Source organism: Aquarana catesbeiana, linkage group LG09 (genome assembly GCF_042186555.1).
Source record: "Aquarana catesbeiana isolate 2022-GZ linkage group LG09, ASM4218655v1, whole genome shotgun sequence".
Lineage (NCBI taxonomy): Eukaryota > Metazoa > Chordata > Amphibia > Anura > Ranidae > Aquarana > Aquarana catesbeiana.
In genome coordinates, this window is record NC_133332.1 from 121,104,386 (window position 1) to 121,241,010 (window position 136,625).

The window sequence follows — 136,625 nt, forward strand, 5'->3', positions numbered from 1 at the left end:
AGTATTCCTGCATGTAATCCATGATTTTTACCCTTTTCCTGTACAATTAGATAGATTGCTGTGTATTAGTCTAGGCCTACTTTACTATATACCAATACATTTTTGTTATTGTGTTAAAGCTTTCACTCATGGTCAAAGAACTCTCATTTAACCACTTCAGCCCCGGAAGGATTTACCCCCTTCCTGACCAGAGCACTTTTTACAATTCGGCACTGCGTCGCTTTAACTGCTAATTGCGCGGTCATGCAATGCTCTACCCAAACGAAATTTGCGTCCTTTTCTTCCCACAAATAGAGCTTTCTTTTGATGGTATTTGATCACCTCTGCCGTTTTTATTTTTTGCGCTATAAACGGAAAAAGACTGAAAATTTTGAAAAAAAATGATATTTTCTACTTTTTGTTATAAAAAAAATCCAATAAACTAAATTTTAGTCATACATTTAGGCCAAAATGTATTCGGCCACATGTCTTTGGTAAAAAAAATGTCAATAAGCGTATATTTATTGGTTTGCGCAAAAGTTATAGCGTCTACAAACTAGGGTACATTTTCTGGAATTTACACAGCTTTTAGTTTATGACTGCCTATGTCATTTCTTGAGGTGCTAAAATGGCAGGGCAGTACAAACCCCCCCCCAAATGACCCCATTTTGGAAAGTAGACACCCCAAGGAAATTGCTGAGAGGCATGTTGAACCCATTGAATATTTATTTTTTTTGTCCCAAGTGATTGAATAATGACAAAAAAAAAAAAAAAAATTTACAAAAAGTTGTCACTAAATGATATATTGCTCACATAGGCCATGGGCATATGTGGAATTGCACCCCAAAATACATTCAGCTGCTTCTCCTGAGTACGGGGATACCACATGTGTGGCACTTTTTGGGAGCCTAGCCGCGTACGGGGCCCCGAAAACCCAGCACCACCTTCAGGATTTCTAAGGGCATACATTTTTGATTTCACTCCTCACTACCTATCACAGTTTTGAAGGCCATAAAATGCCAAGATGGCACAACCCCCCCCCAAATGACCCCATTTTGGAAAGTAGACACCCCAAGCTATTTGCTGAGAGGCATGGTGAGTATTTTGCAGCTCTCATTTGTTTTTGAAAATGAAGAAAGACCAGAAAAAAAATTTTTTTTTTTTCTTTTTTCAATTTTCAAAACCTTGTGACAAAAAGTGAGGTCTGCAAAATACTCACTATACCTCTCAGCAAATAGCTTGGGGTGTCTACTTTCCAAAATGGGGTAATTTGGGGGGGTTTTGTGCCACCTGGGCTTTCCATGGCCTCCGAAACTGTGATAGGCAGTGAAGAGTGAAATCAAAAATTTACGGCCTTAGAAAGCCTGAAGGCGGTTCTTGGTTTTCGGGGTCCCGTACGCGGCTAGGCTCCCAAAAAGTCCCACACATGTGGTATCCCCATACTCAGGAGAAGCAACAGAATTTATTTTGGGGTGTAATTTCACAAATCCCCATGGCGTGTTTGAGCAATATAACATTTAGTGACAACTTTGTGCAAAAAAAAAAAAAAAAAATTTGTCTCTTTCCCGCAACTTGTGTCACAATATAAAATATTCCATGGACTCGACATGCCTCTCAGCAAATAGCTTGGGGTGTCTACTTTCCAAAATGGGGTCATTTGGGGGGGTTTGAACTGTCCTGGCATTTTATGCACAACATTTAGAAGCTTACGTCACACATCACCCACTCTTCTAACCACTTGAAGACAAAGCCCTTTCTGACACTTTTTGATTACATGAAAAAATTATTTTTTTTTGCAAGAAAATTACTTTGAACCCCCAAACATTATATATTATTTTAAAGCAAATGCCCTACAGATTAAAATGGTGGGTGTTTCATTTTTTTTTTTCACACAGTAATTGCGCAGCGATTTTTCAAACGCATTTTTTGTGGAAAAAACACACTTTTTTAAATTTTAATGCACTAAAACACACTATATTGCCCAAATGTTTGATGAAATAAAAAAGATGATCTTAGGCCGAGTACATGGATACCAAACATGACATGCTTTACAATTGCGCACAAACGTGCAGTGGCAACAAAATTAATACATTTTTAAAAGCCTTTAAAAGCCTTTACAGGTTACCACTTTAGATTTACAGAGGAGGTCTACTGCTAAAATTACTGCCCTCGATCTGACCTTCGCGGTGATACCTCACATGCATGGTGCAATTGCTGTTTACATTTGACGCCAGACCGACGCTTGCGTTCGCCTTAGCGCGAGAGCAGGGGGGACAGGGGTGCTTTTTTTTTTTTTTTTTTTTCTTTATTATTTTTTTGCTTTTTTATCTTATTTTTAAACTGTTCCTTTCATATTTTTTTTTAAATCATTTTTATTGTTATCTCAGGGAATGTAAATATCCCCTATGATAGCAATAGGTAGTGACAGGTACTCTTTTTTGAAAAAATTGGGGTCTATTAGACCCTAGATTTCTCCTCTGCCCTCAAAGCATCTGACCACACCAAGATCGGTGTGATAAAATGCTTTCCCAATTTCCCAATGGCGCTGTTTACATCCGGCGAAATCTAAGTCCTAAAATGCTCGTAGCTTCCGGTTTCTTAGGCCATAGAGATGTTTGGAGCCACTCTGGTCTCTGATCAGCTCTATGGTCAGCTGGCTGAATCACCGGCTGCATTCTCAGGTTCCCTGTTGAGACAGGAGAGCCAGAGAAAAACACGGAAGACGGTGGGGGGGGGGTGCATTCCCTCCCACTGCTTGTAAAAGCAGTCTAGAGGCTAATTAGCCACTAGGATTGCTTTTACATGAAAGCCGACCGCTGGCTGAAAAGAATGATACCAAGATGATACCTAAACCTGCAGGCATCATTCTGGTATAACCACTCAAAGTCGTGAATGGCGTACCTGAAGACAAAAAAATGGTTAACAATAAAGCACAGTAAACGGTAAAGTATAAAAAATTGCATACCTGAAAAGCAAACATGATAAAACATAATAACAATAAAACATTGCAGAATAGAATACAGTAAAAAAGAGCAGAACACCAGAGAGAGAATAGAGAGAGAGAGAACAATAAAACGACAACTATTTATTTTTTTTTATTTTTGTTTGTGTTTTTTTTTTTTTTTTTACACTTTTTTTTTGTAACTGTAACTTTTATAACTGTAACCGGTTCCAGGTTCGGGTCTCTCAAAATGCGATGGCATCTTGGGAGACCCTGTGAAAGTGTGTCCTAGTCTGTGCAATGCTGTACCCTACGCTAATACTCAACTAGTGAATGGTAGCGTTCAAAACATTCACCAATGCAAAGACCAGGATTATCAGGACAGGAGGGACAATAATAGCGGGTGTCACGTCTATATACGCGCTTGCTGCAGACACATCTTTTTTGGGGGGGTTCGTTGGGTAGGGGTACTCGGGAGGACATATAAATGCCTCTCATGCAGCCGACTGCATTTGGTTGGGGATGTGAATGGGGGAAATACGGGCGCTGCAGAAGTGGTGGGTTCCCAATTAGGATTGGCGAATGCAGCAGGAAGGGCATTATGGGCACGACGGGCCTGTGTTTGTCTTTTTGGTGGCAGCGGGACACTACTTGTGCTTGCCACCTCACCAGCTTGAACTGCACTTATGGGACTCGCCACGTCACCAAGTGTTACTGCAGTGCTGGTATGACTACGACTGGGGTGTACTAGGCCGCTGGCGCTTGCCAGTTCACCAAAACGCTACAAAAAAAAGTGACAGTGATCGATCGATACTGCACTTGGGTGGGCTGGGCTGGGCCGGGCGGAGGGGCAAAACGCAGGTGCTAGCAGGTATCTGGGCTGATCCCACTAACACTGCGTTTTTGGGAACCCTAAACTGCTGGGGACGCTAGTATAGATCTGATCGGATCAGATATTGATCCGATCAGATACTATACCACTAAGGGAGGTGTACGGTGCGTGCGTGGGTGTTAGTGGTACTGGCGCTAATCTGACGCTGCTTGGGGCTGGTGCTTGCCAGTTCACCAAAATGCTACCAAAAAAACTGTTAGCGATCGCAGGGATCAGGCCTGACTCTGCGAACGCTGCAGTTATGCGTTTAGTGTTTTGTAAGTGACAGTGATCGATCGATACTGCACTTGGGTGGGCTGGGCGGAGGGGCAAAACGCAGGTGCTAGCAGGTATCTGGGCTGATCCCGCTAACACTGCGTTTTTGGGAACCCTAAACTGCTGGGGACACTAGTATAGATCTGATCGGATCAGATATTGATGTGTTCAGATACTATACCACTAAGGGAGGTGTACGGTGCGTGTACGGTGCGTGCGTAGGTGTTCGCGGTACTGGCGCTAATCTGACGCTGCCTGGGGCGACGCATATCACCGCCGGGCGATCAGGGGGCTAAACCTTTATTCGGTAATAAACGGCGGGTGCCCTGACGCTAAAAAAAATAAACGAACTAACCAGCGTCACCCGTAACAGTTATACGGTGATCAGTGGTGAAAGGGTTAACTAGGGGGCAATCAAGGGGTTAAAACATTTATTAGGTAGTATATGGGGGTCCCTGTCGCTATAAAACGCTGACAGCGAACCTAAATATTTACGTTCCTAACTAGCGTCACCAGCGACACTAATACAGCGATCAGAAAAATGATCGCTTAGCGACACTGGTGACAGGGGGTGATCAAGGGGTTAAAACTTTATTAGGGGGGGTTAGGGGGGTACCCTAGACCTACAGGGGGCTAATACTCACTGTCCTACCACTGCTAACTGTCACAAACTGACACTATGCAGTAATCAGGAAAAAAACAAAACAAAAAAACCTGCTTGCTGTCAGTTTGTGACGGGGGGGGGGTGATTGGGGGGGGATCGGGGGGCGATCGGGGGTGTTTAGTGTGCCTGGCATGTTCTACTGTGTGTGTGTAGTGTTGGTGCACTTACATGTCTTCTCTCCTCGGTGCTGGAACGGAAACTGGCCAGCCGAGGAGAGATGACATCACATCCTCTGCCTCTGTGTACTATACAGAGGCAGGGGATGTTTCTCATTGGCTGGGAGCGATCGCGAGGGGGGGGCCACGATCGGATGGTCTCCCCCTCGTCTCTCAACTCTCCCAGCCAAACGCCGACCGCCGATGGCACCGGGGGGGGGTCCGATCGGACCCCCCGCCCGCGGGAAGGCAATCACGTACCAGGTACGTGATTTTGCCTGCCCGTGCCGCTCTGCTCACGTATATATGCGTGAGGCGGTCGGCAAGTGGTTAACCCAAATCATATCTGAGAGATATTAAATCTCAAATATAGTAAATGGGTAACACTGTGATGAATGTAACGTCATAGGCATGTCCATCTTTTTCTTTAGTTTCTAAAAGTGTGTCTCTATATTCATTCTTCCTACTAGTTCTTTTAACTCTAGCAACATGTCATGGGGTATCCTTTGTCCCTAAATCTTTGTACTAAGACATCAGTCTGTTCCACATAGTTTTTATACATTGTAAAGTTTCTTCTAATGCGCATAAACTGGCCCTTTGGATAGCCATCTTCCACTTTGGATGGTGACAGCTTCTGACTGGAATGTAACCATTCCTGTCTGTATTTTTGAAATAGATTTTTATACTAAGCATGTCACCATTTTCAAAGATGTGTAAATCCAAGAAGTCTGCATGTTGCCTATGGACCTTTACTGTAAATTTGATTCTTTAGATGTTATCATTGATATGGCCAATAAATTCATTCAGGATGGTCTCAGTCCCTTTCCATAACAGCAAAATATCATCTATATACCTGCGGTATACAGTGCCTTGCAAAAGTATTCACCCCCCTTGGCTTTTTACCTATTTTGTTACATTACAGCCTTTAGTTCAATGTTTTTTTTAATCTGAATTATATGTGATGGATCAGAACACAATAGTCTAGGTTGGTGAAGTAAAATTAGAAAAATATATATACATAAAACTATTTTTCAGAAATAAAAAACTGATAATTGGCATGTGCGTATGTATTCACCCCCTTTGTTATGAAGCTCATAAAAAGCTCTGGTGCAACCAATTACCTTCAGAAGTCACATGATTGGTGAAATAATGTCCACCTGTGTGCAATCCAAGTGTCACATGATCTATCATTACATATACACACCTTTTTGAAAGGCCCCAGAGGCTGCAACACCTAAGCAAGAGGCACCACTAACCAAACACTGCCATAAAGACCAAGGAACTCTCCAAACAAGTAAGGGACAATGTTGTTGAGAAGGACAAGTCAGGGTTAGGTTATAAAAAATATCCAAATCTTTGATGATCCCTAGGAGCACCATCAAATCTATCATAACCAAATGGAAAGAACATGGCACAATAGCAAACCTGTCAAGAGACGGCCGCACACCAAAACTCACGGACCGGGCAAGGAGGGCATTAATCAGACGGGCAGCTCTGAGACCTACGTTAACCCTGGAGGAGCTGCAGAGTTCCACAGCAGAGATTGGAGTATCTGTACATAGGACAAAAATAAGCCGTACGCTCCATAGATTTGGGCTTTATGGCAGAGTGGCCATACTTTAAGCAAAAAACAAAATGGCACATTTTGAGTTTGTGAAAAGGCATGTGGGAGACTCCCAAAATGTATGGCGGAAGATGCTCTGGTCTGATGAGACTACAACTGAACTTTTTGGCCATCAAAGAAATCGCTATGTCTGACGCAAACCCAACACATCACATAACCCAAAGAACACCATCCCCACAGTGAAACATGGTGGTGGCAGCATCATGCTGTGGGGATGTTTTTCAGCAGTCGGGACTGGGAAAGTGGTCAGGGTTGAGGGAAAGATGGATGGCGCTGAATACAGGGATATTCTTGAGCAAAACCTGTACCACTCTGTGTGTGATTTGAGGCTTAGACGGAGGTTCACCTTCCAGCAGGACAATGACCCCAAACACACTGCTAAAGCAACACTTGAGTGGTTTAAGGGGAAACATGTAAATGTGTTGGAATGGCCTAGTCAAAACCCAGACCTCAATCCAATAGAAAATCTGTGGTCAGACTTAAAGATTGCTGTTCGCAAGCGCAAGCCATCCAACTTGAAGGAGCTGGAGCAGTTTTGCGAGGAGGAATAGGCAAAAATCCCAGTGGTAAGATGTGGCAAGCTCATAGGGACTTATCCAAAGTGACTTGGAGCTGTGATAGCCGCAAAAGGTGGCTCTACAAAGTATTGACTTTAGGGGGGGTGAATAGTTATGCACATTAACTTTTTCTGTTATTTTGTCCTATTTGTTATTTGCTTCACAATAAAAAAAAAACATCTTCAAAGTTGTGGACATGTTCTGTAAATTAAGTGATGCAAATCCTCAAACAATCCATGTTAATTCCAGGTTGTGAGGCAACAAAACATGAAAAATGCAAAGGGGGGTGAATACTTTTGCAAAGCACTGTACCTGCAGGTCCTGCCAGGTATTACCATATATTAGTTCATCCTACCCTTTATTAAGGAAGTTGTTAGCAACACTGGGGCCATATTAAGCCCCCATTGAAACACCTTTTATTTGGTTGTAATATTGTCCCCCATACCAAAAGAAACTGTAAGTCATGGCAAGTTTTAGGCCCTGAAGAATGAATTGTTTTTGCTTATATTTTATATTGGTGTAGTTATTCAATGCCCATTTCACTGCATTGATGGCATCCTGCTGTTGAATATTGGACGTCTACTCGACATCTACTGTAACCAATATGCTATCGTCATTTATTCTTTAATTCTGTAGATGATTAATGACATCCTTACTATTTTTTAAATAAGATGGACTTTTTCCCGCTAGAGGCTGGAGAAAGACATCAACGTATTCTCCCAGCCTTGAAAACAGAGAATTTATACTCAGGATTTGCCTACCCGGTGGTTTCTCTGCATTCTTATGTATTTTTGACACGTGATAAAATACTGGCATAATGGGAGCATCTGGAACTAAATATCCCTTTTCTCTTTTATTAAGAATGTTATTATCCCCTGCTCTATTGACTAGATCCTCTAACTGTATTTTCAAATCTCTAGTGGGGTTATCTGTGATCTGTTTATAAGTACTCTCATCACTGAGGATACGTTCCATTTCTATATCATAGTCTACCTTATTTAGAATAACAATACCCCCTCCTTTATCCGCCGGGAGGATAACAATGTTTTTCCTTTGTTCAATAGCTCTAATTCATTCCCAAATTTGTTTATCTTTTAAATCTTTCTGCATTGGGATTTACCTAATGTCTGTTTCAACCATCTTTTTAAATACATCTATAAATTGGTGCACAGAAGTTTTTGGGTTAAAAGTTGATTTATTACAAAGTCCACTATGTGTGTATTTAGATGGTTGTGCTGCTGTGGCAGTAGCATTTTTGGCTGCAAAATGTTTTTTTATGCCTAATTTTCCCCCAAATTTCTGTAAGTCAATGAATGCTTCAAACCTATCTAGATTTTTTGTTGGTGCATATTTAAGTCCTTGTTCTAATACATATAACTCCTGGTCAGATAATATGATGTTGCTTAAGTTAAATACACCTTCTCCTAGTTTCCTCTTTTCTATTTTACGTGATTTTCCCCCTCTGCACCCCTGTTTGCGTTGTGTGGTGCGCCTCAATTTGTGTGTTCCCACTGGGGTGGTGGATTGGGGGTATTGGGATAAGGTTTGTATGGTTCTCTACATTCTCCCCATCCCCCCACTGTGGGTCCCTTGTGTAGGTATATTTGTGTTTTTTACCTTTGCCTCTTCCCCAACCTCTGCCTGTCCAAGGCCTTGAATAGGCGGGTGGGCCTCTGTAGGAGTCGGGTGATTGGTATTACGCATTCTGTAGAGTTTCATACCTGGTATGAGTAGGGACGGGATAGTGTGGTGAATTAACTCTTCCCATAATGGAAGGTTTTGGTTGCCGTTGGGGAGTGTATGTATTTGTTGTCTTGGATCTGGAGAAGCTATCTTGTATAACTTGAATATGTCTATTTTCTACTGGGTTGACCTCAGTGTTTACAGTGGTATTTTCTTACAATTTGTATAGTTTCTTATTGGCATAATCCTTTTTATCCCTAGAGTACGTTTTTATTTCTTAACTTTTGTGTCAATTTCTATTTTTTGTACTGCCTCTTGTAATTTTGATTGTCTCTCCTGATATTCTGCCAAATTCATAAAGGGAGACATAAACTCTTTTAATTCAGCAATTTTTTATTCTTTTTTTAATAATCAAAATTTTATTCATTTATATGATACAAAATACATACTTATTCATTTATACAGTATATCATACAATAACATTCGTTCAACTTACTATACCCCTAATTTCACCCAAGATCCAATAACAAAACACCAATTACCCCATGTATCCCATTTAACCAGGGTAGGACAACAAAAAAAGAGAAAAAAAAAAAAAAAAAAGGGATCCACAATCTTCCTCCTTATTAATATCTCCAGCCACCCCTATCCTTATATTGCTCCAACTCCCTTTCCCCAACCTGCAAACGTGAATGACAATATTATAAATTATAAGTGACTTCCCCAAACTATAACACAGAAAAAAAAACAAAAAAAACAAAACCCCCTTTCCCCTTCCCTCTCTCCCTCTTCCCCCTCTCTACCCCTCCCCCTCCTTTCCCTTCTGTGATTCTTCCCTCTCATCTTTAATACCACTTTACTCAACTCCTCCCCCATATCCAGACGTGCTTATTACTTTAAATCAGTGAGTTTCCCCTTCATTCAATACGTGTCTTAGATCACTATAGACCATAATCAGTAAGTTGTGCCTCTTTCCCTCCCCCCTTTCTTAATATTGGTAAGATACGAATGGCAGAATGGAAACATCACCAAATGAAGAGCTTTTTCAAGAAATCTAAACCATTAAGACCCATGAATTCACTCACAACATTTGAGAGGCAGTGTGTACAGACTTTAGAGTCTGGACATATGCTATCCCGAATGTATAGAATGATTTTAAAGGAACAAGAAAGGAAACCCCCATACTTTGTAAAAGAGTGGGAGAAGGAGCTAGGCCAAGTATGGACAGATAAACAAATTAATAGAATGATATCGTTAACATTCACAACATCTATAAGCTCAAAAGTGCAGGAGACGGCATATAAATTCCTGGCGAGATGGTATAGGACACCAGAAAAACTAGCACAAATCTTCTCAGTATCTAGCGATAGATGCTGGAGGGGGTGTGGACAGAGGGGAACATTTCTCCATATCTGGTGGACATGCCCAATAATTAAATCATTTTGGGAATCAGTGGCCCCATGGATTGAGAAACTAACAGCGGACCCCTTGGAATTCGGACCCATACAATATTTGTTCCATGGGAACCCTAGATCTGTCAAAAAGTATAGGGAAAGCATAACCCCACACTTATTAAACGCAGCAAAAAAACTGATCCCGAAGTACTGGAGGCAGGATCGGAGCCCGTCAGTTATGGAGTGGAGAAATGAGGTTAACATAATAAAGGAAGCTGAGAGGTGGGTTCATGTGGTTAAAAACCAAAAAAAGAAATTTGAAATTATATGGGCAAAATGGGAACAGTGCGACAGTGAGATAACCGAAGAGGGGAGCTAATAATGGATAATGGAAGTAGAAATGGTATAGTCATTAAGAAATAAGATAAACCCAGAAAGAAAGAATTAAACATTAACATGACTTCTCCAATGCCAATTAAGTAAAGGGGGGGGGGGTAAGATAATGTATGGATATATGGTATCATTTTTCCGAGGAAGGTTTTTTATTTTTTTATTTTTTTTTTTTTTGTCTTCCATTCACCCTGATTCCCTTAATTAACACTGAGTGGTGAGGGTAAGGTGGGGTAGGGGGTTTGTGTTTTTTTCTTTTTTTTTTTTTTTTTTCTCTTCTCCCCCTCTCTTCTCTTTTTTCTAAATAGGAACTATAAGGACCACAATGATTTATAACACGATTTAGAAAAAGGGGGATTTCACTGTATAATTCAGTTTATTAAGTCCACACATCAGGGGGAAGAGTAGAGTTAAACCAATAATAAGAAAGCAATTTTTTATTCAATATTTTTCAATTTACATTTTCTCCTATGCATAATGATCCCCAGCAGTTTTTGCTCACATTGGCTGAAAAACTCCAGCCACTCCTCTGTTAGATGTTGTTCAACCATCCCAGTATAGCCAGCTGTGTTGTGTTCCTCCATGTTGTCCCTAAGGGCAGAGGTCATATGTCCCATCTGTTGAATATTGTTCACCCTTGCAAATCATTCCGGCACAATAGGCGGGGATTGTTGTTTGCACATGCTGGGGATGCATGCCCTGGCTGCATTCAGAAAATGTTTCAGCAGGGATTTACGATATTTCTTACTGGACATTGGAGTCAAGTCAAGGAGCACTGTTTGAAATCAAGTTAAGAAGTAAGTTTGTATACAAAATGCAAGACCTGTTGCCAGAAAGGACGCAGCTTTAGAAAGTCTCAGAAGATGTGGATTAGCGTGCCAGCCGGAGTACCACATCGCTGGCATAACGGGTTGTGTCCGGGGAATATTGACTCTAGTACAGAAGGAGTCTGGTACCAGCGCAACAAGATTTTAAATGTGATCTCCTGGTATTTGCTAAAAAGGAAAGACTTGTGAGCAAAGAGAAGAGAATCCGGATCTTTGGTCCTCCATAGTGTTAAAATCTCTTTCCCATTTACTCAGATATGGAGGGTCATGCTGAGATATAACTGTCAGTAAAACACCATAAGAGTATGAGAGAGATTTCCATAAGGGCTCATCTCCCAGACAGAGATCTTCAAATGAAGTGGGTTGTCTGCGAAAACAGGCATGATCTGAGAGGGATCGAAGAAAATGGCAAAGGTTGCAAAATCTTCCACCTGCCTAAAATAGAGGAGTTGAGGGCCCAATATAAGACTGATGGATGGACCCACCCAGAGGGGCCAGGAAAGGTAGAAGCTCTAACCAGGTTCAGCTCTGGCTAAAGTTGAAAAGCTTTGTCAGAGGACTTTGTGCTGGGTGGCCAATAACAGGCGTCAGCATGAAGGGGAAGCTGGCCATCCTGGCCACCCTGTAGTACCTGTGAAGCTCCAGTAAAGTGGACTCGATCGAGGGGCAAGGAGAAGAGAATTGATTAGGAAAAACAGTTCCCAGTCAATGGAAGGCTGGCTAAAGAAAGCAGCACCGATTCCTGTTCCAGGGATACCCATAATTTATGAGAGGAATGTCTACACCAGTCGACCACTCTGTTCATGTGAACTGCCGTACACTATAAGGCCGGGTCGGGGAGACCAACCCCTCCTCTAAGCTTTTGTCATTGCAGAAGTGATCTTTTGAAACGAGAAGGCTTACCTTGCCAAATATACTTAATAAAAAATGACCAGAGCTTACGAAAGAATCCCTGATGTATCTTAACTGGAAATGACTGTAAATGATACAGGAGAGGTGGCATGATATTCATCTTTTAGACGTTGCATCTACCGGACCAGGAAACAGCCAGAGTTTTCCATTTGTCCAAGCCTGCCGAGAAATTGCTCAATAAATGTTGGAAGTTGTATTTGAAAATATGGTGAAGATTGGAAGTTGCTAATGAGGTGAGCAAGGGATGTTTGGATTTCTAACACTGTATGTGGTTTTTGTTTTGGTAAAGTCCATTCATTCCAAAATCTAATGTTAAAAGAAAAGAGAATCTTGAAGCATTGAACTACTTTCAAACAACATTTGGATGTTCTGAGAATTTTCATACACATTTTCCTAAGAATTTTTGTACAAACTAGAGAGTATTACCCAGCGAAAGGCAACAAATAGAAACTGGCATTCACAGAGCAAATTTTTTATACACCAACCCCTTACTGTTTAAACTGAGGTGTCATCTATTTTACCACATCAGCCAGTACACTTTCATCCCAGCATGTGACATTATTAAGTACTTCCCAACAAGCTTTATACTAGAAAACTTTGTCAGGGCCTAATTCTTTGTCAAGCCAATAGGATCACACATGTTGGACCTGAGGACATCAGATGCAAATGCCACTGTTAAGAGTTTTTATCTGTCTATCTTGTATCATACAGTACAGAAGTGAACGATATGCTAGTTCTTCAGTGGCTGAGCCTGTTACCCACAAATGAAGATATACTGAATGATATAATGATGTGGGCTACCATCTCTGACTATTTAGACCCTTATAGCTATATATTCTGTATATTATATTTTTAAATAACTGGAATAACACTGATGCTAGCTGCTCTCTGCAAAGTTTTTAAAGAGTCATACAGAAATATATATTAGGTAGCCAATGCCTAAGGAATACAAAATAGTTCAGAACATACACACTGCAATGCAACTAAACCCACCCTTCTGCTAGGTTTTGGAATGTAATGCAGAGGTCATGTAGTGCACACAGAGATTTTTAGTGCTTTACAAGAGTTAAAGGTTCAGTCCAAACAAAAGTGATATATATATATATATATTTTTTTTTTTTTTTTAAGGTGGTTGAATCAGCCTCTGGGTTTTTTTTTTTTTTTCTTGAATCTTCCAACAGTAACATATCCTCACCGTAATTCCTGATTCTGTTTCTGTCTACCCAGGAGTTTAGATGTAGCTGCTCCTGGTACGTTCTTTATAATATAACTAAAAGCTTCAACAGGGAGAGCGGAACCCTATCATTATGGCCTCAGTAGGCTTGCAGAGCCAGGGATTCAAGTGCAGGCAAGTGCAGAGAGCCTGAGACATACTGTATAAGAACCACTGAAGGGGAAAGGAAGGAGAGGCCCCTAGTGCCGCACATCCATGTAATCCTATAGTGGTGAGAGTGGCAACCTCAGCCTGGGCTCCTGCCAGGCCAAACCCCAACATGTTTTGCTCTGCCCCTGGAGCTTAGTCATGGGGTATTCCCATGACCTATTCCCCTTACCTAAGGGGAGCTCAGGCTGAGGTTGCCACTCTCACCGCAATAGGATTCTGTGGATGTGCGGCACTAGGGATCTCTCTTTCCTTTCCCTTCAGTGATCACAGGAGCTGGGATGAGCTCAATCCCATGCCAGCACTCCCGCAACTGATGCAGAGTTACTTGTACTATTCCCCATGTTGACCCAGCCTGAGCGGCACACCAATTTTTCGTGGTTCACATATAAGAACCAGTCAGGTAATGTAACTCTCCAGCATCTACCAAAAATGAAAACATCTGTTTTGAGTAGACTTATTCTTCAACATTTTATTTATAGAAAATCTTCTGGACAATCTCATACTATTGGAATCATTTGTGGTGTTTATTTTATGGGAAACACAATTTCCAGCTAATTGTATGGAATTAACATGTCATAAATAAGTCAATAGGCTTAAAGTTGTTCTATAGTCAAAATGTTTTTACCCTAATACATTCCCTGCATTAAGGTAAAACATACCCCATTAAATGTTATGCCCATCCACCCTCCCTAAACACTTACCTGACTCCCCTGACCACTCCAACGCTGTCCTGGCTAAAGCAGCAGCTTCCTGGTTCCAGGATATACTGAAAGCAGTGGGAGCCATAGGCTGCTGTCAGTCAAATACCTGTGAGGAGGGAGCAAAGGATGTGGCATTTCAGCACTGTGTGTCTATACATGCACACAGCCCAGCTTGGGAGCGTGCGCACAGGTGCCCCCATAGCACCACAGGGAGAAGTGGACAGCGCCAGCAGGAGACAGTTAGAAGAGAATGTAAGGGACCAATCCATGCAATATCATTACACAGAACAGGTAAGTATAACATCTTTTCTATTTTAAAGAAAAAATAAACTTTAGTATCATTTTAGTTTACAAATCTTTAACACAAGGTTAAGTATTTTTTGTTCTGTCCATTTAACTCTAATTTTAAAATCTTGTTAGACTCAAATAAAAATAACTGGCATTTTTTTTTAGAAAATAATTATCCTTATCCTGTTGTGGTAGTTTTTGATGTGAGCGTAATGTATTTTGATATACTCTAAAGCAGTGTTTCTCAACTCCAGTCCTCAAGGCGCCCCAACAGGTCTTTTCATTATTTTGCATAGTTGATTTGATCAGTTTTACTGCCTTAGTAATTACCACAGTTTCATCTGATGGAAATCCTGCAAACATGGCCTGTTAGAGCGCCTTGAAGACTGGAGTTGAGAAACACTGCTCTAGAGTGCATATTAGAAATTAAATATAATAAAAAAGGGGCAATTTGCAATCCCAAGAATCCATGCTGTTTTATGCAGCGTACACGCGGTTGGACTTTTCAACCGGACTGGTCCGACGGACCGAGTCCGGCGGACAATCCGATCGTGTGTGGGCTTTATCGGACCTTCAGCGGACTTTTCCAGTCGAAAATCTGACAGACTTTAGATTTGGAACATGCTTCAAATCTTTACGTCGTAACTCCGCCGGACCCAGAAATCTGCTCATCTGTACGCTAGTCCGATGGACAAAAAACAACGCTAGGGTAGATATTGGCTACTGGCTATCAACTTCCTTATTTTAGTCCGGTGTACGTCATCACGTACGAATCAGTCGGACTTTGGTGTGATTGTGTGTAGGCAAGTCCATTCGTTAAAAAGTCCATCGGAAGTCCGTCGGAAGTCCGTCAAAAGTCCGTTGTAAGTCCGTCGGGCCAGTCCGTCGGACCAGTCCGGTCGAAAAGTCCACCCGTGTGTACGCGGCTTTAGTGTCGGTTCACACTGGTGCAACTTGTCAGGCAACTTGGTTGCCTGACAAGTCACGCTTCATTTAGTGCAATGGAACCATTCTAATCTGAGCGACTCAAGTTGGTCCGACTTAGAAAAAGGTTCCTGCACTACTTGGGGACGACTTCAGAGCAGCTTGCATTGACTTCTATTAAAGAAGTCCTTTGCAAGCCGTGCTGAAGCCTCGCTGTGCGGGGTGGCTTCAGAGTCGGGGGACTTTGAAGCCGTCCCAGTGTGAACCAAGCCTTAGGCCACAACATATGTGGCCTTTTCATTAATCTTGACCTGAAGCATCCAGGCTGACCTTTGTTCTTACATCAGTTGGTAAAATTCTGTTCTGTACAGTAAGTCCATTTCACATCCTTTTATTCTGTTTCTCGGATTGTTGACCTACATCTTTTCCACACAGTATAACTAGTATGGTTAAATAAAGCACGAAACATATGAATAATTTAACAAAACCCTGCATATTAGCTTTTATGGCAAGTTATTTATATCTGTTTAAAAGACAGGAGGAAAAATTTACAAAATGATGTGATTCTGTATAAATATACTTAAAATTTATATAATCACTAATAGAAAAAAAAACGATTTAACTGTCAGTAATATGTGGAAGACTCATTTCCCAGGATTCCTATGTGGAAATTCAGTATTAATTTGCAGCACCTCCCACTCTTCTCAGTGCTGAATTGTAAGAAATGATCTAAGCACTCTGTAAGACTGATGGGTACTGAAAAGAGTTCTCCATTCAGGGGGAGCGCGTGAGGATTTGAATGCATCAAGTGAAACTGTGACTTTAGAACTATTTCCATTACTGACTGTAATGATGCATCTTATCAAATTCACATTACACGGGAGGCACTTTTAAGAGGAAAAAAGACTTACTCTCATGATGGAAAACAATATGCCTGCAAATTTTCCATCATTTAACCAGACACCATCATCTGTCACCAATGGCACTGTCTCTTTCCGATCCTGGAACGACAGTGCCCTTTTCTACCGAGAAGAGAATGTCGACTTGTCCCCTGGTTTGGAAGTCCTGGCAACTATTTCTGTCACATATGCTCTTATTATTTCAGTCGGTCTCCTAGGGAACACAATACTTATCAAAGTATTTTTCAAGATTAAGTCGATGCAAACCGTTCCGAATATTTTCATCACCAGCCTTGCTTTTGGAGATTTGCTTCTTCTGCTGACATGTGTTCCAGTGGACGCCTCTAGGTATATGGTGGACACGTGGCTTTTTGGAAGAGTTGGCTGCAAGGTGATCTCTTTCATACAACTCACATCTGTCGGTGTATCTGTATTTACACTGACTGTCCTTAGTGCTGACAGGTAGGTTATTTTTTTAATTCTCAATCTTACTGATGTCTATTTGGTTAAAGAATGTTGAGAGTGGTAATAATACAGATCTTATTGATTTTACTTTACTAAACTAGATTTATGATTTATTTTATTATTATATTTCCATTATTCATATACTGCTAAAATAAAGAATGTTTGACCCAACAAATATCATTGCCTAAAATATCCTTATCTTGTTCTTTTCTTCACTCCAAGGCTGTCCATAAAGTGGGCAGTGTAGTGATGCAGGCTTCTTCAGGCAAGAAATCCAACAGTCAATTGGCTATTACCCTGACAATCAGGAGTATGTTCTAATATAGAAATGTCCAAATTGATCATTTAATGTTCATGGGTACTGTGAAGTGAAAACGCAAAAGTATTTGCATATGCTGCAGTCCACTACTACATTGAATAACTTCAAAGTTTCAGAATTAATCTTATATAGCAAACATTTCACAGGGCACATCCATGGTAAATATTTATTTGCTGCATCTACGCACAGTGAAAAGACCTCTATTCAGCTTCTATTTAGCTTTCTGAAGATGTAAAAAAACTGCTTATTTTCCACTACTAAATACTCAGCAATAAAACAAGGATTTAGGAAGTATGATGCATTTTTGCTTTACAAAATCATAGTCTTGCACCACGTCATAGATTTGTATTCAATGGATAGTTATACACTTGGGTCATCTTTTTTATTATGCATCATTAAATTACATGCTAGCAGGCATATTATTGTTAAAAAACAAAGTGGCAAGAGACTCTAAATTCTACAAGAACAAGGAGAACAAACATATAAACAATATATATATATATATATATATATATATATATATATATATATATATATATATATATATATATATATATATATATATATATATATATATATATATACACACACACAATATACAAACCTTATACAGCAAGTGTGCCGTTTATAACAATACTTATTGCAAATGAAAATTATATTCAAGATATCATAGTTACAACTGTGCTAATGTATGTACCATTCTGTGAATTTAATATTTTACTACAATAAAACACAGCAGAGTGCATATAATATATAACCTAAAAAGTTGTAATTTGTATGGGAGCAAAAGAAATGTATATGTCTGACATGATAAGGAAGGTGTTAAATTCTTATGTTTGCATGAGCAGGCTTTTGATGAAAGCATGTATTCTCAAAAGGCAAAACCGCCAGGATGTTAAAATATTGATAATATCTACTAATTCCTGTTGGCACTTGGCTGTAAAATGTATTAACAAAAAAACAAAACAAAACAAAAGCTTTAATAACTAACGTGAAATTGAATGTGTCTGCATTTGCTTCTATTGTTTATATTAGATTAAATAGAATACATTTTCATTAAAATTGTAAAACAGTTAATTATGCATAAAAGCAAACCGATAAGACATTTGTGATGTATTTAATTATTAGGTGTCATTGGCTGGTAAGTTATTTCTTTATTTTTCCAATTAAATGCTGCGTTTTATAATTTTTATTTCTGTTTGTACTCTCCAAACATTAAATAATTTGAGCTAAATATTTAAAATTGCTTAATTACCATTGTATGATGAAATAGTAACTGTGCTATTTAACAAAATTGCACAACTGATGCAGTAAGCCATTTTCAGATCATTAATTACTGCATGTTAATATTTCACAGATACAGAGCTATAGTAAAGCCTTTGGAGCTGCAAACATCAGATGCGGTATTGAAGACATGTGGTAAAGCTGCTTGTGTCTGGATCATTTCTATGTTACTGGCGACTCCAGAAGCGGTATTCTCAGATCTATATGAATTCAGCAGCCCAGACAAAAACTCATCCTTTCAAGCCTGTGCTCCTTATCCCGTCTCTGAAAAAATACTACAAGAGGCTCATTCCCTGATGTGCTTCCTGGTGTTTTACATTGTACCACTATCAATCATTTCTGCCTACTATTTCCTTATCGCTAAAACACTGTACAAGAGCACATTCAACATGCCAGCTGAGGAGCACACTCATGCCCGCAAGCAGGTTTGTTACATTGATCCCAACAAAGTTTTTTCAAAAGTGTGGGAAATTTACAAAGTATTTCCTAAAGTGCATGAGGTGTTCAACTGGAGGAAGGCATTCTTACTTCAGGTAGTACCCAGTCCAGCTACAAGTGATACTTTAGTAATGAGTTGGTATTGGCAAGTTGACGCACATGCTGACTTCTAGTTCCCAAAAATTCTACCAGTGTAATCCAATCAAAATCCCAAGTTTTACACAGTTATTTCACCATTACAGTACTAATAGATAATGTTACCCTTGCATGCTGTATTATTTGTAATATAATGTATAATAAAAAGACATCAAAACAGCAAGCCAGAAAAAACAGCTAAACACAAAGTGCAAATACCTATACTGGATATGTACTGTTTTAGCTACCGAAGCATTTGTAATTCTGCATAGTCAATGACTGTTTTTGTCTTCAGAGTATATACACTTTAATGTCCCAAAGGCCCCTTTTAATTTTTTACCACCAAAGTTGCAACCTCTAAAGCCTCGTTCACTTGGACATACTACAGAGTACACCCATGTAGGGGCTGTGTTTTGCCCACAGGGGGGTACACAGGTGTTCTGCGCAACACTGTGCAGGCAGTCCTGTTTGTGTCAACTGGAACACAGCAGCTGCTGCTGCCACTTTGGCATCCTTGCGTGTGCGGGTACAGGTGCATGGTCCCAAATGCACCCTGTCTGTGTGCAGGGCCAAGCATTCTCACTCCTGCAGCTGTCAAATTGGGAGCAGCTGCTGTGTCCATGCAACTGATTGGCATGAATTGGACTGCCTGCATGAGGATACACATCCCTGTTCTGGCAAACATGTCCTTCATACAGGTGTACACTGTAGTATACCTGTGTGAACAAGACCTTATACTCACACATGATATATTACTGAGAAGGCAGTTGGAGTAAAAAATTTCCCTTTTTTCATTAGTAGGTGGAGCAAGACTCCAGAGTAGTATGTGGGAGATTCTGAAAAAATCTTATACTGCAGATAAACTCAACAAATATGAAAAGCAGGCAAGTGTTTCTAACCACCATAATCACCTATCGCTGAAATATTCATTTTTGGCAGGCTAGCCATTAAACTATGTTTTAGGCCTGTGGGACAATACAAAGGCTCTTGCTCTAAACTGCATATTAGATTTTGAGCAACAGCATAGCCCTTGGTTGAGAAAGATGCAGGTAGAATTATTCTTCAAGTCAGGCAAATAATAGAAATATCTTTAAAGATAAGTACCTGACAAATTCAGTGGAAGTACTTTTTTTTCCCATGGGCATGCAGTAAAACCCAAGATGCATATATGAGTAACATATGGATAGAGACTCAAAATGAATTTTGGGCAACACATGGCTTGCATCTGAAACAATAATGACATATGTTCTTACAGATTCAGAGTCCTTGTAAGATATGCGCTCATACATTTTATATTTTAATCTTTTTTATTAAGGCTTCAAGTAACAAACAGATTCCCTTATTAATGGAAAGATAACAAAATAACAGAGTAGGCACTTTGAATTTGAGTACAATAAAGACACATAGCATCAATATGAAAAAAATAAAAATAAAATAAATCATAAGTGTAATCCCTCTAGGGGTGCACACCCGATGATAGATAGGCAGTTAACGAGGAACTAACTGCAGTCTGCTCACATAATTTCTAACAAAAACATCTTTGCCATTCTGACGTTTCCTTCCAACCACTTTGCATATTATTTTATATATACTGTGCTTCTGTACTTGCCAAATATGCTGCAGAAATCTCTCTCCACTGAGTCTGGCTGCAGCCATTTCAACTGTGGGCAGCTGAAGCTGCTGCCTGTTCACTTCCTGGATCTACACAGAGGCACACCTCCAGCTCTGCAGCTCTTATTGGCCCTCTTATGACTTATCCCCCTCCCTTCCTGGCAAACTCTCACGAGAGTGAGAGAGAAAGAGCTGTGCATGATGTCATAAGCTTAGGCTTTTTTCCAGACAAGAAATAGGAAGTGGGCTGTATAAGGTATTTACTGGCAGAAAAAAAATGTTTTACTATCCAAAGTTAAAACAACAAGGGAAGAAGATTTAATAGATGGAAACATGAAAAAATGACTGAAGTTCCACTTTAAATGGTAAAATAGCATATAGGATCAAGTATTAGTGAATTAAAAGTACAAAAAAATTTACGCAACAGTGTATATGTATCAAGTGACCACAAGAAACGTACAGATAATAGGAGAAGAGATTGTCGCTGGAGAGAAAGAAAGGAAAGGTCATTGAGGGAATCTCCGGAGCATACTACACCCTATCTAGATAGCGAATCCATGGCTGCCACGTTTTATCACATTCCGATTGTGTATTGGTGAGAATAGACGATAATTTATCATTGATCATTATCCAGTTCAGTTTATGCTTGACATATTTAAAAGATATTAAAGGTTGATTCCAACATTTAGCTATGGCAATTCTGGCTAGCTATCAGTTTTTATTTATATTTAGATGTTTCTATGTCAAGTTTTTGGAACAGGGCTATTTCAGGGGTCCTGGAGACATTAACATCCGTTACAGTGTTTATTAAGGTGAAGGTTCGGATCCAAAACCTTGTAAGTTTGGGGCATTGCCACCATACATGGAACATAGTTCCTGATTGGCCACAACACCTACAACACAGAGAGGCCTGTGGACAGGGCCTGACTGGGAATAAAAGCCAGCCCTGGAAAAAATCCCAATGGCATAACATCATTATTTTCTTGTTCATGAAAGGGAAAACCATGCACATTTGAACAGTGTATTATATATAGAGAAGACAGATATGAAAGCACATAGGGCTTTATATATATATATATATATATATATATATATATATATATATATATATACATATATATATATATATATATATATATATATATATTTATATAAAAGGAAATTCCAGTTAAAAGTGGTCAATCATCAAGGGGGACCCCAGGAACTCTGGGAATGTGGGGGGGACAGGGGACTCTGGTGACCAGAGACCACCTTCCGCAGAAAGAATACACTTAGGCTGCTTTCACACTGAGGCACTTTACAGGCGCTATAGCGCTAAAAATAGCACCTGCATAGCACCTGTAAAGAGCCTCTCCTCTCACTCCAATGTGAAAGCCCGAGGGCTTTCACGCTGGAGCGGTGCGCTTGCAGGACGGTAAAAAAGTCCTCCAAGCCGCATCTTTGCTGCACTGTATACACCGCTCCTAAAGCGCCCCTGCCCATCAAAACCCTTTTTCAACCGCTAGCGGGGGTTAAAAGCACCCCGCTAGCAGCCGAAAAGCACCACAAAAAAGACGGTAAAGCGCCGCTAAAAATAGCGGCGCTTTCCCACCAACGCCCACAACGCCTTGTGTGAAAGCAGCCTAAGGTAACGGGGGTGGGTTACTGATATAAGGGGGAAACCTTTATATCAGTGCCCCTTTACATTATCGTATTCACTCCCCCCTTACATCCATGACCCCCCTCAGACTGGCCTGGTGGCACTGTCACTGACCTTCTCGCAGGTGCACCGTGCTGGGCTCAGTCAGACGTCTCCAGCTTGGTGGCTCTGGTTTTATCCCACAGTCTCCTTTCCAGAGTCCACACACATCTGACTTCTCCCATGACCCCCATCCCGGCGACACTCCCACTCTTGACTCCTCTCCAGACTCCCTCAGAGACTGCAGACATGATATAAGACAAGAGATGGTCAGAGGTTGCGGACATGATACAAGAGATGGTCAGAGACTGTGCAGACATGATACAACAGATTAATGCAGTCTCACCAGTGTCCATGAAATGCAGCCTCGCTGTGCCCATAATCGCAGCCTGACTCAGCCCATAATCGCAGCCTCACTGTGCCCATAATCGCAGCCTCACTGTGACCATAATCGCAGCCTCACTGTGACCATAATTGCAGCCTCACTGTGCCCATAATTGCAGCCTCACTGTGCCCCTAATCGCAGCTTCACTGTGCCCATAATCGCAGCCTGACTCAGCCCATAATCGCAGCCTCATTGTGCCCATAATCGCAGCCTCACTGTGCTCATGATCACAGCCTGACTCAGCCCATAATGGCAGCCTTACTGTGCCCATAATTGCAGCCTGACTCAGCCCATAATGGCAGCCTTACTGTGCCCATAATCGCAGCCTGACTGTGTCCATAATCGCAGCCTCACTGTGCCCATAATTGCAGCCTCACTGCATCCATAATCGCAGCCTCACTCAGCCTCACTGTGCCTATGAATGCAGACTCAGCATTGCCTGCCCTGGGCATCTCCTGCCCATAATCGAAGCATCACTGTGCCCACAATCGCAGCCTCACTGTGCCCATAATCGCAGCCTCACTGTGCCCATAATTGCAGCCTGACTCAGCCCATAATTGCAGCCTCACTGTGCCCGTAATTGCAGCCTCACTGTGCCCATAATCGCAGCGTGACTCAGCCCATAATCTCAGCCTCACTGTGACCATAATCACAGCCTGACTCAGCCCATAATGGCAGCCTTACTGTGCCCATAATCGCAGCCTGACTGTGTCCATAATCGCAGCCTCACTGTGCCCATAATTGCAGCCTCACTGCATCCATAATCACAGCCTCACTCAGCCTCACTGTGCCTATGAATGCAGACTCAGCATTGCCTGCCCTGGGCATCTCCTGGTTTGTGTCACGGTCGGAGCTGGATCTGTGTGTTGTCGGCGGCGCTGTTACAAGCCCCCCCAGATCGGCTCATGTGATAGGCGGAACACAGATGCAATCTACTATCACACGAGCTGGCCTAGGGGGGCGGGACCATAACAGCGCCGCCTACAACACACCGATCCAGCTCCAACAGTGACACACAGCGCTCGTTTTTCCAGCAACAAAAAAAAACGCTGAATGCTCCTAAACACTCCTAAATGCTCCTAACTGCTTCTAAATGCTACAAAAATGATACTAACAACTTTTTTGAGCTTTTATTTGTTTCTTCATGTACTTCAAAAATACTTATAAAATTCTACTGCTCATAAATGCTCCTAAAAGCTTATAATTGCTTCTAAAAGCTACTAAAATGCTACTAGAAGCTGACACAAAAATACTATTATCAGAATTGTTCATCCTGCGTTTTTTTCTAGCTTTTTCTGAGCTTATGAAAAATGCTAGTGTGCACAGAGCTTTTAGGAGCATTAGCATTTTATTAGCATTTTTTGCAGTACATAAGAAAAAAAAAGCTATAAAAAAGCTATTAGGAGCATTTAGAAGCAGTTAGAAGCATTTAGGAGCGTTAAGGAGCATTCAGTGTTTTTTTCTGCTGGAAAAGTGCTCCAAAAAACTCTGCTAATGCTAATAGCCTAAAGTAGTGTGCATGGACACATAGGATAACACTATTTAGCTTCTAGGAGCAGAAAAAAAAATGCTAATAGCTTCTAGGAGCTTCAAAAACGCTAGTGTGTATGGAGCCTAAAAAGCAGGACTATCTGGAAGAGAATGATAATCTTTTATCTGATAGAGAGCTAATGTATTTAAAAAGCAATTGGATAAATAAATTCAAGCAGGTATTAAGGCTGGGGTGATTGACAAAAAAGTGAAAGAATATTTGATACTGCTGGCACCTAGGATAACCATAGTGTATTATTACCTTATTTACCAAAAGCACATAGGAATCTTGAAAAAAACCCTGGAAGACCAATCGTGAGTGGCATTGATTCTGTCACATCACGTATTGGCAAATTTTTTCCAATTTCCAAAAACTTTTTCTTGCCACTAATAACTCCCACATTTTCTAAAAGATACCATGCAGATTATTAAAGAGTTATTCCAATTGCCGATCAAAGGGAACGTGCTGCTTCACTGCAGACGTCTCCTCACTTTATACCATCATCCCCCATCATAGGGGGTATGAGGCAGCGAGTTATTTCTTAAGTCTTAATATGCCTTTTATACAAAAAAAAAGTTTGTTCTTGAGTTATTGCAATTCGCTATGGAACATAATTACTTTTATTATGGAGGTAATTATTACTTACAGAGCATGGCTATGGGGGCTAAATTTTCTCCCTGTCTATTTATAGCGCTGTGGAAAAAGGAGGCCATTTATGCAAGAGATGATAGGAATTAGATATTTTGGCATTGATGACGCCTTTCCTATGGCGGGGGATGTGCATTCACTTCATGCTTTTATGACGCATCTAAATTCCAATACCTGGGGTATTATATTCTCATATGAATGGAGTGCTACATCAATCAATTTCCTGGATTTTTTTTTTTTTTTAGGGATCATAATAAACTTCTGACTAAAACACATTCCTTGAAACCACTAGATCGGAATGGTTTTATACCAATGGGGAGCTGTCATCACCCTACTTGGTTGAGAGCCATTCCTAAAAGACAATTTCAACGTACCAGAAAAAAATTGTTCAAGAAAGGAGGATTTTTTTATTCAAACAGGCGTTTTAAAGGAGAAATTTCTCCTGAAGGGTTGTCATCAGGATATCCTAGAGCAGTACTTGCAGGCTGTGTCAGCCTTGGAAGGTAATCTTCTCTTGACTCCTAAGGTTAGAATGGCTGGGGATTCTAACAAACATTAATTGGTGTTTCTAAAGACTTTTTCACACTCAACATCGGTGGGTGAATAAAATACTAAGAAAGCACTGGCAAATTCTGAATGCGGATAGGATTTTAGGCCCTACCCTTCCGGATAAGCTGAATGTTATTTTTAAAAAAGCACGTACCCTTAGGGACATGATTGCACCCAATCTGGCTGAAACACCGTCCAAGGTAAAAATGTTTGGTAATTTAGCTGGCTTTAAAGGTGTAATGTGTGTAAGAATTCTAATGCTGTCCGTACTGCATCATTCACCAACAGTGTTACATCTTGGGAATATCCCATACAGGACTTTATAACCTGTTGTACTACAGGGGTAGTTAACCTTCTTGGTGCCTGTGTGGCCTGCAATATGTGGGCAGAACCACATGGGCACTGAATGTGAGGATTAGTGAGCATCTCGCCAATATTAGAAAGGGCTTTAGGGGGCATAGCCTCTCTAAGCTTTTTTAGTAGGTTAAGGATTAATAAGGATTACTCCTGTTTTCAGTTTATCGAGCTAGAGTAGTACATTCCACATTGGCGATGTAGTAGTTTAAAGAGACAAATTTCTCGCCGGGAGACCCGTTGAATTTTTGACCCCAAAAACATTTAATCCATAGGATCTAAATGTTGAATGGGACATTAACAGTTGATTTATGGGTCATCCCCTAATTTTGGTCATTATTCAATCATTTATTTATTTTTTTAAATATTTTATATTGTTTTGTAATTAGAATTTTTAATTTTCTATGTTTGGTTTTTGTTAAGGAGGCTCAGTATGTAGTTTTTGACATTTGTTAACAATATGTATGTTGGTCAATGGTTGATCCGGAGTGCGTTGTAGTCCATATTTGTGACCAGAAGGGGGAGCTGTTCATATTTTCATGTATTTGTAGAAAATGATTATCATATGCCGTATCAGATAACATAATTAAAATATTGTCATTGTATACAGTATATCCTATATACTGTATGGTATTAGTCAGTTCAATTGAGCTTCTGAATTGTTGGGTGTAGTAGTACCCTGTGGTGGACTCCCTTTTACACGTATGGACAGTGCTGTGTTCTGGTGTCACTTCCGCTATGAATGCTATGGAGGTGGAGTCAGTAGCGGAATTACAGCTTGCAGGCAGCAAGGTACCATGGGATATGTAGTCCTCAGAAAATGAAAGTAAATAAAAGAGGAAAAGCTGCAAAGCATGCAGGCAATCCAAGAAGTTGTGGAAAGAGATGGTCAGTAGGCAGGCAGAACTTACAACATGAAAGGAGATTTTTTAAGTAAGCTTATATTTGATTGTCGATATTAACTATTGTTTGTATTGTTCTTACAATGCTGATGTTATAAAATGAAAATGTATGCTGTGACCATAGAACTTCTTAAGAATATTTTTATGATTTATTGTCCATAGTCAAGGCACAGGAACATTTTAAAGGGGTTGTATGCATTATGCATTAAGGTTAAAAACCTCCTGTGCTACAGCAGCCCCCCAAAGCCCTCCTTTTACTTACCTGAACCCGGTCTTTCCACGACTGGGATGAGTACACCAGCTCCAGCCGGTGTGTCGGGTCCTGATTTGATAGGTTGATAGCAGTGCAGCCATTGGCTCCCACTGCTGTCAATAAAATCCAATGAAACGGGATCTGGGGGGCAGGACCAAGTCCTGCTGTCTGTGTCAATAGAAGCAGCAGCATGCGCACGAGTGCCCAGAGGGAAAGCGGCTCTCTAACAGGGCACTTGAGAACAGGTGGAGCCAGGAGCGCCGCTTGGGGAATCCAGAGGAGGAGGATCGGGGCCCCCTGTGCAAAACCAACTCCTGCACAGAGGAGGTAAGTATGACATTTTTTTTTTAAATACAAACGTTTAGTTATCCTTTAAATACAGTTGAAAGCTGGTTGCCCTTTTACTGTTCTAAACCCTATTAAACGGGGCTATTACCTTCAGAATAAGGAATGAGGACATTGGGAATTAAGCAATTACAATCAACCAGTAGCCCAAACGTGTACCTATGGTACTATGTTTACTGGTATTTCTTCCTGAAACTGATTTTATTTAAAACAGAGGAATTTACAGCAGTGGTAAGTAACGTGGTAAATATAGTGGGCCTGAAGTGTTGCCCTCTAATCAGCGGTGATCTCAACATAAAGCCCACCAGGTCTGGAGTACAGGAAGCTGCATACTGAACTCTGGTGGGCTGTATAAAGCCACTGGGCCATGTTTTGGGCAGCAGCAACTTTACATATAAATAAAGAAGATCACAATGGGAATTCCAGGTTGAACGCCTGGGCCAATTAACCATAAAAGTTATTTAGGCTACTATTTAGGTAAACACTGTATTCAGGAGCATTTTTTGAGTGCAGTGGGCGTGCATGCAAGATCATGAGTTTGCCCTTTGCCCCTTACTGTGGCTAGGTTCATTTTAATCAATATTTAAACAGTATGAATATGTCAGCAATACAATACCTATAAAGATAATCTGCCCATAAAGGTAAAAAGCAGAAACAAGTTTTGTGTGCCTCATGTAGCACGCCATGACAAATGATGAGTAACAGTGGGAGTGGTTTAAAGGAGGATGAATAGATACAACCTAAGCCTGAGCCTTTTCCTTGTATACACTGTCATATATGCTGCAAACCTTACCACAAACTACTGCTAACAGTGTGGAAGAAATAAATGCCCCTGCATCAGTGGTGTCACAAAAAAGGAAAGAATGTCACAGTGTAGGTGGTGTCACTGAATAGAAAAAATGTCCCTGCATCGGTGGTGTCTCTGGAAAGAATAAATAACCTTGCATCTGTGGTTTCATCTGAAGGAAAAAATGCCCCTGTGTTGTTGGTGTCACCAGAAGGAGAAAATGTCCATGTGGGGTAATACAAAGTGGGTTAGTTGATGGTTTGGACAGGCAGTACAAAGGGGGGCAGTTGATAGTGGGGGCAAGCAGTACAGAAGGAAGCAGTTGATGGTGGGGACAATCAGTACAGAGGGAACAGGTAATAGTAGGGGACAGACAGTACATATTGTGGTTCAAGAGGAGGCGCACACACAGGCTCCATAATCCCCCACAAGTCTTATTTGCCCTTATCATCGCCCTCACACTGACAATGTCTTTACATTCAGGGTCCCACATTCAGCAGTTGGTGGCTGATCTGGAGTCCATTCCTCAGCTCTGGGGCTGCTCTATTTTTCCAGCCCTGGTTCATGTAAGTAGCTGGCTGCTGATACCCCCAAAAATATTGCAGCTTCCTGTCCCCTCATTCCCTCCTGTCCAATCAAGTGGTGGGGAGGAGAGGGATCCAGTGTGGCAGTCACTATGCCTGGAATGCGAGGGTCCAGGCCATATGTGGATCTCCTGTAGAGCTGCAGCTGCATGTGACAGGTATGGCTGCAGCTCATGAATCAGGATGTCATCTTGGCTGTGAACAATATGTGAGTCGCTGCACAGTGGGCCTCATCCCCTCGGGGGCCCATGTTCCCTGCATACATTGCACACATGGAGGATATGCCACTGACTGTATTATACACAGTATATAAATGTACCAATAAATGTCTTAAAGTATCAGTTCACCTGTTTTTAGGGTGGAACATGTAACATGTTCCTGCTCCTGTAGCTACTCCCCGATTCCACCCCCCCCCCCCGACAGGAGGCAGGGTTTTTGTTCCCCGTACCTGCTGTCACTACTTAAAATAGAGAACACAAAGTTCTGTGAATGAATGAATTACCAACAGCCTTTGGGGATGGCTTGTAGTTCTCAATAAACTACCAGGGCACTGTTGAGCTCTAGGTAGTTCATTGAGTCTTCCGTCATTGTGTAACTGCCTGTCCGTACAAGCAGACATTGCCTCCATGTGATCTGCTGATCGCGGGTGCAATGCTTTCCAGGCTCTGACAAAAAAAATTGTAAATGGACTTTTTTCACCTGCAACAAATATGTGTGTCTATTATTTTTTTTTTAAAGGTGGTCCTATCCTTTAATTCTATGAGGGGCACCACATGAGGCACCCACATTGTTACATTATGATTATAGAGAAAACAAGCCAGCTCAAAAGGACATGTATGTATACCGCCCTAAGACCTCATTCACACATCCTATAAGGTCATGATTCACGTAGCAAGAATCAGTGAATTCTTACAGCTGGAAATCACAGCTGCTGCAGGGAAGGCTGTACAAAGCAATAACAGGCTGACAGTTGCCACAGCTGTCCACGGATGTCCGTATATATCCGCATATTACCTGCAGTTAGGGACAGATGATCAGCTTTGGAGACAATGGGAGAGATTTACTAAAACTGGTGCACACAGAATCTGGTGCAGCTGTGCATAATAACCAACTTCAACTTCTAACTGAGATTCTTTGTGCACCAGTTTTAATAAATCCCCTCCAATCTGTCTGCATCTAGAGAGTCATCTGCTCCTAGCCGCAGGTAACCACTGGCTATGCAGATACATGCAGACAATGGCCAGTTTAGCCTGTCATTGCTTGTAATGGCTTCCCAACTGCAGCTCTCCACAACCACCTGTGATTCAAGCTGCAGGAATCCAGTGTCCGGACCTTGCAGGATGTGTGATTAACCACTTCCATAACGCACAAATTCCAGCACTCCTCTCCTACATGTAAAAATCATAAGTTTTTTTGCTAGAAATTTACTCAGAACCCCCAAACATTTTATATATATATATATATATATATATATATATATATATATATATATATATATATATATATATATATATATAAAAAGTCAGCCCAATTCTTCTGTATAATGTGACAAATGATGTTACACCGAGTAAGTAGATACCTCACATGTCACGCTTTAAAATTGCGCACACTCGTGGAATGGCGCCAAACTTCTGTACCATAGGCGATGCTTACATTTTCTTTACAGGGTACCTGTTTAGAGTTACAGAGGAGGTCTTGGGCTGGATTTATTGCTCTTGCTCTAACGTTTGCGGTAATACCTCACATGCGTGGTTTAACCGCTCGCGGACCAGCCACTGCAGTTTTACTGCGGCAGGTTGGCTCCGCTGCGCGAAATCACGTTATTGTACGTGACCTTGTGAGGCCTGGATAGCAGACTCGATGTCCATGGGGATACCCGCGATCATCTCACGGAGAGGAAGAACGGGGAAATGCTTGTTTAAATTAGCATTTCCCCGTTCTAATCTGCCTAGTGACAGGACACTGATCACAGCTCCCTGTAATCGGGAGCAGTGATCAGTGTCGTGTCACACATAGCAACTCCCCCCCACAATTAGAATCACTCCCTAGGACACACGTAACCCCTGCAGCGCCCCCTCCTGGTTAACCCCTTCACTGCCAGTCACATTTACACAGTAATCAGTGCATTTTTAATCGCACTGATCGCTATATAAATGTGAATGGTCCCAAAATAGCGCCAAAAGTGTCCGATGTGTCCGCCATAATGTCACAGTTACAATAAAAATCGCTGATCGCCGCCATTACTAGTAAAAAAAAAAATTATTAATAAAAATGCCATAAATCTATCTCCTATTTTGTAGAAGACTACACATCGGCCTAAACTGAGGAAAAAAAATGTTTTTTTATATATTTTTGGGGACATTTATTGTAGCAAAAAGTAAAAATAATGCGTTTTTTTCAAAATTGTCGCTCTTTTTTTGTTTATAGCGCAAAAAATAAAAACCGCAGAAGTGATCAAATACCATCAAAAGAAAGCTCTATTTGTGGGGAAAAAAGGATGTCAATTTTGTTTGGGAGCCATGTCGCACGACTGCGCAATTGTCAGTTAAAGCGATGCAGTGCCGAATCGCAAAAAGTGCTCTGGTCTTTGGCCAGCTAAATGCTCCGGGGCTGAAGTGGTTAAATGTCGTTTACATATGCAGACGCGACCTACATATGCATTCTCTTCTGTGTGTGCGCAAGCAGGTAGAAGCACTGGAGGGCGGCGGGAGAGGGGGACGTCCCTTCCCACCACCTGTAAGAACAATCAAACATCTGAACAGCCACTATAATTGTTCTTATGGTGAAGGAAATCACCGGCTGAAAAAAAAATGATATCTGAATGATGCCTGTAAATGCAGGCATCATTCAGATATCACCACTGAAAGACCAGGACATCATATGACGTTCTGCTGTATAGAAGTGGTTAAAACCATAAAGAGACACAAAACAAAATACTTATTTTCCAAAAATAATCCATACAAATCCAGTATTTAATGTCCCTAATCTATTTTTCAGGATTTTAGAGTTTGGTGTCACTAAACTAGGGGTACACAGGTGATTTTTGGCAGTCCAACCACATTACTAACATATTGAGGGATTGATCTCTTTGTTTGTATCACAATATATTTAATGTCAACTGCTCCACAAGAGATTTTTAGTAATATTATGGGGTGACATTATCCATTGCTACAATTTATTTGTTTAACAGACTCTAATAGCAACTAATCTCCCTTTTTCTCTAGAGTTGAATAAGAGTAGGGGATTAATCACTCAAAAAAATGCTTAGCTGAACTCCAGGCACATAGCTAAACACACAGATTAAATACACACAGTATATACACTATATTGTCAAAAGTATTGGGGACACTTGCCTTTACACGCACATGGACTTTAATGGCATCCCAGTCTTAGTCCGTAGGGTTCAATAATGAGTTGGCCCACACGTTGCAGCTATAACAGCTTCAATTCTTCTGGAAAGGCTGTCCGCAAGGTTTAGGCATGTGTCTATGGGAATGTTTGACCATTCTTCCAGAAGAGCATTTGTGAGGTCAGGCACTGATGTTGGATGAGACGGCCTGGCTCGCAGTCTCCTCTCTAATTCATCCCAAAGGTGTTCTATCGGGTTGGACTCAGGCAGGCCAGTCAAGTTCCTCCACTCCAAACTCACTCATCCATATCTTTTATGGACCTTGCTTTGTGCACTTGTCCAAATCATTTAGTGGAGGGGGGAGTGTGGGGTTGTTGGGGTTGTTGGGGTTGGGCTTGGTTCCTTAGTTCCAGTGAAGGTAACTCTTAAGGCATCAGCATACCAAGACATTTTGGACAATTTCATGCCCCCAACTTTGTGGGAACAGTTTGGTGATGGCCCCTTCCTGTTCTAACATGACTGCGCAACAGTGCACGAAGCAAGGTCCATAAAGATATGGATGAGAGAGTTTGGGGTGGAGGAACTTGACTGGCCTGCACAGAGTCCTGACCCCAACCCCATAGAACACTTTTGGGATGAACTAGAGCGGAGACTGTGAGCCAGGCCTTCTTGTCGAACATCAGTGCCTGACCTCAAAAATGCGCTTTTGGAAAAATGGTCAAACATTCCCATAGACACACTCCTGATCCTTGTGGACAGCCTTCTCAGAAGAGTTGAAGCTGTTATAGCTGCAAAGGGTGGGCCAACTCAAAATTGAACCCTACGGACTAAGAATGGGATGCCTTTAAAGTTCATGTGCGTGTAAAGGCAGGCGTCCCAATACTTTTGACAATATAGTGTACATAAACATCACTTCCAGTACCCTAGGATTGCTTTATCATTGAAATTAATGTATTATTTCCTTCTTCTTTTTAGATTGAATCCCGAAAAAGAGTTGCAAAAACAGTACTCGTGTTGGTTGCTCTGTTTGCTTTCTGCTGGCTGCCTAACCACATCCTTTACTTGTATCGGTCATTCACGTACGACACAGCAGTGAATTCCTCTGTGCTCCACCTCTCTGCCACCATTTTTGCCCGTATACTGGCATTTAGCAATTCCTGTGTGAACCCCTTTGCTCTGTACTGGCTTAGCAGAAGCTTTAGGCAGCACTTCAAAAAGCAGGTGTACTGCTGCAAGAGACATCCACCGCCGACCCAACCTAGCCCAACTCACAGCAGCACTACTGGAATTACAGCCATTAAAGGAAACATGCAGGTGTCTGAAATAAGCATTGGCTTATTGGGAGCCTATGACATGAAGCGAGAAAGTGACAGTGTTTAGTTATGTTAGAAGTTAAAGAACTGACAAAAAGACTATAAATATGTGTTCTGGTAATGTAGGAACTGGGGAGTCAGTGGTTGCAAACTGTGATATAAACTGAAGGTAATTGCAACTGCAATGTCATTCCTGTTCGTTGAAAGTAGTGTTTATCTTTTAGGGGGGTTTTTTGACACTCCTTGTCCATAAAAAATGACTCTAAAGAAACAGCCACAATGCTCCGAAACTGCGGCAAGTGCCAAAACATAGAAATGCCCAAAGCAGCATAACATTCTCATTTGCTCCAGAGCTTAGTTCCAAGCATTTTTGCTTGCACATGATTGGATGATGGAAGTCAGCAGAGCATCACCTCATTCACTAAGCTCTGTAGCAAATTCCCTTGCAAAGTGCAACTACCCTTGCAAAGTAGACAGCCTATTTACCTTTAGTAAATCAACTCCATAGCTGGAGATGGTCATAGGATGGAGGAGCTTTCTTTAGCCAGGGCATGGGAGTGAGAGAATATCTGGAAGGCGATAGCATGGTAGTTATGTCCAATGCTTATAGGGTTTTGGTATCACATCAGGGAATTCTGTCTGCACAGCTCCAATAATCTTGAAGACTTCACATAAGCAGCACTGGACAAGATGTTGACTGGAATCTGTAAACTTTGGACAGTCATGGAAGCTGAAACTTCAGAAATATTATTTCCACAAACATTGTGTACCATTTCAAGGGGTCTTTGTTTACCTACAGTACATGTAAACCGTGAAGTTCACGTTTACATGTATAGTCCGGTAATATTAATTTACTGTACCTTAGACACTCAAGGAAAATAGTGCAGTAAGCTTTGGAATATTTAACAGGATAATTAAATTTTAGAAAGTTAGTTTTAAAGTGGATGTAAACAAACTCTCATCCTTTCTAAACTATTGCCATAGTGGTTATCTATAAGGATATACATGCCTCCTGCATGTAACCTTACCTGTCAAATGTCTCCCCTCTGTCTGTTATGAGACCCAAAAACTTTAGATTCTGTGGGTGGGTCTGTTGTCCGGAACTCGTGGGTGGAGTCCTGATGTCAGTAGACTCCCCACCCACCTCTACACTCCCCTTGGCAACATGCATTTTCTCCTGTGTATTTCTTACACTGAACTTCTGCTATGATCACTAACATCCAGTCAAAACCAAAAAAAGTCACCACATGACTTCAGTATGCCCAATCATGCTGAGGTGTGGAGCAGCCAACCCTAGGAGAGCTGAAGAAGAAAGGAGGAAGGGATCTGAAGTACACAGAAAGTCTTTCTTAGGCTTGTGTATGAGATATGTAAATCACCTGTCACTCACAGCAAGGGGGAGAAACAGACTCCTATTTCTCTGTGTGTCAGTTTTTATCTCACTGAAAAAGATAAGAGGACTGCGCAGAGCTGGATTAACTCTACGTGGCAAGACTGGGCACAGATAACATGAAATCCTATACTGTACAATGTGCAAGCCTTAATTAAAAAATGTTTTTTTGGCTTTACATCCACTTTAATGTCCCTTTTATATTTATTTTAAGGAATAAATGCAGCTTAAAGTTAAAAAATAATATACCGCTACCTTGCACTCCCTATATATACTGGAGAGCCATTATACTCTTTGGGAACTATGGGCACATGTGTGGTAGTCAAAAGAATGCCAGATAGGCTGCTGGCAGTATAGAACTTCTGTCTGGATCTGAAGTTTGTTTCGCTTTTACAACATTTATGAGAGAGACCCGGGCTGATTTTTTACTTTAAACTGCATTTCCCCTCTATTGATTTAGCCCTGGTTCATACCTTTGCAATTTGTCATTACAAAATCGCATGAAAAGTTGCACCCCATTGCCACCAATGGAATTGTTCAAATTGTTGCAACTCAAGTCGTAGCGACTTTGAAAAAGATTCCTGCACTACATTTTTGCGATTTCATTACAACTTGCATTGACTTCTGTTAAATGAAGTAGCAAGCCACAATGAAATCAGAGGTCCGAATCGCACTGATCTGCAGCTTTGAAATTGTGCTCAATCAGCATGATTTCAAAGGCCACACTGTTGTGAACCAGGGCTAAGTTGTATCCTATTACATTTTTTATTCCACTTGTACGGAACGCCCCATACTCACATGCACACAAGCATATAAACTAGCGGAAAAATGTATGCTTTTGCAATACAGGATTTTTTTACAGTAGAGTAGAAACATAATAGACAGGCCCATTCTTAAATGATGAAAGGAGGGGGAGATCATAAAGTTTACATGCACACATACAGTACATAGAACACACTTGACTTGACAGGGAAGATAAGAATATAATTATGCAATGTTTGGAGCAGGGATAATTGCAATGGCAGTTCAATGTTGGCATCTTCAGCACCTGCACAGTCTAGTATTTTTTCATTCAGTGTTATTTTCCTTTCAATTGAGAAGAATAAAAAAAGCCTGCTACCCCCCACCCTTTTTTTTATTATAACCAAGAATGCATAGATTGCCCAAAATGCATGGAATAGTAGATGTGCATGCCAAGTATAAAGAGTATTGTTTAGGGATCTGGTCATTTAGATCACTTTGTACAGCTAGCTAAACTTATTATTCACACATGCCCCAAATGGAAGCAATTAGTGTGCATTCATGTTTTGCTCCATACAGCTTCAGATGCTCAGTGTAGATTGGTACAGAGCAGAGGTAGGCAACCTGGGGCGCTCCAGCTGTTGCAGAACTACAAGTCCCATCATGCCTCTGGGAGTAATTGTAACTGCCAGCCTTGCAATGCCTCATGGGAAATGTAGTTCCACAACAGTTGGAGGGCCCCATGTTGTCTACCCCTGGTATAGAGTTATGCTGACCATACATAGTTAGAAAATCATTAGAAAAAACATTCGATACTCTCAATTGTTCGACTTTCAAAACATTAGTGGGCTAAGTTGGATTAAGATTTATAGCAAAAAAAAAAATGAACCGTCATTTCAGGGTTTTTTTAGCCTAAATTATCTATTTTCTAAACATTAGTAGTGGAATAGATCGAAAACAGTTCAAAAAATCTACAGTGAATGTGTGTGCTAAAATGTAACCCTGATAGTGTAAGCGAGCATCAAAAAATTTACCGTTTATATTGTTATTGATCAATAATATGTAGATAATTAGGTGACATTTATGAATACAATGATGGCGTTATCGCGTGCATGTTCGACAGATCTTTAGAAATCCGATCGTGTAAGCGAGCATCAAAAAATTTACAGTTTATATTGTTATCGATCAATAATATGTAGATAATTAGGCGACATTTATGAATACAATGATGCCGTTATCACATGCATGTTCGACAGATCTTTAGAAATCCGATCGTTTATTTTCTAACGATTTTCTAACTATGTATGACCAGCATTAGATTGTTTAATGCAGACAAGTTGGCTTTCCTAATGTTGTAATAAGCAGCTTTAAAATGAACTTGTAGAGCAGTGTCTGTGGGAGCCATTACGCTGTGTCCAAACCCCCTCCACTGCATTCCCCATTGAGGTGAACATTGGAAGATCAGAAGCAGCAATACTAGTAATGGATGTGCATATTTTTCTGATACCTGAATGAACAATGCATTGTAGGTATTTATTTAAAGCTTTTTTTCTTCTTCCACTATACAAATTTCAGTAAAACCAACAAGATATCTTTTTCAAATTGTTTTACTGCAGCCCTTCACTGAGAGTCTTCATTGAAAGCACATATGAAAAAAAGTATAACTGGACACATAAGCATCTTCTTCCAGGTGGTGTCTTAATATCTATATAATAAATGAATGAAAACACAGGTTTTTAACAAAACACATACAGTAAAACCTTGGTTTGAGAGTAACTTGGTTTGAGAGCGTTTTGCAAGACAAGCAAAATTTTTAAATGCATTTTGACTTGATACAGAAGCGATGTCTTGATATACAAGTAGCGTCATGTCACAACTGAGTATAAGAGAGAAGAGAGGCACCTCTAAGTGTAGCTATACAGTTACATTTAATGAAGGTACAACATTTAGAAACTCACATGGTTCATGATTAAAACAGGCACATCTAAATATGCAGGCATCCGGGTGTCCACATATAGACTATCCTCCTCATCGCCATTGAGGCCGTCCCTTCCACGCTGCGCTCCACAAGCACTTCAAGCTTTGCTTTCAGATCGCTCTACTGCAGGGTAGTTTTCCTGGTCACGATTGCAGACCGTTTTACCCTGGATGCCTGCATACTTAGATGCGCCTTGTTTAATCATCAACCATGTGAGTTGCTAAATGTTGTACCTTCATTAAATGTAACCATATTGCAACACTTATAGGCGTCTCTCTTCACTTTTATATTCTGTAGCTCCTGCTGGATTTTGCTTCTTATCCCCTTGTAGAGGCTTCCATTTGTGGATGGACATTTTATGTTTACACAACCTGGTCACATTGCTATAATTTTTTTTATATGGACTATAAACTGAAGGACTTATGAATAAATGGTGGTGGAACAAATCATTTGAGTTTCCTTTATTTGTTATGGGGAAATTCGCTTTGATATACAAGTGCTTTGGATTACAAGCATGTTTCCGGAACTAATTATGCTCAAAATCCAAGGTTTTATTGTATTATAAAAGCAAAAACAGTGTCATGTAAATATGAAATGTAGTTGTTAGTGTTGCACTAAAATTACGATATTCTAATAAAGGACACAAATATTATCACCTTTGCTTTGACAGGATTATCAATATCACTATGTTCATGCGTGCAGATATTGCCCTTTTTTTTTCCAAACACAGAGTGTCTGGTTTATGACAATATAAGTAATAGCCTATGAGAATTTTTTTTTTGTGATTAATCATGATGAGTATTTTGGAATCATAAAAAAATAAAAGTTAATATGCATTAAATATTTAAGTCTCCCTTGCCGCTTTTTTTGTTTTGTTTTAATATGTTATAATATTTTAACAAAATAGAAATAAATACAAAAATATCAAACTAAAGCATTTTTGCTATTATTTTTTTTCACTGAGCAAAGAAAATGCTATTTTTCAGTAAAGCCTCCACAAACTACTTTGTTATCTAAGGTCCACAGATGCAATACCCATGTCAAGCTAAAATGTAGACAAACCATCTTGTGTATATGCTGAATCTGTTAACAGCAAAATAAAGCTTGTAAACATAAGTATGCATCTGTCTTGGGCACAGACCACATACTTTAACTACTATTTCAGGTAGAAGACACTCTCATTGGTTTAAATATGCTGTTGCTGCCAGGGGTCTATTGTTGCTGGAGGGGGGTATTTTTGCAGGTGGTCCATTGTTGCTGGGGGGGGGGGGGGGGGGTCTATTGGTGGCTGCAGGGGATCTTTTTTATACTGCTTTTCTTGTTATCATTACAAATTTCCTACAAATTACTTAGTACCGCAAATGTTACTTTGTTCTGTATTTTCTAAAAGGGGCAGTATTGGGAGGTGGATAGGGGATATAACCAAGTAACGGTGCTTGGAGGTGGGTAGGAGCAGAGACAATGGCTAACTCCGAAAGGCAGAGTTCCTACACCTATTCTCTGAAAAAAAAAAGCCCTGTTTACCCCAAAAGTTATACCTGGGAATAGACGTATACTGTATAAGCCCCAGCGTTCCATGCTTTATTTAGATGACTGTGAATTTCAGAAAGAGGCAGGCACAATAAATGTAAACATTTTATTTTATTGTGGCCCCTGTCAGTGTATTTTCTTCGGGGCTGTCAAAAAGTCAGATCACCACTTTTATGGAACCCCACATCAAAACTATAAAATAAAATGTTTCTAAAGCCAAAACTTTTTTCTTTCATTTTAATTTTGAATTGAGTAGGGAAGAAAGATTCATGTTATTTGCCCTAGTAACCTTTGTTACTGGGACTGAAAGAAATCTTTCCTATAGGGGCACTTGCATAGTTGCCAACATTTCAAAAAAAAATTGCAGGGATACTTTTTTTTTTTTTGCTGTGCATCTAGCATCTCATTGTAGTCAGAGAATTAGTGCCGGGGCATTCATTTAAAATGGGCGTGGTTCTACAAGAGGCATGGGATTAACCCAATCCCACACGTTTGTGAACCCTAAGTCAGATTTTTAAGCAGAATTCTGAGCTTTTACTAACTAATCTTAAAAATGCTCCTACCCTCCTCCTAACACTTATACTAAATACCCTGTGGAAGAAATATTTATATACTTACCTATTCTCAGGTCACTCTGGTCTGTTCATATTGTCCTTTGTGTTAGTGAGCAGTGGCTGCAGGGGAGAGGAAAGACTGTTCCAACAACAACTGGGGATGCCAGGGAGCGGTGACATCACCCATAGGCTCCCATGACCCATCTGTTGTCGGTGCTCCGTCCTCTCCCCTGGAGCATCTCTGGCTGACACAGGGAGCTGTATCACAGAACTGGACTGAAGTGGCCTTAAAATAGGTAAGTACATTGTTTTAAGATTAGTTAGGTATATTAAGATTAGTTAGGTATACACCAAAATTCTACTTGGTTTCTAACAGTTTATAGGCACCTGGTAACCACCCTGTTATTAATTAAAGCAAAAACACTCCTATGGCCACATCCGTGAACAATGAATATAAGGAAGAAAAACTGGCGCAAAGGCCCTAGGTCGGACTTTAAAGGCAACACTGGACGATAGTGCAATTAAAGGGTATATTTTATTTATACAAAATACAATGCAAAAGAAACATAACACAATGAGAATTAAAATAGTGCACAGTGAGTTAAATTTAGAAAATACATGGTGCAAGTTGGAGAAATGCACCATATAGCCGTAGTGAGCCCCTGTGTGTCAACGCATTTCACTGTTTGCTTCATCATGACACAATCAGGCGGTGTTTGAAAGAAACAGGTCTCACTATCTTGTCAGCATAAAGACATGCCTAGATGAAGACAGATAGACTTCCAAGTGGGCATCAGGTATCACAATATAGAATAGTGTGCTTTCCAGGTATTTGTAATCATGTGGTAAAGTGGTTTTTACGGTTGCTAAATATCCAAAATAGTGTGATAGCAGTCTCGGGATGCAGGGAGTAGAAGATTACATAGGGCTATATTAAACAGGGGTGCTCTAACGGTCCATTCTCTGACCACAGTCATGAGCCCATTTATTATAAGAGCTAGAGCAGCCTGCTCTGCAAGTAGCATATATAGCTATTGCCACGAATCATTCATTATTTGAATGGGGCCATCCATCAAGTCACAGTGCTCGGTGTGCCCAGGGGGGATGCCAATGCCAATTACCCAGCCTGATGTGTCTGTATCCACTGTTCAGCTCGAGCTGCACTTTGCCCGGTTTAAAGCCATGGACCTTCCTCAAGCCCAACCTGATGTGACTCTGCCTGCTGCTCGGCTTGACGCCAAGGACTTTCCCCTGCAACGGCTAGGTGGGGGAGTACTGTCAGGAAAGATTCCATCCGCTGGTAATATCTATCATTTGGCATGCAGTACTGAGGTCCACCAGCAGGTGTCTCCTGGCAGTTTGGAACTGTCAGGAGAGCTTTCCCCTGCTGGTGTTATGTCATCTTTGGGCCGCAGTACTGGCGTCCACCAGCGGATGGATCCTGGCAGTGTGGAGCAGATATTACCTTCTGCAGTCAGGCATCACCTTAGCTTGATAGCAGGTAATAGTATAAATATCTGGCATGTGCACATACACCTTGCCCTGGTATTGTCCTTGTGCCCTGACCTGCATCCTGTTTACCTGTTACCCTGATCCTGAACCTGAACCTTAACCTGATCCTGATCCCGGATTCCTGTATCCTGTACCTGTTTGTATCTGTTCCTGTATCCCTGGATCCTTGCCCTGCAGCCTGATCCCTTCCACCTTGTCCCTGTCTGTTACTCCTGCTCCCCCCCATTTGCTGATCTCCTGTTTATGACCCTGGCCTGACTTGACTAGGATTCTGGTATTCCCTTTTTGCTATATATGCTGGTTGGTTTGTTATCACTGTTTGGTTGTTTGGTTTTCTCAATCTGTTTTGTATTGGTGGTGTATTCACATTTATATGCATTTACCTTAATAAACTTATTTACATTTTTCACCTATTTATGTTTGGTTCACTCTGTCGCAGTCACACAGTTCTGGTAACATCTGATTTATGACAAGGTGGTTGCGAAAATGGTTGGGAGTGACCAGGGGGGCGTTATACCAGGCCGCTCAACCAGAATGAATGTCCGTAAACTATTTCACAACCTGGCCTACCCACATGACTGTTCACCTACCCGTGTAATTGTGTCACTAGACACTTGCAAAGCTTTCATCAGTGCAAAATGGCCCTATCTATTTTGCGTATTATAGCTATATGGGTTTGTCCCCCGACTTATAGCATGGATATGTCTCCTCTATCCTTTACCACTAGCCCGCATAAGGATTAATTCCCATGTCACTGAGACCTTCCCAATTAGCAGAGGTACCAGACAGGGATGCCCCCTATCACCCCTCCTATTTGCTTTGGCTATGGAGCCCCTTGCGGTTTGGATTCGTAGCTCTCCATTAATCAAAGGCCTTCCCATAAACAATATAGAGGAGCGAATCTCCCTATATGCAGATGATACCTTGGTCTACCTAGCAGATCCCCATAACTCCCTCACCAACCTCTTAGCTGAAATTAACACGTTTGGTGACTATTCTGGATTCCGAGAGAACTGGGATAAATCAATCCTGTTTCCTCTAGACCAAGCTGCTATACCGATAATCTAATCAGACTCTAGACTGCAAGTCACCACCTCCTTCAGATACTGTACTTAGGGGTCACAATTCAATTACCATTATCCCTATATGTAACCAATAATCTATGCCCCTTACTGCTCCAACTACAAACACAAACCAAACAGTGGAAAGATTTGCCCCTGGATCTAATGGGAAGAGCCAAGATTCTTAAGATGAATTACCTACCTAAACTACTATATGTCATGGCCAATTCCCCTTGCAAAATTTCCAAATCCATTTTTAAAAGTATCGACTCTATCTGCAATGCGTTCCTCTGTAACGTACAACCCCCTAGAGTTGCACTAGAAACACTACGCCTCCCATCACATCTGGCAGGACTGGCCTTCCCCAACTTCTACCTTTACTATCTGGCATCCCAGCTGGTTAATATTCATGACTGGCTTCATCCCGACTCTAATAATGCCTGTATCACTACTGAGGGAGCTATAGTCTCCTCATTTGAAACACTCCACAATATTGTTTATAGAGGATGCACACTAGGGATGAGCCGAACACCCCCCAGTTCGGTTCGCAGCAGAACTTGCGAACAGGCAAAAAATGTGTTTGAACACGCGAACACCGTTAAAGTCTATGAGACACGCACATGAATAATCAAAAGTGCTCATTTTAAAGGCTTATATGCAAGTTATTGTCATAAAAACTGTTTGGGGACCTGGGTCCTGCCCCAGGGGACATGTATCAATGCAAAAAGAATTTTTAAAAGTGGCCGTTTTTTCGGGAGCAGTGATTTTAATAATGCTTAAAGTGTAACAATAAAAGTGTAATATTCCTTTAAATTTCGTACCTGAGGGGTGTCTATAGTATGCCTGTAAAGGGCACATGTTTCTTGTGTTTACAACAGTCTGACAGCAAAATAAAATTTCGAAGGAAAAAAAGTCATTTAAAACTACTCGCGGCTATTAACACACCAAAATTTAAAAAAAAATGTGTGGGGGTCCCCCTAAAATCCATACCAGGCCCTTCAGGTCTGGTATGGATATTAAGGGGGACCCCGGACAAAATTTTTTAAAAAATGGCGTGGGGGTCCCCTCAATCCATACCAGAACCTTATCCGAGCACACAACCTGGCAGGCTGCAGGAAAAGAGGGGGGGACGAGAGAGCGCCTCCCCTCCTGAACCATACCAGGCCACATGCCCTCAACATTGGGAGGGTGCTTTGAGGTAGCCCCCCAAAGCACCTTGTCCCCATGTTGATGGGGAGAAGGGCCTCATCCCCACAACCCTTGGCCGGTGGTTTTGGGGGTCTGCGGGCGGGGGGGCTTATTGGAATTCTGGAAGCCCCCTTTAACAAGGGGACCCCCAGATCTCGGCCCCCTCTGACAACATGGGGAAAGCTACAGGGAACTCCCATGAATTCCCTGTGCGTCAGAGGAGGGCGGGGTCACCGAGTGGCCCTGCCCTCCGTTATATAAGAAATGTCAGAAGAAGCGAAGCGTCACACGGCTGAAGACTCCCACTGAGGCGGATCATGCGGACGGAGTGGAGAAGAAGCCTGGAGGAAGATGCGGGACCAGAAGAGCGGAGGAAGAAGATGGAGAAGAAGAAGATAAAGAAGAAGATGGAGGAAGAAGAAGAACACTGAAAGAACACCAGAAGAAAGAAGATGGAAGAAGAAGCTGAAAGAAGAAGAAATTAATAAAGGACTTGTCAAAAACTGTCTCTTGTGTTTTTTAACCTTTTTGACACTTTTATTTGTGAAATGGTAGGGGTACATTTGTACCCCATTACCAATTCACACGGGGGGGGCCAGGATCTGGGGGTCACCCTGTTAAAGGGGGCTTCCAGATTCCGATAATCCCCCCGCCCGCAGACTCCCACAACCACTGGCCAAGGGTTGTGGGGATGAGGCCCTTCTCCCCATCAACATGCTTTGGGGGGCTACCTCAAAGCACCCTCCCAATGTTGAGGGCATGTGGCCTGGTACGGTTCAGGAGGGGGGGTGCGCTCTCTCATCCCCCCTCTTTTCCTGCGGCCTGCCAGGTTGCGTGCTCGGATAAGAGTCTGGTATGGATTTTTGGGGGGACCCCACGCCATTTTTTAAAAAATTTTGGCACGGGGTTCCCCTTAAAATCCATACCAGACCTGAAGGCTCTGGTATGGATTTTGAGGGGGACCCCCACACCATTTTTTTAAAAAATTTTGGCACGGGGTTCTCCTTAATATCCATACCAGACCTGAAGGGCCTGGTATGGAATTTAGGGGGACCCCCATGACATTTTTTTTTTAAATTTTGGTTCGGGGTTCCCCTGTGTGGAAATCCCATGACGTTTTTATCAATTAACTTTTTTGTGTATTGTCAGACCGACAATTAATTATAACCGTGAGTAGTTTTAAATTACTTTTTTTCATTTGAAATGTAATTTTGCTGTCAGACTGTTCTAAACACGGGAAACATGCCCCCCTTTACAGGCATACTATAGACACGCCCCAGGTACAAAATTTAAAGGAATATTACACTTTTATTGTTTCACTTTAAGCATTATTAAAATCACTGCTCCCGAAAAAAACGTCCGTTTTTAAAACTTCTTTTTGCATTGATACATGTCCCCTGGGGCAGGACCCAGGTCCCCAAACACTTTTTATGACAATACCATAAATATAAGCCTTTAAAATTAGCACTTTTGATTTCTCCCATAGACTTTTAAAGGGTGTTCCACAGCTTTCGAATTTGCCGCGAACATCCCAAATTGTTCGCTGTTCAGTGAACTGGCGAACAGCCGATGTTCGAGTCGAACATGAGTTCGACTTGAACTTGAAGCTCATCCCTAATGCACACCACCTAGAGCAGGCATGTCAGTTATACGTACCTCTCTCTCCCTGTTCCAAACTGTGGTAGCAAAGCTTTCAACAGACTCCTGGCTGGCCTCTCCCAACAGTCTACTGTGGTTTGACCCCATTCTTAAGGTGTTATACTCCCTGCCTGACCCCATGAGATGTACATCCAAGGGAATTAAGCAACTATGCCACATATACACCCCTCAGGGATTCAAATCATTTTATCAAATGCGGATAGACTTTGACTTATAACCTAACTATTCGTTTTATTATTATCAGCTTAGACATGCTGTACGAGCACAGTTTGGCTCCCTTGATAGTCCTCTTAACACACCAGACCTAGAAAAACTCCTGAGCTTCCCGGACCAGAAAAAACTTATCTCCACTTACTACTCAGCCCTCACGACATGCACCAACCCTAGATTTCAGACAGACAAATGGGCCTCCCTAGATATGCCTATTACAGAAGAAGAATGGTTTGAATTCAGTGACACATTTAAAACCTCTGTTATCTCCTCCAGGGACAGGGTAATTCATCTTAAAATCTTTCATCATTCACACCTCACCCCTGCTAGAATGCACAAAATGGGCATATCCCCCTCTGCTGAATAGTTTAGGGGATGTGGCCAAACTGCTGATTTTATCCACTGCTTTTGGACCTGTCCCATAGTACAAGACTTTTGGGTGAATACAGGCTCCTTTATCTCTTCAGCACTGGGTTTCCTAAATATATTTAACCCCAAAAATTGTCTTCTGGGCATCTTTGGCGACCTTGCTGTTCCTTCTCAGGCCAAGAGACTGCTTCGTGTCCTCGATTTCTATGCGAGAAAGTCCCTTCTACTGAAATGGAAGGGATCAACGACCCCGAAGTTTGGTTAAAACTTGTCACTGATTCACTGCCTCTATATAAGCTTACTTTTGATATTTGAAAGAGGAATAAAACGTTCCACAAAACATGGGGGAGGTGGCTAGCTAGTCTGCTGACCCTCTCCCCTGTACTGCTATAAATGAAGATCACATTGTGAATTTTGTATTATACTACTACCCTGGACTTTACTATGTTTAAGATGTTTGGCACTGTAGTACCTTCCTTCCATGATTGCTACACATATCAGACGTATGTTGCACTGCCTAATATAACAGACATCTCAAGTCTCCTGCGACTTGCGGGATACTCCCACATTTGAAGGTGGGTTTGATGGACACCCGTGAGTGTGGCACGATCTCCCGGCTGAGCCTGCCCTGGAGTAATCAGAAACAGCGGATGTCTCCCGCTGTGTCATGCAGCTGCAGTCTTAACTGTTCAGCGGCCGTCCACTGTAACAAAGCCCCGCCTCCTCATCCATGATAGACAGAACACTGTTTCAATTTCCCAGCATTGTATCAGTGTTCAGTTGACCGTCTATTATGGATGAGGAGGCGGGGCTTTGTTACAGTGGATGGCCGCTGAACAGTTAAGACTGCAGCTGCATGACACAGAGGGAGACACCCGCTGTGTGTAATCAAGGTACTGGTGAGGCTGCAGATGGGCACTGATGAGGATACAGATGGGCACAGTGAGGCTGCAGATGGGCACAGTGAGGCTGCAGATGGCACAGTGAGGTTGCAGATGGGCACTGATGAGGATACAGATGGGCACAGTGAGTCTGCATTGTTGGCACAGTGAGGCTGCGGATGGGCACAGTGAGGCTGCAGATGGGCACTGATGAGGATACAGATGGGCACAGTGAGGCTGCGGATAGGCACAGTGAGGCTGCAGATGGGCACTGATGGGGATACAGATGGGCACAGTGAGGCTGCATAGTTGGCACAGTGAGGCTACATTGTTGACACTAATGAGGCTACAGATAAGAACAGTGAGGCTGCATTGATGGCTTAGTGAGGCTGCATTGATGGGCACTGACGAGGCTGCATTGTTGGCACAGTGAGGCTGCAGATGAGCACAGTGAGGCTGCAGTGTTGGCACTGATGAGGCTGCAAATGGGCACAGTGAGGAAGCATTGTTGGCACTAATGAGGCTGCAGATAGGCACAGTGAGGCTGCATTGATGGCTCAGTGAGGCTGCATTGATGGGCACTGGCGAGGCTGCATTGTTGGCACAGTGAGGCTGCAGATGAGTACAGTGAGGCTGCAGAGTTAGCACTGATGAGGCTGCAAATGGGCACAGTGAGCCAGCATTGTTGGCACTAATGAGGCTGCTGATGGGCACAGTGAGGCTACATTGATGGCTCAGTGAGGCTGCATTGATGGGCACAGTGAGTCTGCATTGATGGGCACTGACGAGGCTGCAGATGGGCACAGTGAGGCTGCAGATTGGCACAGTGAGGCTGCATTGTTGGCACTGATGAGACTGCATTGATGGCTCAGTGAGGCTGTATTGATGGGCATAGTGAGGCTGCACTGATGAGCACAGTGAGGCTGCATTGATGGGCACTTACGAGGCTGCAGATTGGCACAGTGAGGGTGCGGATTGGCACAGTGAGGCTGCATTGTTGGCACTGATGAGGCTGCAAATGGGCACAGTGAGGGTGCATTGTTGGTGAGTGTGACACAACATTGTCTTTTAAAGTATTATTTTATTATGGCATTATATTATTAATTATCTTTAAAATATTATTTTATTATAGTATTTTATTATGAATGGGGAGGGGGGTTGTTGGCACCGAGCGTTATCTCCCTGAAATTAGCTTTTCACCTCCCTGAAATTAGTTTTTGCAGGTTGGGATTATCTGGTATAATGTCTATATGATGCACAATCCCCTTTTCGTTATATGCTAGAATAGGAGCATCCTGTACTTTGTGTTGTTGTTCTGTTTGTGTGGGGGTTTTTTTCTGTATGTATGTTTGTAAAAAAATGCAATAAAAATATCTTTAAAAAAAAAAAGAACACACATACCTTCTTGTTACCACTCCAGTGTTACTAGCTTGGTTGTGACAGTCCCCTGAAGGGGAGCGGCTAAGCACTCAGCACAAGGCTAGCTTCCTACTGATGAGAACAGGCACCGGAGAAAGGTGGGCTGGGCGTGATCTCTGAGGCCAGCCACACCCCTCCCACCCACTCTAATTACAGGACAAACCAAGGAGGAGGTGGGCTCTGCCTCCAGGATATTCAAGCAGTTGGAGTCCTCAATGAGAGCATCTAAAGCTGCACAGGGAGGAGATTCATCCCCAATCTGTTCTCATCATTTGGGCAGCACCCTGCCCCACATCATCACTGTGTCAAACAAATCAATCCTCTCCCCAATGTGACAGTAATGTCATGTTGTGCAAGGCACCTGCGGCACAATGCCCTGAATGTGTGCAGAGTTCAGTTTTGCAGCCGTGGGAAATGACACAGAAACTGCCTGAGCTGGCTTTCCATGTCTGATTTCTAGAACATATCATAACAGCGTTTAAAAAACATGACTATCCCGGCAAATTTGTGACAGTTGGCAACTATGCACTTGTAGTGACAACTATCTAAAGCCACCCATAGATGGTTCGAATTGCGTCCAGTTTAACACGGACTGTGGAGGAATCAAGTGATTTTCTTTTTTTTACCCATGGTTGCAGGAAAGAAAATCACATCATCTATGGCCATCAAAAAATCACATCATATAAGAGAAGATTACTCTTGCTTCCTGTTTAGTGTGCAGGACAGAAAGTGAAGGGAAATCTCTCTAATAGGACACAAGAGAAAAAATATGATGAGGGTTTCAACTCTTTCCTACGCAACACAAATAAATAAAAAAAAAGTTTGACTTTACATACAATTTATCACAAATCTGACATTTTGTCAATATGCACACTTGGAACAGTTGTTGTGGAACAAGGCCCAAAACACCGGAGCTTATCATTTTTTTCTGTGGGAGGCCGATGCTTTTTCAAAACCCCATATGTTGAATTGCAGATGGTTACAAAAAAGTTGTATTTCAGTTAGAGGCAGGGCTCTTTTTTATTTTAGAAAAATGAATAGTCTATGAATCATCCCATTCCTTGTTTTTTTCTACTGCTATTAAAGGCTGTAAAATGATTATTAAAATTAGCTAGTACATACAGTCTGCCAGAGGACTGCAATTCCATTCCAGTAATGTGCAATGACTTCAGTCTGTAAAACAAATATATGCAGCACCCCTGCCCTAGGCTGGCCAAATTTAGCAATATATGTAGCACCCCCTGACCTCCAGGAGGCATGATGGTACTCCCAGAGGCAGAATAAGCTGACATTTCACCTCAAGGTGTAGATTACTCCTCATCTACGCAACAGTAGAATGTGAAATGATGGGTGCCAGTCACTAAAGGGAGAAAAAAAAAAGGGGGTTTATTTCTCACACACAGGGGGCTAGGGCATAGTGCACCCATGAAGTAGCAAACTAGCAGACTCCACAAAAAGGGTAAAAAGTACTCACAGTCTTTACATAAAGAAAACCTTGACGCTGATCTGGCATGCTGCGATGGTGGTTACTGACTGTAAAGCACTTGTTAGATCAGCTGCCAGCACTCTGGGTAGAAGACCTTACTCCAGTGAGTTCCAAACTCCACATCCAAGCTTCTCCTGGCCCCTCAAGGCATCCACTTCAGGCAGCAGGCCTAAGATGTTTTAGCAATAAGACACCTCCCTCTCCCAGACAGGAGGCCTAGGCGAGAAAAGACTGACTTCCCAAGGGCACTCCTTTAATATTTATATCCTTCCCCTGCATGTGCCAGTGACAAGGGAACGCCTACTGGTTGGCCAGGGTAGTGCCAGGGCAGTTCCACCCACTGGCAACAGAAGGACACATATAGTAACCAGGGCCCAGGAGAAATTTGAAGAAGCTGAACCATCAATTCAGCTAAGCTGACTGAAGCTTAGCACCACTAGATTTAAATAGACACTCCTGCTTAGGGCAGGGTGGCTACATATGACTTTACTGTAGCCCGCTGAGCTGCAATGTATTTTTTTAGGTCTGCTCAGGTTTTTCCCTAAACTTGGTGGTAGATTGCACCTGTCTGCTGCTGGAATAATATTCCATCAATAGTGTAGGAGGATCAATCAATGGGGTTATGAATGTTTATTGGACCCTAGACAATCCCTGGGAGGCTGACCCAGAAGGTGTCGCTGGGGAGAAGATAAATATTTAGCCTCTCCTCTGGGCCTCACCCCTGGGAGGGAAGCATGTGTGTTTCATAGAACATACTGTTACTAGGCCTCAGGGGTGCTATATAGGATGTTTGGGACTTGAAGAGACTTGCCTGTGGAAGCTTGGCTGGAGGGGTGGGATGCTTTCACCTGTACCTCCAGGTATGGAAATACTCATTGAGGATGAGACTGCTCTAATAGACTCACAGATTTGCCTGTCTGTCCCCTCTCCAACAGTATATTTTTGAGGCTGTTTCTAAAGGGCCTACTGCTAATACTGCTGGGATAAGATTTTTTAGGAAGCTGTCCTCCAAGAGTCATGTGCCTTGGTATACTGCACCCTTAACCCTCCACCCTAAATTTTTGGCTGAACCTGCAATAAATTGTAAAACGGCCTCTAGACTGGAGCCTAGGTTTGTCTGTGTACTTCTGGGACTGGAAACAGGGCATCCTCTGAACAGGTAAGGGGGACCTATTTCATATCCAGCAGCCCCTTTGGGAGTCATCGCTACATATCTAAATCCACACTTGACCTCAAGCAAGAGTCAGTACACGTTTGGTATTTTCTTCTCACAAAAATCCTTCATTAAGAGACTTTTCCTTATAATGAAGAGCTTGTTCACACATGCCACTGCATTACAGTACAGTAAGTCATTATACCTCTCTCTATGCAACACATTTGTGCTCATTCATATGTCAAGTTGTCAAGGAGTGTTAGAGCACTATATGAAAAACTTGGCTAGTCACACAACCACTTAGATAACGCCTTCAAAATAAAGTTGAGTTGAATCTTCCTCATGTTGTTCTACTTTCTGTGTTATCAAGCTCTATTAAATGAGATATCCCCGACATTTCCTCACTTCTGCACTAACTTTGATCCCAAGCCACTGGTGCTCACTCCAACCACCCACACTTTCAGGGTGGGTCACTGAATTAGACAGCATTTCCCATATGGAGCCCTGTCTAGCTCAGGGCAATGACAAGCAGTATTCATATACTCGGATCTGGGTTGCTTTGACTGCCCTCCAGAATTCACAAGAATTCTATGACTGATTATCATCCACCTAAATATATGCTTCTCAGGTCCAAGCATGGCAATGGCAGCAAAGAGGCCCCCTCCCTCACTACCCCTGTATCTTTTCTCTCATACGCCACATTACCCCTTCCCCCTAAAATTCTGTTCTCCCCTTTATTTTTTGCCTTTCCTTTACCATGTCCCTATCCTTGCTTGCATGTCCTACATACGATCTCTACCTGAACACGGACAAGAAAGCCCTTAAAAAAACTCTTTGCCTGTACCTGGTAGATGCCTTCCCGAAATCCAGTACACATACTCACCTGAGATTTGCACCCTGGGAGATAAAGTGATATAACAATTCCGATCCAGTGCTCTTACAACCAAGAACTCCATGCTTATGTTTACAAAGCAGAAATAAGTTCTATGTAAAGTACCTTATGTAACAACTACTCCTCTTTTCTACATTTGAAATCTCCTAAACTAACAATAAACTTGGATTGAACAAAAATAATTAAATAAAGACAAGCTGCACTGTTATTTTACCGAGGCTCATTTAAAGCAGTAACAAAGTCCACTTAGTGATTTTTACCTGCAGGTAAGCCTATAATTGGGGCCTGGTGATGATGTGATTGCTATGTTATACAGTGTCAACAAACCTGTTATGAATGAATTCATTCATAAAAGCTGTGTTTCCTAAGCTGTAATTGGCCCACAACTATAGTATGGTACCTGGGCCAATCACAGCACCCTGTACCATGTGATCAGCCGTAGCCAATCACAGATCATGAATGTAACCCATTCATGACAGTTAAAAACTTTGCTGCTACAATGAGCTTTATTGTAACAGCAACGTGTAAATAAAAATCCTTGATTACTCCCTCAGAGTAGTACAGCATTACTATGGTGACACTGAAATACTCTGATGAAAGCATGTAAAAAAAAAAGTTAAAAAAAAAAAATATTATGTTAAAAAAATGAATTTCACATACTGTCACCAGTCAGTGTCCCTGCTCACTACCACATTAGTCATATGACGCTATACTGCGCTGATGGCAGTATGTAAAAAAAAAATTGTGAACATTTCCAAATTTTTAATTTTCCAAAAAATTATGCCAAAAAATTACAACTTCAAAAAACCCGCCATGCCTCTTACTAAATACCTTGGACTGTTCCAAAACAGGGTAATTTAGGGGGTATTTCTACTGTCCTGGCATTTTAGGGCCTCAAGAAATTAGACATTAGGCCATCAGTACATCAGAATTAATCAATTTTCAGATATACCATTGTTGGTGGACTTTATAACTTTCACACAGACAAAATAATATACACTGATTTGGGTTATTTTCAGCACAGAAATGTAACAGAATACATTTTGGGCTAAATTTATGAAGAACAATTATTTATTTGCAAAATTGTATAACAAAAACTAAAAGAAAAGTTTTTTTTTAATGTTCAGTCCTTTTTTTGTTTAATTAGCAAAAAATAAAAAAACCCAATGGTGATTAAATACCACCAAAAGAAAGCTCTAGTTGTGTGAACAAAATGATAAAAATGTCATATGAGTACAGTGTTGCTGTCAGGCCACCTGAGGTCAGGTGACTGATGCACACCGTTGGGATCAGGAGTGCACCGCAAGGTAGTAGACCCTACGGCTGACTGCTGCGGATGAGAGTCAGGGTGGTAAAGGAAGGCAGGGCCGCTGGAACACCAACATGGTTAGAGCGTAAGATTCCCTAGGGCGCGGAGTCTAAGAGACAGCAGGTGTTCACCAGAGCCTCTAGTGGTGAGGATGGACTGGGCTGCAACTGGATCCAGGTCGTGGCCCCCAGGGTCCCCCAGCTCACACCCACAGTAGGCAACAGGAGGATAGGGATAGTAAGGGAATAAGCCAAAGTCGGGGCCACTAACAGACAAGGACAACAGAGTACACACCAAAGGTTCAGGGTCACAGGCAAACAGGGATAGTCGGGGACACGCCAGAAGGTCAGGGTCACGAGCAGACAGGAACACGCCAAGGTCAGTAACAGAGACAAACATAGAGCACATGGCAAGCAGGAAGCCAAACACATAATGGTTCATCATTAGGGCTGGCCTGCAGTGCACAGGTTAATATAGAGTTCTCTGATAGGAGTTGGGGTGGAGCCATGCTAGAGGAGAGATTATAAAAGCAGTCAGGTGAGAGTCGGCTGGTCTCTAGAGATGAACACATGGTGATAGGTAAGGTGACAGACAAACTCTATTGCATAACTATGACAGTTGCATGCCTGCGCAATTGTCATTCTAAGTGTGACAGCAATGAAAGCTAAAAACTGGCCTGGGCAGGAAGGGGTAAAAGTGTGGTATTGAGCTGGTTAACTATTGGTTGTGCAGCGGTACCCCCGTGAGGGCTGCTAATAGACTCTGTACCCCACTGATTACCTCGACTCTGCAAATCTTCCATTACCTCTGACACCCTGGGTTCAGTCATCTTACCAACTGTAGCATTAGAGACTCACACAGTATTAATGAGAACACAAAATAGGTATATATCAACTTTGTTAGTGAGCAAGAAAACACTCTTACACACAGTTATTTTATCTAATTAATCGAAAAGGCCATAAAATGGTGCAAAGTTGCTAATGAACACAAACATTAACCCAATCACAGAAACCTCTGTGAACAGGTTAACAGGAGGGTAGACAGCTGGCACTATGTTTTCTGTGTCAGGTTTCTCCCTTCTGCCTCCTCAACTCACAGGCCATAAAATCTTGCACAATATAAAAAACAATATACAAACTATTGTATTCAAATAGAGTGGCTCCCTCTAGATGGAGTCCAATTCAATTAAGGCAGAAGAGGGAAAAAGAGGATAATGAAAGGCTAAAGGGTGTTCCTTGAAATCCAGATATTTTCAGCTAGCCTCTTTGTGTTGTAACTAAAGTAATCCTTGATGACAGGGTGTAGCAAATTTGGCTGAACCTTGGTTTATCCTTGTTGTATGGTAACTTCCTTCTTTTATGATCCTAAATTATCCAATTAAGCTGCTGAAATAAAGTGTTCGGTATAACATAAAACCTAACTTCTGTGGGACTACAATTACCACCAGATGAACTGTTGTGAATGATGTCTGAAAGCAGTGTCTTTTACTATAACATGAAGTTGGCAACAATGCAGATGATGAGAAGACTTTAACAGAAACTCTCTCTCTGTATCCTGGCTCTGGGTAATGGCGCCCGCCACGCCACGCTGCAGCCCATTGGGATCTGAATTGCAGGCATCTCTGGATGGGCCGGAATACCCTCCGGTCCGCTGCAAGGAAAAAGCTGTGCTGTCCACAGAGATCCCTCTCTAGCTGTCCGGTTCCCCGCTGTGTAGGCTGCAAATCATCAGCAACTCTCCTGCTGGCATAGTCAAACGGCATCCTGAGAGGCTGATATAGCCCGCGCCAGCCTCTTTTATATGCTTTGCCAGCAATCCGTTCTGTCCACTCAGCATTCTGTTAATTGTAGTTCAGATCAGTCCTACTGGCATAGTCACTTCAGCCTTCTGAACTACACATCCCATGATGCTTTGCTCTAAACCCTATCACAAGGAAAGGGAAATTCACACATAGAGTCCAGCAAACACTAGAGGGAGTCAACCCCATATTAATAACACAGAAAATGTCTCTGGATTTTAGGCATAATAGCCAAGCCTGGCTACATTTGTCTTAGTTTTTAATAGGAGTGCTGTCATTTTTTAAGTTGTCAGTAAAAAAAGGTGCTTTGTCAGTAAATTTCCCATGTTTTGTCAGTAAAAAATGCTGCGGGAGGTTGGCAACACTGCGGTGACGTTACGGGCTGCTTCTCAAGTAAATATCTCCTAAATGGTGTGCGTTTAGGAGATATTTACTTATTACTATTTATAGAAGATCGGAAGCAGAAGTTCTCCTTCCCACTTCCGTCCCTCCCGAAGTCTTCTGGGACACATGACAGGTCCCAGAGGAATGCAGGACCAGTCAAAGAGTGCGGCACCGCTCGCGCATGCACAGTGGGCACCCGGCTGTGAAGCGGCAAGCTGTCACAGCTGGGTGCCTCTAGTAAAGATGCTGGGGAGAGAGGACGCAGGGAGAAATCAGCTGAGGTGAGCACAATGCTGGGTCCTGGGACAGGTGAGTGTCTGTTTATTAAAAGTCAGCAGCTACACTTTTTGTAGCTGCAGACTTTTTTATTTTCACTTAAGAGACTGGAGCTCCTCCTTAAACTCTTGCCGACCAGCCGCCGTCAATATAGTGTGGCAGGTCAGCACGTTCCCGCAAACCGTCATAGCTATAGGTCGGCCCTTTAGCAGGCGCACGCCCTCTGCACTGCGGGGATGCTGATGCACCAGCCACGTGCAATCGCGGGCACGAGAGCCAGAACAGGGTGTAAACACACAAATCTCTGTTCTGTGAGGAGAGGAGAGACAGATTGTGTGTTCCTACTAGCTAGGAACAAAGATCTGTAATCTCCTCTAGTCACTCCCATCCTCCTACAGTTAGAACAGACACAAGGGAACAGTTAACCCCTTGATCACCCCTAGTGTTAAGCCCTTCCCTGCCAGTGACATTTACACAGTAACCAGTGTATTTTTATAGCACTGATCGCTGTATAGTTGTCAATATCCCAAAAATGTGTCAAAAGTGTCCGATCTGTCCTCCATAATTTCGAAGTCACGATAAAAATCGCTGATCACCGCCATTACTAGTATAAAAAAAAAAAATAAATAAAAACGCCATAAATCTTTCCCTTATTTTGTAGACACTATAACTTTTGCACAAACCAATCAATATACGCTTATTGCGATTTTTATTACCAAAAATATGTAGAACAATACATATTGGCCTAAACTGAGGAAAAAATTAGCTTTTTTAAAAAAAAAATTGGGGATATTTATTATAGCAAAAAGTACAAAATATGTTTTTTTTTTCAAAATTGTCGCTCTATTTTTGTTTATAGCGCAAAAAATAAAAACCGCAGAGATGATCAAATAACACCAAAAGAAAGCTCTATTGGTGGGAAAAAAAGGATGTCAATTTTGTTTGGGTACAGCTTCACACGACCGCGCAATTGTCAGTTAAAGCAATGCAGTGCGGTTTTGCAAAAAATGGCCCGGTCATTGAGCAGCCAAATCTTCCAGGGTTGAAGCAGTTAAACAGGAAGTAAACCATGTTGGGTTTTACTTCCTCTTTTTTCCCCTGCAAAGTAAAAGCATAATGGGCTAGTATGCATTGTATACTAGCCCAATATGTTGCACTTACCTGCAAACAAAGCCCGATATGTCCCACAGGTCCCAGCAGGTGGACGCGTCCTTCTCCCCCCCCCTTCTTTCCGGGGGCCGTGGACGGAGTTGTGTGTCCTTTCCTCAGTGAGCATGAGCCGATGACATTGGGGCAAACGTGTATGGTAAATATCTCTTAAACTCTGCAGGTTTAGGAGATATTTCCAGTACCTACAGGTAGCCTTATTATAGGCACATCTGTAGGGAAAAGTTGTGTGTAAGGATTTTAATGGTAGATATCCCATACCTCCCAACATTTTGAGATTGGAACAAGGGACACCTGCTAGCAAACTGTAGGTAGGCATAGGACATGCCCCCTGCCACACCTCCTTAAAGGAGAATAACCCAAAAAAATAGGTTGATTAAATCCACAAGGGCTTTATTTAACCACTACTATTCCTTTATATTAGCTTTTCAAATTTACAAAAGCAGCAATTTAGAAATTGGATAAAAAGGTTTAGCACTGGGAAACACTTTTTAAAGATAAAAAATCACATTTTTTATACAACTATATAGATCAGACCAAAATGAGGGACAAATGAGGAGGGAAGAGGGACAGAGGGACATTGCTCCAAATCAGGGACAGTCCCTCGCAATCAGGGACAGTTGGGCATAGCTCCCAACTGTCCCTGATTTGGAGCAATGTCCCTCTGTCCCTCATTCCTCCTCATTCGTCCCTCAATTTGATCTGATCCATATAGATGTATATAAAATGCACTTTTTATCTTTCAAAACGTGTTTCCCAGTGCTAAACCTTTCATCTGATTTCTAAATTGCTGCATTTGTCAATTCCAAAAGCCAATATAAAGGAATAGTAATGGTACAAAAGCACTTGTGTGTTAAACCAATCTTGTTTTATTGTACAATTCTCCTTTAGAGGGGTTTTCAGGGGGTGTGTCCTACGCCTGCATACTTATGCTGATAGGTGTCCCTCATTCCTGTCTCAAAAAGTTGAGAGGTATGCAGTTGGGAGCTATGGGGATCCTACAAAATAGGCTTTATTCTTCACATAGCAAAAAATGATTTGCGGTGATGTCTTCTAATTAACTCTTTCCCAGACAGTTCTGTCTACTTGCACTTTTGTAATATTTCCAAACTTCGATTTCGCACTACAAGTCAGCAGTAAACTCATTTAGTCTACAACAAAATGGCCGCCCTGCTAAACTGTATTATATTTTTCAGACGCCTTTGTTGGTCACAAGGAGTGTTCAAGAACGTAGGAAAATACCGCACATGCGCACTACGGCCCAGTAGGTCCGCGCAGACCGATTACGTACGGGGGAATTTGCGTGCTGCGCACGCGCAGTCTCTATCCGTGCCCTGTGCGGGGAGAGGGGCAGTGTGAAGCTGGTCTTCTGTGACTTGGAGTGTTCCTTTAGGTGATAAGAAGAACATGGATAGCAATGAAGCCTTCTACGAGCAGCTGCGGCTTCAGGAGCTGTATGGGAACCGGGAGAGCGGGAACGATCCGTATACCTTTACGGACCCCAGTGATGGCACTGAGTATGAATGGGACCATGATAAGAAAGCCTGGTTCCCTAAGGTGAGAGCTTTATGTGTAATTGGAGGTCAGGGCACTCTATGTGGACACTCAGCACTCTTCATTAGTCCCTGTGAGGATCCTGCCAGGACAATAACACTGGGGTTCACCTGCTTCTGAACGTTTTGCCTTTGGTTATGCTTTAACCCCTTCTCACCCAGCCTCACTGTCCCCCTATCTGGGGAGAGAAGGTCAGCCCGATCACATGACTGCGGTGATTGGGGCCGAATTTTTCATTGTCCTGAAGTTTGGCTTTGAAGGAAAAGTGCGCTTTAAGTGCGTTTCTCCATTGTACCCCCTTGTCCTCACCTAAACGATCCCGCCTCCTCCTCTACAAACGTATACTTGCCTCGCTCTGACAAACAGCCTCCGGGGATTGTGTACATCCTGCCTGGACATCACAACCCCATAGACTAATGTGCTGCTTCCTTCCACTGTCTCTGGCCTCAGGACATGTCCTCATAGAAATCTATTGGGCTGTAATTAGGATTTCCACCTCATCCCTTTAAACCCGAACACATATTAATTACACAGGTTCTGTGACTGATTACGTTGGTAGTTAAACTCACTCGGTGCCTTATCTGCATTAAATTAGCCTCAGAACTTGTGTAATTAACGTGTTTGGGTTTAAAGGGATGAGGTGGCAACCCTAGCTGTAGATGTCATTGACTCAGGGAGACAAGTCCAGTAGACTTCTATAGGGCCCTGCTGTGCAGATAGGGCTAGAAGAGGCCCAGAGACTGTGCCTGTCAGACCTCATTTAGGCTGGGTTTACACCAGTTCGGTGCGAATTCCAGCTCCGTTCGAAGAGAAAAGGCAGCTGTTCAGCGCTTCCTCTCCGTTGTAGTTGCAGATCAGCTGAGCAGGGAGAGGGGGAGGTGTAGTGAGGAGGGGGAGAGAATTCAGTGTTCAGAGCGGAACGCATCTGCGAATCAGATGCGTTCCCATAGAAGATTATGTGGCTGAAATTCGCACTGCAATGCCTAGAAAATGCACACGTTTTTTGACCAATGTGGAGTGCGACTGCAACGCACATATGTGAATCAAGCAAATAACAGTATATAACTCGGCCTATAATACACCACTCAGCTCCACAGATTCCCTAACAACATTCATCTAGAACCTTCAGTAGACGAAATGACATTCATAAAATATCTACCAGACCCTTTGAAATAAAAATAAAAACCAAGGGTATGGAGAGTAAAAGCAGCTGTTTAAAAAAAACAATGTAAATGTAATAAATAATATATAAGACATATATATGGTATTAAAATTGTCATATACTAAAACAGCACTATGTTGAGCACATAAGACAAGAGTGTGGCCAACTACACACAAATATAGTCCATTAGAATAGTGCAATATCAGTAGTGGTTCGGAGGGTGTTCAAATAGATCATAAAGCATGTCACAGCGTGCACCTTCCACCGATCACTCCAACTCCACCATATGTGAACACACTCCCCTCAGGGGGTTAAACTCACCAGAGCTTAAAAGATAAAAGCCTCCAAAATAAGGATATTCTGGACCACCTTAATACAGCACTTCTCTAGGTCATAGGGAGATGAAGGGGCTCCACAGCATTTAAAAACGAGAAAAAAAGCGCAAATAGCGTAATTCTGTTTTATTAATACAAAGCACCCGTTACATTAAAACTCCCCCATTACTAACAACGTACCAGATTAAACAGTAACTATAGCAGATCAAATTAATATCACCGTGCACTGCAGCGTGGCCGTCTGGAACCAGTCACTGTAAACAGATAGCGAGAGTGATTTCCTCGTTCCGGGTCCGACCTCGATGGAGCGCACGCATCACTTCCTGCGTCGTGTAAGCCACGCACTGACGCGTTTCGTCATATCCTGACTTCAACAGAGGGCGTGGCTACACGACTAATAGACCGGGCTTAAAATCTCCCACCTCTCAACTCTGCAGCCAATCACAGCCTCAGTGAGTTGACAGGTGCACGTCAACCCAACCAAGGAATCAGCGACGGCTTTCAACAGGAGGGGGAGGGGGACAAAAAGCCCCACATTGCACTTAATACCATACGGTTACCATAACAATAGACAAGCATAATACAGGGGATTAAAGCAGCTACGGATCGGCATTTAAACCACCCTGTCTCTAACATTCTTACATCTGCAAGTTTTATCAACATCCATTCCAGGTGATAACATGCAAGAATGATCATAATAATAACTTAATACAATGTAGACACATAGTGTGCTCTAATCATCATATATCGATCAACAGTCTAATGGAATCAGGGGTTTGCTATTCGAGCTGTGTCTTGTTCTTATAATTTTTTAATATATATTTTTTAAATATATATTTTTATATACAGATTTTACATGTGTAAATTTAAAATTTTTTTTTAACTCTCCTAGTTAGTTAATCCTAGTCTATATATTAAAAGGATTTTTTATATATTTTTAATCCTGAATAAGTTGTATTTATGTCTGCTTTAATGTATAATCTATCCATTTTATGTACATTATTATCTGAAAGTTCCTTAATGAATGTCAAATGTACATGGCTGTATAATATGGGGGGTCTGATTCCATTAGACTGTTGATCGATATATGATGATTAGAGCACACTATGTGTCTACATTGTATTAAGTTATTATTATGATCATTCTTGCATGTTATCACCTGGAATGGATGTTGATAAAACTTGCAGATGTAAGAATGTTAGAGACAGGGTGGTTTAAATGCCGATCCGTAGCTGCTTTAATCCCCTGTATTATGCTTGTCTATTGTTATGGTAACCGTATGGTATTAAGTGCAATGTGGGGCTTTTTTGTCCCTCTCCCCCTCCCTGTTGAAAGCCGTCGCTGCTTCCTTGGTTGGGTTGACGTGCAACGCGTCAGGTCGTGGCTTACACGACGCAGGAAGTGACGCGTGCGCTCCGTTGAGGTCAGACCCGGAACGAGGAGATCACTCTCGCTATCTGCTTACAGTGACTGGTTCCAGACGGCCACGCTGCAGTGCACGGTGATATTAATTTGATCTGCTATACTTACTGTTTAATCTGGTACGTTGTTAGTAATGGGGGAGTTTTATTGTAATGGGTGCTTTGTATTAATAAAACGGAATTACGCTATTTGCGCTTTTTTCTCGTTTTTAAATGCTGTGGAGCCCCTTCATCTCCCTATGACCTAGAGAAGTGCTGTATTAAGGTGGTCCAGAATATCCTTATTTTGGAGGCTTTTATCTTTTAAGCTCTGGTGAGTTTAACCCCCTGAGGGGAGTATGTTCACATATGGTGGAGTTGGAGTGATCGGTGGAAGGTGCACGCTGTGACATGCTTTATGATCTATTTGAACACCCTCCGAACCACTACTGATATTGCACTATTCTAATGGACTATATTTGTGTGTAGTTTGGCCACACTCTCGTCTTATGTGCTCAACATAGCGCTGTTTTAGTATATGACTATTTTAATACCATATATATGTCTTATATACTATTTATTACATTTACATATGTGAATCAGACTGGTTCAAACTAATAGATTTTAAAATGTTCTGCGAATTGGATGTGGTGTAAGCCGCATTCAATTCGCATAGGTGTGAACCCAGCCTAAGTATACATCTGTGGAGGAGGAGGCTGGGATCTGTCTGGTCAGAGGAGGGGGCAAAAAGAATAAGTGCACTTATTTATAAAGGATAAGTTCACTTTTTGGAGAAAAATAATAAATGCACTTTTTTTTGCAGTTAACAAAAAAGTGCATTTATTTGAACCTGTAAAGCATTGCACTAGTGATCAACAGATCAATGGTGCCATTCAGGTATCCAGCAGATCTGCCAGTGTATCTGCTTGCCTGTCAGGGTAAGCAGATACAATCTGACGGGAAGCACAAATGAACTACTGCTGTGCTCCACAGCGCCATGGTAGTTCATTGAAAACTACAAGGTGACAGCCGCAAAGGCTGCCAGATCTTGTAGTTTTTCCATGCACAGATCCCCCTGCTAGCTGTCACAGCAGGGATCGGGAAGGTGCGGGGACCAGTTCGTTCATAACATGTTACACCCTGAATATGGGTGTAGCATGTTATGAAAGGTGAACTTATCCTTTAAAGCAGGGCTATGCAATTAGCGGACCTTCAGCTGTTGCAGAACTACAAGTCCCATGAGGCATAACAAGACTCTGACAGTCACAAGCATGACACCCAGGGGCAGAGGCATGATGGGACTTGTAGTTTTGCAACAGCTGGAGGTCTGCTAATTGCATATCCTTGCTTTAAAGGATACAATTGCCTTTTAGAGCATGTTACACCCCTAATTCGGGTGTAACCTGCTCCAGACCTGCCCACTGCACCCCTGATCCCCCCCCCCCTCTTCTCCCTGCACCCCCTGTCACATTTTGAAAATGGCGGGGTCATGCAGTGTCCACCCACATAGCCGTGTCATTCATTCACAGCAGTCTGTGAATAGGAGAACTACAAGTACCACCAATTATTGCGGCTGATGGCTTGTAGTTCTCAATGACCTGGGAGCACTCTGATGGGCGCTGTAGTGGTTCATTCTCAAGCCCTGCAGCTTGTAAACAGTCAGCCCATATTGGAGGTACTTCAGGGATTTTCAGGGATTTTCTCCAGAATCCTGACATTGCACCCATGTTAGTAAATTTTCAAAGAGACAAACAGTCAGCGCAAAAACCCTCAGACAAAGCAAAGCTGCTGAACACTAAAGGCAAATATATAAATCCTTTCACGTGGTACAATACAAAAAATAGTGCAGCGCTAGAATTTAAATCTATAATAAATGTCCGTAAATGAACAATATGTATCAACGGTGGTGCAGAGTGCTTCATGCAAAGCCAAAGTGCTCTTAAATCCGTGCTCCCCCTCTTGTCAGTCAAACCACTCACCTTGTTAAAGGGACCCCTGAACTAACAGGAAGGTCTGATAGGCGTTCACCACTCAAATGGTGGTCAGGGTAATGTCTTGGCTGAAAGGCAGGAACCTCTTCCTTAGTAGGGATCAATACTTTTCTTTTCGGTATGCATGGGATAAACAAAGAAAATACATAGTGCTCTCTGTATAACTTTTAAAAACGATTCCTTTATTAAAAAACAGGTACTCACATAATTAGCACTATGGCCAGTGCTAGGCTTAAGAGCGCATAGTAATTACAGATGACAGTATAAGATGGCTGCAGGGGCGTCTAAACCAGGATAAAACCAATCCGCACGCGTATCGTCCGACAGGACTTCCTCAGCGGTCTATGGATCCTTAGGTATAGTCAGTATTAATCGTTTTTAAAAGTTATACAGAGAGCACTATGTATTTTCTTTGTTTATCCCATGCATACCGAAAAGAAAAGTATTGATCCCTACTAAGGAAGAGGTTCCTGCCTTTCAGCCAAGACATTACCCTGACCACCATTTGAGTGGTGAACGCCTATCAGACCTTCCTGTTAGTTCAGGGGTCCCTTTAACAAGGTGAGCGGTTTGACTGACAAGAGGGGGAGCACGGATTTAAGAGCACTTTGGCTTTGCATGAAGCACTCTGCACCACCGTTGATACATATTGTTCATTTACGGACATTTATTATAGATTTAAATTCTAGCGCTGCACTATTTTTTGTATTGCACCCATGTTCCACTGATCAGGGGTGCAATGCTTTGCAGGGTGCTGAGGAAAAAAACAATAAATGTACTTTTTTTTTCCCCCCTGCAATAGTATGTGCATTTATTTAAAGTTGAAGTTGAGCTCCTGGCACTACGACTTTAACCACTTCAATACCAGGCACTTTCACTCCCTTCCTGCTCAGACCAATTTTCAGCTTTCAGCGCTGTCACGTTCTGAATGACAATTGAGCGGTCATGCAACACTGTACCCAAATGAAATTTTTATCATTTTTTTTTTTTTTACACAAATAGAGCTGTCTTTTAGTGGTATTTAATCACTGCTGGGTTTTTAATTTTTTGCTAAACAAATGAAAAAAGACCGAAAATTTTGAAAAAATAAAAACTTTTTTCTAGTTTCTGCTATAAAATTTCACAAATAAGTAATTTTTCTCCTGCACTGATGGGGCTGCATTGATCATGAGGACACTGATGATCAGTGCCCTGATTATTGGTGTACATATCCCCTGTCACCCTTGTGGGTTACTGGTTCTCCTCTCCTCACACTGTGACAGCGCGTGAGGAAAGGAATGCCAATAAACTGCAAGTTTGTTTACATGTGACCAGCTGTGATTGGACACAGCTGATGACATGGTAAATGGCTGCTATAATTACCCCTTTACCACGATCTGTGACCAGCTGTGTTCCAAAGGACACAGCAATCACAGAGCATGTCGGATGCACGCCCCAGGGGGTGCGGTTCTGGGAGGATGTCCATGGACGCCCTCCTGGAACAGAGCTGTGCTGTAGTCATCTTTCGGCTATAGTACAGGTCTGAAGTGGTTAAAGTGTACCTAATTCCAAAACTTTTATAGTTTTAGGAGAAGGATGAGCACCTCAGTCAGGTTTTTATTATTGTCTGTGTCCCCACTAAGGATACATCTGCCCTCTCTTTTTGTCCTGTGACCATTTTCACTAGGACTGAATATGAGGGAAATCAAAAGCTTATAAGTTGTCACTAGGGATGAATGCTGTCCCACCAGGGAGCAGACAGCCAGTCACAGATGGCAGAGGGGTTCCCCACCACAACAGGTGCACATATACACCCCCTTGCTTAAAAGAAAAACAGCTATATATGGCCAGATTTCTCCATCCACACAAACATTTTTAACGTGTAACTGATTATGTATTTGCACGAGTAAAACTTTTTACATTTTTACTTTTATCACTTTTTCATATTTGTATCTTTGTCGTATACAGTTATTTTACTGTCTTATTGTACCGTGATAGTCCAATTGCCCCCAATGTCCTCATGGTAGCCTGGTTGGGGACCAGGCTCCCAAACCTCTATTCATCCACACAAACAAGGTGGATGGAGGAATCCCCCATCCCCTTCTCTACTGGGACACTGTTTCCTGACAGAGGCACCTGCCACTGTCAGACCACACTGATCAGTGGTTGCAGCTGATTGGCTAAAGCAAGGAAAACATTTTAAAATTCCCCTTCAACAGAAGTTGATCAAACAACTTTGAGAAAGGCAGAATATCATATTTAAATGGACTTTTATTGGCTCTCTGTTATATTTCTGTAAAACAGTGCCTGGAGCTTTGTGGGCAGGTGGCATGAATGGACATATTTTTCTTCCTCACATGATGGTGAAATGGTAAAGGTGCTTAGCTCATGCCTTTGTACACTAGAGTTGCAGGAATGAAATAGTTGGATCTGGCTAGCTGCTTGCCTTATCCCCTGTATTACATTTCCTTGGCTGCGGATTGGTCATACAGAACAGGTCAGGCTGGATCGCGGTTGAGGTCTGTTGCAGTCATTGTGACAGCTGTGTGCTTCAGTCATTTGCCGGATCATAGTTATATATTTGATCAGACCTGCTCTTATTCCTGATTTAGCCGGGCTTACAGAAGTTTTATTTTGGAGAGTATGCTTTATTTTTCTCCAGTGGGAGGAATATAGAAACCCCAGCTTTAATAATAGACAAAGTCAAATATATTTTAGAATGCATAAAGTTCAAAAGTCTTAATGTGGTGCTCTGTGTAAGGTAAAAATCCCTTTTAGGCCAAGTATATACTGTATGTACTACACTGCAGATTCATGCTTTTGCTTTTATATATTGAGATCAACCATTGCATTGATCTCCTCAAAAAGAGCGCTAAGTGGGAGGTCTGCCTGCTTTAATCGCATGACCATGATTTAAAATTGGAGCTGCACCATTTTTTTTTTTTTTTTCAACAGGGCACACCACAGTGAACGATATCGTGTTGTGGTGACGCACCAGATGCGTTCTTATGGTGCAGTAACAAATGACTGGCCTTCACCGCAAGGAGCACATGGAAGGGCAACGCATGGAAAACAAATCCAGAGTAAATTCCGTCAACTCACCAGCCAGTCTGCAACCAACCGAATTATCCTGTCTAACAGTTTGCATTGAAAACAGGGCTTTAGTTAGCACACATTTGCAAATACATACGTAAGCTGCAGAGCTGCTCTAAGGCACCCAGTATTGTCTGCAGTCCTAACTCTTGTAAAATTATGAGAGCCTCCATAGTAGAAGCACAGGCATTCTAATGAATGGACAGGTGAGCCTGGCAGTAGCCCACCCCTCCTTAGAGGCACAGGGGCACACTGGACACACAGCACAATGGCAACAAAGGTGTCCAGTGTGTCGCCTCACCAATATTACATCAGTAACAAACAACTGGTCACTGTCCCCACCTGTCACTGGCCTTCACAGCAAGGAGCACATGGAATGGCAACGCATGCAAAACAAAACCAAAGAAAATTCCCAGCTCAACTCACCAGCCAGTCTGCAACCAACCAAATTATCCCATCTAACGGTTTGTATTAAAAACAAGAATTAGGACTGCAGATAATAATGGTGTGCCCTGGAGCAGCTCTGCAGCTTGAAAATGTGTGCAAACTAAACCCCCTGTTTTTAACGCACATTGTTAGACAGGATAATTTGTTTGCAGACTGGCTGGTGAGTTGAGCTGGGAATTTTATTTGCTTTTAGTGCAGTGGTCTCCAAACTGCGGCCCTTTGCTTGCATTTATCCGGCACTTGGGACACTATTCTGCCTAATGATGCAAGACACTGTTCTGCCAACTGACATCAACAATGGGGCACAATTTCTCCCAATAATACTTAATAACAAACGTGATGTTTACTCCCACTGATGCCAGGAAAATTTCTACTCCAGATGGTCACAATCCGCCCCCCCTTAAGTCTGAAGGACAAAAAAATGGCCCTTTGTTTAGAAAGTTCGGTGACCCATTTTAGTGCGTTAGGTGGTAGTGTAATTCTTTTCACTTTTCAAGTTTTCTCTTTTCCTGTTGCATCTCTGAGACAGGAAGAGAAGGGACTTCTCCCCAGTGGGACAAGCACAGCAAAGAATAACCAGAGAGGATCTTAACCCTTCACTATTCCACCTAAACCAATTATAAAAAGTTTTGACTTTACATACAATTTAAGATTTCAGTTCAATTTAAATGTAATCTATTGTGCAGTCTGTGTGAAAAGAACTATAGACTGCAATTCAAATATATTAAGTGTTAGTAATGTTAAGGCTTATAAACATTTCTACTCATATTTTTGTGAATTTTCTGTACACCCCTTCTAGAATTAATTACCACCCTTCCTTTTTGTGATGTAACTTCACCATAGTAATCAACCATTCAGGAAAGGTTCCGGTAAGGGCAGTAACCCTTAGGATCCAGTTAGCTTTCAGCCTGCTAGCATAGTAGATTCTGGTATGGGTTACTGTCAGGGCTTTTTTTTTTTCAAGCGGGAACGCCGCACTGATTGTATGTAATGGCAAGGGGTGCTGGGGTTCATTGATGGCTGCTGGGGGTTCTATTGTACCTGAAGTCCTGAAGGAGATTTATTTTTGCATGGAGGTCTATTCATGCTGGGGAGGTCTGTTATTGTTTGCTGGTGGGGGATCTGTTGATGCTGGAGAGCAGTGGTCATCAACCCTGTCCTCAGGGCCAACTAACAGGCCAGGTTTGCAAGATAACTGAAATACATCACAGGTGATGTCATTTGCTGCTCAGTGATTGCAATGTTCTAGTTTGCATCTCCCCAAGGTAATACATAAAACCTGGTCTGTTAGTGGGCTCTGAAGACAGGGTTGATGGCCACTGCTGGAGGGCATCTATTGCTTGGCAGTTTATTGTTGCTGGTTGGGCTTTTGTTGCTGGAAAGGGTCTACTGTTGAGAGAGGGGTCTATTGATGCTGGGCTGGCTGCTGGGAAATCTGTTGTTGCTTGCGGGGTCTATTGTTAGGGTCTATTGTTGCTGGGGCAATCTATTGCTGCTGGCTGTGGTGGATCTACTTTACTGATTTTCTTCTTATTAACAAACTCCATACAAATTACTTATCACCACAAAATTATACTTGGTTCTGTATTCTCTAAGTACTGGGAGGTGGGTAGGGGGTGGAACCAAGGAATGGTGCTCGGAGGTGGATAGGGGGTAGAGACCAGAAGTGACTGAAGGGGAGAGTTCCTGCGCCTATTCTTTGGGGGGAAAAAAGTCCTGGTTACTGTGCACATCATTGCATCTTATTGTTCATTGTCATCTTTCCTTAGCAGGAAGAAGAATATTTAAAAATAATGTTTTCCCTTTTCCAGTTTACCCTGTTCAAGCAAAGGATGCACATTCCTTTTTTGGGAGGAAGAGTCAAATAAAAATGATCACTCTCTGGATTTTGTATTCTGCAGTTTTTTTACCCTCAAAGGTAAACCTGTATTGTATTCTGTTGTTTTGATAGATAACCGAAGACTTCTTGGCAATGTATCAAGCAAACTATGGGTTTTCAGAAGATAATAAAGATGGTTCTACTCCTTCTGAATCTTCACAAGTTGCTCCAGCTTCCAAGGAAGTGAAAACTAAAAAAGCAAAGCAAGAATCTAAACCTCAACCGGAACCAACAGAACCAAAAGGGAAGGGAGAAAAAAGAAAAGCAGACCCAGGTAAGTGTACAATGCAAAAAAAAAATATTTCCCTAAACATCTTTCAGGACCGCACCTGAGAGAGTGGCTCCTCCCACTTGCCAACGGGAAACACCACTTCCACCAAACTTTAAAAGGAGGTTTCTCCCCACAGGTCATCAGTTTTTGTGTTTCCTCCGGCAAGGGAACACCTAGTGTGGAGTTGGGAGCTCTTAGGTGCTGTCCTGAGAGGCCAGGCTTCCTGCTCCACCGTTATCTGTTTTTTCTTCTAGAGTGCCCATTCCTCCCATACCACAGTGACTGCTGGATGGGCTCCTTCTCACTCTTAGGTGCTTGGGGAGAGCTGGTACTGCTCCGTAAAATTCCGTTGCTATGCGGCGGACAGTTTTTTTTTTTCTGGCCCGCCCGGATAAGCAGGCACCCTGCCGCCATCTTTGGACTGGCAGTCTAGTGACTTCACCTGGCCGAAAGTGAGGTATCCGAAAAGGGGCGGCACTCGGGGAGCAGGCACACGGAGTCACTACCGCCGGAAAGCGCAGAAGGGGGAGCAGATCTGGTGCTCATTTCCGGTTTGGCGCAACAATGCTTTTGGAATCCGGAACCGTCATGTTAGCCACAAGTGGGACAGGCACCAGCAAGGCCCAGGTAAGGGCTGGATCTGTGAACTGCCTTGATTACTGTGGGGTCTCTCTATCTTTTGTCCTTCCCCAGGGTGGCAGGGGCCTGTCTGGGCACATAGAGTTTTGTTCTTCCTGTGCACCTGTGGTGAGCATATTGAAAAAGCAGGTTGACTCACTGGGATGGTTTTGTCTTGTGTTCTTTTTGTTATGGCAGGCTAAGAGCTCTGACCCTGTGGTTAAAAAGAAATGCCCTTCATGCAAAGCCAAGTTACCTGAGGATTGGAAGAAGACACTATGTCAAATATGTATTGACCCCCTGGTTAAAGAGGAAGCTTTGTCCCCATGCAGCAATTTGATCGCATCAGTTAGGAAAAAGCTGGATGCTACTGTTCAGTCTTTTCGCTCTTCACTTCCTTGAGTCAGCCATCTACTTTACAATCCTCTCAGGGCTCACTGTTAATCCCGGCGGTGAAGGCTGAGGTGGGTCCTCCTACCCAAGAGGGACATTCCCTCTCGTTCCAAAGAAGATCCAGAGGAGGAGGAGGAAGGGACAGAAGATGAGCCCTCGAAATACAAGCTGTCTTTAGAACAGGTAGATGGCCTGTTAAAGGCAATTTATGCTACATTGGGCTTAGGAAAGAGATAAAAGAATAATCTCTGCCTGATCAGATGTACATGGTTCTCAGTGAGCCTAAAAATTGCACTTTTCCAGTACATCCAGTAATATCTGAGGCCATTAAAAAGGAATGAGCAGAACCAGGGAGAGAGCCTTTTTTTTCCAAAAGCATTTTCCTTTTGATGAAGACCCAGTGGCACTTTGGAATAAAGTTCCTAAACTCGATGCAGCCTTTTCCTAAGTTTCAAGATCAACTGACCTGACATGGGAATACTGAAAGATCCCATGGACATAAGGATTGATCAACAACATAAAAAAACTTGGCAATCCATCATGGGCAATCTAAAACCGGCTATGGCAACTACTTGCATATCTAGAAATATGGAATATTGGGTAAACCAGCTTAAGACCCATATTATAGCAGATTCACCCAAACAAGAAATTCTCGATTCTTTCTCGACCCTGTCAATGGCTGTAGCTTATATTGCAGATGCAGCAGCAAAGTCTATAAGGATGACAGCAAGATCTACAGCCCTAACTAACTCGGCCAGTAGAGTGGTTGAAGACCTGGCCGGGGGATGCGGCATCCAAAAGTAAACTTTGTGGTGTTCTGTTCATGGGAGATCTATTCTTCGGTCCTGGTTTAGATTCTGTTTTAGATAGGACAGCTGACAAAAAAAGATCATTCCTCGTTGAGAAGAAAAAGCAACCAGCTAAATGGCTTTTTCGACCTCAAAGGGCTCAGGAACAAAGCAGCAAGCTCCAGGAGAAAATAAGGAATTGGTCTGCACAGAAGGCAAAAGGCAGAGGGAATGTCCTTTTCCATCCTCCTGCGTCAACAAAACGCAATGACTCTTCATTGCCAGTGGGAGGAAGGCTTCAAGAATTTCTCCCTCACTGGATAAGTGTGACAGAAAATCAATATATTCTAACTATGCCCAGGGTTACAAAATAGAGTTTTTGGGTCCTCCTCCAGAAAGATGCTTTGTCATGAACCTGCCAAAGGACACAGCAAAAGCTCTAGCTATGAAGAACCAGTTAAGAACCATGAGCTGATGTAACAAGGGGTTGTGATTTAGGTATCACCAGAGGAAACGTCATTGGGGATTCTATTCCCATATCTTTCTGGTAAAGAATGCATCTGGAAGTTTTCGTCTAATCCTCAACCTAAAGCCACTGAACAAGTCAGTCCTTTACAGAAGATTTCATATGGACTTGATCTTTACGGTCAGGAATCTGTTAACCAAGGACTGCTTCATGACATTGATCGACTTAAAGGGGAAGTAAAACCCTCCTATTTTTTTTCAGCCAAGGAAGCTGCCATCTTGGGCTCTGTTTATTCTACAACTGCCATGATGCTGCACATGTGATCAGTTATGACACCAGCCATTGGATGGTTTGACAGTTTTGGTTGAGAGCACAACCAATGGAGTGTTACATTTCTGGCATGTGCTATAATGGTAACTGTTTTATGGATGTGTTTACTTCCACTTTAAGAGATGTATACCTGCATGTTCCCTCAGCTCCTCAGTCCCAAAAATTACTGAGGATGGCGGTGAATATGGGGTTGCATCTACAATTCAAATCTTTTTTTTTTTTTTTTTTTTTTTTTTTTTGGCCTTTTGTCCACCCCACAAATCTTTACAAAACGAATGGCGGCAGCCTGCGCCCCTCTCCGCCTTCAGGGAATTGCAGTAATCTCGTATCTGGACGACCTCCTTTTCTTTGCTCCTTCCAGGGAAAGATTGCAAGAAGACCTGGGCAAGGCCTACAGTCATTTGGAAGCTTTGGGTTGGATCATGAACTTTCAAAAATCAAACTTTAATCCAGCTCAGCAGACACATTTTATGGGGTACCAAATAAGCTCAGTAGAGCAAAGCATCTTCCTTCCAGAAGAAAAGAAAAACAAGGTTCAGGACTTAGTAGCTATGCTACAGACAAATCGGGAGATATAGGTCAGAAGGGTTAACTTTAACCATGCCAGCCATTTAATGGGCGAGGCTACATTTCAGGCAACTTCAGAGTTTCCTCCTAAAGGTATGGGGACACAGGCCAGAAACCCTAGATACAAAGGTAAAGGTCCCCAGCAGGGTCAAGCGCACACTTTGGTGGTGGAGGAATCGGTCAGTTTTGTCAAAGGGCTTTCCCGGTCAAAAAAATAGTGTTTTTTTTTTTTTTCAACCGTCGTATGGGGATGGGGGGCCCAGTTGCCAGCGTCTGGGGATGGGGGACCCACTGGGATCAGAATCTGGCTTAGGGAGTATGGTCCCGAACCGAGGCAGTGCAGTCCTCAAATTGGAGGGAGGTAAAGGCAGTCGCCTTAGCATTGGCTGCCTTCTCTCCAAACCTCCAGGGGTTCCATGTGCAGATTTTATCAGACAATGCTACTACCGTGGCCTACATGAACAAGCAGGGGGACACGAGAAGCAAAACTCTTCAGTTGCTGTGAACAGAAATTATGGGTTGGATGGAAAATCATTTACTTTCCTTGTCAGCAGTCCATCTCAAAGGCACGCTAAATGGAGTGGCAGACTTTTTGAGCAGGCGGCAACTTCAAGAAGCAGAGTAGAGCTTGAGTCCAGAAATGTTTACGTTGATCACCAGGACCTGGGGCCATACACAAGTGGACCTGTTTGCATCAAAAGAAAACCTCATTTCATTTAATTTCCTTTCTCTACTCTTCACTGAGACGACCGTTCTCTGGGTATTATATGCTTAAGCACATCCTTGGAATTTTCACCTGGGTTACGCCTTTCCCCGTTCCAGCTATTTCCATTGGTATTTAGGAAATTGCAGAAAGAGAGTGTCGGTAATTCTGATTTACTCCATTCTGGCCGAAGAGAGCCTGGTTCTCCACCATTCTCCACCATTCTGCAAATGGCAGTCAAACCATTCTGGCAGCTTCCTCTCAGACAGGATTTACTACTTCAGGGCCCAGTGTATTACCTGGATCTAGCCAGGCTAAGCCTCACCACCTGGTATCTGATGAGCAGCTATTCAGGAATAAGGGATTGTCAGAACCTCTAATAACAACTTTACTTTCTAGTAGGAAGAAAGTAACTAGAGCTATTTATGCTAAGGTTTGGAAAGTCTACAGTTCTTGGTGGTGTTCGACAAATCGAACCTTGGAAGATATAGTATCAGTGTTGGAATTCCTACAAAAGGTCTTGCAGTGAGCACTCTTAAGGTGCAAATGGCCACCTTGTGAGTGTTCCTGGAGTAATCAATTTTTTCAGAATCTTTGGTTGCAGGATTTTTTTAAGACACTTACTAGATCCAGACCAGCTCCTGCTAAGCATTTTTCCAAATGAAATCGGTCAGTGGTTCTGCAAGCTTCACAAAGGAACCTTTTGAACAGGTACAATCAATTTCTTTAAGAAATCTAACTTTCAAGACTGTATTTTTGTTGCAATCACATCTGCAAGAAGAATCAGTGAACTGCACACTCTATCAATTAAGGAACCTTTCTTGTCCATTTACCCAGATAGGATTGTTTGAATTTATTGTTTGCCATTATTGGCACCTTTAGTGCAAGAAAGGTCAAGAAAAATGCAGTCTGCAGTCTCTAACCAACCTCTTGTATCATGTCTGCAATCTTTTCCTTAAACTTAAACACATTGCTAATAGTATTAGCAAAATTCCCATTCGATGCACCTCTAGCAGATATGATACAGGAGATGGTCAGAGACTGCAGACATGATACAAAAGATCAATGCAACCTCACCAGTTTCCATCAAATGCGGCCTGACTGTGCCCAGCAGCCTCACCAGTGCCCGTCATATGCAGCTTGACTGTGCCCAGCAGCCTCACCAGTGCCCGTCATATGCAGCCTGACTGTGCCCAGCAGCCTCACCAGTGCCCGTCATATGCAGCCTCACCAGTGCCCGTCATATGCAGCCTCACCAGTGCCCGTCATATGCAGCCTCTAAGTGCCCGTCATATGCAGCCTCACCAGTGCCCGTTGTATGCAAATGCTTGGGAAGTGACATACTTGGGGGAACTCCCTTAGCGTTACTATTGGGCTTCCACTGTCGGCTGCTCCTGTACACTCCCACACTCTGAAGCTGAATGGCTGCAGAACGGGTAAGTATAGTGATATATATATATATATTTTTTTTTTTCTTCAAATGGCTCGATAGATTCGTTTTAGAATGTGGCTGCGAGTAGGTTTAGAGTTAGGCTTCAGGTGAACTTCTACTTTAACAATTTAGGTGTTAACTGAAGCTGTTAAGACAACTGTCAGTACAGAAATACAGGCGCTGCTGTGACTTTGAAGGTGCATGCTCCAGGGAGGGTTTTCATCCTTGCTGAGGCAATGATCTTCTGTGGTTATGTACATGTGAATTCCTGGTCAGAGACCTATGCTTGATAATCTCAATAAAGCTAACTTAAATATTTTTTAAAAAGTTGATTTGTTAAACGATTTTTGTGCTGAACAGCTAAGTATCTTTGTTGTGTTTTAACAGGCTGGTTCAACGTGGACGATGGAAGAAACACCAACGTATATGTTTCAGGTTAGTGTAAATGACATTTTGTTTAAAGCAGTCTGCCGTTTTTACCACTTTTTTTCAGGCATAAACTTTATCATTGTTTTTATATGTTCTCTTGGCAGGGCTTCCTTTGGATCTGACCTATGATGAATTTATCGAAACCATGTCAAAGTGTGGAATCATTATGCGGGATCTGCAGACAGAGGACTTTAAAGTAAAACTGTACAAAGACAAGGATGGGAACCTGAAAGGTGATGGCTTGTGTTGCTATCTCAAGGTTAGTTTTGTTTTGGGTAACTATAAGCGTTTTGGAGGTCGCTGCAGGGGCTGTGTTAAGATATAACTACTTCACTGTGGATTACTCTCATTCCCAACCAGCCCTTCTGTTTTTATTGAATGCTCCCATGTATACAGATAAGGTTAACCTCTTGCTGGCAGCCTAGTGCAATAAGAAAGCAGGTGGGCTTACAGGCCGAACATATGCTTCCATAAACGGCTGGTGTTTCTGTGCTGAGTGCACTCACTCTGTGCTTCCAGTACTTTGAATGAGCTGTCGGTCTCTAGTACCGATGTCGTGCAGATCTGTAATCGGGCAGTCTTTCCTGACCCCGTCATGTAAAGACCCTGTTAAGGGGGCGGGGGGGATCCTTCTTCCAAAAGTAGAGACTCGATCTCTCTCGATTTCTCATTACCAAACCACTTACTGTATGCAGAAAACACTTTTTTTAGGGAGTGTTTTCAGTGTGTGTGTGTGTGTGTATATGTATATGTGTGTGTGTATATGTATGTATATATATATATATATATATATATATATATATATATATATATATATATATATATATATATATATATATATATATATATATATATATACATATACATATATACACACACAATCTCTTTACTAGAGCACTTTTATGATGGAGTATTAAAGCAGTAGTAAAGTCTGTAAGAAGAAAAAAAGTTTCCACTTGCAAGGCAATGTTATAATGTGCTAGTATGCATCACATACTAGCACATTATGAATAATTAACCTTAAAACGAAGCCCTCCAGCAGCACGCTGTCACCACTGCAGGGGCTTCCAACTTCACCTGGTCTTCCTTCTGGATTCGCAGACTCCGGCCGTCTTTTTGGACGTGCGGCAATGTCACTTGTGGCACACAGCTTTGAAGGTATGGCACTGGTATGCCATTCCTTCAGAGGGCATGTGCCGGTGACGTCATCGGCTGCTGCTCACTAGATTATCTCCTAAACTATTCATTTTACCTACAGGTAAGCTTTATTAGAAGCTTACCTGTAGGTAAGAATAACAAAAACAAGTTTACTACCACTTTAAAGGGTTAGTTCAACTTTACCAACAAACTGCATATGCAAATAAGGGGTGTCTAAAGATAAAAACAAACTGTGCAGCTCTGACTAAAGTTGAATAATAACCTTTCTATAGGTGTAGACCATTTGCATACCTCCCAAAGCCTGACTGCAATACTCCCAGGACGTTGCTAAGTGAGGCCTAGTCATTACTGCTCACCATCACAGAAGTGAGCTTTCAAACACTGAGCTTAGAGCTACTGCATCAGAGGGGAAAGAGCATGTGAGAGGGGGTTTGAATGAGAGAAAAAGTCCACTCACCGCTGACATCCGTCGCTCCATAGAACTGTATTGAGCGTCCCTTCAGGTCCGCCTAAAAAAAAACAGGCGGACCTGAGCAGTCCACATGTGTGAAAGGGGCCTAATGTCTCGTACACACGGTCGGATTTTCCGACGGAAAATGTTCGATGGCAGCCTTTTGTCGGAAACTCCGACCGTGTGTAGGCTCCATCGAACATTTTCCATCGGAATTTCCGTCACACAAAATTTGAGATCTGGTTCTCAAATTTTCCGACAGCAAAATCCGTTTGCATAAATTCCGATCGTGTGTACACAATTCCGACGCACAGTTCCACGCATGCTCGGAATCAAGCAGAAGAGCCGCACTTGCTATTGAACTTCCTTTTTCTTGGCTCATCGTACGTGTTGTACATCACCTTGTTCTTGACGTTGGGAATTTCCGACCAACTTTGTGTGACCATGTGTATGCAAGACGAGTTTGAGCCAACATCCGTTGAAAAAAAACAAAACATGGATTTGTTGTTGGAATGTCATCGTGTGTACGAGGCATTACAGTTTGCTTTTATCTATGAACACCCCTTATCTGCATAGGCAGTTTTTTTTGTTTTTTTTCTTTTAAGTAAAGGTGAACTAACCCTTTTAAGGAGGGTTGAAAGTGAAAATTTATTCTGGTATACAGGACAAAACAGGAAACACACTGCAAGAAAAAGAGGGTTTGGGACTTTAAATTAGGTAGATTTGGTATGGCTAAAAGATGAGTCAATGTAACAAGACATGTTTGTTTTATTCATCAAAAAACATATGAGTACATGCATGGTAAATAGGCAAAACAATCACGTATTATTGACCAGATATTCATAAAAACAATCATAGCAACTAATCATAACAATTATCCATAATAAAAAAATTGCTTGAAAAGCAACATGGTAGGGTAGCTTGGGAGGGGATTAAATAAAACCATCTAAAAAGAAAATAGTGCACCAAAATTGGCCCGACGCACGTTTCGTGGTTTCCTACCACTTCATCAGGGGCGAGTGCACCGATTTCTGTAAAAAAAAAAACATGATCTACAGATCTGTGCAGTATACTGCTGGAGGTGCTACCAAGAGAGCTAGCAGAGTGAAATGGGGATCCTTATGTGCTCAGCATGACCAAATGGGCTCCTCCCAGCAAAAAAGGGGGAGGCCATTCTGTTGGAGCGACCGAAGCCACTCAAAACGGTTACACATCTCCCCATGTACTGGCCACGATTGAAATCCCACTTACGCCAGCAACAGGACGCCCAGGAATGGCGCCGTGGCACCGATGCGCAGTGGAAACATGAAACACACTAGTTTTTTTTTAAAGTAAGGGAAAGATGAGAATGAGCGAAGATTAAAGTGGATGTAAACCCTCTCCTATACCCAGTGAAGTGAACAGCCTCAGATGATACACAGGGATGAAACAAATCTCCCTACATATGTTTTACATGTATATCTGCTGTCTTCAGCTGTATATATCCTTTAGAAAGTGCAGATTGAGTTACAGAATTTCGCTCTGTTCAGCATTGGGAGTGGATTATTGGCATTCAACCAAGGCAGCTGATTGGAGGAAAGGCGCACACACCCCCACACTACATAAAAATTGTCTTACCTAAACTTCCACTTTAAAGTTGAACTTCAGTCATGAAAACATCAAATAAATATATTCCTCAATAGCACAAAGAAAATAAATCCACATTCTGTGTACCAAATACTTTTGCCAACCCAGTCATTACCTTGTAAAAGGAGCAGTGACTCCATCACTGGCATGCACATAGCCTATGCTCTGCAAAGAGAAGAGCTGTGGGAGGAATCCAGCAGGCCCCACCCACTACAGGCTGCCTGCAGACAACTATAGGAAGAGGATACAAGACCAGTCTCCCAGCACAAGGAGAGAGAAGCAGTGAATGGTCTTTATTACAGGAAGCTCCTGCACAGAGTTTTTCACTGGATTGCTGCATGGATCTGGAAGAAATGCACAAAGCACACCAAGATTAACCCTTTGGAGCCGGCGTCTCTCAGCCCATTAAGGGGTTTAGGATCATGTGACCGCTGTGATTGGCTATCATGGTGGACACATGATCGGAAAGCTACTGATCGCAAGCAAGAGCTTTCCGTCAGCCGCCTGTGAGTGTACCAGGAGCGTGCAGGGAGCGTAGTTTTGGCATAGCTGTATTTTCCCTAATGAACGCAAATATGCGGCTGCTTGGCACCAAGGCCCACCCATAGAGGGGCCGCATATTTGGGTACTGTCAGCGCATAGGGGTTTTTTCAGACAATATTTCCTTATGCCCGATTCAGCTTCTACGCAGTATAGCAGCGCTATTAATAAAATGTAATGGTGTATAATGTGTATTAATTATATCTACGTTGCATTGCTCTGTGTAGCAATGAGGTAATAGAAATGGGTTAACAATCAAAAATATTTGAACTCTTGCCGGTTTTAGTTGGGGGGTGTATGTGGTTATTATGGAACCTGCCATATATATTTCTACTAAAGAACTACTGAAGCAGTGCCCATAAACAGACAGGCAGAGGACTAACAACCAGCCACAAGTATTGCCTGTGATTATTCCTGCAACTGATCTTCCCTTATTTCTGACCTGTTATGCCTTGTTCTGCACTGTGTCTGTTTTGAGGGAGCTTTCTTGGTTGAAACAAGCTTCTTCTTTATTTCAGAGCCTCCACTAGTTAGCAGAACAGTGATGACATTTCCAAATCTTATTCCAAATCTACTGAGCTGTGTCAGAGGCAACAGTGCCTTAGATCTTTTATATACAGCTAAGAGGCTTGAAGGCACAGAAGCCCCCCTTACATACCAGACATATTACTTTTTTTTCAGGAGAAATTTTGGAAAAAATGAAATGCAAAGGGTACTGCTTAGTCACATTAATGGTCGCCTTGTTAATGGTCGCCTTGTTACACCAACACTCCTCTGTGTCACCCTTCTAGCTTAAAGTGGTTGTAAAGGCACAAGGTTTTATACCTTCATGCATATAATGCAAGAAGGTTAAAAAACCTTCTGTGTGCAGCAGTCCCCCTAATACTTACCTGAGCCCCTCTCGATCCTGCGATGTCCACGAGAGCCTTCCCTCTCCAGGGACTCGCACTCCTAATTGGCTTTTGGCTCCCGATGCTGTCAATTGCAGCCATTGAGCCAATCAGACAGAGGGGGCGGGACAGAGCTGCAACTTTGTGTGTAAATGGAAACAGAGCTGCGGGTTGGGAGTGCACCTGCTTGGATGCCACCAGAGCAAGCTGCATGCTGTGAGGGCACCCGGCAGGAGCGCCGGCGTTGGACCCGAGAAGAGAAGGATCCGGGCTGCTCTGTGCAAAACCACTGCACAGAGCAGGTAAGTATAACATGTTTGTTATTAACAAAAACAAAAAACAAGATTTTAATATCGTTTTAAAGTTACATTTTAAAAAATTGCTAGCAAGTAGGTTCCCATGGCAGAAGAGGCTTTGATGCTGATTTACCAAAAGGAGTTGAGAATCTTCACAGAATAAATTATGTCTGTCAATATTCACTTCAATTATCCAATCATGTGAAAAGCAAATGCCTATTTACTTTTATCTGCACACAACGGGGTATTTAGCAGATTAGCCCATATATAACTGAGATGAATAAGCCAGGTAAAAGTGTCTCCCATGCACATGTGCAACAGTTACAGTATTTGTGGCTGGAGATAGAAGACTCCAAACCAGGAAAAATAAATGGCTGTGGCAGTAACAGTGACGGGAGAGCATGGACCTCGCATTTCTACTCTGGGGGCACTAGTTAAGTTCTGCCTTAAATTAGGAACATAGAGGAACAGAAGGAAATGCTCATTTGCATTAAAGCTGACCATATACCAACTGAAGTTCCCTACTGAACTGTCCGCATTCGATCAGTGTGGGGCATTCCCACTCAAATGAAGTTGATCACTTGATTGGCTTCTGTCAAAGTGGAACTTTTTCTTGATTTGGTGTCGCTGTCAGAATACCATGCCCTTTTAGGATAGGGATGGTGGCTTCCTTCATCCACATCGTTTGTGTGTGTGTGTATATAAAGGAATTTGTTTTTTTCCCCCATTTAGCCTGCTGTGTAAACAGCTTTAGCTTAACTGAATTTTAGCAGTATGATTTGGTATGTTTGCTGGTCATGATGTAAAACACTTGTGTTTTTCATTTTAGAAAGAATCTGTTGCGCTGGCTTTAAAAATCCTTGATGATTATGAAATCAGAGGATACAGACTTCATGTTGAAAGTGCAAAGTTCCAGCTCAAAGGGGAATATGATGCATCAAAAAAGAAGAAGAAAGCGAAGGACTACAAGAAGAAATTGTCACAGCAGCAAAAGTATGCAGAATCTTGTGTATGGTTACAACTTTTCGGTACTTATAGCAACACTAACCTGTACACTTTTTTTATATGCGCTTTAGAGCTTTGCAGAGGACCCCAGATTATATTACAAATTATGACTGATTGCTAAATGGGAACCCTACAGAAATATGTTGGCCTAAAATCCAAAACGTTGAATTGCAAGTGTAGTAAATCTAAAGTCAGAAATCAGGATCTGCTTTTTTTCCCCATGATTTAGAAATGATTGAAGCCACTGGATTAGCATTTCCAAAAGTTGGTCAGCAATGCAGTCTAACAATTTTTTCTCATGGCAGGTTTTTTTTTTTTTTTGACCGTTTCCTAAACTATTATACTTCCTTTATTGCCTACTTCAGGTACTCTATGCACATTCCTTTTTTCTGCATTGACAGTCATAGCTATGGAGAAATTAATAGTCTGACACATGTGAAGTGATGTTTTTCATATGCATGCAACATCAACCTAAATTTTTCATAATCTAGTTGGCTGCTTGTGTAACCTAGCTGAAGTGCTACAGAACATAGCTGTTGGACCTAAATATATTTCCATATAACAAGTGTTGTTTTCCCCAGGTGGGTGTCTTTGTTGATGAAGATTTGGCTGTCTGTTAGCATTGATTCCATTAAAATCTACTTACAGTATTTATGTTTTAACCCATATTTCTAAGAACATGGCAGTGCAATACATTTGCACTGATATAATTTTTCTGTCTGTAGGATTTAATTAATATACTATTGCAACCATGCTTCTGCATGTAGTCAAAAGTTTAATAATGATAAAGAAGTTGACTAACAGGATATTAAAGTGATTCTAAAGTCTCTACTATCATTTCTTTTTTCGTACATCACAGAACACAGAGCAGGCTTAATTATTCATGAACATCTGGGCTATGCGCCACCTTCAGGTGAATTAACACTGGCAATCAAAGACAGGAAAGTCCTTCTCTATATAACTCCACCCCCCTAGGGAAGCCTCTTTTTTTTTTTTTTTTTCATCATTGTCAAAGAAGAAAGATTCTACAGGCTGCAATGCAGGCTCACGTGATGATTTGCCTCAAGCTCTTTGCAGTTGATGTTTTGAAAGATTCTATTTGGCAGATGTCACACACGGGGTTTCTTGCTATTCACATGTGTGAATTTGGCCCAAGAGCGGGCCTGAGGAATTGCCCTGCAAACAGTTGTTGACAAGTATTCCATTCCACGGTGAACGCTTGTTTGGGACAGAATTAATCTTGTATTCAAAAGATTTCTGGAGGAAGAAGGGTAAGCAACCAACTCGTAGGGCAGCGATGAACGGCTCAGTCGTCAGAAGCTGCATCTGCACAGGAATTTGTCAATCACAAGAATCATCCTCTAGGGGAAAGCGGCAGGACCAATTTCGCAAACAAAATTGGACCATTTAAACCGACAAAGTCTGATTCCAAGTTTACCTCCTTTTGAGGAGGCGCCCTGCTTGTTTTTTTGGGGGGTAGCATGCTGGCGTTTGCAGAGGCACAGTTGAGGGAAATATCAGACGATTTTTCAGGGTTACGCGTTGAAATTTCGGCAATTCCCACCTCCGTATTTCATGCATGCAAATCTGCTGAAAAGATCTCTGCGTCTCTTCATCAGTTTCGATTGCAGGTGGTAATCAGACTTGTTCCCAAGGGTGAAAAATTTCAAGGATTTTATTCAAATCTTTTCACGGTTCCCAAGCCAGATGGCAGTGTACGTCCAATTCTTGACTTGAAGGGGCTGAACAAGTTTCTTTGCGTGAAGCATTTTCGAATGGAGTCAGTGCAAACAGTGGCTGCTGTTCTACAGTCAGGAGAATTTCTAGCATCCATAGACCTAAAGGATGCCTATCTGCATGTCCCGATATTTCTTCATCAGAAATTTCTCAGATTTTTCATAGAAGACCAGCATTATCAGCCTGTGGCGCTGCTGTTCGGTCTGACCACTGCCCCATGAGTCTTTACAAAGGTTCTGGTTCTTGTCTTGGGTCTCTTAAGGATTTAGGGGGTGTCCATTCTCGGTTACAAAAACGACCTGCTGCTCAGAGAACAGTCATTGCTGTAAAGGTTTGGTTGGATTCTCAACCACCAGAAGTCAGTGTTGCTTCCAACCCAGAGACTGTAATATTTTGGCCCTATCTGGGATACAGTTAAGGCAGGGGTTTTTCTTCCCCCAGAAAAATCTGGGTCCTTGAGAGAGCAGATGGCCTCACTCAGGAAAATGAGGTATCCCTCAATTTTGTTTTTGAATCGGGCAGTGCCTTTCGCTCAGTTTCACTCCACACCTCTGCAGCTGAATACTGTCAGCTTGGGAAAGGAGATTGCAGTCTCTGGACTCACGAATGTGTCCGTGTCCCAGTGTCCTTCTGCCACTGCATTGGTTAATGTTGCCACGGAGGTTGGAGACAAGAAAATTATTTCTTCCCATCTTTTGGAAAATAGTGTCGACAGATGTAAGTCTGTCAGGATGGGAAGGTGTGTGGGATCATCTTTTTAGTAAAAGGGACGTAGTACCCACAAGAAAGGATGTTGCCCATCAATGTATTGGTGCTACAGGCTATTTACTTTGTGCTTCTGCATTGGTCTGATCCATTACAGGGTCTTCCAGTAAGAATACATTCTGACAATACTACAGTTGTGGCATATGTCAATCATGAAGGAGACACCAGGGGCTGAAACAGGTATGCAAGGCTGCTACCTGGTTGTCTAATCACAGCTTTAAAAATTTTCAAAAGGCTGATGTAACTGCCGCTGGAGATGCTGCATTTGGTCGCAGTATCTTGAGGGCCATGGTGTAACTTTGCGCCTTGCGATGGTGGCTGTTGTTCCCTCCCCTCGGGATCAGTGCTTTGGGACATGGCAGGTGGTCATGATTAATTAAGCCTGCTCTGTGTCCCATGATGTATGAAAAAGAAAACTGGATTTTTGTATTTCCTGTTAACCACTTCAGCCCCAGAAGGATTTACCCCCTTCCTGACCAGAGCACTTTTTACAATTTGGCACTGCGTCGCTTTAACTGCTAATTGCACCCGTCATGCAATGCTGTACCCAAACGAAATTTGCGTCCTTTTCTTCCCATAAATAGAGCTTTCTTTTGATGGTATTTGATCACCTCTGCGGCTTTTATTTTTTGCGCTATAAACGGAAAAAGACCGAAAATTTTGAAAAAAAAAAATGATATTTTCTACTTTTTGTTATAAAAAAAAATCCAATAAACTCAATTTTAGTCATACATTTAGGCCAAAATGTATTCAGCCACATGTCTTTGGTAAAAAAAATGTCAATAAGCGTATATTTATTGGTTTGCGCAAAAGTTATAGCGTCTACAAACTAGGGTACATTTTCTGGAATTTACACAGCTTTTAGTTTATGACTGCCTATGTCATTTCTTGAGGTGCTAAAATGGCAGTACAGAACCCCTCCAAATGACCCCATTTTGGAAAGTAGACACCCCAAGGAAATTGCTGAGAGGCATGTTGAGCCCATTGAATATTAATTTTTTTTGTCCCAAGTGATTGAATAATGACAAAAAAAAAAAAAAAAAAATTACAAAAAGTTGTCACTAAATGATATATTGCTCACACAGGCCTTGGGCAATCACCGCCTTCAGGATTTCTAAGGGCGTAAATTTTTGATTTCACTCCTCACTACCTATCACAGTTTTGAAGGCCATAAAATGCCCAGATGGCACAAAACCCCCCCAAATGACCCCATTTTGGAAAGTAGACACCCCAAGCTATTTGCTGAGAGGCATGTTGAGTCCATGGAATATTTTATATTTTGACACAAGTTACGGGAAAGTGACACTAAATGATATATTGCTCACACAGGCCATGGGCATATGTGGAATTGCACCCCAAAATACACTTAGCTGCTTCTCCTGAGTATGGGGATACCACATGTGTGGGACTTTTTGGGAACCTAGCCGCGTACGGGGCCCCGAAAACCAATCACCGCCTTCAGGATTTCTAAGGGGGCATTCCTTCCCACTGCTTGTAAAAGCAGTCTAGAGGCTAATTAGCCGCTAGGATTGCTTTTACATGAAAGCCGACCGCTGGCTGAAAAGAATGATACCAAGATGATACCTAAACCTGCAGGCATCATTCTGGTATAACCACTCAAAGTCGTGATTGGCGTACCTGAAGACAAAAAAATGGTTAACAATAAAACACAGTAAACGGTAAAGTATAAAAAATTGCATACCTGAAAAGCAAGCATGATAAAACATAATAACAATAAAACATTGCAGAATAGAATACAGTAAAAAAGAGCAGAACAATAGAGAGAGAATAGAGAGAGAGAACAATAAAACGACAACTATTTATTTTTTTATTTTATTTTTTTATTTATTTATTTTTACACTTTTTTTTTTTTTTTTTTTGTAATTGTAACTTTTATAACTGTAACCGGTTCCAGGTTCGGGTCTCTCAAAATGCGATGGCATCTTGGGAGACCCTGTGAAAGTGTGCCTAGTCTGTGCAATGCTGTACCCTACGCTAATACTCAACTAGTGTATGGTAGCATTCAAAACATTCACCAATGCATAGACCAGGATTGTCAGGACAGGAGGGACAATAATAGCGAGTGTCGCGCCTATATCCGCGCTTGCTGCAGACATGACATCTTTTTTGGGGGGGGGGGTTCGTTGGGTAGGGGTACTCGGGAGGACATAAAAATGCCTCTCATGCAGCCGTCTGCATTTGATTGGGGATGTGAATGGGGGAAGTACGGGCGCTGCAGAAGTGGTGGGTTCCCAATTAGGATTGGCGAATGCAGCAGGAAGGGCATTATGGGCACGACGGGCCTATGTTTGTCTTCTTCTTGGTGGCAGCGGGACACTACTTGTGCTTGCCACCTCACCAGCTTGAACTGCACTTATGGGACTCGCCACGTCACCAAGTGTTACTGCAGTGCTGGTTTGACTACGACCGGGGTGTGCTAGGCCGCTGGTGCTTGCCAGTTCCCCAAAACGCTACCAAAAAAACTGTTAGTGATTGCAGGGATCAGGCCTGACTCTGCGAACGCTGCAGTTGTGCGTTTAGTGTTTTGTAAGTGACAGTGATTGATCTATACTGCACTTGGGTGGGCTGGGCTGGGCCGGGCGGAGGGGCAAAACGCAGGTGCTAGCAGGTATCTGGGCTGATCCCGCTATCACTGCGTTTTTGGGAACCCTAAACTGCTGGGGACGCTAGTATAGATCTGATCTGATCAGATATTGATCCGTTCAGACACTATACCACTAAGGGAGGCGTATGCTGCGTGCGTGGGTGTTAGCAGTACTGGCGCTAATCTGACGCTGCCTGGGGCGACGCATATCACCGCCGGGCGATCAGGGGGCTAAACCTTTATTCGGTAATAAACGGCGGGTGCCCTGACACTATAAAAAATAAACAAACTAACCAGCGTCACCTGTAACGGTTATACGGTGATCAGTGGTGAAAGGGTTAACTAGGGGGCAATCAAGGGGTTAAAACCTTTATTAGGCAGTATATGGGAGTCCCTGTCGCTATAAAACGCTGACGGCGAACCTAAATATTTACCTCCCTAACTAGCGTCACCAGTGACACTAATACAGCGATCAGAAAAATGATCGCTTAGTGACACTGGCAACGGGGGGGGGGGGGGGGGGTGATCAAGGGGTTAAAACTTTATTAGGGGGGGTGATCAAGGGGTTAAAACTTTATTAGGGGGGTACCCTAGACCTAAAGGGGGCTAACCCTAACTGCCCTAACACACTAACTGTCACAAACTGACACCATGCAGTAATCAGAAAAAAAACAAAACTGCTTGGTGTCAGTGTGACGGGGGGAGGGGTGATCGGGGGTGATCGGGGGGGGGGGGGGTAAAGGGGGGTGTTTTGTGTGCCTGGCATGTTCTAGTGTGTGTGTGTGTGTGTGTGTGTGTATGTGTGTGTGTGTGTGTGTTTTACACTCACAGTGATGTCTTCTCTCCTCGGCGCCGGAACGGAAAATACCGAGCCGAGGAGAGATGACCTCATTTCCCTTGCTGCTGTTTAGCATACAGCAGCATAGGAATAATTTGATTGGCCGGCGGCTATCGCGAGGGGGGGCCACGAATGGATGGCCTCCCCCTCACCTCCGATCGCCGCTGGACAAAAGCCGACCGCCTCGGGGGGTCCGATCGGACCCCCCGCCCGCGGGAGGCAGATCACGTACAGGTACGTGATTCTGCCTGCCCGTGCCATTCTGCCGACGTATATCGTCGTGAGGCGGTCGGCAAGTGGTTAAATCCATTTCTTGGAGTAAATTACGGGACACAGAGGTCCCTCCCCGCTATTTTTTAGGGGTATTGCTTGCTATAAAAATGAGGCTTCCCTAGGGGGGGTAGGATTATATAGAGGATGACTTCCTGTCTTTGATTGCTAGTGTCCATTCATCTGAAGGTGGCGCATAACTCAGGTAGTCATGAATAATAAGCCTGCTCTGTGTCCCTTGATGTACTACTCCAGGAAATAGATTTTACAGGTAAGACAAAAATCAAGTTTTTTTTTTATTTATTTATTTTTAAATAAACATGTTCCACTCACCTGCTCTGTGCAATGGTTTTGCACAGAGCAGCCCTGATCCTACTCTTCTGGCCCCCCGCCGGCACTTCCCCACTAAATGCCCCCATAGCAAGCTGCTTGTTCTGAGGGCACTCATGCGTGCTCACTCCCGGGCCTGCTCTGTGTGTCCATAAGACACAGAGCCTGGCTTATCCCTGCTCTCTCCCCTCTGGCTGTGATTAACAGCAGCCGGAGTCAATGGCTCCTGCTGCTGTGTCTGAGCCAATGAGGAGAGAGATAGAGGGCTAAGGGATCCTCTGCTCTCACGCAAATCACTAAATCAAAATCAGGCTTAAGTATTTGGGTTAGGGGGGCTGCTTAAAGAAGGTTCTTTACCTTAATACACGCATTAAGGTAAAAAATTATGCCTTTTTAGAACCAATTTAACTTATTTTTGAAACATGAGATATATATTGTAATTCATAAATGTGTCTGAGCGTTGGTGACAAAATGGAAATTGCCAAGGATGTGACGTATTTAAGCTTGTAAAACCCTACCCCTCCCACCATCAGAATGAAGGCGTGTCCCCAGCACTATGTCCCATGCTCCGGTGCATGTTTATCATAATCCTTCCCTTTGAAAGCCACCAGCCAACACTTTGACCCCTTTCACACTGGGGCGCTTTTCAGATGTTTTTGCACTAAAAATAGCGCCTGTAAAGCGCCTCTCAAGCCACCCCAGCCGGAGTGCTTTCACACTGGGGCGGTGCGCTTGCAGGATGGGGAAAAAAAGCCCTGCAAGCAGCATCTTTGGGGTGGTGCAGGAACGATGTGTACACCACTCCCAAAACGCCCTGCCCATAAAAATGAATAGGCAGCGCTGCCAAAGTGCTGCAATATGGGTGCTATTAACCCTTCGCCCGCTAGCAGGGGTTAAAAGCACCCCGCTAGCGGCCGAAAAGCGCCGCTATAACAGCGGTAAAGCGCTGCTAAAACTAGCGCTGATTTACTGCTAATGCCCGCACCGCCCCATTGTGAAAGGGGTCTATTGGTGAAGTTGGTAGCTGTTAAGCTGAGCTCTCACTTACAGCTCAGGTCCCCACTATTAATCAGGAACCAATTGGCATGGTTCCTGATCATGCGATACCTATGGCAGCAATGGCATGGTGATCACATGCACGCTGAAGGCTTCATTAAAAAGAACATAAAGCTTTTAGCTTGCAGATGGAAACCTGCTGCACCACCTGGCTTTGTTTCCACAAGTTCACTGTGATAAATATCAGATTACAGCTAAAAAAAACAACAACTTGTAAACCTAGGTTTTTATGTAAACAGTGGATTGCTTTTGAGAGGGTATATGACAAGCAGCCCACCTACCTGTTTTTTACTACCTCCCTCTTCCCCCAACCATAAGGGTAAACTAAGCCTTAGCGTGTTAGTAATGCATTAACCTAGGGCAAGAAATCTAATTTCTGCTTCATCAGGTTACAGTAGGCAAACCTGTTAAATACTGCTCTTTGGCTCACTTGACTCCACTGAGCACTGTAACACATATATATTTTGTTATATTTCAGGCTTTGGGTTTTGAAGACTTGACTTGAATTGGAGTACCTGATAATAGTAGTTAACTGTCCTGCCAGGACATGTCATCCCTCTCCCTCTGAACCTGAACTGATTGTTCTTATTTAGAGTCCCCAGTTTTGGAATAGAATGCAGATTGGCCACTGGGGGCAGTAAAGAATCATATATTTAAATTGTACCTGACTATGACTGTGTTATTTAGCTTTTTTGTGAATGTCACTTTTGTTTTTCTGTCCCACATAGACAACTAGATTGGAGACCCGAAAAGAAAAATGAATCCAGAAAACGTCATGAAAGAGTTATAATTATTAGGAATATGTTTCATCCTAAAGACTTTGAGGTGAGCAAAAATCATTTATTACCACATTTCTGTGTTGTCTTCTCTTATCCTGTATTATTTTCTTATCTGCTCTTATCTTGTAAATGGTGAACTAAGACCTTCAGAATGCCTTTTGGTCCACAAGGTTTTAGCCTTCTAAAAAACAGGTGTTCCAGGTATGGATAGATGGGTGAAAGCAGAACTCCAAGAATAATGTCACACAACAGACCCTAAGCTGGCCATACATGGCTCTTTTTTTATTTTTTATTTTTTTATCTGATCTAATTTCCCCATCCACACATTTCAAGGTGGATGGGGAAATTTCCCCCCGCTGTGTTATTGTACAGCAGGACCCCCTGCTGTTAGAATACACTGATCAGCACTGCATAAGCTGATTGAGTGGAAATTTTCCAACAAGCCTGTTCATGAAAAGGGATTGATAGATAAACTTCTCATGAACGGGCACGGCCATACATGAATCGAAATTTAGGTGGCTAATGCTGAGCTGGGTGAACTTCGATAGATGTATGGTCATCTTTACTGTGGACCGGCTTAGCAAAAAGTGATCCTGCTCATGCAATTACTGCATGGCTACTGCAGGTGTCACAATCCACTGTAGTGGCATTCGCTACTTCTTCGTCCACTTCCAGAGGGGTAGGGAGTGACTTCTCTCTGCTGCCAGAAATATGTGAGTTAGGCACTCCTTTACCCCTGCCACCCGGTAACTGCCTGTTTTTGTCAATGCACACTAGGCAGGCTCTGATTGGGGTCCTTTTAACACGATTACTTTGCTGTAGGCTTGGACCAAGGGAAGGGTTTATGTTTTCCATCCTTCCTTGGTTTATTTATTTTAGTTACTTATATAGCGCTGTCAATTTACGCAGCGCTTTACATATACATTGTAGATTCACATCAGTCCCTACCCTCAAGGAGCTTACAATCTAAGGTCCCTAACACACATTCATACATACTAGGGACAATTTAGACAGGATCCAATTAACCTACCAGCATGTCTTTGGAGCATGGGAGGAAACCGGAGTACCCGGAGGAAACCCACGCAGACACAGGGAGAACCTGCAAACTCCAGGCAGGTGGTTGGGATTCGAACCAGCGACCCTTCTTACTGCTAGGCGAAAGTGCTATCCACTACACTACTGTGCCGCCCATTTTGCTCCTAATTATTTCGTGTACCCTGCTCCATACTAGCTGCCTATTTTCATGTTATCTCTGAGGGAGCTACAACTTCTTTGCTTTACCTACCTCTACACAATTTCAACAGAACACAGCAGGAGCACCTATTTGTGCCCAGAGGTTTCAGTGTTTTATATTTATCATCCTCTCTTTGAAAAGAAGGATGCTAATTAAAATATTTATTTTTGTTTTGTTAAAAAATAAAAAAATGTTGCCATGTTTTTATATCATAATATACAGTATGTAGAGTACCAACAACTGCTTTACACAATGTTGGCCAGTAGAGGTTGCTGCTGCTTTTTAAGATAGCCAGAGCCTTACAAAACAAAGGATTTTGTCAAATGTTAGAGTCTGAATGATTAAATATTTGTTGCCAAGTGGACTACTAGTAAAAAGATTGTAAACATGAAAATGAAATTTAATTTGAGAATTTGTATTTTTCATTTAGTCTATGTCTAATTGTAGCTTAGGCATTTGTGATGTGCATTCTGTTCGTGCTTACAACTTCATGTCTTTTCCTGGGCACAGCAATGGCCTTTTTCCTTAATGCAGCACAGATAACATGCTGATGTACAAAGTGCAGGGAAACCATAGCCATCCGATTTTCAGGTTCCGTCCTCTAAAAAATATTAACTATTGCTCCTTCCAATGGAAGACTGCGAAAACTTACAGTTGTGCTCATAAGTTTACATACCCTGGCAGAATTTATAATTGGCCATTTTTCAGCGAATATGAATGGTAAAACAAAAACTTTTCTTTCACTTATTCTTTCACAATGGCTGAAGCCCATTTAGTATCAGTGAACTGTGTTTACTCTTTTTAAATCATAATGGCAACAGAAACTACCCAAATGACCCAGATCAAAAGTTTACATACCCTGTTGATTTCGGCCTGATAACATACACACAAGTTGACACAAAGGGGTTTGAATGGCTATAAAAGGTAACCATCCTCACTTTTGGTCTGTTTGCTTGTAATTGGTGTGTGTGTATAAAAGGTCAATAAGTTTCTGGACTCCTGACAGACCCTTGCATCTCTCATCCAGTGCTGCACTGACGTTTCTGGATTCTGAGTCATGGGGAAAGCAAAAGAATTGTTAAAGGATCTGCGGGAAAAGGTGGTTTAACTGTATAAAACAGGAAAAGGGATATAAAAAGATATCCAAGGAATTGAGAATGCCAATTAGCAGTGTTCAAACTCTAATCAAGAAGTGGAAACTGAGGGGTTCTGTTGAAACCAAACCACGGTCAGGTAGACAAACTAAAATTTCAGCCACAACTGCCAGGAAAATTGTTTAAGAAAGAAAAACCCACAAATAACTTCAGGTGAAGTACAGGAATAAGGAAGCACTTGAAGAAAGATGGGCTGCATGGTCGAGTTGCCAGAAAAAAGCCATTACTATGCAAATGCCACAAAGTATCCTGTTTACAATATGCAAACAGCACAAAGACAAGCCTCAAACCTTCTGGCACAAAGTCATTTGGAGTGATGAGACCAAAATTTAAGCTTTTTGGCCACAACCATAAACCCTACATTTGGAGAGGGGTCAACAAGGCCTATGATGAAAGGTACGGAAGTGGATCGCTGATGTTTTGGGGATGTGTGAGCTACAGAGGCAGTGAGGTAGAAAGAAATCCTGGATAGCAGCACTCTGGGATAAGGACATCCTTATTTCAATAAAATCCAACAATACAGTCAATTGCAGAGACATACAGGGTGGTAGACTGCTATGAGCTACAAAGGCACAGGAAATTTGGTCAAAATTGATGGCAAGATGAATGCAGTATGTTATCAAATACTGGAGGAACATTTGCATTCATCAGCCAGGAAGCTGCGCATGGGACGTGCTTGGACATTCCAACATGACAATGATCCAAAACACAAGGCCAAGTCGATCTGTCATTGGCTACAGCAGAATAAAGTGAAGGTTCTGGAGTGGCCATCTCAGTCTCCTGACCTCAATATCATTGAGCCACTCTGGGAAGATCTCAAACATGCAGTTCATCAAGACAGCCCAAGAATTTACAGGAACTGGAGGTTTTTTCCCAAGAGGAATGGGCAGCTTTACCATCTGGGAAGATAAAGAGCCTCACCCTCAAATACCACAAAAGACTTCAAGCTGTCATTGATGATAAAGGGGGCAATACACGGAATTAAAAACTGGGGTATGTAAACTTTTGATCAGGGTCATTTGGGTAGTTTCTGTTGCCATTATGAGTTAAAAAGCGTAAACACAGTCGATTGATAATAAATGGCTTCAGCCAAACACTAACCATGAGTAAAAGAAAAGTTTGTGTATTATCATTCATATTCTCTGAAAAATGGCCAATAAATCATAAATTCTGCCAGGGTATGTAAACTTATGAGCACAACTGTATCTGCATGCAGTGAGTCCAACCTCCCCTGTTTTCCAGCCCTGCAACCTCTGCAGTCTTCAACATTCAACACTTTGTGGAATGGTTGTCCCCCCGCCACACTCTTTGGCTCCTTTAGTCTGATCCCTACATCAGTACAAACCTCAGCAGAGATGTCAAAGTTTTCAGGAGGAACCACAGTGTAGTGGGGGATGCAGCAATTTGACACACTCAGGACTTTAATGTTTTAAAGACTTTCACGAAGGCTGTTTCATTGAGAGGCAGAGGAGTTTGAATTTTCCACACATCGGAGATGTAAGCATTCACAGTTTTCTATTGCAGGGTTAATTTTTTTCAAGTTTTCAAGGGAAACAAGGGAGTTACATTAAATTAGATCCTTAAGTATTTTTCAAGTCTGCATAAACATTTCTGACATGTGATAATTTTCAACATTTAGTATATATGTTTTTTTAAATGTATACCTTTTTATCATTTTGAAAAGCAATCCTTAAAGTGGGGTTCCACCCAAAAAAAAAAAAAACTACATGAAAAATCCTAAAAAAAAATACATATATTTGGATATTTTTTTTTTTTTACTTACCTCTAAATGCCTGTTGCTAGGGGGTCCCTCGTAGTCTGCCTCTTCCAGTGCCTGGGCTGGTGACATCACTTCCCCCTCGGCACAGGAAGAGCTCGGCTCTGCTCCCTCCCTCCTGTCAATCATCTGGGACCCATTACAGGTCCCAGGTGACTGAGCGGCCAATCACGGTGCGCGGCGCCACTCGCGCATGCGCGGTGGGTGCCAGGCTGTGAAGCCACAGCCCAGCGCCTACAGTTGCAATGCCGGCGCCGCTGAACAGAGGGGGAGACAAGCGGGGCTTCGATCCCTCGCATCGCTGGACCCTGGGACAGGTAAGTGTCCAATTAAAAGTCAGCAGCTGCAGTATTTGTAGCTGCTGACTTTTAATTTTTTTTTTTTTTTTTGACTGGACCTGGGGTGGAACTCCTCTTTAACGTCTCAACTTACCCACAGTCACTTGTCTGGAGGTCATCAGTCTGTTGTAGGCAGAAAACATTTCCTCAGTTTGCTCTCCTTCAGTGATCAAACTGCAACATTGTAACTTTGTAGTAAATCACAAGCTTAGAGGCAGCAGCAGGCTAAGTTTTGTGTAAGATATTTGTGAACACCACTAAGAACTTCCCAGGCACCAGGATTTACATGGCTATGTCATCCTTAGCCAGCATCTTAGTTCAACACTCAAAGATAGCTGCATGCTACTGGAAGAAAAAGCAGATGATCGCATTGGCAGAGTGTCATCTTGAAAGATTCCAATCATTGTTACAAATTATAAATAACTTGGCATACATGCTTTTATCATGAAAAAATATATCGGACTCTAAATTTTAAGTTACCTTCTAGAGGAGTCTTAAATGCTCCTAGATCCCCAAATCTGAGAAAATCTATTGCATTAATCAACCATCACACAGAAACTTGAGCTTTGTCCTTCTTTCTACACTTTACTATTGGTCCTTCTATGTAATAGGCAGGAACACTGGCTTATAGTGGGGTGCAGTGGGGGATGGGCTGAAGCTGAACATTTTCTGCTGGAGTCATGCTTTCCATAATAGTGGGGCAATTTTGTGGCACCTGTTTTTGCAGTCCTCTTTGCAGTTAAAAGTATGGGTTTGGGTGTTATTGCAGTTTTATACTTACCTAGGTGGATGCAGCATCAGTTCCCCTGCGTCTCTGCACTGAGAACTGAGCGATCGAACATTGCCGATAGCTCAGTTCTCTTGGCTCCCCGAGCAGAAGCTGCTAACTGTCAATCATCAGCTCTCCTGCTCTGCTCCTCCACGCTCAATGGAGCGCTGAGCTGTGGAGGGGTGGGGAGCGGCTGTCCCAGCGTGTCAGTGGCTCGCTGAGAGGCTGAGACGGCTATCAGTCCAGGCACCTGGCGGATGCAGACTCCCAGAGTCGGGATGATGCGGTGCCTGGACTGATTCCAGTGACGTCAGCAGAGAGCTCTGCTGAAAACGGGTCACATGAGTGCAAAACTAATTGCACTCCTGTGACCCATAGGAGAAGCCCAGCCAGACATTATTTACGGTTAACTTTAAACAGATGACCTGTAGGGCCCATTCACACCAGATGCAGTGGGATGCATTTTTGACTGCGCTCCAACTGCATAGACAGTCCAAAATCCAGGTCATCTTATGAGCAAAGTTCATAATATTGTGGTGCAGTCAAAAAATTACAGCATGCTGCATTTTTCTGCACTGCACAGAAAATAATAAATATAATAGGTAGTCTTGCGAGCAACTAGAATGCAATCTGTGTAATATATGCAAGTAACACACTCCCAATATAAATATGCAAATAAAACTCAAAACAATTCTGCACTGGTGTTAATAAATGTATCCAAGCACTTAGTCTATCAATTCTCCTGTGCCAATATGAGTGCCGTAATAATAACATATGAATAAACAATAATATAATACAATCATGTATAATTCTTCTTTATAATAATATAAATCCCGTGCTTAAAGTGCAATTATATAGTTAATGAATAATGTCAGCAAAAGTTTTAACTTGTTGAGTCTTCAAAAATCTATTCACCTCAGTGCTCCCCCATAAGAAATGAACTCACCTCATAGAGTGTGTGACCTCGCACTTAACCACTTAAGGACCAGCCTCGTTTTGGATTTTAGGTGTTTACATGTTTAAAACCGTTTTGTTTGCTAGAAAATTACTTAGAACCCCCAAACATTATATGTTTTTTTTTTTTCTAACACCCTAGAGAATAAAATGGCGGTCATTGCAATACTTTTTTTGCAACGTATTTGCGCAGCGGTCTTATAAGCGCACTTTTTTTTGGAAAAAATTCACTTTTTTGAATAAAAAAATAAGACAACAGTAAAGTTAGCCCAATTTCTTTTATATTGTGAAATATAATGTTACGCCAAGTAAATTGATACCCAACATGTCACACTTCAAAATTGCGCCCGCTCGTGGAATGGCGTCAAACTTTTACCCTCAAAAATCTCCATAGGCGACGTTTAAAAAAATTCTACAGGTTGCATGTTTTGCGTTACAGAGGAGGTCTAGGGCTAGAATTATTGCTCTCGCTCTACCGGTCGCAGCGATACCTCACGTGTGGTTTGACCACCGTTTTCATATGCAGGCGCTACTCACGTATGCTTTCGTTTCTGCGCGCGAGCTCGTCGGGACAGGGGGGTTTTTAAAATTTTTTTTTTTATTATTATTATTTATTTTACATTATTTTATTTATTTTTATACTGTTAAAAAAAAAAAAAAATGTGTCACTTTTATTCCTATTACAAGGAATGTAAACATCCCTTGTAATAGAAAAAAGCATGACAGGACCTCTTAAATATGAGATCTGGGGTCAAAAAGACTACACTAAAATGCAATAAAAAAAAAATTGAAAATAAAAAAATGACATTGAAAAAAAATATGCCTTTAAGAGGCAGAAGGGAGACGGACGCGATCGCCTCCGCCGCTACGGAGGGCACCAGATCACGGCGGGAGGGGGGGACCTCTCCCGCCATCGATAAAAGTGATCTCACGGCAGAGACCACTTTTATCTGAAAGCCGACCGCCGCACGAAAATGGGGATACCGGGGTTATGGCAGCTAGCTGCTGCCATAACAACGATATCCGCCGGCAAAGTTTGGACGTACATCGGCGTGTGGCGGTCCGGAAGTGGTTAAGTTTGGTCAAATAAAGCTTTTTAGTCACCCCGGACTTACAGATAATGCTTTCCTCCTCGTTGCTCCATCGATGTGCCTCCATTATGACTTGATATATATGAGAGAAAAAAAGCTCCAAATAGTGCTTATATCGTTTTAAACAATATTCAGTTTATTAAAAAATGTGCACAGAACTCCCATTTAAAAGGTGCACCAATAGCGTATGTTATATAAAACTACGATGCTGCAGCTACTTCGTGCCTCTCCGTGAAAGATGCATAAACGTCTTGCCAAACAAATCTGCCCCTCCCCTACTTGTTACATCACAGGGTCCCATGACTCATCAGGGGGATTCCTAAAGTTGGACAAGACGCTATCTCCTCTTTATACTAAATCCACTCCATCCAGTTGATTTTTTTGCTTTTGCAGGTGTGCTATGTAAATCTTATTACCTGCCTCTCCCATAGACCATGTTTGTGCTATGTCTATGATTGATGAGACCAATCAATCCCGTTTCAATCTGTGTGTGTATGTGGGCTTAAATCAAATCTTTTCTCCGATAGCGATGGTGCATCGTGGTTGAACACAATGCGATCATTTAAATGATTCCTATGCATCATAATATGTAAAAACAAAATGCAAACCAATATATATATTTGATAAACAATGTATTCTAAAAACATCCTACTAACTGGTTCCCTATATACAGCAATTCCAATGAATTATATGCTTTTGCAGGTGTACCATCACCTGCCACTCCCATAGACCATGTTTGTACTAAGTCTGACTATGACTAATGAGACCAATCGATTCCGTTCCAATCTGTGTGTGTATGTGAACTTAAAAAATAAAAGAAAATAAAAATCTTTGCTCTGAGATCGCTGGCGCATTGTAGATGAACACAATGCAATTACCCTATATAATTCCTATGCATCATAATATATATAAATTTGTAAAGCGATATACAAACCAATAAAACTGGATATTTGATAAACAATGTAGTCTAAAAACATACTGCTAACTAATTCCCTATATATAATTACAATATACAAAAACACATATATGTGAGCCTCAAATTCTCTCAACCTATTTATTATCTACTCAAACTGCCTAAACCAAATTCTTTATTTAACCCCTTTTGCGCCATTACCGATAATTCATGTATCCATCATGATTCTCTTTTGCTAATTTCCCTAATGCCATTTTGTCCTCTCCAATGTTTTTTTAGGCCCCATTCACACCTGAGCGTTTTGTAGCTTGAAGCCTGAAGCTACAAAACGCTGGAGGGGAAAAAAAAATCAATTATTCTCTATGGAGATGGTTCACATCTCCACCCCAAACATTTGCCTGAAGCTCAAACAAGTTCTGGAACTTTTTTAGGCAGATTACAGGTGTTTTTCCTGGTTTTTACATTGGTGACCTTTTTGACCTGTACAAAATCGCACTAATTTCTGCCTGAAAACGCTATGCTCAGGTGTGAATGGGGCCTTAGGGCTTCTATGCCCCAAAATTGTAACCCCCTCAGTCTCTATTGTGGACTTTGTTTAAATGTAAGGAAAGATGGTGTTTTTCATATCCTATGCCTATATTATAAATCTGTTCTTTTTATATGCCTTTTTGTTCTGTCAATATAAATTAGTTCACATGGACATTTTAGGGCATATACAACCCCAGGGGTAGGCAACCTTTTGAGCACAGTGTGCCAAAAAATGTTTTCAAAGAAATTGAGCGTGCCAATTTTATAACAAAAAAAAAAAACTTCACACACGCAATCACAAAAAGGATTTTTTATAAAGTAAATGCTCCAAACTACTTTAGTAGTGAGAAATTAACATCCTGCACTCTCAAGCCTCAGATCAGCTCTAATTCCTACAACTCCACACCTCAGATCACTGTACCACTCTGCACATCTGCCCCACCACTGTACCACCTTTATCATTTGCCCCACCACTGTAACCCTTTTCTCATCTGCCTCACCACTGTACTACCCTGTACATCTGCCTTCCCACTGTACAACCCTGCTCTTCTGTCCCACCACTGTAACCCCCTGCTCATCTGCCCCACCAATGTTCCCCCTTTCTCATCTGCTCCACCACTGTACTTCCATGCACATCTGCTCCACCACTGAACCATCTTCTCATCTGTCCTAACACTGAACTTATCTGCTCATCTGCCTGCCACCATGACTGTACCTCCTGCACATCTGTCCCACCTCTGTTCCCCCTGCTCTTCTGCTTCACCGCTGTAACCCCCTGCTAATCTGTCCCACCGATGTACTACCTTTCTTCTCTGCCCCAACGTTGACTATTCCCCCCGTGCTCCTCTGTCCCATTACTGTAACCCCCTTGCTCATCTGCCCTATCTATGTACCCCATTTCTCATCTGCCCCACCACTTTATCCCCATGCTCTATCTCACTACTGAATCACCTTCTAATCTGTCTTAATACTAAACTCATCTGCCCCACCACTGTAACCCACTTTCTCATCTGCCCCCCCCCCCAATGTACCTCTTGCACATCTGTCTCACCTCTGTACCCCCCTGCTCTTATGCCCCACCACTGTAACCCCCTGCTCTTATGCCCCACCACTGTAACCCCCTGCTCTTATGCCCCACCACTGTAACCCCCTGCTCATCTGCCCTACCAATACACCTCCTTTCACATCTGCCCCACTGATCTACCCCCTGCTTTTCTGCCCCAACACTGTACCCCCCTGCTCTTCTGTCCCACTGCTGAACCCCCTTCTCATCTCTTCCACCACTGTACCTCCCTCCACATCTCCCGAACTGTTGTACCCTCTTATCTATGATGTGCGTGATATGCAGAGTGGTGAAAGGAAGCAGAGATGAGACACATCTATCTGTCCTGGCACACTCATCCTGCTGATCCACCTCTCACATCCAGCCCACGTGCTTGTATGTGATGTCATATGCAAGCATCTGGAATGGATGAGCAATGATGAGCTCAGGTCAGGGGCATTTTATGAAAGCAGTGGGCCTGTGTGCAGGATCATAAGTTGGGCTCCCGCAGCTGAGAAAAAGTGCGGTGCTCAGCGCCACAGGAAAGGATGGGTGTGACTTTTATTGCGCTGAATACTGGCTGTGGCTTAAAGGGACACAGAGTGCAGGGGTTCAGTAGTAAGTGACGCAAAGGTTCAGGAATGATTTCAACAAAGTTCCCAGAAGCTCAACAGTAATTCCACAAACTGTCACCTGATTGTGGTTTTCTCAGTGAAATCCCTTCTTTCTGAGATTGGTAGTGGGAACCAATTGAGTCATCTTCCTCTAGATTCCTCCAGATGGTGGACGGTGCTAGCAGGACTGTGATTGGCTTTAGCAGTGGCCAGTGACAGTCCTGCTCCTCCTGGAAACAGGGACTGTCCCCTTAGCAGAACTGCACCCAATCTTCTCCCCATCACAAAAGCTGACGATCGCAGCTACAGCAAGGTTAGAGAACCAAACAATGTTTCCCATCTTTTACAATGTGTGGGGGCGCAGTGCATCCCCCTCAGTGCAGGTGCGGGTAATTCTGAAATTGGAATGCATTCACTGACACTTCCCTGCGTTGCTCTACTGATGGGGAGGGAGTCGAGTGCCGGCAAAAGAGGCTTTGCGTGCCGCTTGCGGCACCATTGACAGGGGTTGCCTACCCCTGTACTACCCCCTTCGTGTCACATGATCTAAAACTTATGTTCTTTGATTAATGGGATTAGTAAATTCCTTTTGTTTTTTGTTTTTGGGGACCTTTTGTACAGCAGTACAAAACATATTACAGCGCACACATTCAAGAATGACATTTTCTTGCAAGGCTAGTTAAAAACACCTGAACATATTCAAAAAAATACGGGGGTTTGGTCACACTATAAGGTCATATAGTGCTAAGCCCACTTACTGCGACAAAGTACCCCGAATTAGTGGGTCCTACCCTAGTAATAGAATGGAAGATCCTGTGTCTGAGAACTGAAGGGGATTCCTCCTACGCACTGGTGGCCACTAAATAAGAGGTAATGAAGAGGGGGAGGGGTGCTCCAGCCCAAAAAACCTGGTCAGGGTCTATTACAATATACAAAAACATATTTGGGGGGCACACCCTAAAATGCGTTTAGATTCAAGATGGTGCTGCTATAAGACCAACAAACAGTATAAAACATATTACAGCGCACACATTCAAGAATGACATTTCCTGCAAGGCTAGTTAAAAACGCCTGAACATATTCAAAAAAATAAGGGTGTTTTTTTTTTTTTTTTTTTTTTAATATGTTCAGGTTTTTTAACTAGCCTTGCAGGAAATGTCATTCTTGAATGTGTGCGCTGTAATCTGTTTTGTACTGTTTGTTGGTCTTATAGCAGCCCCATCTTGAACCTAAATGCATTTTAGGGTGTGCCCCCCAAATATGTTTTTGTATATTGTAATAGACCCTGACCAGGTTTTTTTGGGCCGGAGCACCCCTCCCCCTCTTCATTACCTCTTATTTAGTGGCCACCAGTGCATAGGAGGAATCCCCTTCAGTTCTACCACACAGAAGTGTTCAGCTCCCATGGTTGAGACACAGGATCTTCCATTCTATTACTAGGGTAGGACCCACTAATTCGGGGTACTTTGTCGCAGTAAGTGGGCTTAGCACTATATGACCTTATAGCATGACCAAACCCCTGTATTTTTTTGAATATGTTCAGGTGTTTTTAACTAGCCTTGCAGGAAATGTCATTCTTGAATGTGTGCGCTGTAATATGTTTTATACTGTTTGTTGGTCTTATAGCAGCACCATCTTGAATCTAAACGCATTTTAGGGTGTGCCCCCCAAATATGTTTTTGTACTTTGTACAGCAGTGACACCTACCACATCCATAAAAACCTTTCATCTCCCAGAACATGGGTTTAACATTCTTTGGCGAGACAATGGGTTATACTGTAGTGATGGATTAGAACATTCAACGTAAGGCAGTAGAGAAGGTTATAAACAAGCATTGGGAAATTATAAAAGAAGAATGTCATATAGGCTTCTCCCTCCCAAATAAACCAAGTTGCATATATGAAAAAGCCCCTAACCTTAGAGATGAGGTCTTTAAAAATATCTACTATATTTTTAATGACCATATCTCTAAGGTTAGGGGCTGTTTTTTAAAAACGGCTGCAGGGCGGTCGGATAACTCTGGGAGAGCATACAATAATGTCCTCCCAGAATCCTGCTCCCGCGTGCACCCGGGAATATCCATGACCCCGGCGCATCACGAATCATGGTATAAGGCCGATGACAGTGGCCCTTTACCACGTGATTGCTCTGTCAAATGACGGAGCGATCACTTGTAAACAAGCCGGCCCATGTCCGGGTCATCTCTCCCCTCTGCACTGATCGGTAGAGTGAGAGGAGAGGGGGAAAGATCAGGTGCAGCAGTGGTGTGGGCTGGATCTGTAGTGCCCACAGCGCTTCTCTGTACCCATTCCAGCCTCGCAGCCATCCATACTCAGCCATCCATGCTCTACCATGCCATCTATGCTCAGCCACTGAAAGCCGAATCCTTGGCTGCTCGAACATCCACTTGATAAAATTTTGTGAAAGTATGCACTGAAGACCAGGTAGCAGCCTTACAAATCTGAGCCACAGATAACTGGTGGTTCCTACACCCCTGGTATAATGAGCTCTCACCCTAAAGGAAGGAGCTTTGTTTCAGACAGTAGGCCTGAATGGATGGACCCAATTGGCAATGGAAGCTTTGGAAGCTGCCTGCCTCTTCTTGGGTCCTTTTGGTAAAACAAAAAGAGTCCGATCCTCGGATCTCCGCAGATCTTGACAGATAAACCTTGACTGCCTGGACAACGTCCAAAGAATGCAGTCGTCTCTCCTCCACCGAACAAGGCTGAGAGGAAAAAAAAAGGCAAAATAATATCCTGATTTAAATGAAAAGCCGACACCACATTTGGCAAGAAGGATGAAACAGGTCGTAACACGTCTGTCATGGTGAAGGATCAAGTACGGTTCCCTGCATGAAAGGTCCGCCAAGTCCGACACCCTTCTAGCCGAGGTGTTAGCCATCAGGTGTGACAGCAAGTCTAATGGAATTTCCTTAAATGGTTGTTCTGTAACACGGACACATAGGTGACCTAATGGGGGGGGGAAGCAAGCGAGTTGCCCCTTGCGTAAAGGTTTGGATCAGTGAATGGGAGGCTAAAGGCCTTTGGAAGAATACTGATAGGGCTGAAACCTGACCTCTGTACCTGACCTCAAAAGCCAATTTGATTTCCACAGCTGACTGTAGAAAAGAGAGAATTCTCCCAATCACATATTTCCGACGATGGCATTAGCTGGCTTCACACCAAGCAACAAAAGTCTTTCAGACCTTATGATAAATCTTCCTAGTGACAGCTTTTCTAGCAATTCACTAGAGTAGACACCACTGATCCCGAGATGCCACGGTTCTTTAACACCCTGGCTTCAGTAGCCATGCTGTCAAATTTAGAGAAAAATTGGGGTGGAATATGGGACCTTGAGACAGTAGATCAGGGCGACGTGGAAGCGCCCATGGCCCGTCTATCGTCAGTCTCACAATCTCCGGGAACCAGGGCCTTATGGGCCAGGCTGGTGCCACCAGAATGACTGGAATCCCCTCTTTCTGAATCCTGCGCAACAAATATGGAAGGAGAGGGATCGGAGGGAAAGCATAAACCAGGGAGTGCTGGCTCCATGGAGCTATCAGAGCATCTGCTCCAATTGCCAGAGGATCTCTTGTTCGAGACACAAACTGCTGTAGCTTGTTGTTGAACCTGGATGCCATTAGGTCGACCTCTGGCCATCCCCAACATTGGCAAATTTCCTGAAACACCTCTGGGTGCAGGGACCATTCACCTGGACAGTTCTGCTGGCGGCTGAGATAATCTGCCTTCCAGTTCTCTATTCCCGGGATATGGACTGCCGATATATCATTGGCACATGTTAATTTCCCAGGCTAGTATGTACTTCTGAACGACTCCTGGTAACACCTTGGTGGTTTATATAGGCCACTGCCGTGGCATTGTTGGACTGAACCCTGATGGGGCAGTCCTGAAGCTCCACGATCCAGGACCGTAGGGCCAGACATATTGCCCGTAATTCTAGGACATTGATGGGCAGGGTCTTCTCTGTCCCTGGCCATTTCCCCTGAGCTGTGAGCCCGTCTGAGAGACTGGCATCTGTAGTCGGTACTCTCCAAGTTACCGGGAGAAAGGATTTTCCCTTTCGCAGGTTCTGATCCTGCAACCACCAGTTTAGGCTTAAACATGCCTGAGGAGATAAGCACATTGTATAATCCAGGGCTTTTCTTCCTGTGTTCCAAGCTGACAAGATGTCTTGTTGTAAAGGCCTGGAATGGAACTGGGCATAGGGCACTGCCTCGAAGGAGGATACCATCCTCCCTAGAAGACTCACACAGAGCCAAATGGAGGGTTGTCTGGTGCCCCTTATCTGACGCACCTAATCCTTCAGGGCACAGATCCTTACGGGTGGCAAGAATACTCTTGCATGGACCGTGTTTAGAAACAGACCTAAATATCTTATACTTTGAGCTGGTCTCAAGGCTGAATTTTCTGTATTTATGATCCAGCCTAAGCTTTTCAAATACCTCACTGTGTATATTATGCTTTGTTCTAGAGCCTGTGCTGAGTGATCTCGGAGCAGGAGGTCCTCCAGATACCCGAGCACCAGGATCCCTTGAGCCCTTAAAAGACCCAGTACTGGTAGTATGACCTTTAAGAACACCTAGGGAGCTGTAGCAAGCCCGAAGGGTAGAGCCACAAACTGAAAGTGACGTTCCTCTACTGCAAAACATAGGAACCTCTAATGAGGCTGAAAGATAGGTACTTGTAAGTACACGTCCTTTATATCGATGGAGGCTAAAAAGTCTCCCCTTTGGAGTGAGGTTACTACTGAGCGGACAGACTCCATCCGAAAGGACTGTATCAATAGATACTTGTTCAGGGACCTTGGGTCAAAAATGGGCCTTGTGTCTCCGTTTTGGTTTCTGAACCATAAACGGGTTTGAGTAAAACCCTGTGCCCCTTTCGAATACAGGAACCTCTACAATCACTCCTTGATGCACTATATGATGTAGTGCCTGAAACAATAAGTTTCTTTTTGGAGGATCCAAGGGAACGCTGGATCTTAGAAACCTCTGAGGGGGAACCCCCCCCCCCCATAACTCAAGCTTGTAACCGCGAGATATAATTGAGGTGACCCACTCATCCTGAATTGTTTTCCAAATGTCCGCAAAGTGCAGCAGCCTTCCCCTCCACCCGATGGAGTGGGGGCATCCCCTCAAAAGGAGGGCTTGGTTTTGGGTTTTAGAAGAATTTTGGGCCCTGGCCTTGCGGCTTGCCCCTGGCCCTAGCGCTCTGTTGGCGGCGGAACCGCTCTGACGCTGAGACATTTGAGGAAGCAGTCCCTGGGTTTTTAAACGAGGGATGTCTGGTGCTTTTCTTCACAGGAAGTAGAGAACTTTTACCTCCGGAAATCTTTCGGATATATTTGTCCAAGTGATCACCGAATAAACGTTCCCCATGAAATGGGAAACCTTCCAATAACTTTTTACAAGGAAGCTTGGCTGACCAGTTCTTAAGCCATAAAAGTCTGTGTATATGTACAGACAAGAGAGCCAGACGAGAAACCTGCTGTATTGAATCCTTTAAAGCATCAACAGCAAAACACAGCGCTCGAGGAATATCTGGCTTACTTTCAGATCATCCTCCTGGTCAGGCCTATCTGGCCGTTTGACCTAATCCTTTACGGACTGGCAAATACCAATTGTTGCAACAGCTGGCTGAATAGTTGAACTGGCCAAAGAAAAGGAAGCCTTTAATAACTCCAATTTCTTGTCAATGGGGTCTTTCAAGCCCTGTGCGTTATCTACCAGACAAGTTAAGTTCTTGTTTAAGGAAGAGACTGCTACATCTACAGCTGGCATGCTCCATTTTTTAACAAACTTTTCATCCATGGGATATAAAAGGGAAAACCTTTTAGGAGGCCAAAAATTGCTGTTGGGATGTTCCTTATCGGCATACACCGCCTGTTCCAACAGGAGGGTGTAGCGAGGAAAGTCTGTGCGACCTGAAAAGGTCTGAGATCCCAAAGAGGACCAGGGGGGCTCGGTAACCTCTGCAAGAGGCAACTTTAAGGCAGAACAAACCATTTCAGTCAGAGTCAGGATCTAAAGCTTCTGAGAGGTAGACATCGACTGGATATCTTCTTGTCCAGATTGCTCGGAAGCAGACTCATCTGCTGGGCACTCCACCGAATCCTGAGCTTTCAGCTCTTCCCCATTCTCAACCCATTCCTGCTCCAGACTAGGAGACTCCGGGGAGGGGGGATCTCTCATGCTTCCTGCCACCCTGCGGGATGGAGGCAATCATTCCGGCAATCCTGTGCTCCAACTAGGCTAGGGCTGAGGACAGTTCATCCTTAGTGATAAAGGGTGAGTCAGCAGCGTTGACTGTAGGCACAATACCAGATAGGCGCAGCAGTTTAGATTGCCCGGGAGTCTCTGGTCTTTCAGGGGATACAACACTAGGGATACGACTAGGTTCATCAGGAACTACTGATGACATAGGTGTGCCCTTCCCTATGGTGTTAGTCCCACTCCTCCTTTCAGAAGACATTCAGTGCTGCAAACAAAGAGTACTTGGGTGTAGTTAAAACACCTTAGAAGGTAGACCCTTTAATAGGGCTCACCAAGCCCCTATGCAACAACCCTGCTAAGCACCTTTAGGCTGCCAAGCACCTGGTGACTCATGTGACCCGGGTAAGGAAAAATGAACCACTGCAAGTGTCTGTTCAGAGCCTGCTCTGTGTCCCACAGCTGCCTTCTGGACGCACCACATGCTTGGCATGCACAGCTTAAATAAGTTGGGTGTGCGTTGGAACGTTCTATGCGTGTGTGCGCGAGTGGACGTGACTGTATTTGCGTACGATGCGAACCTTTGTGCACCCAGATAAAGGCTACGGCGCATGTGCGGCGAAACCGTGTGCGTTATGGTTGCCAAACAAACTGCTGAGCCCAGCGGCGCTCTTGCGAACACACCGTCATGCACCATCTTACAGGTTAAAAACAGCCAGACACAAGCAAAAAAAGGTACACTTTGCAAATACCCACAGCTAGCCCAGAACTCCCCTGTATGGTCACAGCACACAGGTGTCCATCCTTTAGCTAGCTTGACTGTTACAATCACTGGGACACGCCACAATAATAAAATAAAGGGGTTTCACTTACTCGTCCAGGTGCAGGGCCACTTAGAAGCTAAGGGCCCAATCTTCACCCTTCACGGCGGGTTCCTGTCACTTGGCGCTTCAAGGAATGGGTACACGTTCATGTTTAGGGTCCACTCCCTTGGACCTGTACAGCACCCTGCAGGAAATGCCTTAGCGCTATAGTGTCCAGGATTTCCACTCCGCAGGGTCCAGCGCCCAGAGGCTACATTACAGGCATCTCTGGGCGATGTCTATGGTGCAGGCTCTCTGGATATATTACCTATTCCTGGATACCGTCTCACTGGGACGTATTGGTGTGACTCTGACCTGCATACCCTTTACAGGTTTAAACAATTATTAAATGCAAAGGTAAAAGCATAGAACGACGTGCTGACGTCACCTCGTGTGTTACAGTTCATTTCCCGAAAGGACGGGTTTGTCTGATTGTGCGCCGGCCGGCACATCGGACTTTAAGCTCTTATTGACGCTGCCATTGTTAGTGCAATACTTTGTATTTTAAAGTTTAATAAATGTAAAAAGGTTTTACACTATTTGGAACATTTTTTTTTCTATCTACCATGTGCACCCACTCACTGGTCTGAGCTTGTAAGGAGACGGCCTGAAGAGTTTTGAGTGTGCTCACTGTGTATTGGAACCAAGCTGTGTTTAAACTACAATGATTCCCTTGATTCTCTGTAACGGGATCACGGTTATCCGGTGATCACGGGGGATCACGGTTATCCGGTAAGGAGTGATTTCTTTTATTTGGTGGTGGATTCAGCACAACTCTTTTGACAGTGTTTGGAGATGCCATTGTGCATGTGGATGGAATTTATTATTATTTGAGCACTGGTGGACTTTATATTGATTGAGAATCTATATGATTATTATTTATGATTCAAAGTTTTAGCTCGATTCAAATTTTCTTTTGACATTATAGGCAAAACCTCGCAGGATCTTGAGTCTTCTTTGCAAGGCTCGGGTACCATTTATCTAAGCATAAAAGCCTGTCAAATGGATCCGATTGGTCAATCCCTTGATTTATTTTTGGAACCGTTTGTGGGACTAGAGGTCTGGAGCTCAGAGCTCAAACGAACCGTGCCATCTACTTGCAGAGACTGGTAAAAAAAAAACTGAAGTACTTCCTGTATGGGAGGGGTTATATAGGGGATCACTTCCTGTCTAAAGACCTTTGGTCTACCAGTGTCCATTCACCTAATGATGGAGTATAACCCAGCAGGTAATGAATATTAGCCTGGCTCTGTGTCCCCTTATGTATGAAAAAGAAAAGTATAGCTGCTGACTTTTAATAATCAGACACTCACTTGTCCCACGGTCCAGCAATGCGGGCGTACGAAGCCCCGCTCCTCTCGCCCTCCTCTCCGAGGCGCTGGCATTCTGTGGACGCCTGGCTGTGGCTTCACAGCTGGGTGCACACTGCGCATGGGCGAGCCGTGCTGCGCGCTGTGAATGGCCAGACAATCTTCTGGGACCTGTGACTTGTCCCAGAAGATTGCAGGGAGGGAGGGGGGAGAGGTGAACTTCCTTCCGGGTGATGCGGAGCCAGGGGAGGAAGTTTGAGCTGGGTGCCCGCTCCTCCCCCAAAAAAATGACATGGCAAATGTGGCTTGTCAGGGGGTGACCTACACTTAAAGCGGAAATTCCATTTTTGGATGGAACTCCACTTTAAGTCAAATCTGCCATCTTCATGGTTTGTTTATTTATGCAGGTTTTTAATAATGTAAATCATATCCCTGTTCACACTGGTGCGACTTGTCATGTGATTTGACCATTCCAAATCGATTGGCAAGTCGCACCCTATTGTCCGCAATGGAACTGTTCAAATATGTGTGACTCCAGCTTTGTGGTGCTGCACCGATTTGGGGGAAATAAGGTTCCTGCGCTATTTTTTGCGATTTCAGGTGCGACTTGCATATACATCTGTGCATGAAGCCGGAAGGATGACGGGCACCTGAAATCGCACTGACCTGCAGCTTTGAAATTGTACTTCAAGTGAAGTAGCACAATTTCAAAGTCACGTTCAGCGTGGACCAGGGCTAAGGGAGGTGATCTGAAAAAAATCACTGTAGTCTTTGTTTAGGGAAAGACCAGATACTTGTCTTTTATGAAGAAAACTTGCCGTTATTACAGGTACTTTCTGGCGGGCAGTAATGTTCTGCTTTTTATTGTGATGTCATAAAATCATTGCTATTTATCCCTTTTGTCATTGGGAAATCTGCATTAACTGGGGCATTGCCTGTCTCTTTTATTAAAGAGAAATGCCTTGCTTGATGACAAATAAATAGAACTTCTGGACATGCAGGTACCAGTTAGACCAGATTGCTGTATATTTTTACGACCCTGTGGAATGTGGGTTGGGTGACTGGTTTAACCTCCAGTGCTCAGCCTGCTGCTACTGTTTGTTCTTTCAGATGATCAGTAACCTGTTAAAATATTTGAGAGTTTCTTCCTTTTAAGCAATGTGTGATTGTTTGTTTCTAATTTAATTCTAATCTATTATGTTCACTGCTGTCAGTCAGTTATTATGTTATTGATTACTTCAGTTGCTTGGGAATGTGTCTGGTAAAGGGCCCACGTTACTTTGAAGCTTTAAGTGTCAGTAAGGCTGATGTGCATATACAGGGATTTGCACCCCTGCAAGTCTTCCACCTTCCATTAAACTACTCTTTGGATTCTAAAGAGCTGATTTAGACATAGAAAATCTCTAATTGGACAATACTCCAGAACATTCGACCCTCCATCTTCCATGGGTTAAAGCAGTATTAAACCCAAAATCAAAAATGTAATATATTACAGCTTACCAATCCGTAGATGTGGTGGCTGCATTCGTTTTCTATTTTTGGGACTTTTCCCTCTGTCATTACCTGTTGATCTGGCCAGTGACACACCTCCTGAGTGCCCACACTCTGGATAAATGTGAACAGCAGATAGAAGTATTGTCAGTCTACTAGCAGATTTAAATACAGTAACAAATTGAAGCCAAACTCAAGCTAACAGTTGATAAGCAATTACAGCAAAGGTTTTTTTTTTCCATTTTGGGTTAAAAGTTTTACAAAAATAAATAAAAAGCTGATCATTACAACCCTTACCAGTAGTAAATGGTTTATCTCATCCTTGTAATTGGACAACAAAGCTTGAGGACCAGCTGAAAATAGAAGAAAGAAAGGCTAAACAAAACAAATGCAGCCACCACATCTAGGAATTGATAAGCTGCAATATAATAAATGTTTGCTTTTGGGTCTAATGCTGCTTTAGCCCAGGTTCACACTGACAGCGGGATTGAAATCGTGTTCAGCTGAACTCGCACAATTTAATTTTGGCATGTCAGTCCCGACTTTGGGTGCGATTTCAGAGACATCTATGCAGGTTGCTGCACATGTCTATACAAAATGCACCCTGAAGTCGCCAAAAGTAGTACAGAAACTACTTTTGGGAATCCATGCAGCACCGCACATGGTGCCATTGCCGGAAATAGCTGCCATTTTGGCATACGATTTGACTCTCCTCCTCATTGGCTGAGACAGCAGCGGAGCACCATTGGCTCCCGCTGCTGCCAATCAGTCAGTCAGCCAATGAGCGAGAGGGGATGAGGCCTAGCCATCTGATTGGATGGATACATGGAGCTGTGGCTATGGGGGCACGGGGGGGAGGCGGCCAGGTGAGCCAAAGAGGGACCGAGAAGAGAAGGATCCTCCAGACTGCTCTATACAAAACCACTGCACAGAGCAGGTAAGTATGACATGTTTTGTTATTTTTAGGCAAAAAAAAGACTTTATCACTTTAAAGCTCTTTTGCTACTTGTTAAAGCTGAAGTTTAGGTATTGCTTTTTACAAATTTACGTTAGTCCAACCTGAACCAATGTAAGTATGCAGGTGCCATACCAGGCCGAACCCTATGGAAGTTAATCGCTGTAGTAGACCCTATCGCTACAGTGATCGCCATTAGCTTCCGGGTCCCATGCCTGCCCTGCTGCATATTGAACACAGGGGGTCATTTGTTTGGCATGGGTGCCATTCCCAGAATGCCTTATATTTTTCTTATTAAATGCAAGGCTTTCTCTTATTAGATAAGGTAAAGAATGGTGGCACTGCTCCATTTTCTCAAAGTGCTTTGTATTCACTAAGAAAATGCAAAGTGTTCTCTGAATGGAGCCTGTGCTGGGCAAGCATGTAAGCTAGCGACGATCACTGTAGTAGTGAGGCCTACTACAGTGATTTCCAGCTTCCACAGGGCTCAGCCAGGTATGGCACATACATACATACATACATACATACATAGTCCAATGTAAAAGTCATACCTAAACTTCAGATTTAGGAAAATGTAAATATTTTTATGTTCATAGTCTGGGCACAGGTTCACTTTAAGAATTATATAATTTTATACAGTAACATAGGTTATTTCTATAAATCTGATTTATATTTACATACATCTCAAAAAAACTTGCCATTGTTATGTGGGAATGCTTTACAAAACTACCATCTAGCAAAACATTTTAGAATGCAGGAAATAATGTTTTCAGATTAAATTTTATTTTGATTACTGTATATTTAATTGTTCTTGTTTATGCAGGAGGATCCTCTGGTTCTGAATGAAATTCGAGAAGATCTGCGATCAGAATGTGAAAAGTTTGGACAAGTGAAAAAAGTCCTTATATTTGATGTAAGAATTTTGTACACCATTTACGAGACCTAAACCTAACTCTAACCAAATCTATTTTGGTTCTAACTTCCCCCACTGAATCCAAAGCAGGAAAAAAAAAAAAAAGTCTTGGCTAGAGATAGGCTTTAATGGTTATGTCATATGGGTACCTTTTGTGGATATGAAACCTGGCACATTACAAGAAAACAGCTGGTATAGAAAGTCATCTGATAAAGATTGTTTTACGTACAGATGTTAAAAAGGCTGCGCTAAAAATTGCTATCAGAAAAATGTAAGTTAGAACCTTTAAAGTGCTTTAACAGTCAATGTTGTTGAGTGTAGCTAGGCCAAAAGCACATAGGGTTTTATTTACTAAAGGCAAATCCACTTTTCACTACAAGTGCACTTGGAGGTGCAGTCACTGTAGATCCAAGGGGGACATGCAAGGAAAAAAACAGCATTTTTACATCTACATGATTGGATGATAAAATCAGCAGAGCTTCCCCTGATTTCTGATCTTCACCTCAGATTTACAGCGACTGCACGTCCAAGTGCACTTGGAGTGCAGAGTGGATTTGCCTTTAGTAAATCAACCCCACAGTGTGTTGCCAGAGGCGGATCTCAGTAACCATGCATTTGTAATGCATGAACGCTCATGTATTTTGCATCTTCATGCATTCATTATTGCACACAGTGTTTGCTTGCTGCTATGCACTGCAGTGCACTGTTAAAACACATTGCAATGCTTTTTTTTTCCTCTTCTCTTTTAAAATACATGTATTTCCATGCGTTGAAGTGCGTTGCATTGAGTTACAGTGTGTTGGTATGTGCTGCATCAAAAATGCAACATGTTCTATTTCTTTCAGTGCACACCAAAGCAGTGCAGCCATTCTAAAGTAATGGTACCATAAACACATAGTACCATGTATTAGCATTCATTGTTGTAATGCACAGGAAAACACAATTTACCACAATGCATAGGTGTGAAGCCAATCTAAAAATTTGATTTAAATTGATTAAAAGACTAGTAAAAGGAAAGAAATTAAAAGGAGCAACCAATTTTTACGTGCATAATTTTTTTTTTTTTTTTTTCAAGACTTTTTTCTCTTTTTTTTTTTTCCATCTCTTAATCACTGCTTGAGCTGTTCCCCTTGTTTTGCAGCCTGGCCTGTATTAGGCTCGTTCCAAACTCAATTCCTGTTGGTTTACCCTGCAAAATGGTATGAGTGATTACGTCAGCTGATGGGTGCATGGGGGCTCCATGCTTTGTTTCCCACTATACAATGTCAAAAAAGAATCTCCCCGCTGCATCGCCTGCTTTGCAAGATCCACATGGAACTCCTGATCTTTGGCCTGCTGCCCTCCTACATTGACTGTTCACCTCTGCCCATCTGGCCCTCATCTGCTACAAGTTTTTTGGGTTTTATGGCTAACTGCCATGTGGTCGCATTATGTCTGATTCTAGATACAGGGGGCGGTGCCCCCAGCTCACACTCAAAATATTGGTTCAGATATTGCTTGCAGCCTGGAATCATTTTCCCTTTGATCCTAGAGTCTCTTTGCAGCCCCTCTTAGCTCTGTCATGTATGGCTGGTTCCTCTGCCTTTTCAGATGACATTTCTGCTACAGTCATGCCAGACTTTATGGCCCAAATCACCCAGTTATTTGCTGAATTTGACCGAATAAGCCACAAGCTTTCTCCTGCACCCTCCCCAGCAAATTCTGTATCTGATCTGCCTGCGACCTCTGAGTGATCAGCCACAGAGACTTCTGAGAATTCTGAGTCAATCCAGGCTCTATATGACAAGCTTTCCTCTGAGAAGTTGCAGTCTTCTGTCATTTGTTCACATTAAAAGCTACTGTTGCAGCTCTTATTGATCATCCTGGTAGAGGATACGCCTATCTTTACAGATACAACCAAAAAAACGGAGGAGGTCCTCTCCTAGAGCTTTGTTCTTGCTGGCAGCCCCCCCAAGCTTCTTTGATTCCGGTCCACCCACAAGGTCTGGAGTTTAAAGTCCACTAAATCCTTACACAAAACTTCAGCATTAGGGTGTACCCACATTTTTCAAAAATGGCAGGACGTTTGTTGACCTTTTGTGGGCATTTGGACAGCTTACATCTCAAACACCTAGGTGCAGGAGTGGTCTCCAAGGGCTGTAAGGTGGAGTATTGATCTCTGCTCCCTCCTTCGTTTTTCACATCCAATATTGCTGTCGCCTGCACAGATTAGCAGTTCTTCATCAAGCCCTTTCGGGTCTTCTAGATTTAAGGCGTCATTGCCCCAATTCTTGTGGCAGAATCTTTCCAAGGATCTTTTTACTGTTCCCATGCCCAGAGGGGGCAGTTGCCCTATTATGTGAATAACTCTGAATAACTTCATTTGAGACATTTTGCACTGAATCCAGCTGATCTGTCATCACCTCCCTTCAAAAGGAAGACTTTCTGGCATCTAAGGATATTAAATATGCATACTTTGATTTTTTCAGTGTTTCCTTTGCTTTGCGATCCCTGCACTACCAGTTTGTGGCCCTGCCCTTCAGCCTTTAGTCTGCATTTCGAGTGTTCACCAAAGCGCTGACTCCAGTGCCAGCCCTCCTGTGCTCTCGTTGCATCCTCATTCTGGGATGCTTAAATGACCTCCTGCTAAGGCAACAGTTAGTGTAGGCTGTGTATGACTTTATGGCTTTGACTGTCCAGACCTCGCAGCAATTCTGTTGAATCATGAACCGTCCAAAATCGTTGCTGGAACCAACTCATCTAGAGTATTTGAGTCTGGTCACGGACTCTGCTCTGGCCAGGGTGTTTTTTCCCACAGGAGAAACTTCAGCCTCTGCAATATCAAATTTGAGCTCCCCAGTCCATGAGTCGTCCCAACTCTCTACTTTTGCATGAAAGCCCTATGTCTGATAGTAACCTCCTTCAAGGGAGTCCCATTTGACCAGTTTTACTCCAGACCTCTGCAGCGCAGGATCCTGTTGTTGTGGGACAGGTCAGGTCAGCCCAGTCCATGAAAAATTATTTGTTTGGTACTGAAGGCCAGGTTGTCCCACTAATCCAACTCTGGAATTTTGTAAGTCCTTTCTTCCTGTTTTATGGAAGATCCTCATGAATAGCCTAGCCTGAATAAATTGCCGGATGAAAATTTTTAAGTGAGGTATGTGTGTTTAAAACATTTCTTAAACGCATGGCAAAATGGATAGAAAAACTGAACGTCCAATCTGATTGGTGCAGTGAAGGACAAAAATGCTTTTTTGTTTGTTGTTTTTTTTTGTAAAAAAATAACAGTACAAATAGTAGAGGTGGGAAGTTGGTATATACCTAGCTATAAGAACCAACAAAGATCTCATCCCCAACTCATAAATATACCAATTCACAGACAAAACGACGGGGATTTAACTATATCTCTGGAGGTAGTTCACAGACGCCATATAATAACATTTTATAATTTTTTTTTATTCAAGAAATCCTTTATAAAAGTTGGACCAGAGTCAGTATAAATTGATTGAAAAAAAAAGGGGAAAGGGAGGGAATGGAGGGGAGAGAAAATAAAATAAAAAAATGTGCCTTACCCGGCTTGCTGCCCTTATAAATATGTATTGATCAGGTCCCTGGGAACCTGCCCCCTTCCCATGGGTGTGGACAAATTGAAAACACTTGTGTGCAATAACAATTGTTGGGCGGCACAGTGGTGTAGTGGGTAGCAAGAAGGGTCGCTGGTTCGAATCCCAACCACGACACTACCTGCCTGGAGTTTGCATGTTCTCCCTGTGCATGCGTGGGTTTCCTCCGGGTACTCCGGTTTCCTCCCACACTCCAAAGACATGCTGGTAGGTTAATTGGATCCTGTCTAAATTATCCCTAGTATGTATGAATGTGAGTTAGGGACCCTTAGATTGTAAGCTCCTTGAGGGTAGGGACTGATGTGAATGTACAATGTATATGTAAAAGCGCTGCGTAAATTGACGGTGCTATATAAGTACCTTAAATAAATAAGTAATAAACAATGGGAGGGGTCCCTCCCTTCACAGCATCCTCCCTGGGATCAGCTGATAGCTGAAGCAGGAAGTGACCCCAGGGCTGGACATGATGCTGGCTGGATACAGCCCAGCTGGGTCTGGGGGCTAACCAGCAAAATGGCTGTGCTCAGCAAACATAGGGTGTGGCCAACTTGGAAACCGGTCTTTCCCAGGTCCTAAAATGTGCTGGGAATGCTGGAGGGCCAGGGGTTAAAGAAGATGTTTTTTGTTTTTTGTTTTCTCCTCTGATCCTGTCTGCAACCAGGCTGTCACAGAAATCCTGTCTGGGAATTCATAACAAGGGTGGACAGTAGTGCCCTAATTATAAACGAGGCAAAGGGTCACAAGTCTGCTCTTTTGGCTCTCTAAACCCTCCTCCTCTCTTTGTCTACTACTGGGAACCTAGATAAATCAGCTGACATTCTGTGGATGCTTTGACCTTTTGCAAATGTTTCACTTTTCCTTTTAAACTAGCTTTCAATAAGATCTCTATTTCATGTATTTCATGTATTTCATCTATTTCATGTAAATGTATTTTTACATTGCCAGTTATTTCTCTGTGGTTGAAAAGTGGCTTATGTTATTATCTTTAGAGGCATCCTGATGGAGTTGCATCAGTCTCATTTAAAGAAGCAGAAGAAGGTGATGCCTGCACACTGGCATTAAATGGAAGATGGTTTGGTGGTCGGCAGCTCATTGTGGATACGTGGGATGGTGTTACAGATTATCAGGTAATCTGAGACTTAAAGTGATTGTTACCTGCTCTGTTGCAGTGAATTTGCACAGAGCAGTCCAGATCCTCCTCTTCTCAGGTCCCTCTTCTGTGCTGCTGGCCTCTCCTTTCTGTCGAGTGCCCTGATGGGCTAACTGACTTTGATTGACGGCAGCGGAAGGCTATGGCACTGCTGCTGTGCCTCAGCCAATCAGGAGGGAGAGAGACAGACTGCTGAGATACTCGTGGACATCGGTGGACAGGGATGGGGCTCAGGTAAGTATTAGGGGGGCTGCTGCACACAAAAGGCTTTTTATCCTAATGCATAGAATGCATTCATACAAAAAAAACTGTCTGACTTTACAACCCCTGTAAAGTGTATGTAAACTCTAACCATGAACTTCTCTTATTGTTCCCTATTTCGCCTGTTAAAGCAGTAGTAAACCGCTGGAGATTTTTTTTTTTTTTTTACCTGCAAGGCAAAGTTATCGTGCTAGTATGCATCGCATACTAGCACATTATGTAAAACTTACCTTAGAATGAAGCCCTTCCAGCGGCACGCTTTCACCACTGACAGGGCTTCCATTTTCACACAGTCTTTCTTCCGTGTTTGTGTAAGTGTCCGAAGCCGCGATCATGTCACTCCCGTGCATGCAAACGGGAGCCGCCATTTACGGCACAGGACTCCAAAGGAACAGCCCGGTTGGCCGTTCCTTCAGAGTGCATACACCGGTGATTGTCACTGGCTGCAAGTACAGTAAATATCTCCTAAATGGTGCACGTTTAGGAGATATTTACAGTACCTATAGGTAACCCTTATTATAGCCCTGCCTATAGGTAAAATTCATTTATGGGAGTTTACTCCCACTTTAAATAGGAATTTAGAAATATTTTATTTAATAAGACCCCTTTCACACCGAGGGCGTTTTGCAGGGGCTATAGCGTTAAAAATAGCGTCTGCAATCCGCCCTCAAACAGCTGCAGCATTGTCTCCAGTGTGAAAGCCCTCGGGCTTTCACACCGGAGTGCTGCGCTGGCAGGACGTCAGGAAAAGTCCTGTCAGCAGCTTCTTTGGAGCGGTGAAGGAGTGGTGTGTTGAAATCAATGGGACAGCGCTGGGATACCGCCGGCAAAACGCCGCTATTGCGGGCGGTTTTAACCCTTTCTCGGCTGCTAGCGGGGGATAAAAGCGCCCCGCTAGTGGCCGAAATGCGCCACAAATCCGACACTAAAACGCCGCTAAAAATAGCGGCGTTTTACCGCCGACGCTATAGGCGGCTCGGTGTGAAAGGGGTCTAAGTGCACAGAAACAGAGCTATTCTGAGTACTCTGTATACTTCCTTTGTTTTTTCAGAGGCTCTTTGCCCCTTCTGGTTCTTATCATAGACTACATAATGATTAGCTTTTGTGTTGTAGGAATTTGAGAATTGGAGTGGTTGAGTAGTTTAGCTGTGTGTTCTCCCACAACAGGGAGTGGCATTACTGGATTCCAGATTTCATTTTGTTTTAGTTTTTTTTTTTTTCAGTCCACTGAGGGACACTGGATTATACTGCTGCCTACAGCAGGATTCCACAATGGCAAACAAAACTTTAGGCTGGCACAGGATAACCTCTCCCACTGCCAGCATGCTTCAGTTTTCAGATGATGGATGTCTTGTCTTCAGCTCTGCTGTGAAAAAGGCTAATTTATTTTTTGTTAGCGCATTTTTTTTCTTCTACTTTTTTTTTCTGCCATCCATAATCTTCTCTACATAACTGCTAGAGCTGGTCTCTTCAATTGCAGCTTAGAGCACGATAGCCTAATTCCAGCAGCTAACACACAGGTAACAGACTCTACTGCCCTTTGATTTGTGATCTGCAGTGGATCACTTTTCAGACCATGGTTGGCAGACAGTTTACAGACTCACAGAAGGTAATACTTTTGCTCCCATATGCCTGTTCTTTAACCCCCACAAGAATTTATTATATGCCAGATTTTACACTGAACTACTACTGCAATACAACCACCTTAGCTACGTTTTTACTTCAATGGGCAACTCTGAGCAGCAGTGCCGCCTGTCAAACTCAACATGTCGAGTTAAAATTGCTGCACCAGAAAGCTTTGTGAGCCCTGGCAACTCCCCCACTGGCTACCATGTAAATGTTGAGGTAAGAAAACAGGGAAGGGGTGGTAAAAAGGCAGATCTACTGCCTGTTTTTTATACCACTCCACTGCCATTGTGAATTGAGCAACAGTTTTTGTTTTTTTTTGTCTGTTGGTAAAAAGTTTTAATCATATAAATACAAGGTGACTGTTTTGAGCACACCTGCCAGTGTCATATGGCTTGCTTCAGCCGCTGTAATTGTTGCTACTTTCTGGATAGCTTGGAAGTAGTACAAATAATAAAACTACTGGCATGGTCAACAGGTAATAAAAAAAAAAAAAAAAAGCTTACAGGAGGATCTCCAAAAAGCAAAAAAATAGGATTTTGGACAGACTGCAATATACAGTGGGGACGGAAAGTATTCAGACCCCCTTAAATTTTTCACTCTTTGTTATATTGCAGCCATTTGCTAAAGTCATTTAAGTTCATTTTTTGTCCTCATTAATGTACACACAGCACCCCATATTGACAGAAAAACAGAATTGTTGACATTTTTGCAGATTTATTAAAAAAAAAAAAAAAACTGAAATATCACATGGTCCTAAGTATTCAGACCCTTTGCTCAGTATTTAGTAGAAGCACCCTTTTGATCTAATACAGCTATGAGTCTTTTTGGGAAAGATGCAACAAGTTTTTCACACCTGGATTTGGGCATCCTCTGCCATTCCTCCTTGCAGATCCTCTCCAGTTCAGTCAGGTTGGATGGTAAACGTTGGTGGACAGCCATTTTTAGGTCTCTCCAGAGATGCTCGATTAAACACTAAGAAAAAAACTAAGCTCTAAGCTAGTAATAGTGTGCATTCCCCCCCGATGGGGCTAAATCTAGTAAAACCTGCAACCTACTTCATCTGCCTAGCTTTATTCTACACTGCACTATTTAATTTTACTTTGCCCATGGTCCTGCTTTAATTACCATCAGGTAGTACTATCCACCCGAGCAAAGTTTTGAAGTAATATACTGAATGCTTCCTTCTACAGATTGAAGAGACATCTCGAGAAAGAGAAGAGAGGCTCAAGGGATGGGAGAAATTTCTCGATGATGACCTGAAAAAATCCGAGGCTGCTAGTAATGCCAGCACAACAGTACCCGCTAGTAATGGACAATTGGAAAAGAAGCAGGACATTGTCTCAGAACCTACACACGGCAAAGACAGCAGTGTCCATTTGCCAGGAAACGCAGAGGCTGAACAGGCTGGTGACGACGCAGCATCTACAGACGACAGTGTCCATGTGCCAGGAAATGCAGAGGCTGAACAGGCTGGTGACGATGCAGCATCTACAGACAGCAGCATTGGTGGCAGTGATGAAGAAGATGAGAAAGGGCATCTGTAGGGAAACATTCATTCTTTTTATCTTACCCTATGTATTTGTCAGTCATTTACTGTGTGGATAAGGGCTCATGCACACACATTCAGGTGTACATTGCAAAAAAAATTGCATCTTTCGCATTCAAATGTCACAGGTGTTTGCATATAGCCATGGTCACAAGCCCATACCCCAACACTTGACTCCTGGGCAGGGAAATATGCTGAATTCTTGCGGTGTATGCCTGAATGTGTCCATGTGCATGAGCCCTTGCTCATTATATAAAAAAACATAGACTTGTGAAAAATTCTTGTTCTTAAGAGAAATGTGTCAGGATTCTACTGGAAGAGATGATCTCCACAGGGTCTTTAATGAAAATCGAACAATGGAGGTGATGTTTGACAAGCAATCATATTCCATGTCCCTTTTTGCCATTTACTTCAGATTAGAGGCAAAATGTTATCTGTGCTCTGATTTTGTTTTGCACCAATTTCCATAAATCTGGACTGCTTCGATTACAGTGAGCCTGCCGTAGTAGCAGTATATATCCTGGCATTTTTTTTTTTTTTACCCCCTTTGCTATTGTACTTGAACCACTGACCTAGTACAATACAGCAAATAATGACAGTGCTCCTAATTTGCAGACTTGTTTTTGGGGGTTCTTTGACTCCAAGTATTAAATCCAGAGGAAGAGATTGATGGTTATGCAGCTAACCATTTCATAAGGAGGTCAGCAATAGCAGCCCACGTATTTCTTAACAGCTTTCTGTTAAAGTGGAACTGAAGGTGTGCTCAAAAAAAGGCAAACGGATTGCAAATGACCATTATTTCTCATGGTCTCCCTAAAAGCAGGGGTTTGTTTCCTCAAGTCAGAGCCTCCAGCAAAAATCATGAGCAGTAAATTAATGGCGTCACCAAATATCACGCTTAACCTCCTGAGACCGGCAGTCAGATGCAGCAGTGCCTTTGATCTTGCACTGCAGATATACAGCTACGAGAATGTAGCAACAAGAGTGGCCAGGACAAGCCAGGCAAAGACCAGTTCTATTTTTCAGGGCAGTACTTGGGTACAATGAACATTTTTAAATATTTTGAATAACCTAGCAAATCTTCACTTTTCATGTTCACTTTAATATAAAATACAGGCTTTACAGTGAGTGTAATCAAGGAAATGGTGAAAAAAAAAAAAGTCTTGTGCACTATGGGCCTTAGGTAGTGAGAACCCAGTAGCAACCAATCAGAATCAATTTTGTATTGATCTTACTGAGGGAATAATGTTTAAATTATTTTAGGAGTATTGACCACCTGGCCCCTGATATTTGCCTGAACTTGCCATAGCTCAAAAGTAAATGTAAACCGCAGGACTTTTGCAACAAGTTTCTCAAGTAGTTGTACAGTCTGAGTATTTTACAAAATCCCAAAAATCTGGTTGAGCTTGTTAGTGGTTTTTTTTTTCTTTGCTAATTTTTCTACAGCACTAGTTTTTTTTTTGTTTGTTTGTTTTTTTTTTTTGAGAGCACTGTTTTTTATCAAGTGCTGGATCTGGCAGTTGAAGGCATTGTGTTATGTGTTTTAGTTCTGTAAGCTGTATAAAATGTGTTAATTCAAACTACAAAAAAAAGCTTGTTTCATAACAACATTTTTAAACAAATGTGTGTTTTTACTTTTTGATTGAATGGTAAATGTTTTATAAAAACTAATTTTGTTTGGGGAACCGCTCATACTTCAGAAAATGCAACACGCTTTTCAGTAAACCTTTTATTTTACTTATGTAGCCCAAAACAATGAAAATAGTACCACTCGAAAGCCCCTCCAAACATGTGTCCGTCAGCTCAGCATGTGAATAGAATCATGCCTGACAGACAGAATTGGCTTGTCATGCTCCAGTAGACTTCAACAAAATGGTGGCTGTCTGCACATAGACACAGACTCTCTGTTGCATAAATATAATGAAATGGGTAAAAGATGGCTTCAGCTCCTGTTCTCCATCTGTAAAGAACTCCTCTGACTTGTTTCTCCCTTTTTTTGGGCTTAATTGTAGATGCCTCTATGATTAAGCCCTGAAAGGGGGGAAACGTGTCTGAGGAGTTCTGTATGGGTAGAAAACGGGAGCTGAAGCCATCTTTTACCCATCTCATTACATTTATGCAATAGGGAGTTGGTGTGTGTGTGTGTGTGTGCAGACGGCCACCATTTTGTTGAATTTTATTTTTACTATTTAAAATACCCTAGCAGGCCGACCATACATAGTCAACACGTTTAAAGGGAAAGTATAGTGTATTTTCATTTTGTTGTATTTAATACAGTGGGCTATATATTAGCTGATAAAGGTAGCCCTTGTTGGGTGAGAGATGTCTGCTTTCCTCTGTTAAGCTTTTGAAATAAGACTCTTAGTGAATACATTGTTTTTAGCCAACTTAGATCTGGATTGTGAGAAGAGGCAGTAAAGCACAGTGATTTGGGTTGGTTTACTAAAACTGGTGAGTGCAAAATCTGGTGCAGCTGTGCATAGTAGCCAATAGGCTTCTAACTTTCAGTTAAGCTTTGACAATAAAACCTGGAAGCTGATTGGCTAGCATGCACAGCTGAACCAGATTTTGTACTCCCCGGTTTTAGTAAATCAACCCCGCAGTGTACTAGGAAGTGGAGCCTGTGTGTGTAATAGGCAAGTACGAATGCCAACATAGTTATATAATTACAGTTTATACATAGAAACAAGGTTTTTTAAAACCTAACAAACCTTCATAGGAATATTTAAATCCAAGCTAATCTGTTTTACATGTGATTAAAATAGCCTATATCTTCCCTTTTAAAATAAAGGGGGTAAAATGTCTGCTCTATTTTTTCCATGATGAGGTAGATGCAAAAAGATTTCGATAAAACCAGCAGAGCAGTAAAAAAATAAAAGCAGATATTTTACTAAAGGAATAGAGACTGTTTATGTAGCAAAGCGAGTTTACTGAGCTTAGTGAAAAGGTGAAACTGTTCATTTTAGACATCCAATCATGGGCATAAACTGGATAATGAAAGTGTACACAACTTCATTTTATGTACTAGCCAGGAGAAGATTAACTTTGCAATGCAAACAGTCTCCTGTCTCCTCTCCTAGTAATACACAATCAGATTTTTGGACGACCGTTCGTCCGTTTTTTGTTGCATGCTAGTCTCATATCGAAAGTGAAGAGGTTACTCACTATACCAAAATTCTCGTACGACAGAATACAACTTCAGAAGTGACGTAATGTGTTGAATAGTTTTCTATGTGTTCTTTAGTTTCCGCGCATGCGTAGTCCTGCTCTTACTGTTTTTTGTTTTTTTTTTTACGGACAAAAACCGTACTAATTCAACGTTGAGTTCACGTATGACAAAAATGTTAGTCTGCACATCCAGCTTTAGTCAGACGAAAAATCTGAATTGGCTGTCGAAAGCACCATGCTAACAATCCGAAAATCAGCAGATCGTTCGTCGGACGAAATTTTACTTCCGATTCTGGTATCGTGTGTATGGGCCTTTAGGCATTGTTTATTTGGGCTGACTTATAACAGCAGTAGGATTGATTTACTAAAACTGGAGAGTGCTAAATCTGATGCAGCTGTGCATGGTAGCCAATCAGCTTCTAACTTCAGCTTGTTCAATTTAAAGAGGAAGTAAACCCTGATAGGTTTTACTTCCTCTTTATTCCCCTGCAAAGTAAAAGCATGATGGGCTTGTGTGCATTACATACTAGCCCATTATGTGCCACTTACCTGCAAACTCAGCCCGCGATGTCCCTGCTGGAGGAAGCATCCATCTTCACCCCTCTTCCTTTCGGGGCTGTGGACTTTGTGACTGGCCAGAGTCGCGTGACGTCACTCCCTCGCAGGAGCCGATGGTCACAGCATGGGCCCTATAGAAACAGCATGATCGATGATGTCGGCTCAAGCGTATATGGTAAATATCTCCTAAACCTTGCAGGTTTAGGAGATATTTCCAGTACCTACAGTTAAGCCTTATAGGCTTACCTGAAGGTAAAAGTGGTCTCAACCACTTTAAGCTTTGACAAAAAAATGGAAGCTGATTGGTTTCTATCCAGTGCTGTACCAGAGTTTGCTTCTTTTTTTTTTTTTTTTTTAAACTTTCATCGAGCAGTTTTTTTAAGCCTTTGACTTTAGTTCCTATATGGGGAGGTTAAAAGAGCAGTTTGCAGGCTTGAATAGATTTTCAACACATTTCAAGTACTGCTGAAGCTGACTAGCAGCTTGTTTAAAGTGACAGCCAGCACTCCTATTAAGATCTGTACTTAACCTCGCCAAACCAGTGCTGAATAAGGCTTTAAAGGCTTCAACAAAGTTGCCAAAAGCTTTGTAAATGCTTTGTAAAAAATGTACTATACACCCTGCTCCTATATAAGCGAAGATCTGTACAAACCAAGCATTATCAAGATCGCTTTGATCTCCATGGGGGGGGGGGGGTTGGAAAGGTTAAATGGTTACTGATCACAAAATATTTACATACCTACCCTTTTACTTCCACTGTAACTGCATTGCTACGAGTAACCCAATTTTACACTTTAGCTTTGCTCTTTTCTCCATTTTACTCAATGAACAGCATTATTTGGTAATCCACCTACAACAGTTGTCACTGTTTGCTGCATCCATTGTGTGTTTGCAACATGTATGTTTTCATAGAGAATAAATATTTTTATATTCTATAAATACCATAGTGTGTAAGAAATCTTGATGAATAATAAGTAAACCCGACATTGTAAATACCTACAGAGTGATATCTTCATGTATTTATTGTAAGTTGTGTTATGAGAATTAAAATTGGTACTTTTACAGATGCATAGTATAGGGATTTTGTTTTGCTGAAGAAAAAAAAAAGAATAAAATGGATGGTTTCTATTACACTTCAAAAAGGTTTCGTTGTTGAGTGTTCATGTGATCCTGCGCCCAGACTATTTTACATTTTGTGAACAAGCAGTAAAGCAAACCCTCATTCACCGCTGTGTTTATAGGAATCGTGGACAAAGTCATCTTCAACGTCCACAACTCAGAAAAACTTGGGTGTTTTTTTTTTTTTTTTTCAACAGAATCTTGGCAGGCTGCCAGACCTCCATTGTACTCAAAAGGTTGTGTCTAAGCTGTTAGAAATTGACTGAAATCTAAACTTTTGAGTGTTTGTTATATTCAAGAATTAATTACTTCACAGTACAAGTGCCAGGACAGAACATGATTTCTGTTTTAAAAGGTGTTTTTTTTTTTTTTTTGCACTTCTTAAAGGATAAGTTCACCCTCCTTTTTTTTTTTTTTTTCTCTAAATTCCAGCTCCCCTATGTACCAATATAGCATTAATGTACTTTTTTTTTTTTGCAAAAATATCAAATCTTTCCATTAAATCTACATACTTACTTCACTTGTCCTCATCCATGTTGCCAAACGTATCCATTGCTTCTGCCTTACTTCCTGGTCAGGCTGTTGGTTATTACAGAGGAAGGAGTTGACCAGCTGACCTCAATAGCACACACCCTGCATCATCCATGATGGACAAACACTAAGCGGTCAAGCCACGTTTGCATCTTTGCATAGTGGAAACTCATTCCCACATGCATTTTTTTTTTTTTTTTTTTTAAAGTGAGGGGGGAGAGGCGTTTTGGAGCTTTTTAACTCATCACACATAGTGCAGCCTAGCCACCTGAATGGGCTGCCTTGCACGCAGTATTCGCCCCAAAGATGCTTCAGAACTTTTTTTTTTTTTTTTAGAGCGGAGCTTGGTGCATTCTTAAATATGATTATTGGTGCAGTGCATTTCTGAAATGCAAGGAAACGTACGGATATGAATGGAGCCTCATTGTTCTTGTGTTAACGCATAAATTTCACTTTCAGGCCTCATTCACATCTAGCGTAGTGGGAGCGCACATTTTGTGGCTCGTTTTTCCAAAGACACGCATAGAGCAGCTTGTTGATTTCAATGGGCTGCAATACATGTGGCTTATGGGACATTTTGGCGTCTTGTGGGTTGCATGTTTTTTACTGTGCGTTTTGCAGCATTTGCCACACGTTTTTTCACATAGAAAAATGTGTTTGCTTCTGTGTTTGGTGTGCCGTTCACAATTAATGGCACTAAAAGTGCAACTAGTAATTTTAGGTGTATAGAAGTGGCCATACACTATCTGATTGTATATTGTGTATTTAATGAGAAGGGTGATCACTGATTGCATTTCATTTAAAGAATATGCAGCTGGGAATGAGTGGGTAGATAAGGAGGGTAGATGATGCAGGGTGTGTGCTAATGAGGTCAGCTGGTTAACTCCTTCCTGTGTCATGACCTAAAGCCTGACCAGGAAGTAAGGCAGAAGCAAAAGATACGTTTGGAAACATGGATGAGGACAAGTGACGTAAGTGTCTGTAGATTTAATGGAGAGCTTTGATATTTTTGCAAAAAAAGTACATTAATGCTGAAGAAGGGTGAACTTTGCCTTTAAACAGAGGGAAAAAAAAATCCTTTCGTTGATATATTTAACTGACCAACACAAATAAGAGTAGCTAATTGTTAGGGTTTACATATGTTTTACAGTGGTTTTAAAGCAGGGGTCTCAAACTGGTGGCCCTCCAGCTGTTGCAAAACTACAAGTCCCATCATGCCTCTGCCTGTGGGAGTCATGCTTGTAACTGTCAGCCTTGCAATGCCTCATGGGACTTGTAGTTTCACAACAGCTGGAGGGCCGCCAGTTTGAGACCCCTGTTTTAAAGGCTCAAGGTTTTTATTTTAATTCATTCTCTGCATTAGCCTAGGGTCACACTGACAGCGGGAATGAAATTGTGCGAGTTCACCTGAACTCGCACGATTTCATTCCCGCATGTCAGTCCAACTTCAAGGGCGATTTCAGAGACATCTGTGGGGGTTCCTGCACAGATGTCAATGAAAATCGCACCCCGAAGTTGCCAAAAGTACTACAGAAACTACTTTTGGGAATCGGTGCGGCACCGCACCAATTCGGGCAGTACCATTGCCACCGATTTGGCATGTAATTTGACATGTCAAATCGCTCTAATGTGAACCAGGGCTCAAGGTAAAAAACCTTCTGTGTCTAAGAAGTCCCCCCCCCCCCCCACCCATACATACCTAAGCCCGATATTGATCCACTGCTGTGCAGGAGAGCAGCGGCTCTCTCCCTCCTCACTGGGCAGATTCATAGCAGTGGGAGTCATTGGCTCCCGCTGCTGTCAATCAAATCCTGTGATGAGGGAGCTGAGGGCGGGACAGGTGTCTGTGTCTATGGATGGAACCAGCAGGAATCGGGAGCGAGCCCACACAAGTACCCTTCCTAGCAAGTGGCTTGCTGGGGAGGGAGGGGGTGGTGGTACTTCCAGGCGCTCCATCGGGGGACCCGAGAAGAGGAGGATTGGGGGTGCTCTGTGCAAAACCATTACACAGAGCAGGTAAGTATGATATGTATGTTTTTTTTTTTTTAAAAAGAACCTTTTGATATCACTTTAAGTCCTAGCAGTTTGGCATGAAGCACAGACACAAACCCTTGGGTCCACATGAAGAATTTCCTTAAAAATCACACTTATGATTTAATTGCTCTATTTACAAATTCATGTGGTATTAACAAAACTTCTAATAGATCCTCAGGTTTCAATCAGCATGCTCGTGTGTTAACACATGGAGGATTTTCCTTTCAGTATAACCTTTAGAAGCTGACTCTGCAAACTTTACATATGAATGATCTCTGTTTTGCTCAAAGCTGACAAGTGTTTGAAGGACTTGTTACCATGGAACATCACAATGCATTGATCAGACAGGAAAAGCCAGTGAGGTCTGTATTGTACAGCACAAAACGAAAAGCATAAGAGTTTTCTCCTGTTTTAACAAACCTTCTCAAATTAATAATCCCAATAGCATTTTAATCTGCTATTGTGCAAAAATAAGAGAAAATAGTTTACAAGCTTCTTATAGAGGGAAGCAAAGATAGCGTCTTCTATAATGACACAGATGTGTGGCGGTAGAGGTAGGTGTTAGTTGTAAACAGACTGGCAGTATATTATAAGGAAACATCTATGCATGAATTCTTACTTTGAAATACAGCTTTAACCACTTCAGCCCAGAAAGGTTTTACCCCTTTCCTGACCAGGCCATTTTTTGCGATACGGCACTGCATTATTTTAACTGACAATTGCGTGATCATGGCGGCGCTGTACCCAAATTAAATTGATGTTGTTTTTTTTCCCACAAATAGAGCTTTCTTTTGGTGGTATTTGATCACCTCTGCGGTCTTTAATTTTTGCGCTATAAACATAAAAAGTGTGACAGTTTTGAAAATATAAACAATATTTTTTACTTTTTGCTATAAAATGTACCCAATATAAAAATGGGACACCAGATGTAAGGAGGAACTCCAATGCTGGGAACATTGATGTAAGGACACTGCACTGCATTAATTTAACTGACAATTGCACGGTCGTGCGATGCTGTACCCATATAAAATTGATGTCCTTTCTTTCCCACAAATAGAGCTTTCTTTTGGTAGTATTTGATCACCTCTGCGGTTTTTATTGTTTGCGCTATAAACAAAAAAAAAGTGACAATTTTGAAAAAAAAACATAATATTTTGTACTTTTTGCTTTAATAAATATCCCCAATTTTTTTTAAAAAAAAAAAGCTCATGTTTTTCCTCAGTTTAGGCTATGTATTTTTCTACATATTTTTGGTAATAAAAATCGCAATAAGCGTATATTGATTGGTTTGCACAAAAGTTATAGCGTCTACAAAATGGGGGACAGATTGATGGCATTTTTAATTTATTTTTATTTTTTTTACTAGTAATGGCGGTGATCAGCGATTTTTATCGGGACTGCGACATTATGGTGGACAGATTGGACACGTTTGACAGGAATATATGAATATAAAGTTGGACAATTTCCAGAAACAGAACATTACTCCCAGTCCCTAGTTATAATAAGATTGTAGAGAGGAAAACATAGCTCTCTCAAGGGAATAATGTAATTTTGGTGGGAGATAATGTGTCTATTTAAAGGTGAGCAACACCGACAATGGTTAATATAAAAAATATAAATTTATTGAGGAAAACAGATAAAAGACAATACAGCCAGAATACATATTGTGACCTTAAATTATAACTTGGTGTATGAAATCAATTTACGTAGGTATGCAGGAGCAGCCAACATGTTTCGCTTATCGCTTCATCAGGGCACTACATGCATTACTGATTTCATCTAGATTACATAGAGTATAAAACATACCATTAGTATAGTAATACATATCCTATCATCAATTTAAAAAACACCAAAAAGATTATTCAATTAAATTAAATTACATTTGTATAGAAAGAATGTTACAAATGCTCACTTGGTCTAGTAAAAGAAAGTGAACCACTAAACCGCATCATTGCACAACCATTCACCCATTATAGGACCACCTGGGGCTAGTTTCCTGTAGATGTCAGGTTCAGTCGGGTTAAGCAGGTAGGGAAATTGGACCGTGTTTGAATTGCTGAGAAATGTGGTAGTCTGACAGTCTAGAGACAAATTTACATAAATAATGACTTATAGAGTAGAGACTTCAGAAATGATTATCAGTTGGAATGGATACCCTATGCTTTATCTGCTTTGGATTTTTTCGATTGTGTCTAACTAAACAAATTAATTATATAAATTTAATAATTAATGACAAATAATAATATATATAAAATTAAGACATCAATTATTTATAAACTTAAGATGTTAATTATAAAATTCTCACTAGAATCTTTTTATGACATGTTGTATTATGCATGATATGCTGTTTACATAGATGCCAATAATATATATGCTGTTTACACAGATGCCAATAATACTGTGATCATTATTTATGTAAATTTGTCTCTAGACTGTCAGACTACCACATTTCTCAGCAATTCAAACACGGTCCAATTTCCCTACCGGCTTAACCCAACTGGACCTGACATCCACGGGAAACCAGCCCCAGGTGGTCCTATAATGGGTGAATGGTTGTGCAATGGTGCGGTTTAGTGGTTCACTTTCTTTTACTAGGTGAGCATTTGTAACATTCTTTCTATACAAATGTTATTTCATTTAATTGAATAATCTTTAGGGGGTTTTTCAAATTGATGATAGGATATGTAATACTATACTAATGGTATGTTTTATGTTCTATGTAATCTAGATGAAATCAGTAATGCATGTAGTGCCCTGATGAAGCGATAAGTGAAACATGTTGGCTGCTCCTGCATACCTACGTAAATTGATTTCATACACCAAGTTGTAATTTAAGGTCACAATATGTATTCTGGCAGTATTGTCTTTTATCTGTTTTCCTCAATAAATTTATATTTTTTATATCAACTGTTGTCGGTGTTGCTCACCCTAAAAAAGGCACATTTTCTCCCTCCAAAATCCCATTATCCCCTTAAGAGAGCTATGTCTCCCTCTCTACAATCGGACACTTTTGACACATTTTTGGGACCATTCACAATTATATAGCGATCAGTGCTGTAAAAATGCACTGATTACTGTGCAAATGTCACTGGCAGGGAAGGGGTTAACACTAGGGGGCGATCAAGGGGTTAACTGTGTTCCCCCGTGTATGTTCTAACTGTAGGGGGATGGGACTGACTAGAAGAGATGACAGATCATTGTTCCTAGCTGGTAGGAACACACAATCTATCTCTCCTCTCCTAACAGCACAAGGATTTTTGTGTTTACACACGAGTCCCTGTTCTGGCTCTCATGCCCGCAATCGCGCATGGCCGGCAGTCATCGCGACCTCCAGCCAGGCACATAGGCAACTCCCGCAGTGCAGCACGCCTGCTATCCCTGCTTAAAGGGCCAACATACAGCTACGACGGTTCGCGGGAATGTGACAACCTGCCGCGGTATAATGATGGCGGCTGGTCGGCAAATGGTTAAGCCACGCCCAATATTGTTCTTAAACCATGCCCATTTTTCACTGAAGCACGCTTTGCTTGCTGCATTTTTCTTTCCCCGCTATGCCACGCCTACAAATGAATGTCCCGCCCCCTAATTATACAACCGACTACAGGCAAAAAAGTGTCCCTATAAATTTTTTTTACAATGTAGGCAACTATGTATATGTATAGTGGCCGTATAGAAGGTGAAAAGTATTTTATTGCAGTAAATGTCTTATGCATTATTTTAAATAACCAGTCAAAAGGAAAAGTAGTGGTGAAAAAAAGTACCTGCTGGGCTTCCATCAACCCAGAGATATAGTTGTATGGGTGAGTCCATGGGTGACAGCACTAGAGATCAGCCCACTCTAGCAGTAAAAGCTGATTTTCTTTCAGTTGTAGATCTATTGACATGATAGAATTGAGGTTTAAAATCATTTGCAAGAACCACCTACTCCTTTGTCTTATCCTATCTTTGAAGACATCTTTTTCACACACTTACGTGTACTTTTCTTAAGGTGGTTTTGAAGGCAGAAGGTTTTTTTTAACCTTAATATTGTAGTAAACCGCCAGCAATTTTATTATTTTTTTTTTAACCTGCAAGGATGCATCACATACTAGCACATTATGTGAAACTTACCTTGGAACGAAGCCCTTCCAGCGGCGAGCTGTCACGACTGACAAGGCTTCCATCTTCACCCATCTTCCTTACAGGTTCGTGATCCCCGGCTGTGTGGGTGGCCGGAGCCGCAATGACTTCACTCCCGTGCATGCGTGCGGGAGCTGCTGTTTACGGCACAGGACTCTGAAGGAACGGCCCGGGTGGTCGTTCCTTCAGAGCGTGTATGTGCCAGTGATGTCACCGGCTGCAAGTACAGTAAATATCTCCTAAATGGTGCACGTTTAGAAGAGATTTACAGTACCTATAGGTAAGCCTTATAGGCTTACCTATAGGCATAATTAATGTATGTTTACTATCACTTTAAAGCATTCTGTTCATTAAGGTAAAAAACCTTTGACTGTCTGTGCCTCCCCCCATCCTAAACACTTACCTGACACCACTCTCGATCAAGTGCTACCCCCGCCAGCAGCCCCACTTTTCTCTCTCTTCCTGCATTCACAGGCTTGGCTGAAAGTAGTGGGAGCCATTGGCTGCTGCTGCTGTCAGTCAAATCCTGTAAGGAGGGCACGGGGAGGGGCCGAGCCGCACTGTGTGTGTGTCTCTATAGACACACACAGCCTGGCTTGGGAATGCGCCTGCATGAATTCCCCCATAGCAAGCAGCCTAGAGCAAACAGGTGAACAAAAAACATGTACTTAAAACACAAAAATACATATAATCTCATATTTTAACCACTTCCGGACCGCTGCACGCCGATATACGTCCTAAGTTTGAAGAGGAATATCGTTGTTATGACAGCAGCTAGCTGCCATAACCCCGGTATCCTCTTTTTCATCCGGTTTCCAATTATAGTGGTCTCTGGTGGATTCGCCGCGAGATCACCGGGGGGGCCCCCCCATCCTGCCTCTCTCCGGTGCCCTCCGCCGCTAACCGGAGCCGTCGGCAGTGGTGGAGGCGATTGGCTGTTGATCCATGCTGGGTATGGAGATGAGAGAGGGGAAGATGGCCCCCGCCCGTCTCCATAACATTGCTGGGCGGAAGCAACGTCAAAACGTCACATCCGCCCACAGCTCTTAAAGGGCCATCTTTTGGCATTTAAAAAAAAAAAAATTTTTTTTTTTTAATTACATTTTAGCATTCTGACCCCAGATCTCATATTTAAGAGGTCCTGTCATGCTTTTTTTTCTATTACAAGTGATGTTAACATTCCTTGTAATAGGAATAAAAGTGACACCATTTTTTTTTTTTTTTTTTTTAAAAGAACAGCCGACCTCGCGTGCAGAAGTGAGCGCATATGTGAGTAGTGCCATATATGAAAACGGTGTTCAAACCACACATGTGAGGTATTGCCGTGATCGGTAGAGCGAGAGCAATAATTCTAGCCCTAGACCTCCTCTGTAACTTAAAACATGCAAACTGTAGAATTTTTTAAATGTCGCCTATGGAAATTTTTTAGGGGAAAAGGTTGTCTCCATTCCACTAGCGGGAGCAATTTTGAAGCGTGACATGTTGGGTATCAATTTACTCAGTGTAACATTATCTTTCACAATAAAAAAAATTGGGCTAACTTTACTGTTGTCTTATTTTTTAATTCAAAAAGTGTATTTTTTCCAAAAAAAGTGCGCTTGTAAGACAGCTGTGCAAATACGGTGTGACAGAAAGTATTGCAATGACCACCATTTTATTCTCTAGGGTGTTAGAAAAAAAATGTATAATGTTTGGGGGTTCTAAGTAATTTTCTAGCAAAAAAAAACCTGTTTTTAACTTGTAAACAACAAATCTCTAAAAGAGGCTCGGTCCTTAAGCGGTTAATTGCGCAAAACGTGCTTAAAAAACATGGATACTGCATGGGTAGGACCAGGCCCTAAATGTGGATGCTTTAGAGGTGTCATCCTGATCCTGCTTTCACTACCCAATGAGTCAAAGACCCGGAAAAAGCTAACAGAAGGGACATTTAGAATATAAAGATTTCACTGACTGCATGCTTATTATTTTTTTTTTTTTTTTTTTTTTTTTTTTCGTTCGTGGATCACAATGGCTTCTTTTAGAGCCTGCAACTTTAAGAAACATGTCAGCTCCCCTTCTCTCTTTGAAGGTTACATTTTTGCATTTTGTTAGATCTGAATAGTATTTTTTCCTTCAATGGGGGTTTTGAGCTTCCTTCTGTGTACTGAAAATACAATGTCCATCTTTTTAGTTTGTCAGGTGCGTACTGTTCTATAATGAGACACAGACACATGAAAATGCACCCATTGCCCTTTGCCGTATTTAATATAGACTTTGGTGTGATTTTCTGTTTGATACATAGTTTTACAGTGAATATTCTCAGAAAAGCATTTACATATCATGTTACAGCGCTCCTGGCAAGAACGGATATATCTTTCAGTCCCTGTCCATTCAGTCACATATGTAGTTTAGGTTGTGTTACTTTAGTTTAATTTTGATGTGAATATGTGAATGTTGACGTGCAAACGTACACCCCTGTTAAGGACAATTCGCTGAGGGCAAACCAACAAATGATATAACTGCATTCTTGAGCAAACTGGTTCTACCCAGAGACACCTAACAATGAAGTACATGCAAATTACAGACATGAGGAACAAACATTGTCCAAATGAAAACCTTCACTGCCTGTTGGTGTACTATGGGCTAAGCTACACAGGCAACTGTTGCACAATTTTTGGCTCTACTACTGAACATACACTCACTGGCCATTTTATTAGGTACATCTTGCTAGTTCCGAGTTGGACCCCATTTTGACTTCAAAACGGCCTTAAAGGGGTTGTAAAGGCTTGTGTTTTTTCACCTTAATGCATCCATTACTCACCTTAAACCCCAAATCTCTGTTGGCGCACCCCTGCCGTCCCTCTCTCCACAGGTTCCCAGCTCTAGTTTGAATAGATTGATAGCAGCGCAGCCGTTGGCTCCCGGTGCTGTCAATCAAATCCAATGATGCGGGGGGCGAGTCAAGTCCTGCATTCGGCCTCTATGGATGCCGAATGCTGGACTTGGGAGCGCGCCCGCAAGGTAATCCCCTCGGGAGATTGCTTTTCCAAGGGGGTTATCTAATGTGGGGAGGAGCCGTAAGAGCTGCCGAGGGACCCCAGAAATGGATGTTCGGGGCCACTCTATGCAAAACGAGCTGCACAGTAGAGGTAAGTATCACATGTTTGTTATTTAAAAAAAAAAAATAAAAACGATCCTTTAGTATCACTTTAATTCTTCATTAGGTAGATTCAGAGATTTTGGTCCATATTGACATGATAGCATCACTCAGTTGCTGCAGATTTGTTGGCTGCACATCCATGATGAGAATCTCCCATTCCACCACCTACTAAAGGTGCTATATTGGATTGAGATCTGGTGACTGTGGGGGCCATTGGAGTACAGTGATCTCATTGTCATGTTCAAGAAACCAGTTTGAGATAATTTGAGCTTTGTGCTATCCTCTATCCTGCTGGAAGTAGACATCAGAAGATGGGTACACTATAGTCATAAAGGGATAGACATGGTCAGCAACAATACTCAGGCCGTGCCGTTTAAATGATGCTCAAGTGGTACTAAGGGGCCCAAAGCCTGCCAAGAAAATATCCCCTACACCATAATACCACCACCACTACCCTGAACCGTTGATACAAGGCAGGATGGATCCATGCTTTCATGTTGTTTAGCCAAATTCTGACCCTAACATCTGAATGTTACAGCTGAAATTGAAACTCATCACACCAGGCAAAGTTTTTCCAATCTTCTATTGTCTGATTTTAGTGAGACTGTGCAAATTGTAGCCTGTTTCCTGTTCTTAGCTGACAGGAGTTGGCACCCAGTGTGGTCTTCTGCTGCTGTAGCCCATCTGCTTCAAGGTTCGATGTGTTGTGCATTCAGAGATGTTATTCTGCATACCTTGGTTGTAACGAGGAGTTATTTGAGTTACTGTTACCTTTCTATCATCTCAAAGCAGTCTACCCATTCTCCTCTGACCTCTGACATCAACAAGGCATTTTTGTCCACACAACTGCTACTCACTGGATATTTTCTCTTTTTCAGACCATTCTCTGTAAACCCTAGAGATGGTTGTGCTTGAAAATCCCAGTAGTAGCAGTTTTTGAAATACTCACCCCAGCCTGTCTGGTACCAACAACCATGCCACGTTCAAAGTCACTTAAACACTTCCCTACTGGCTTCTAGTCATATGACATCCGTAGGAGCACTCTGCCATCCTGGGCAGGCATCATATGACGTCCTCTGCTATTCCCCGCTTCTGCGGGCCCCCGGGGCCTGCAGCACGGCGATTGAGAATGAGGCATGTCCCTCGGACACAGCCCATCACAGATCAGTGTAAAGAGCCAAAAAAAAAAATCAGCTCTTTACCACGTGACCGGCTGTGTCCAATCACAGCCGGTCACATGCACTGTCTTCGTGCACAGCGATCGTGCGCGCCCCTAGGGGCGCCCAGAGCAGCGATCGGGGACGAGGCTTGTCACGCTGACACAGTCCTTCCCTGATCGCGGTAAAGAGCCAATTAATTGGCTCTTTACCACGTGACCAGCGGTGTCCAATCACATCCGGTCACAGGATATCAACAAACCGCGGTAACGAGCTGTTACCGGGTTCTCCTCCTCACAGGAGATGGCGGTAACAGCTCCTTATCACTTACAGTGTACATCTGAATACCCAAGTACCTGTCACCAGCCCATCTGAGTACCCGAGTACCTGTCACCAGCCCATCTGAGTACCCGAGTACCTGTCACCAGCCCATCTGAGTAACCGAATACCTGTCACCAGCCCAGCTGAGTACCCGAGCACCTGTCATCAGCCCATCTGAGTACCCGAGTACCCGTCACCAGCCCATCTGAGTACCCGAGTACCCGTCACCAGCCCATCTGAGTACCCGAGTACCCGTCACCAGCCCATCTGAGTACCCGAGTACCCGTCACCAGCCCATCTGAGTATCCAAGTACCTGTCTCCAGCCCATCAGAGTACCCGAGTACCTGTCTCCAGTCCATCAGCGTACCTGAATACCTGTCACCAGCCCATCAGAGTAACCAAGTACCTGTCACTAGCCCATCAGAGTACCCGAATACCTGTCACCAACCCATCAGAGTAACTAAGTACCTGTCACCAGCCCATCAGATTACTCGAGTACCTATATGCAGACCATCAGAGTACCCGAGTACCTATCTGCAGCCCATGCCTCATAAAATATACCTTGGGGTGTTTGCTTTCCAAAATGGAGTCATTTTGTGGGTAATTCCACTGTCCTGGTGCTTCAGGACCTTCAAAAGTGTGATAGGAAGGAATGAAATTATGCTCCTAAAACGCCTGCAGGTAGTACTGTATGTGGCCAAGATGTGTAAAAGTCTCACGCATGTGGTATCGCCATACTCAGGAGGAGTAGCAGAATGTATTTTGGGGCGTCATTTTTGCTATATACATGCTATGTGTTAGAAATATCATATAAATTGACCACTTTTTATAAAAAAAAAAAAAACGTTTTCATTTTCTTTCCACGTTTTCTGAAGACTTTTGGAAAAAAATGAACTGTTCAAAAGACTCATTTTGCCTCATAGAATGGGGTGTTAGCTTTCCAAAATGGGGTCATTTTGTGGGTAATTCCATTATCCTGGTGCTCTAGGGCCTTTGAAATTGTAATAGGTCATTATGAAATTTTATGTGTAATTTAGGTTCCAGAACGCCTGACAATGCTCCCTGCATGTTGGACCTCATAATGCCTCATAGAATATATGTTGGGGTGTTTGCGTTCCAAAAAGGGGTCATATGTTCTTTCCTGACATTTCAGGGCCTCAAGAGATGAGATAAGCCATCAGTGCTTCAGGTGTAAACAATTTTCAATTTTCAACGATTTGCACCACAGCTTGTAGACTCTAAAGCTTCGTACACATGATACGATTGTTGGCCAACCGAGCGTCTGATTTTTGTCAAAAGGGCGTGTGCCAGGATCTTGTCTTGCATACTAATGGTACACAAATTGTCGGTTGACAACACAAACGTAGTGACGTACTACGAGCCTATAAAGAGGAAGTTCATTTCTCAAGCGCCACCTTTTGGGCTCCTTCTGCTAACTTTGTGTTAGTAGAAGTTTGCTGAGTGTTGATTCGCACTTTTCAGTTCATTTCTGAAGAGCCATTTGTCAACCAGCCATGTTGCGTAATCGGAGGAAAGAATGTGTAATTATTGGGCTAAGAGTTATTGCTTTGACCCA

General features: G+C 42.4%; 2 protein-coding genes across 2 annotated transcripts; both read left to right on the top strand.

The window, feature by feature from the left end:
• The first annotated feature begins 16,280 nt into the window (after positions 1 to 16,280).
• BRS3 (bombesin receptor subtype 3) lies at positions 16,281 to 38,710 on the top strand. Its single transcript, XM_073599222.1, has 3 exons — positions 16,281 to 16,931; positions 18,611 to 18,962; positions 33,062 to 38,710. Exons 1-3 carry the CDS (start codon positions 16,486 to 16,488, stop codon positions 33,464 to 33,466), a joined length of 1,203 nt encoding a protein of 400 aa, XP_073455323.1. The 5' UTR covers positions 16,281 to 16,485; the 3' UTR covers positions 33,467 to 38,710.
• An 18,908-nt stretch (positions 38,711 to 57,618) lies between these two features.
• HTATSF1 (HIV-1 Tat specific factor 1) lies at positions 57,619 to 120,830 on the top strand. The gene is made up of 9 exons (XM_073599223.1): positions 57,619 to 57,913; positions 68,269 to 68,470; positions 74,152 to 74,199; positions 74,298 to 74,452; positions 79,984 to 80,147; positions 88,489 to 88,585; positions 110,625 to 110,714; positions 115,306 to 115,443; positions 118,547 to 120,830. Exons 1-9 carry the CDS (start codon positions 57,764 to 57,766, stop codon positions 118,898 to 118,900), a joined length of 1,398 nt encoding a protein of 465 aa, XP_073455324.1. The 5' UTR covers positions 57,619 to 57,763; the 3' UTR covers positions 118,901 to 120,830.
• The last annotated feature ends 15,795 nt before the right edge of the window (positions 120,831 to 136,625 follow it).

Bases quoted from the DNA above. Each gene is read 5' to 3' on its own strand.
- HTATSF1 (XM_073599223.1), top strand. From the start codon at position 57,764: ATGGATAGCAATGAAGCCTTCTACGAGCAGCTGCGGCTTCAGGAGCTG. The intron at 74,453-79,983 runs GTTAGTTTTGTT...TTTTCATTTTAG, and splicing joins GCTTGTGTTGCTATCTCAAG to AAAGAATCTGTTGCGCTGGC. The intron at 80,148-88,488 runs GTATGCAGAATC...TGTCCCACATAG, and splicing joins AAATTGTCACAGCAGCAAAA to ACAACTAGATTGGAGACCCG.
- BRS3 (XM_073599222.1), top strand. From the start codon at position 16,486: ATGATGGAAAACAATATGCCTGCAAATTTTCCATCATTTAACCAGACA. The intron at 16,932-18,610 runs GTAGGTTATTTT...AATATTTCACAG, and splicing joins ACTGTCCTTAGTGCTGACAG to ATACAGAGCTATAGTAAAGC. The intron at 18,963-33,061 runs GTTTGTTACATT...TCTTCTTTTTAG, and splicing joins ACACTCATGCCCGCAAGCAG to ATTGAATCCCGAAAAAGAGT.